General features: G+C 48.4%; 7 protein-coding genes, 1 non-coding gene and 1 pseudogene across 16 annotated transcripts in view; 3 read left to right on the forward strand and 6 right to left on the reverse strand.

Moving 5' to 3' along the window:
* Window positions 1-1,213: 1,213 nt before the first annotated feature.
* On the reverse strand, window positions 1,214-15,709 carry SUMO2 (small ubiquitin like modifier 2). Of its 2 annotated transcripts, XM_053911329.2 has the most exons (4): window positions 15,546-15,709; window positions 13,802-13,933; window positions 8,007-8,078; window positions 1,214-1,873 (listed from the first exon to the last, which is right to left on the reverse strand). In XM_053911329.2, exons 1-4 carry the CDS (start codon window positions 15,564-15,566, stop codon window positions 1,811-1,813), a joined length of 288 nt encoding a protein of 95 aa, XP_053767304.1. In that variant the 5' UTR covers window positions 15,567-15,709; the 3' UTR covers window positions 1,214-1,810. The 2 variants fall into 2 exon arrangements, with proteins under 2 accessions (XP_053767304.1, XP_053767303.1); XM_053911328.2 differs by lacking the exon at window positions 8,007-8,078.
* Window positions 15,710-18,448: 2,739 nt separating this feature from the next.
* LOC112298950 (U6 spliceosomal RNA) lies at window positions 18,449-18,543 on the reverse strand (annotated as a pseudogene).
* A 9,187-nt stretch (window positions 18,544-27,730) lies between these two features.
* NUP85 (nucleoporin 85) lies at window positions 27,731-47,949 on the forward strand. The gene is made up of 19 exons (XM_024553652.4): window positions 27,731-28,013; window positions 31,710-31,803; window positions 34,550-34,712; window positions 35,661-35,731; window positions 36,297-36,340; window positions 37,484-37,553; window positions 38,862-38,983; window positions 41,200-41,334; window positions 41,437-41,559; window positions 41,769-41,900; window positions 42,143-42,249; window positions 43,940-44,023; window positions 44,176-44,241; window positions 44,444-44,595; window positions 45,285-45,402; window positions 45,507-45,607; window positions 46,803-46,954; window positions 47,335-47,436; window positions 47,769-47,949. The coding sequence occupies exons 1-19, from the start codon at window positions 27,981-27,983 to the stop codon at window positions 47,868-47,870; spliced, it is 1,971 nt and encodes a 656-aa protein (XP_024409420.1). The 5' UTR covers window positions 27,731-27,980; the 3' UTR covers window positions 47,871-47,949.
* On the reverse strand, window positions 46,950-62,627 carry GGA3 (golgi associated, gamma adaptin ear containing, ARF binding protein 3). Of its 2 annotated transcripts, none has more exons than XM_053930499.1 (17): window positions 62,511-62,627; window positions 57,120-57,204; window positions 56,939-57,014; window positions 55,575-55,673; window positions 54,769-54,892; window positions 54,393-54,496; window positions 54,184-54,264; window positions 53,518-53,655; window positions 52,944-53,025; window positions 52,720-52,836; window positions 52,230-52,475; window positions 51,791-51,861; window positions 51,261-51,565; window positions 50,867-51,090; window positions 50,427-50,596; window positions 50,174-50,284; window positions 46,950-47,089 (listed from the first exon to the last, which is right to left on the reverse strand). In XM_053930499.1, the coding sequence occupies exons 1-17, from the start codon at window positions 62,623-62,625 to the stop codon at window positions 47,054-47,056; spliced, it is 2,184 nt and encodes a 727-aa protein (XP_053786474.1). In that variant the 5' UTR covers window positions 62,626-62,627; the 3' UTR covers window positions 46,950-47,053. The 2 variants fall into 2 exon arrangements, with proteins under 2 accessions (XP_053786474.1, XP_053786473.1); XM_053930498.2 differs by lacking the exon at window positions 46,950-47,089 and adding an exon at window positions 47,932-49,967.
* LOC112298956 (small nucleolar RNA SNORA32) lies at window positions 58,798-58,917 on the forward strand. The gene has a single exon (XR_002974190.1). It is a non-coding gene; the product is annotated as a small nucleolar RNA SNORA32 (small nucleolar RNA).
* A 166-nt stretch (window positions 62,628-62,793) lies between the features above and the next one.
* MRPS7 (mitochondrial ribosomal protein S7) lies at window positions 62,794-66,043 on the forward strand. The gene is made up of 5 exons (XM_024553653.3): window positions 62,794-62,948; window positions 63,472-63,663; window positions 63,773-63,836; window positions 64,429-64,596; window positions 65,434-66,043. Exons 1-5 carry the CDS (start codon window positions 62,866-62,868, stop codon window positions 65,653-65,655), a joined length of 729 nt encoding a protein of 242 aa, XP_024409421.2. The 5' UTR covers window positions 62,794-62,865; the 3' UTR covers window positions 65,656-66,043.
* MIF4GD (MIF4G domain containing) lies at window positions 65,958-69,981 on the reverse strand. Of its 2 annotated transcripts, none has more exons than XM_024553908.3 (6): window positions 69,831-69,981; window positions 68,732-68,862; window positions 67,810-67,919; window positions 67,453-67,608; window positions 67,268-67,360; window positions 65,958-66,690 (listed from the first exon to the last, which is right to left on the reverse strand). In XM_024553908.3, exons 2-6 carry the CDS (start codon window positions 68,811-68,813, stop codon window positions 66,463-66,465), a joined length of 669 nt encoding a protein of 222 aa, XP_024409676.1. In that variant the 5' UTR covers window positions 68,814-68,862; window positions 69,831-69,981; the 3' UTR covers window positions 65,958-66,462. The 2 variants fall into 2 exon arrangements, with proteins under 2 accessions (XP_024409676.1, XP_024409677.1); XM_024553909.4 differs by having other exon boundaries at window positions 66,472-66,690; window positions 67,237-67,360.
* Window positions 69,982-70,511: 530 nt separating this feature from the next.
* SLC25A19 (solute carrier family 25 member 19) lies at window positions 70,512-80,511 on the reverse strand. 5 transcript variants are annotated; one of them, XM_045190093.3, is made up of 9 exons: window positions 80,419-80,494; window positions 79,874-79,925; window positions 79,666-79,757; window positions 79,135-79,304; window positions 78,794-78,949; window positions 77,366-77,536; window positions 73,947-74,130; window positions 73,219-73,349; window positions 70,512-72,192 (listed from the first exon to the last, which is right to left on the reverse strand). In XM_045190093.3, the coding sequence occupies exons 4-9, from the start codon at window positions 79,264-79,266 to the stop codon at window positions 72,010-72,012; spliced, it is 957 nt and encodes a 318-aa protein (XP_045046028.1). In that variant the 5' UTR covers window positions 79,267-79,304; window positions 79,666-79,757; window positions 79,874-79,925; window positions 80,419-80,494; the 3' UTR covers window positions 70,512-72,009. The 5 variants fall into 5 exon arrangements, with proteins under 5 accessions (XP_045046028.1, XP_024409425.1, XP_024409426.1 ...); XM_024553657.3 differs by lacking the exon at window positions 79,666-79,757 and having other exon boundaries at window positions 80,419-80,511; XM_024553658.3 differs by lacking the exon at window positions 79,666-79,757 and having other exon boundaries at window positions 80,365-80,440.
* Window positions 80,512-97,006: 16,495 nt separating this feature from the next.
* Window positions 97,007-139,298, reverse strand: part of GRB2 (growth factor receptor bound protein 2) — a 64,019-nt gene continuing 21,727 nt past the window's right edge. For both annotated transcript variants that reach the window (XM_024553659.4, XM_045190094.3), the window contains exons 3-6: window positions 109,024-109,121; window positions 103,121-103,243; window positions 99,961-100,129; window positions 97,007-99,171 (exon numbers count right to left, since the gene is read on the reverse strand). In XM_024553659.4, the coding sequence (XP_024409427.1) occupies window positions 98,986-99,171; window positions 99,961-100,129; window positions 103,121-103,243; window positions 109,024-109,121 (576 nt within the window). In that variant the 3' untranslated portion in view covers window positions 97,007-98,985. The remainder of the gene's footprint in view (window positions 99,172-99,960; window positions 100,130-103,120; window positions 103,244-109,023; window positions 109,122-139,298) is intronic.

Here is a 139,298-nt window from a genome sequence, read left to right on the forward strand (position 1 = left end):
GTCAAGAGAAAAGTCCTTACCTGATCCCTTCTGAGAATTCTTGGGGGCAGGCTTCCCACAGTCTTGCAATATAGATTGTAAGAAGTTGGTAGCAAAATAAAAGTTCAGTTGACTCAAGATTAACTCTTATATAACAGAGCTAAAAAAATCTACAGAATTCATTTCTGGGGAAGCTCATTCTATATAGACACGGCTAATGTAAAAAAAAGGACCAGGTTGCAACAGAGGTAGAGTGAATTAAGTGAACGACTTGGCTGACACGGCACAAGACCACATGGACACTTGATCCAAAAAGGCCACATTAGTGGGTAGGTAGTAGGGGTGGGAATTCCGTTTCTTGAGAACCAGTATTGGAGAACTCAACTGCAATTAGCAAGCATCAGGAAACCTATCTCTATTCCCAGGTTTATAACCATTTAGCTGTGAGACAAAAACAGTCTGGATTTCAGTTTCCTCATCTTTAAAACAGGTTAGAACTAGATAATCTTTTTTGTACCTTTCCTGCTCTAATGTTCTGTTTGTTGGTTCTACAGGTGTGACCTTTCCCCATGCACGGGAATTTGAACACAGTAGTTATCTGTCTAAAGCTGTAAGCAATAGTCCTGGCTGGTGTGGCTCAGTGGATTGAGTGCTGGCCTGCGAACCAAACTGTCGCCTGTTCTTTTCCCAATGAGGGCACGTGCCTAGGTTGCAGGCCAGGTCCCCAAATGGGGGCACAGGAGAAGCAACCACACACTGATGCTTCTCTCTCCCTCTCTCTTTCCCTCTCCCTCTCTAAAAATAAATAAATAAAGCTATAAGAAATACAGACTATTTCAGGTTAGGGAGCATTTACTTATCAAAAGGAACTCTGGAAGAATTAAGTGATTTATCAGCAGAACTAGCTAAACCAGAACGTTTCCCTTGCAGCATGTACACACGCACCGTCTCGGGGAGTGGTTCAAGAAAAGAATGCTTAGGAGTAAACCCACACATTATGACTTTTTTTTTTCCTAGATAAGTTGCATATTTGGAAATGCCTAAGCTTTTTGAATAAACAGGAGGCTAAAACATCCGTTGCAAGTCATCTCTATAGCTTTGTTACTGTTTTGCTAGCCAGAAAAAGCAGCTTTATTTCTTCCTTGAAATGTTACTTCCAGCAGGCCTATTGTTGTCATGTCTTTTCCTAAATTTCAATTTTCTATTTAATATTCCTCAGAATAAACAAAACAGCTCATTTTAAACAAGAAGTTTATTTAAACAACAAGACGCTTGACTTGAAGGGAAAACTACCTAGGATTCATTTCGTTTAGAGTAATTTACCCCTACTTAAAGACAGATTGCCCTACATGTAACAGCTACGTACAAAAAAGTTATAAAATTGTCCTTGGTTTTACAATGATAAATGAAAAACATTAAAATTCTCCAATCAAACAAGGTATGCAAGGATTTTTATGGTGGTGTCTTTTTTGTTAAAGAGCGAGAGCAAAATAACTTACTGGAATATAAAGGTAAGAGCTGAATGAGCATGCCACTAATGGAGAAAGGGGGTGTCTTCACAGAACCAGTATTTTTCCCCATCCCGTCTCCATGTGATGTCAATCAAAACATACCATTGGCCATTTAGTTTTTTAAAAAAAATGCAAATGCTTGTGCACATACATCAGTTACTTTATGTACAATAAAGGAATGGGGAAAGGGAAATGAAAGAATAGAGAAAACTATACTGTAGTAGTCAGGATGTGGTGGAACCAAATTGCGGTTTTCTAATTGAGAATGTCTTCTTGGTCTGGAGGAACAGAGTTCTGAAGTGAAGGAGCAGGTTCCCTTTCTAGTAGACACCTCCTGTCTGCTGCTGGAACACGTCAATTGTATCTTCATCCTCCATTTCCAACTAACATAAAGGAAAAAAACAAATTGAAAGCCATTGATTATTCAGCTCATAAAAGTTGTAATTATCGTCCTGGCTGGTGTGGCTCAGTGGATTGAGACTGTGAACCAGGGGGTCACCAGTTCAATTCCCAGTCAGGGCACATGCCTGGGTTGTGGGCCAGGTCCCTAGTGGGGGGCATGTGAGAGGCAACCACACATTGATGTTTCTCTCCCACTATTTCTCCCTCCCTTCTTCTCTCTAAAAATACAATAAAATCTTTAAAAAAAAAAAGGTTATAACTATCACTGAGTTATAAATATAACTGAGCCAGGTAGCTCAGTTGGTTAGAACACTTCCCCAATACACCAAGGTTGTGGGTTTGATTCTCCAACCAAGGTATATGCAAGAAGCAACCAATGAATAACTGGAACAACAAATCGATGTCTCTCTCTCTCTCTAAAATCAATAAATAAAATTAAAAAAAAATTGTAACTATCAGACCTAAATATCCTGAAAAACTGCATAAGCTTCACCCAATTCCAATGTTCATTAGTTTCAACATCCCAGAGGCTAATTAAGAATCGGCCTTGGGTTTAAGTAACTTTTTACATGGTCTTCTTTGTGAAGATTATAGAAAACTTAAGTTTTTCAGTTAAAAACTGAATGTGTCTGCCCTGACCAGTATAGTGTGGCTCAGTTGGTTGGGAATTGTCCTACAAAGAGAAAGGTCCCAGTTAAGGCAGATAACAAGAGGCAGCAGATCAAAGTTTCTCAAATTGATTTCTCTCTACCTCTCTTTCTCCCTTCCCTTCTAAAAATAAAAAAAAATCTTGAAACCCCCCCCCCTGATGTCTACGAGTTAAGTCACCTCCTGCAATTACTGAAAATTAAGAGTTATATGTGTAAAGGATCTCACTGCTATGTTGTTTACACGGGCAAAAAACAGGAAATAATCTAAGTATCAAGAGAAACCCAATGAAATATGATACAATTATACATGAAACACCACACGGCTGTTATTGAAGAATAAGCAGAGGGACTTCTGGTCAAGTTGGCGGCATAGGTAAACACGGCTCACCTCGTACAACCACATCAAAGTTACAACGGAAACAGAACCACCAGAAATTGAGCTGAATGGAAGTCTGACAACTGTGGAGTTAAAGAAACCACATCCATCCAGGCTGGTAGGAGGGGCAGAGACAGGGACCAAGCTGGTCCCTCATCCATGTGTGGTAGATAAAAATTCGGGAAGAGTATCTCAGGAGCGAAGAGTCCCAACCCCACACCAGGTCCCCCAGCCAGTGTTCCAGTGCCAGGGAGATTAAGTCCCTCTAACTCCTGGCTGCAAAACCCAGCAGGATTGAGTTGGTAGAAAAAACTTCTATAGTCCCAAGCAGTGCCCCATAAAGAACGCTTACATGGACTTACTCAGACTCACTCAGTCCTCTGAGCTCCAGTACCAGGTTGATAGCTTGAAAGGCACCGGTGGCATACAGGGAGGAACTGAAGTGTCTGGCATCAAGGTGGGAGCTGGAGGACAGTTTTCTCCCAGACAGAAAGGTGGGCAGAGAGACTACTGTCCATTTTCTGAGCCTTCCTCCCACAGAGCCACAGAACCAGCCTGCAAGTTATCATATCTCAGACTCCATCAACCTGGCTAATACTGTTTGCCCACCCTGGAGATCCTGAGTCCCACCCAATATACAACATGTAAAAGTGACATTCCCATTTGAATGGCTGGTCTTGGCTAATGCTTCACAACTTCCTAAATCCTCTCAAAACAAGCAACAGCTGGTCTCAGTGAGACCCTAGCACCCCCCATATCTCTTGCTAAGTGACCCCAGGCCCAGCATTTGCAGTAGCCAGAGTAGATTCACAGCTTGGCTTCGCCTGGGGATCTCCAAGGCCAGCCCAGGTAGCAGCCATCTCTGACTGCTTTATAGCTCAGGAAGGGTGGCCCTAGACAGAATACCAGTGGGAGCTGACCTTGACCTGCACCACCTGTGAAACCCCAGGGCAGCACACCCAGTGGACCAGCTATAGACCACGTCAGAGCACCACCACCCTGCCCCTGCACAGCTGATGCTCCACAGAGGGCAGAGGTGGATGGTCAGTGGGTCACAGCTAGTCCTTGCAGCTGACTGGCCTGGATAAATCCCTCCCACTGATCTGCCAACAGCAACCAAGGCTCAGAACTTCAAGAGGAGTGTGTAGTCAGCCCACATGAAGGGCACACCTCAAGTACCCAGCTTGGGTGATAGGGGAGGCTGTGCAACTGGACCCTGGACCTACAGCCAAGATTGCTCTACCTAACAAAGCTGTCATTTAGAACCAAAGGGCAGATAAAGAGCTTCCCAGACAAGAAAAAACTAAAGGAGTTCATCACCACCAAACCATTATTATATGAAATGTTAAAGGGACTTTTTAAAGAAAAAGATCAAACCTATGAACAATAAAATAGCAGTAAATACGTATCAACAACGGAATCTAAAAGAAAAAATAAGCAAACAAGAAGAGAGACAGAATCATGGATACGGAGAGCATTTTGATGGTTGCCAGATGGGAGAGGGTGTAGGGGAATGGGTGAAGAGGTGAGGGGGTTAAGAGATAGATACAAATAGGTAGTTACAGAATAACCATGGGCTGTAAAGTACAGTATAGGAAATGGAGTAGTGAAGAAATTCCCATGACCCATGGACATGAACAATGGTGTGGGGTACTGGGTAGAAATAATCAGGACAACTGTAATAGTATAATCAATATAATTTAAAATGAAATAAAAAAATAATAAGCAAATTTACTCAAGTAGAAATATCCCTAGGATACTAGTATTAGGCTAAAGACAAAATTTAAAAACCAAGCAACATTTGTGTTTTTAAATGTATCTGTCTATAACATGAATATATCCTTGCTTGTGCACAAAACAGTGGTTACCTCTATGCAGTAAGGGAAAGGGAATGGATAAGAAAACACTGGTTTTTAAAAAACACCTAATTTAGCCCTGGCTGGTATGGCTCAGTGCATAGAACACTGGCCTGATTCCCAGTCAGGACACACGCCTGGGTTGCAGGCCAGATCCCGGGCGGGGGGGTCGTGCAAGAGGCAACTACACATTGATGATGTTTCTCTCCGTCTCTTTCTCTTTCCTGTCCTGTCTAAAAATAAAATTAATTTTTTATAACATTTTAATAAAAACCGATTTAAATTTTAAAATGCTATTCACAAATTAAGTTTGCAAGATCACTACTCATACATTATACATAAAACAACCATGTTGATAGTAGAAAGGTTTTGGTACATATGGCAACAATATAAAGTACATAAGCTTTGTAACGGTTTATTTTGCTGACAATTACCCTTGAAAATTCCTTTCTAGCCCTGGCTGGAGTGACTCAGTGGATTGAGCTCTGGTCAGCAGACCAAAAGGTTTCCAGTTTGATTCCCTGTCAGAGAACATGCCTGGGTTGCTGGGCAGGACCGCAGTTGAGGGTGTGTGAGAGGCAACCAATCCATGTTTTTTCTCCCTCCTTTCCCCTCTAAAATAAATGAAATCTTGATCAAAAAATCACAGCATTTTTTTCCTAAAAGCTGGTTAATTTTGTAGGTAAAACAAACTTGAGCACCTAAAGACAAGGAAGAGAACTGTTTCTAATGAAGTTGAAATATACTCAAAGTAGAGCTAAGACATTAACATATTAATAACTGAGTTTTGATCCCATCTTTTGTAAAATGGAATAGCATTCAAGCTATGAGAATTAAATAAGCAGAAGAAAGTAACAGAATCATGGGCACATAATAATAATACTGCTATTAAAATTGGCTAAGAAAAACAAACTGGCTGATAAGATTTACTAATTTATTACAATTCTTTAATTTAATATTGGGAGAACAATTCTAGTAAGTCGATTTCATTCTAAAATAAATCCTAAATACTAAAATGAGTTCAATTCCAAATTCATTTGAAGATTTTATAATGAAGTTCTGAACAAATCCTCCTCACAGTTTAGTATTTGCAAAATTATGATGCGGTGGTGGGTGAGGACTCCATAAGACAGAAAATACACTGCTAGCCCTGGCCAGGGTAGATGGGTTGGTTAGAGCTTCATCGCAATACACCAAGGTTGGAGGTCAGGGTACATACAAGAAATCAACCAATGAATGCATAAATAAGTGAAACAACAAAAATCTATGTTTCTCTCTCTCGTATCAATAAAAAAAGAATTAAATAAATAAGAGCCCAGTGTGACTCAGTGGATTGAGTGCTGGCCTGCCAACCTCAAGCTCGCCAGTTCGAATCCCAGTCAGGGCACATGTCTGGGTTGTGGGTCAGGTTCCCAATTGGGGGCATGTGAGAGGCAACCAATCCATGTTTCTCTCCCACTCTTCCTCCCTCCCTTCTGCTTCCCCTCACTCTAAAAATAAAATCTTAAAAAAAAAAAAAAAAGAAAGAAAATACATACTAATTGTCACAGTTTAGCACAATGGATTCTTTTTATTATTTTAAAACAATCAAAAGAGGTCTTCAGACTATTTACTGAAATAAACTACTGGAATGTTAAGTTTTACAGTTAAACTTTAAATGCCTTCAAAAGATAAGAGCTTTTTGTCTTTCATCAAGAGAATTCAGCTCCTCCTTGTGGCTAGGGACTATAACTGCTCCTTAGAGACTCACCAACAGAAATTTCTTCAAAATATTCTCCCATCAAGTATAACTCAGACATTTCAAATTTTTGAAGATTATCAACAAAACCACAATCTTGATGTGCTACTTACTCATACCGTATTTATCACTGTCTAGTTTTTATGGGGTGATAAAAAATTTTAAAAATACTTGGGCTCTAATTCAAATTTCCAATTTAAGTTTCTGCTTCAAAAACATTTTTCCACCCTGGCTGGTGTGGCTCAGTGGATTTAGCACCAGCCTGCAAACCAAAAGGTCACAACTGGATTCTCAGTCTAGGGCACACACATGCATTGCAGGCCAGGTCCCCAGTAGGGGGCGCGCAAGAGGCAACCACACATTGATGTTTCTGTCCTTCTCTCCCTCCCATCCCCTCTGTCTGAAAATAAAATCTTAAAAAAAAAAAGACAAAATTCCACCACCCCCACCCCCCAACAAAAATAGACGTCTTAAATGCAACTTAAAAAGGTAAAATGAAACAAAGAGCTTCAGGACTAGAAGACAGCCCAGCAGATGTCTTACAAAGTGACGGAACAACTGAAGTGATGAGGGGTCAGACAGCATGATCTTTTATAGTGAGGGTCTGGAAAGCAACCTACTGTCAAGAGCCCTCTCTCTCAAACTAAGCTATCAAGAGATCTGTAGTGATTGTCATCCATTCCCCTCAGTTCACAAGGATAGGTAAAAAAAAGTTCAGCATGAGTGTTAAAATGGTCAGAATTGAAACCCAACTGGTTCACAGAACCCACTATGATTAGCAGTTGCAGCAACAAAAACAAGGAAAACAACCCTGGCCAGGTAGCTCAGTTGGTTTGAGCAATATCCTGATACACCAAGGTTACAGGTTCTATCCCTGATCAGATCACATACAAAAATCAAACCATGCATAAATAAGTGGAACAAGAAATCCATGTTTCTATCTCCCTGTCCCTTCCACCCTCTAAAAACTCAGTAAATTAGCCCTGGCTGGTGTGGCTCAGTGGATTGAGCTCCGGCCTGTGAACCAAAGGGTAGCCTGTTTGATTCTTGGTCAGGGCACATGCCTGAGTTGTGGGCCAGGTTCCCAGTAGGGGACACATGAGCAGCAATCACACATTGATGTTTCTTTCCCACTCTTTCTTCCTCCCATCCCCTCTCTCTAAAAAAAATAAAATAAAATCTTTAATAAATTTTAAAAATCAAATTAAAAAAATAAAAGAAACAGACATTGGAAAAAATGGTTTAAAGTAATTAAATGACCTAGTAGCTTTACCAAGTGATAACCAGATGTTTTTAAACTACTGGTATTTCCTCCATCTATTTCTATTTTTTTCTTTCTGTTCCCCTTTGATCATATTTTACATAGGCCTGAAATGAGGTAAAGAATTATATTCCAACATCTGAAAGTTCACAAATAAACAGAGCTATTGAGAAAATTACCAAAAGAAAAAAGAAAAACATTGATTTTTCTGGTTAGCACAAAGGGAGTTTTACCTGTGCAGGTGTGTCTGTTTCATTGATTGGCTGCCCATCAAATCGGAATCTGATCTGCCTCATTGACAAACCCTGGATGAGAGAGTTTAAAAGCAGTCAGAATGCAAAGAAACAGTGAAAAATAAAACTACAGGCATATTTAGCCATGAAATGTATTAAGAGAGAGACCTAAATAAATTATCAATATGCTACCAACATTTCTATGTGGGTAAAAAGATTTGGGGTGCCTTTCACTTTATCTTTAAACTATATTTGATTTTCTTTGGAGAAATGTTTTTTAAATAAAGGTCTTCTTTAAAAAAAAAACTGTACTGCTTTTGACACCGTAGCTACTCCAAGCTTGAATAGATCATACCTTGAGTCAGGCAGTGTATTTAAGATACTGAAAGGAAATGTGAAGAGATGCATACAGCAATATTCCTCAATGCATGTTAAAGAACTCTCCAGAAGAAAAATACCCTTAATAGTAACGAAAACTAGACGTCACCTACAAAGGTATAATATTAAAATAAAATTTTGCCCAAAAGCTACTTTACCTTCACTTTTATCCTAACAGTTCCTACCACTATGCACAAGTAATCTATGCCCCAACCCAACACAATGCAAGCACACCAAGTTATTTAGTAAGTTATCCTTGGGAAGTTGGGACATTTCCACTAGAACACAAGACAGTACCTGTCCTAAAAGCATCCATAAGACCACAATCTACTCATAATATTTCTGGAATAGCTCAAAGGCAGCTGCTTTTCAATTTCCTTTTTAGTACCAATACTTACCTAAAGCTTCACTTCCTACTTGTCAACCTATCGCTAGAAAATAAACTTCAGGCCCTCCCTGACCAGGTAGCTCAGTTGGTTAGAGCATTATCTGGATACACCAAGGCTGCGGGTTTGATGCCTGGTCAGGACACAAATAAGCAGCAACTAATAAATGCACAAATAAGTAGAACAAATCAATGTTTCTCTCTCTTTCTCTAAAATCAAACCAAAAAAAGATGATAATCTTCAAAAAAGAAAATAAGCTTAGTGAATAGGAACCCAGACTGTCTTGGTTACCTTGTACTCCTTGTACATGATAGGAGTAAATACTAAATACTGATGGAGTAAGATGGAAAAAAAGCATTAGCCATCTAACCTGCTTCATTTTTTACTTAAAAATTAATCTAGTCCTGGCTGGTGTGGCTCAGTGTATTGAGCTACTCATTATGAACCAGGGGTCACAGGTTATTTTCCCAGTCAGGGCACGTGCCTAGGTTGCGGGCCAGGACCTCAGTAGGGGGCCATGCAAGGGGCAACCACACATTCATGTTTCTCTCCCTCTCTTCCCCTGTCTAAAAATTAAATAAAAATCTTTTAAAGTAACTTAATCTAATGCTATTAAATTGGGAAAGATAATAAAAAGGGAATTTTAACCCTGACCAGTATGGCTCAGCTGGTTGGGCACCGTCCTGCAGAGAGAAGGTGTGCTGGTTTGATTTCTGGTGCAGGTACAGCTGAGGTTGCAGGTTCAGCTGCCACTCAGGGTGCACATGGGAAGCAACCAATCGATGTCTCTCTCCCTTTTTCCCTCCCTTTCCCCACTCTCTAAAAATTAAATAAAATCGTTAAAAGGAGGGAGACTTTTTAAATTATACTACTAGAATTATACTTCAAGAAATTTGTATATGCATTAAGAAGATAAATAAGCCTAAAAATGCCCCTTATGCAAAAGAGGATTCCAATGTTTTACTTATGAAGCATTACCTTCCTAACAGGGGTAGGGAAAAGGGGAATGGAACACAGCAGTGCAGCTGCTGGTAACTGCAGCCAAATGAAGACAAGATAGAAAAATAAAGTATCTTTGGAGGTATGTTGTAAATACATTACCTTGAAAGACAGCTTTCTAGAAAGCATCTTACAAAGTCACTCCTATATCATGCTCAAATTATAATTACTGTTACACAAACTCTGTGCCTCAATGAATATTTAAGAAAAGAGAGAATTAAACTGAGTTCTTAGGACTAAAAGCATCCAAAGTGCTGAACAAATACTTGCATTAATACCTGTATTCCCTTAACAAGGATCTGCTGAATCTGTCTTTACAACTACCTGCATCATGAAGATCATACCACTTGCCTTCAAACTCCAGCCTGACACCAGTTTCAGACTAAGCCCTGTCTAGAGGAACACAAGTAACCCCCCACCAGATAAGTGACATCCACACCTTAATTCCTCACGACTTTCAATTTTAGTTAGCAATTACACAAAGCAACCAAGAATTCAATGCCAAGTATTAATTATCAGGTATTTTATTTATGAACACTCCACTGAAGACTCCTCGCTTCAAGAAAACACTAAGCACCTTCTATATGCTGGGTTCTTCCTTCACTACATCCAGTGGTAAGGCCATAAGGCCAATGGTCTGGCCTTTCAAAGTAAGTGGGGGAGGTGGAGGCAGCGTCAGAATGTAAGCACATTCTATTTATGTGTAAGCACACCTGTTTTATGCTTTTCCTCATCAATGAAAGACTTTTCTACAGATCAAAAGTCCAAAATTCAGAAATTTTGTAAGATTGCATAAACCATGTAAACTCAGTGACATTAAACCAGTACTTGGGCTCCTCTTTTGAATAAATCTCATCCCTGAGGTTTAGTTTTGTTGGAAGAGTTGGGTGAGCTTATCTCTTTGGGTCCATTTTCTCATTTCACAAAAAATGAGCTAGACAGAACCAATAAATCTGTGTTCTCTGAAACCACCTGACACTCCATGAAATGATGTTAGAGTAAATCCACACCAGAATGGAAGTGCTCTGAATCAGTTAGCTGAAGGTTACGCAGCTGATACAAAGCAGGCAAACTCTAATTCTACATGTGAATGAAAAGCTGATTTATGAACCAATCTCTGGAGATACTAGTTTGAATGTTCCCTATCATTTTACAAGCATTTAATGAACATGTTCGATATGCCAGGTACTGGTCTAGGTTCTAGAGAAACAGTGAACAAAAAGGCCCTATGCCCACAGAGCTTACGTTTGTTGTGCAGACACAAATACAGTGATTAAAAAAATAAAACAAATGAGAATGAGAGGATTGAGTGATGAGAACAGGAGCTCTTTGAATTAATCAGAGACATCTCCAAGGTAATAACTTAGCAAGATTGGAAAACGGTTGAAGGCTCAGCTATAATATCCAACAAAAATATCTGAGCCATGTATGTATTGTAAATTTTCTAGCTGCCACATTAAAAGTTAAAAATAGGTAAAATTTTAATAAAATATTCCAACTCAGCCTATTCAAAACCTATTTCAGCCCTGACTGGTGTGGCTCAGTGGATGAGCACCAGCCTGTGAACCCAAAGATCACTCGTTAGATTCCCAGTCAGGGCTTATTCCCAGGCAGCAGGCCAGGTCTCCAGTTGGGAATGTGCAAGAGGCAACTGATGGATGTTTCTCTCCCTCTCTCTAAAAATCAACTTAAAAAAATTTTTAAAAACCATAATTCAATATGTAGTCAACATTTTCAAAATTGAGATATTTTATTTGTGCGAAGTTTTCAAAATCTGCCATGTTACACTTTATAGCACATCTCAATTTGCACTAATCACATTTCAAGGAGTATTCACATGTGGTTTGTGGCTACTATCCTGGACAGCACAGGTTTAGGCAGAGAGCAGAATGTGCTGATGGCTTTTATGAGTTAGGAAGCACCATCAAGGATAACCCCAAGGTTTCGACCTCACTAGATGTTGAATGGTGCTATTTATTGAGTGGAGGACACCAGAGAAAAAGATTTCTAGGATAAAAATCAAGTCTTCTGTTGCATGTTCAATTTGAGGTAAAAAAAATTCTAACTATACAAATTAAAGAAATATTCTAGTGTTTTAATAGCCTGTATCTACACTTAAGAGGGGAATCAGCCCAATTAGGATATAATTCAACTTCCTCTTCCTTGGAATGTGAGGAACAATTTGAAACCGAACACAGATCTTGTCTCACTCAAAACTTCAAGATTTTTCCCAAATTAAGAGGAAAATAGAAATAACCGTATCTTCAAAACCTATTTGCATTCCCACATATGCATTGGAATTGTTTTATGAATTACCAGTGCTGCTGCTTCCTGTAGTGCAAATTAAGAGTGGCCCCAAACAAGTTTAGTCAAATATAAGCCTAATAACGGAAACAATTCAAGGAAAACTGTATTTGCACTGGGTAATACACCAACCTTATTTTAATATAGCAAAAAACCCTCAATAAATCCTTGACTGTCCCAGCAACATGATCTTATAACACAGCCTCCCATAGGGACAATGTGGAATACAGAGGATGGGCTACGTGTTTTTGTTTTCCTGGCACATAGTATAATGCCCCAGCACATGGTAGGCATCCGGTAGTTACCAGATAAATAAAAAGATCCTTTAGGGCCTCTATAAGAAATATGTCTTTATTTTTGTAAGTGCTGAAAAATATGACCATTTGCCCTGGCTGGTGTAACTCAGTGGATTGAGCACGGGCCTGAGTACCAAGGGTTCATGGGTTTGATTCCCAGTCAAGACACATGCCTGGGTTGTAGGCTAGGTCCCCAGAAAGGGGGCCCGAGACAGGCAACTACACATCAATGTTTCTCTCCTTTCTCCCTCCCTCCCCTCTAAAAATAAAATAAAATCTTTTTTTTTTTTTAAAAAGCTGACATATAAAAATATAAGAATTATAAGCACAGTATTTCCTTATTATGTTATAAATAAATCAAGACATAAAATAAAGCTTCAAGTTCAAAAAGGAATTTATACCTCCAGTCTCTTTCAAATGCTTTTGTATCTCATGGAGGAAGCTCAAGTTTCAACTCAAACTCAATTTCCCAACTTCTGCAGGTTTAAGCCTTATTCTATTTTGAGCCTATTTTGGGGAAAGTTTGCTATGCAGGTAAGTTGTTTTAGTCTAAAAGAATGAGTTTCTCAACTTTTATATATTATATATTCAGGGTTGAGCAAGAAAAATACTCCTGCCAGGTTATTACTGTATTAACTGATCTACCAGAGTTTTTGTTATACTTGCAAAATTCATTTTTAAAGTTACATTGTTATAGACTCATAACAAAGGGAAGCTTCTTTGTCTTAAAGTTTGCATTTACCTCCTAGCATCTGTTCCCTTCTACTTCCTCTTCTTGATGCCTAGTTACTATTGTCTTGAGTAAAATGCAAATGTCTCTAATATAAAAATGTTTATGTTTGGCTCAGGTTAAATTTCATGACCTCTATTATTAGTGTAAAAAGGAAATATTAAAATTGTACATGGTCAGGAAAATGGCAATGTCCTTAAGTGCACATTTAATGGTTTCCAAACTGCTTAAAATACTCAAAATGTATTGACCTAAGTCAAATTTTAAGTGAATTAAAAAAAAAAAAAAAAAGGATGGGGGGAGAGCTATTATAAGGGTACTGAAGAGTAATGGAAAAAATAAACAAAGATTATATACCTTAAAAAAAAAAAAAAAAAAAAAAAAAGGCCTGACCAAAAGAGAGCGTCACAAGAACATTTACCTTGTTCTTATTTTCTTATACTCCCTTGGAAACCAACCACATCTTGAGGATAATAGGATGCATTTGTGGCACAAGACTAGAATCATACATTAACCAAACCATCCTAGAGGTTTTCACAAAGAATCAGCACACCAAATGTATGATAAAGGACTTAAATGCATGTTCATTCTGCCAAAGCCGGTCTATTGTATTATGCTAGTCTAGTTTCTATTTCGTGAAAATAAGGTTTGTTTTTTATTTAAGTAAGTTTTATTCAGTGAAAGTGCACGTCAGTTCCTCACCTGTCGTTCACAATAGGCTTTCATTAGTTTACTAAGTGGTGTATGCCTCTTAATCTTAAACTGCACCACAGAACCATCCTGCCCCGCCACCTTCAAATTAATATGATCGTTGTTCTCAGTCTTGACTCCTTCCTGTTGAAAGAAAAATAAAAGTATAATTTGGAAAATGTGAAAAACAAACACCTTTTAAAGCAGGCGCAGCCCAAGTTGCTTCAGAAATCAACAGGTTTCTCATTCTGTATGATATAAGAGCATATAGATGTTTTCAGCCGCTGAAATCAATCTGAAAAATGAGAAATCCTCCAGCAACAATATCAAATAGCTGTCACAAACAGAAAGAAACCTCACGCAGTAAGTTCAGAGGCAACAATCGATTTTAAAAGATGGGTCCCACTCAATTTACTGCAACGCTCTCTTGAATTGTCCAAAATGGCCTATTTTATGTCACTTTCAAAATCTTTTCCTTAAACAGACTAAAAACGAGCGTTCTTTCGCTTTTCATTGTACTTTAAGTACAGAATGCAGTGCGGGGGGGGAATCTAGAGCTTGCAATTCAAAACTCATTACAATTATCTGATTAAAATCACTAAACTCGGTTTTATAACTTAAATATCAAGCTACATTAAAAAAAAACAAACAAACCCTAGGCTACCCTGATACTCCCTGAAGCAGCGGTAAAAAGTCGGAACCACTATTAACGTTCGCCTGTATTAGCAATTTCATTGTTTATTTTTAGTTAAGAGCTCCTATCCTCCCCTCCCCTTTGTTGACATGAGTCAAATGCAGTTTTATTCCAAGTCTTCCTTGCAGATTTCGACCCAATCTGAAGTTCACCAAAATCAAGGGTGGAGGAATTCTGTCGCCCTTAAAGTCACTTCAGAGAGGAAGGGGAGAATGTCACAGTAGAAACCAAAGAAAAGTCCCGCGTGCCAGGTAGAAGCGTGTGCCCCCGTCCTCACGGGGAAAGCCTCCTGGTGCATCAAGACCGCGTTGAAAAGTTAAGCCTTTTCTAGTCTCTAAAAGGTACTAAGTCTCTGCTCGTACATCTGCCTCCAACTTCTCGAAACCGCATGGTCTCCGCGGATTAAGGGTTATTTAATCCCCAAGGAAAAACCCCGGCCCATCCCCCTCTTGGGACTCCGAGGTCTTTAAAGTAGGAAATACTACCCGGGAATCCCCGGCCCCTCACGACGGCCCGACAGGCATCCGGCTTCCAACCCATCTGCAGCCCATTGATTCGCCCCGAACCCTCACCGGGCCACTGCCGCCCGGGGCAGGGGTCCCAAGATGCCCGCGGCTCTCATCCCCGTTGGGGGGAAGTTCTGAAGGGAGGGAACTCCCCGCCGCCGAGGAGGCGGCAAAACCCGCCGAAGCTCCGCGCGGGATCCGAGGAGGGTGGGGACGCTGCGCGCCTTAACGCCCCTCCTCACGCGCGCCCGCCGGGCCGGGCCCTAGAAGCCCCGCTCGCAGCCGGTTGGCCTGCGAGTGTCCGCGATCCGCCCGCCCTACTCGCGCCCGGCGCGCACTCCGAGGCGGCCGGGGGCGGGGGAGGGCGGCGGGGCCTCCTCCGGCGCGGGAGGAAGAGGGGAGGGAGGAAAATGGCGCGGAACGCCCGGGCCTGAGCCGCGGCCGGCCCATGGGGGACCCGGGGAGGCGCGGGGAGCCCGCGGCGGCTTGGGCCAGCCCCCGGCCCGCGCCTTGACCACGCCGCGCGGCGAGGCGAGGAGGCCGGCGGCGAGCTCACCTTGGGCTTTTCGTCGGCCATGGCGAGCGCCGGAGTCTCCTCAGCTGCCGCTTCACAAAAGAGGTACCAGGTCCGCACCGAAGGAGCACACAAGCAGCACCAGGAGCGGCAGAAGAAGGAGGCGGCAGCCGTGGAGGAGTGAGAGGGCGCGCGCACGTTGTGCGCTCCCTCCCCCCATCCTGCGTGCGCGAGCACGAGCCGCCAGGCCTTCCCATTGGCTGCCGCCTCGCGGGAGCGCGCAACGCTTACATAACCACCCCCACCCCCCACCCGCCCCGCGTTGCCGGCCCTGGGCCGGGCGCCCGCAAGGCCGGCGGGAAGAGGCGCGGACACGCGCACCCTGCCCGCCGCGGGGGCGCGCCTGCTCTGGGCGGGGCTGTATTGTCCTTCTGTGGTGGAGCTTAATCAAAATGGCTTCCAGCTGGTCCTCGTTGAGGACGAGGAGGCTTGAGGCCTAGACGTGAGACGCACGCCGGGGAAGGCCGACTGACTGCACGAGGACGGGGGAACCTAGAGCATAGCCCCAGCATGAGGTTCTACGAAAAAAAAATCCCCGTTGCTCATTGGGCCGAATGCAGTTTTCCCCACGGTTAGAGGAACATGACACTTCTCTCAGCCAGCCTCTCGTCTTTGGAATTGTAAACCTTCAGCCTCAACCCGCTTCCCACCGCTGCCTTGCCTCAGTGCGGTGACTGCTAACGCACTGCTGGTAATCCTATACTTTGGCCGGCTGAGGAAAAATGTTCGTTCTACAAAGTCCTGACTCGTGGCCTGGCCCCCAACCTCCAAGAGGAAAGAGAACCCATCCGCGAGAACTACCCGCTATCAAGCTTCCAAACCAGTCAGCCAGGTCCCTCCCGTTTTAGGAACAGGTCCTGGCCTCTGTGCAGTGGATTCCCCCCAACTCCTCCCAGTAGGTTTTATTATTTTCTTTGTCCCAGTATGTTCTTCCAGTCCGTCAGCGTAGAAAAAGACTCAATTCTATTTCCATCATAAGTTACCACCGTATCTCTCTCCATTCTTGGCCAAGCATCTTGAAAAAATGTCCATGCCAGCTGTCTCCACTCCCTCACCTCCCACTCACGCCTCAGCCCGCTGCAATCTGGTGCTGTCCCTGCATGGCCGCAAAAGCTGCTCTCTGCAAGGTCACCGCAGACGGCGCGAATCCGCGTGCCTGCTGGGCGTCGCTGCGCTTGACCTCCCTCCCTGTGGCGTTGGTCTGTGTGCTTCCGGTCTGTCTTGGACCCCTTTGCACTCCCCCCCCACCCCTCCTTAAATGTTCCTTGGGTTTTGTTATAGACCTTTTCTCTTGTTCTATTCTCTCTCCTGGGATGATTTCACCCACTTCCGTGACCATCTTTTTGTTAGTGCTTTTCAAGTCTGTATTTCTAGTCCAGATTCTTTTGCCGTGCTTGCTTCCAACCTATACATCCAACTGATTCTGAACATCTCCACTTGGTGGGTGTCCCAAAACCACCTCAAACTCAGCAAACCTCAGCTAAAATTCCTTACTTGACCTTCTCCAGCCTGCCCCTCTCCACCGTTCCGATTCAGGGGACGGCACGCCATTACCACATAGCTCCAAGCCCGGCAGGGGGCGTCCTTGACATTGACTCCTCCTTTCTGTCTCGCACACATTCCCGGTGCAATCCACCTCCAAGTCTTCCCTCTGTCCAGTGTCCAGTCTGGGTTAGGGACCTTAGATGTAAGACAAGCCAAGGGGCAGGGGGAGCCTAAGTTCAAGTCAACTCTTCCCAGGGCTACTGCAATTGCCTCCTAACTGCTCTTTTTCTTAATCCACCCATCCATGAATCCATTGGTTGCCTCTTGCATGAGCCGGGACCAGGGAATTGAACCCCAAACCTTGGCGATTGGGACAATGCTCCAAACAACTAAGCTACCCGGCCAGGGCTGTACCTGAATTGAATAAGAATCCACTAGGACGCTGATTTAAATGCATAGTCTTCCTGTGCTAGCCCCTCCTTGTCCCCTTTCCGCCATCTTTCCCGTGCCACCGTAACGGTGCTTGTGAATGTCCTGGCTGATGCTCTCAAGAATATCTACGATGCCGAAAAGAGAAGCAAACACTGAGTTTCTATTAAGCCGAGCTCACAAGTCATCGTGTGTTTTCCAACTGTGATGAAGCATGGTTACGTTGGCGAGTTTGAAATTATTGATGGCCCCAGAGCCGGGAAACTGTTGTGAACTTCACAGACAGGTTGAACAAGTATGGAGAAACCAGTCCCAGGTTTGATGTGCAACTCAAAAATCTAGAAAAATGGCAGAATAACCTGCTTCCGTCCTGTCAGCGAGGATCATGGACCATGAAGAAGCAAGACAAAAACACACAGGAGAGGAAATCCTGAAATTCTTTTTTCTAGGGATGTAATACATAAGTGCAAATAAAATGCCTCAATGGACAATAAATAATAAAAATTAAAAAGTAAATGCATATTCTTGGGCACTGGAATCCCTCCTTTTTTAAAAAAATTGTTTTTATTGATTGATTTTAGAGAGAGAGGAAAGGAGAAAGAGAGAAACATCGAATTGTTGTTCTGCTCATTAATGTACTCATTGGTTGATTTTTGTGTGTGCCCTGACCAGGGATCAAACCTACAACCTTGGAGTATTGGGATGAAGCTTTGACCAACTGAGCTATCCAGCCAGGGGGGATCCCTCCTTTTAAATGACATTTAAAACTTTTTTTGTTTATTGATAATAGAGAGAAAGAAACCTCTATTTGTTCTACTTATTAAATCATTCATTGGTTGATTCTTGTATGTACCCTGACTGGGGATTGAACCTACAACATTGGTGTATCAGGACGATGCTCTAGCCAAGTGAGTTACCTGGACAGAGTTAGTGTTCCCTCCTTTTTAACAAGCTTCCCTGGTGGGGTTTTTTTGTGTGTGTTTTGTTTTGTTTTTTTCTGTGTCATCCTTGCTCAGGGGCCATCCTAATCTCTGTATTGTTCTAATTTTAGTATGAGAGCATGTCCCTGGTGATTCTTAGCACACTAAAGTTTGAGACATGAACCATTATAAAAACACAATAAAATAAGCTTCTACCACTCCTTGGTTCAATGGCAATCCTCTACCTCATATAAGTCCAAAACTTTTATAAGACCTACAAAGCCCTTGTCCTGGCTGGTGTGCCTCAGTGGATTGAGTGCTGGCCTGTGAACCAAAAGGTTGCTGGTTCGGTTCCCAGTTGGAGGGCATGCATGGGTTGTGGGCTGGGTCCCCTTTGGGGGTGTGCTAGAGGCAACCACACATTGATGTCTCCCTCCCTCTCTTTCTCCCTGCCTTCTCTTCTTTCTGAAAACAAATTTAAATTTTATTTTAAAAAAGACTTATAAAGCCCTTTAAGAGCTAATCCCGGTTAACCACCCTAGCTCCTTCTTATCATTTCCACCTGGAAGCCTCTGCTTGTTCAGTCACATTCAATTTCTTAGGTTCCTGAATGCGCCTGCTTTCTGTCAACTCTAAGGTTTCGTCCATCACAAGTGCTCAAAGATTCACTGAATGCATCAGTAACTTGAAACTATCACATGCAAAAGCCCTGTGCTAGGCATTGGGGGGACAAAGAAGAGCAAACTCCCTGACTCAAATGTAATTTGGTGGGGTTGGGGGTGGGCTAGGTAGGAAACACATGAGAAGTGAAAGGGGAAGAGAACCAACTGTCATGCCTTGGGCACTGAGTGGGAGTTAATAATAGTTCATTTTCTTCTTACACAAATCCTTTTAAGCGAGTCTACTATTTATTTGCAACTGAGGCTCAAAGGAGTTGAGTAACTTACCCAGTATTACACGGCTGGCAGGTAATGTTGATTGAGCTTCTACTGTATGCCAGGGAATGAACATGTCGGGTGCTGTGCCAGGTACCGTAGAGAAAGAGAGAGATGCTTTCCTTGCTTTCCTGAGCCCAGGTCTTCTGTCGCCATCACACACCTTCCCAGCCCTGCAGAACCATCAACGAGGACTACGTCACATCCAACTTACCCTCATTAGTACATGGGGACTTCCAGTAATCAAATGCCTATTTAGTCTTGAGCTTCTGGGTGACAAGTGTGCCCTACAGTGTGCCCCCTCTCCCAATGTATGCTAAATTACAAAACTACCTTCAGGCAGTTGTAGAAGAGTTCCTACAAAAATTAGTTAAGCATATTTAAGTGTGTGAGCAATACGTATTCCAATGGCAAACTGGAATTCTCTGAGCTGAGTCTAGGGGATCTACTAAAATCGTATACTGAGAGTCTCTTTCCAATTTCCAGGGGGTGGGGGGAAGATGTGAAAAGACAGAAATTTCCCAACATAAAGTTTCTCCCTCCATCGTTTTCGTAGGGGTAGGAAAAGGGTGCTTTGGAAAAAGAAAGTGCAAGGACTACCATATGGAAAAAAGAGTAGCGGCAGACATTCATTCAGGGACTCCCATGTGGAGATTCTGCACCAAGCCCTTAATCCTCACAAAGCCTGTATCACGCATATCCCCATTTTACAGATGCAGAAGGTGAGAGGTGGAGAGGTTGGACAATTTGTTCACCCAGCTTAAAGTGGCAGAGACAGTATCATACTGAACTCAGGGGCGCTGACTCTGAGCACAGCACTTGGTTACTGTAGCACTGCATCCAGGCCCCTGTGGAAAGGCCGCAGAGAGAACACATGCAGAAAAATATCCTAGAATGATGCCAGGAGCACCAGTCAAGTTGCTTTGACATGAATTTTCGTTTGGTTGACTCTCTCAGCAGAAAGGAGTTCCACAAAACCTGAGACATGTCTGTCTTTTTTCCAGTTTTGTTCCCAGCACTTTGTATCAGGCCCTCGATCCTAATGGGCCAGTGAAGGGATAAATGAGCAGGGACTTGTGCAGTGAGCAGTTTTTACCATGAGGGCGTAACTAGGAACTTGGGCAAGAAAGGCCTAATTTTTCTAGAATGGAAATTAAATATTAATAACTAGTGTTAAGCCCTGAGTGGTGTGGCTCCGTGACTGGGCATCACCCTACAAATCAAAAGGTTGCTGGTTCAATTCCCATTCAGGGCACATGCTTGGGTTGTAGTCCTGGTCCCCAGTTGGGGGCATGAGAGAGGCAACTGGCCAATGTTTCTCTCTCACATCCATGTTTCTCTTCCTCTCTTTTTCCCTCCTTTCCCCTCCCTCTGAAAATAAATAAATAAAATCTTAAAAACACACACACACACAACAAAAAACTAGACTTCTGGCCTAGCTGGTGCAGCTCAGTGGATTAGCACAGAACTGCGAAGCAAAAGGGTGGCCAGTTCTATTCCCAGTCAGGACACATGCCAGGGTTTTGAGCCAGGTCCCCAGTAGGGGGTGCACGAGAGGCAACCACACACTGATGTTTCTCTCCCTCTCTTTTTCCCTCCCTTTCCCCTATCTAAAAATAAATAAATAAAATCTTTTAAAAAATAAAATAAAAAAGAAAACTAGACTTCTGGTCAAGATGGCGGCATAAGCAGACATGGCTCAAGTCCTCACACAACCACATCAAAATTACAACTGAAACATAGAACAACCATCACTAGAACCATTAGAAATCCGGTTCAACGTAAGTCTGCCAACTCCGAGACTGAGTCGAATGGAAGTCTGACAACTAGGGAGTTAAAGAAACCACATCTATCCAGACTGGTAGGAGGGGTGCAGACGTGGAATGGGCTGGTCCCACGTCTATGTGTGGTGGATAAAAATTCTGCAGGGGTATCTTGGGAGCAAGGTGTCCCAGCCCCACACCAGGCCCCCAACCCAGGATTCCAGTGCCAGGAAAGTAAGTCCCCCATATCTGCTGGCTGCAAAAACCAGTGGGGATTGAGTTGGTGGAAGAAACTTCTGGAGCTCCAAGCAGTTCCTCTTAAAGAATCCACATGGACCCACCTACTCAGAGTCACTCCCTGTGAGCTCCAGCATCGGGGTAGCATCTTGAAATGATGTGTACCACGGGTACAAAACACTTATTATAAGGATACTCAAGGAACTTAGTGAGGACCTTACATGAATCAGAAATGAGGGATACACTAACTCACAGGTGGCAAACACAAGGCCTACGGCCTAAATCCGGCCCTCCACCTTGTTTTATCCAGCCCGGCACCTTGTTTCTACCTGGCGGCAGTGTCGAGCTCTCACTTAACTGTTAAGGAATAGTTACATTTATACAGTCCTAAAATTATATTCGGTCCTTTGAAGTCAACCACAAGGCTGATGTGGCCCCCCAGTGAAAATGAGTTTGACGCCCCTGCACTAATTGAAATAAAGAACAATTTGCAGGAAAACAATAGCAGAGTGGATGAAGCCGAAAATCAAATTAATGATTTGGAACATAAGGAAGCAAAAAACAGCTGCACATATCATCAACGAGAAAAAAGAATCCAAAAAAAATTGAGGACAGTATAAGCAGCCTCTGGGACAACTTCAAGAGGTAAAACATTTGCATCATAGGGGTGCCAGAAGGAGAAGAGAAAGAGCAAGAAATTGGAAATCTATTTGAAAAAATAGTGAAAGAAAACTTCCTTAATTTGGTGAAGAAAATAGACTTGCAAGTCCAGGAAGCACAGAGAGTCCCAAAAAAGGTGGATGCAAAGAGACCCACTCCAAGACACACCACAATTAAAAGGCCAAAGGTTTAAGATAAAGAGAGAGCCCTGGTTGGTGTGGCTCAGTGGACTGAGTGCCAGGATGCAAAAAAGAGGTCACCGGTTCGATTCCTGGTCAAAGCACCTGTGGGCCAGGTCCCAGTGTAGAGCGTGTGGGAAGCAGCCACACAGCCACACATCTAAGTTTCTCTCCCTCTCTTTCTCCTTCCCAACCCCTCTCTCTAAAAATAAATAAATAAAATCTTTAAATTAAAAAAAAAGATAAAGAGAGAATCTTAAAAGCAAGAGAAAAGTAGTTACCAGAAGGTTGCCAGATGGGAGAGAGTGGAAGAGAATGGGTGGAGAGGTGAGGAGATTAAGAAGTAGAAATAGGTAGTTGCAGAATAGCCATGGGGATGTAAAGTACAGTATAGGAAATGGAGTAGCCAAAGAACATATTGGCATGATTCATGGACATGAACAATGGTGTGGGGATTGCCTGAGGGAGCCTGAGGGAGTGTGGTGTGCTGGGTGGGGGGAGGCAAAGGGAGAAAAGTCAGGACAACTGTAACAGCGTAATCAATCAAATGTTAAAATAAAAAAACTAATTAATCAATTTGAATAAATAAATAAAATAACTATTGTTCAAAGTAGAGGATAAGAATAGGGTAAGCTATGTAGAATGTACTTCTCAGGGTCAGATACCAAAGAAAAAAACATCATTCCTACAAAGTTCGGGAAAACAAAAGTCATAGATTTTGTTTAGACCTTTAAATCCTTGCCAAAACCCTTGAGAAACACATAGCTGAACTTATTACACAGACAACTAAACTACATGATTTATGCCACCAATTTCCTTCAGGTTCTTACTAAGATTAGTAAGCACGTGAGCTCCCTGTGAATACTACAGGAATACTGAAAGCTGAATTCCTGAATCCTGCAGGAAATCTGGAAGCAGAATGGTGATGTAGACACCTTCCAGCTTTCTCTCCTTGGGTCATGGCAAGGAAGGTGGGGCCCAAGATTTTGCCGGCAGTCAAAGCCAAGAACCTGGTATATCGCACGTTGTACTGTCAGCTGGGCATGTAAGTCAGGACGCTAGTGTTCCACTTCACCATACCAGACGTTTACTGGGATTAATGCACATATTGCACAGAAATATTTAGAGAGTGGTCCTGTAAGCTTTTGGGGGGCAGATGTTACTGATTTTCATCCTCTTGGTCCCAGCAAACAGCAGTCCTCAGAACCAGTAAGAGATCAGTGACTTGCTGATGCGGTAGTAACATAGCAGTTGTGAGAATACCAAAACCCGTCAATTATGGTTCCCGAGTGTCTGTCAGTTATGCAGCCTCCGGAGTAGGATGGAAGCCCCATTAGTGCTTCCATCCTACTCCGCCATTCATTACTGCATTCAGGTAGGGCCCAGTGATTTGAGGCTGTTTGTTTCATTATTGAATGAAAACAAATCAAACAAAGTTTCTATTTTGCAGTTGTGCTGTACTCTTCACACTCTTGTTTGTGATTGATTACTCTCAACCTGAGGTAGAGACAACAAAGTTAGAAGGACGGTTCTTACAGGGTGGTCCCCTGGGCAACAATATCACTTCCAACTGATAATTTGTCAGAAGTACAAACACGCAGCGCACCATCTCAAACTACTGAATTAGAAGCTCTGGAGACAGAATCGAAGATCTGCGGTTTAACAAACCCTCGGGGGTGTCCGCCCTTTGGGCGTCTCTGCACCACATTGGAAGAAGAGTTGTCTTGAGCTACACAGTAAATCCATCTGGACACGTAATTACAAAAAAATCTCATAATGTTTTACATAAATTTACGATCTTGTGTTGGGTCACATTTGCAGCCATTCTGGGCTGCATGTGGCTGAAATTCACTAAAGTTTGAGAACCACAGGGCTAGAGCAGTTTTTATCCTCCAATAAGAGATTTCTGCCCTGGCTAGTTTGGCTCAGTGGATTGAGTGCCAGTCTGCGAATCAAAGGGTCACTGGTTTGATTCCCTGTCAGGACAGATGCCTGGGTTTCAAGCCAGGTCCCCAGTGGGGGGCGCTCGAGAAGCAACCACAAATTGATGTTTCTCTCCCTCTCTTTCTCCCTCCCTTTCCCTTTCTCTAAAAGTAAATAAAAACCTTTGGAAGAATAATACTCCTTATTTCTGCCAGTCTTTTTTTCTACATAAATATTGATAGATGCCCTTTATCTTTTACAAAACTAACGACATCTTTAACAAAATGTTACTGAATGTTATAAAATTTTGCTACCCTTACCTTTTAAGGATGACATAAGTCTCTCTAGCTGTGGGACATTTATTTCTTTTGGTGATTATTAAAAGTTTCCCTTTTGATTATTTTCTGGAAGTGCAATTATGGGTGCAAAAGGTGAATATTTTCAAACTTCTTCAAAGAGTTTTTCATGTTCTCTTCAGTCTTCACAGTTCTAAATGGGTGAATAACAGCTCACTGGTATCACATTTACTCGTCCACTCCTCCATTCGTCTGTGACTGAACATCTGTGCCACCAGCTCTCACCAGAGGGGATTTTGCCCCCTAGGGGACATTGGAAATACCTAGAGACATTTTTGGTTGTCACGATTTTTGAGAGGTATTACTGGCATCTAGTGGATAAAGGCCAGGGGTTCTGCTAAACGTCTCGCGATGCACAGGCCAGGTCCCACAATATAGAGTTATGTGGCCCCAAATTTCAGTAGTGTGGGGGCTGAGAAATTTTTGTTGTTGTGACATACATGTAATATATATATTTTGGTAAGATATAAATCACCAAAATTCACGTACCTTTTGTGATTTGAAATTATTTGAAATAAAATTTCAAGAGAGGTTTTATTGGGTCAAAGTGCATAAATATCAATGTGGCTCTTCATAATGGATTTCTACCTTGTTTCCCAAATTATGTTTCTTGAAATGATTATGTATTTCTCTGCAGGCCAGGGAGCATTACCAGGATGCGTTAAATGCATCCTCTCAGCCCCTTACAGGAGCCATATTTCCAGCACAGTTCGTCTGGCTCAGTCTGGGAATGGCTGTGAGTTCGATTTTGGAGTGATGAAGTGATTTCTGGTTGGACTGTTGAGCAATAGGTATGTTTTGTTTTAGGTGATTTTTATTTGATTCCAGAAATATTTTACTTTTTTAATCTTCCTAGCGTTCTGATATATCTCCTGTGGGAGTGTCTCCTGAATAATTGAAGACTCTCCAGAGTAGACACAGGAACCCCAGAGTTAAACAACCAAACTAGGGGAGAGGAGGGGGATGAGAGAGGGAGAGGAGGAGCTTGTAGAGAAGAGGGAAGAGAAAAAGATTTGTAGGCTGATTATGCAACTTGTTTTTCCAAATTATTCCTTAGAATGTTTAAAAAAAGAGGATAAACTATTTCATGGCAACCCCCTTCTTGGAAGTCTATTGAGATGAACTAGAAGGAAGGAAAAGGTCCCTATAGGGAATAATAATAGCTGTTTGCCAGTTTTTTTATTTACTGATGAATGCATGCAGATAATTATGTCAAGTTGCTGTTATAGAGTGGTATTAGAACGATGAATATTGCCAAAACTTTTTCCAATATTATCTACCTCTAAGTCAGTTTCAATACACCTATTGTCTTCAAATAACATGGTGAGTCTTAAAATATCAAGAAACTCTAGTACTAAAATTTTCTAAGCTCCTTTTTCATTCAAATTTTTTTTTCACAGATCTCTTGAGGTTGATTTTCCTTTTTTTTTTTTAAAATTTATTGATTGATTTGAGAGAGGAAGGGAGGGGGGGGAGAGAGACAGGATTTGTTCCACCCACCCACACACCCACTGGTTGACCCTTGTACGTGCTCTGACTGGGGATTGAACCCACAACCTTAATGTATGTAATGTCATGTACCTCTTAACCAGCTGGGCTGCCTGGCCAGGACTCTTTTGGGTCTTTTTATCCTGTTATTATTATTATTTTTTGCTTCTACTCATCCTGTTCCCCAGAATAATTTTCTCTGAAGGAAATCAAGCATGAGTTCTATTAACTTTTTTGTTTTGGTTTGGCTTTAACTTCTGCTACTCAAAGAATTTTAAACAGCTAGAGCAGATATAATAACCAGTTTTTAAAAACTGATTTATTGCTCCTGAATGTTTATTTTACTTTTGTAAAATATTAGGCCTCCTTTTACCCTCTAAAAAAGGGAACGTGTTTGCATAATTTCTTATCCTTCATAGACCCACCATTGGTGTCAGAAATATTCAGACCAGTGAAACTATGAAACATTTGGAAAGTACATTAAAACACAGAAGGCAAAAGTGTGGAGTTTTGTGCAAAATCACATTAAATTCCATCCTGAGGATGGCTGTCTTAAGAGATAGGGATTTGGATGAAACTGTGACAGACACATGATTTTCCCTCCTTAACAATTTGTACCTCAAAAGAACAAATTATTGGGGTGACGAGATTTTCCTTGCCACTCGAAGTCATCTTATTTTCACTAATCGAAATAGGTCGCTCAGAGTAATCCTAGGGAAAGAACTGCTTCCCCAGCTAAAATAGTGAAAATTTGTGTTGTTTTCAGTTCAATTTAGTCTTAAATAAAAGAAGCTGCTACATTTTCAGGCACCGTCTTGCACTGTTTCTTAAGACTTCCTTTTTTTTTAATGGTAATTTTATTAGACTTCCCAGAATGACTGAAGAATGTAGTATTTTTTCCTTTACATCACTCCGCAATGCTTATTTAAATATATTCTTTTGAAACTTAATAAGATGCTCATTAAAAAAAAGATTTTATTTATTTTTAGAGAGGGGAAGGGAGGAAGAGAAGTTGAGAAATATCAGTGTGTGGTTGCCTCTCTCGGGGCCCCAACTGGGGAGCTGGCCTGCAACCCAGGCACATGCCCTGACTGGGAATTGAACCGGCGACCTCTGGTTCACAGGCCCCGCCCTCCATCCACTGAGCCACACCAGCCAGGGCTTTTAAAGCTTACTCTTAAATTTTCAATTATCTTCGGTAAGTTGAAAAAAAGTGGCATATTCGGGAATTTACAACCCGTACTATTCTATTCCTTGTGTATGTATTTGTAAATGTGGCACTGACAAAGTAAGTCACTCCGTTATGATACTACGGCACTTGAGAGTCCCGTTAACAAGACCCAGGATTCCCTTTTCTCCCCCTGCTTTGCTTTGGGGAGGTAACAAACCAGTTACCGGGATTGATTTCATTAACCAAGGCCAGCGGTCTGGATTTCACAGTTGTTTCAGCTCCATCGATTTTTCCGCGTGCTTCTGGAGGTTTTGGGGTAAGAGTTGGCAGCGACTGCCTTCGTACACGAACCGATGGGCCAACGGGGACCAAGGGATCCCGTGCCTTGGACACCGCTTGCAGAAGTGGCTGCGACGACGTTATTGTGAAGACCAACAAGGGGCGAAAAACTCCACAGCGACTAGAAACAGTTCCTAGCTCCAGCCCCAGCGACCGCCAGCCGCAGGCCCGCGGCGGCCAGCCAGCGCACGCGCAGCCCCGCCGCCACCGCTCCCGCCGTCTCCCTGGGCCTTCTCCCTGTCCGGCGCGGGGCTGTCCGTAGTGGCGCCTGACCTGGCAGAGGGTTGCTCTGAGGACATACTGCTGTCTTCCCTGACGTGTTATCGAGGCCTGGAACGAAGGAAACGTGTGGAATGCCACAGAGGGGTGGTCGTGGCCGAGAGGACAGACCCTTGCAGCATTGGGGATTGGGGTCCGCAGGCAGTGCAAGGGGAGCTCGGGAGGGGTCCTCTGTAGCTGCCGGCTCCGAGCGGGAGGTCTGAGCCGCGAGCTTTCGGGCCCTGCGAACTCCAAGCGGCTCGGGCGCGGCGCTATGGAGGAGCTTGATGGCGAGCCGGTAGTCACTGTAAGGGCACCCCCCCAAGCGTCTTGCTTGCCTTCGCAGTCCTAGGATTGAGTCTGCTTCATTACTGCAGGCTTGTCTACCTCCCTGCCGCCCGCGAGGCGCCCATCCTCTTATTTCGGCTCAAGTGCCACTGCCGGGAGGTTACATTAACTAGGTGATCGTGTTAGGGTGGCAGTGGTCTCTGGTTTCTGCTGCTATGTATGCTCAGAATACCTAGCCCCACGGGCCTCATTCCGTCCCTCTCCCTGCCTTCTCTTCCCACCTTCCTGCTTCCCTCGCTTGTCCCTTTGGGCTGATGCTCTTATTGAGCGCGCCCGGACTCAGAAAGAATAACTGGGGCTTTCTGCTTGCAGCCGAACTAAGCTTCGCATCGCAGCGCCGTGAGTTTGACTTGTGCTTGTGCTGTACGTGCCCAAGATTTACTAAACGTTATTTATTCTCTCGGGAAACTTTCAGTTTTTATTGCTCTGCTTTCAATTTTAACTGAACTCTCAGAAAAGTATGTCAAGAATTACTGATCTGTGATGTTTTAGATACAAGGTTACTTTCCGTCCCCACAGTCTGGAATGCTCTTCTCTTACCTCTTGCTCATTTTTCAAATGCAAGCTCCAGCAGGCTCCGCCGTAGAGAGCCTCCCCTGACCTCCTTGACTAAGTCAAATAGGCTTGTCCTGCACTTCTTAGCTCTTGGTAACCTGTAAACCCCACTAAACCGCGGGTTGCCTGACCTTGCGTTCTTGCTTTTTAGAAAGTTGAGATGCCTCCTGTTTTCAGCTAAAGCCATTAGATTGCAAAACAGTATCTCACAAAACAAAATACTGAAAATAGGGGTAATTTCAGACCTAACTGAACAAAATGAGGCATGAGGTCTTAAGTAGCAGTTAACTTGGGTTGTTTTGCTGTGTAAGTTTACTGCTGTTGAGTGTTAAATTTTAATACAAATACAAAGTACTTTAAATATGAAATATCCATCAAGGACTATGCCAATGTTTGCGGGAAGAAAAAAAATTGAGTATCAGAATCACCGGAACTTTTTGGAGCTTTCCCGCCTCCATGATGCCGAGTCTATGGCTGGGGAAACCTTCCCAGCGCCCTGTGCTACCCTGGACACCCACTACTTTGATGTTGAGCCAAGATAATGGGACGTACATTTGTAAATGGAATGAAGGTGACCTACGAGTTATTTTGATTCCAGTAGTGATGAGCTGACTTGTGATAACGCAGCTCTGTATTGACACTGGGAGACCCGGTAGGAAACTGGCTGGCCTTGTAGGCACAGCTTCACATAGGGTCATTACCTTGGCAGAACTCCACAGTCTGAAGCTGAACTCTGCAAGTTCAAACTCAGTCACGTCTGTATTTGAGAGTTCAGCTGCATCTTGGGCTTATGGTAAACACACTCTCACTCTGATGAGAAACCCTGAACACTTCAGGGCGGTTGTGCCTGCTCTTCAGTATTGGGGATCGTGAAGGCCAGTTAGTAGTCAGCAGATTCGAGGATATTTAAGTGTAGATGCAAAGTAAAAGAATAATCTTGAGTAGTTTTTCTAGACCAGTGGTCTTTTGGTTCAAGGGCTCTTAAGAAATGTAAGTTATAGTTTTTCTTTTTTTGTTATTTCCAGATACATACCTAGAAGTGGAATTGCTGGTTTATAGGACAGATAGATGCATATTTAACCTAAATAAAGTCACTTCTCCAACAGGCTTATACCTTTTTTATTTTTTTTTTTTGCACCAGCAGAGTGAGAGTTCTAATTTCTCCACATCCTCATCCAGTCTTTGAATCTTAGCTTTTTCCATTCTAGTGGGTATATAGTGGTAACTCATGGTGATTTGTGTTTCTCCAGTGATGGAAGATATTGAGCATCTTTTCATGTGCTTATATGTTTGTATGTCTTTGGTGCAGTGTGTGTTAAAATCTTTTGCACATTTTGTTACTGGGTGGTTTTATTAAATCGTAAGAGTTCTTTATATATTCTGGATATTAAATATGTTTTGTAGGTATTTTCTCCCAGTCTGTGGCTTGCTTTTTCATTTTATTAACAGTATCTTTTGAAGAACAAAAAGTTTTAATTTTGGTGAAGTCCAATTTATAAATTTGTTTTTCGTCTATAGTTTATTCTTTTTGTGTCCTTTATATCTTTGTTTACTTTAAGGTAGAAAGATTTTCTACTGTACTTTTCAAGTTTTATAGATTTTGCTCTACATTTGTGTCTATAACTAATTTTTAGTGAATTTTTATCTATGGTGTGAGGTTTGTTTTTTGCATAGGGACACCCATTTATCCAGTATCATTGTGTATAATGCTTCCCCCGTGTCTGGCCTATTCATCCATTCAGACTCTGCTAAAACAGCCCTGGCTGGTATAGCTCAGTGGATTGAACACTGGCCAGACAACTGAAAGGTCTTTGGTTCGATTCCCCATCAGGCAACATGCCTGGGTAGTGGGCAGTGGGAGAGGCAACGATATTTCTCTCCGTCTTTCTCCATCCCCTCCCCTCTCTCTGAAAATAAACAAATAAAATCTTAAAAAAAAAAAAGGGTCTGCTAAAACAGATCCTCTTCTACGTACCTCTGGCTTAGGGTCTCTCCACTTTTGTTACTGCCTGTTTGTTTATTGGTCTTCCTTGGTAGACCACGTGCTTTTGGAGGGCAGAGACGCGTTGCTGTATTCCTAGAGCCCAGCACAGAAAAAAGCTTAATAAGCATTGCTTCGTTGTTGAATGACTGCATTAGTCCTTCCTAAGAACCGAATGCACTTGCCTTTAGACAGGACCATCGCCAGCCAAAATCCTTGTCTGCCAAAAATATTTATCAAGTGCCAACTTTGTGCCAGGGTCACTTCTAGGTAGCGAATGAGAATTCTAGAGGCCCTTGCCCTTGCGGGCTTGCATCTATTTTATGGGGCACATAGTAACCACGGAGGAGAATCATGTTGCACACTGAGAAACGCTCTGCGGGGGTCCAAACGAGAGTTGATGGTGGCTTGGATTAGACTGGTAGAGGTGGTGAGTGGTCAGAGTCGGGCTTCGTTCAGAGTAGAACAGGCTGTCTGTGGATAGGTAGGGCGTAGGTGGTGAGGGAAAGAGAAGTATAAGGGTTACTTCTGCCAGTGGTGAAGGCTTCGTCCCAGTGAGGGGGTGGGGTGAGTTTTGGGGATGAGCATTAAGAGTTCTTTAAAAAAAAAAGTTCTTTTTTTGGCTCTCGATGTTATGGTTGCAACTCTAGAGGCTAGATCATCTACAAAGGTGTGGCTCGGGCAGTTGGAGGTATGAAGCTGAAGCTGAAAGGGACTGGTCTGAGAAAAACCGAGTGTCATTTTCAAAGAGATGAAAATGACCCAGTTTCATAGGAACCGTGGGATCGAAGGTCTGTTCTTTCAGTGAGTAACAGTGCAATTCCTTTCTTATTCCCTTTTTCTGAACCACAGCTCACTAAATCACTATGTAATAATTGATTAGGGCATAGCTTTCATTTTTACCAGCCCTTGAGAAGTGGCAGGCTGGGTGCCCAGCAAACTCACTTGCTTATTCAGGGCCTAATGGACGGGGCTGATCTGAGCCAGCTTCGGCTGTGTGTGTGGACTAGCCCTTAACACTCGTGACCACTGAGTTCTCGGGTTGTGCAATACTTGCAAATCATTTGAAAGCAAAGCCTTTAGTAAGAATAACAGTTTCTGTGCCTTATTTTTTACTAGTCGATTCCAGGAGTGAATTCCAAGAAGAAGCAAATGTGTTTTGACTGGGGTCCAGGGGAGATGCTGGTGTGTGAAACCTCCTTCAACAAAAAAGGTAGTTGGTATTGTTTCTTTCAGATTATGTGTCTTGGCACATTTCATTGCTTCCCCCCCCCCCCCCCCTTTATTCTCTCAGGTTTGACTAGCTGAGGCATGATACAGTTGAACGTATTTTGGACCATTTTCATGTTTGAAACTTTAGCTGTTTAAGATTTTCATTGATTTATGAGACCTGATAGATGTTGAGTCCAAGATTTAAAAAATTAACAGTAGTCTTCCTGGTGTTAAAGTGGAGTTTTCAGCCCTGGCCAGGTGGGTCAGCTGGTTGGAGCATCACCCATAGACTGAAAGGTCATGGGTTCGATTCCGCTCAGGGCATATACCCAGGTTATAGGTTCAGTCCCTAGTAGGGGCCCATAGAAGAAGGTAGCCAATCAATGTTTCTCTCTTTCCCTCCCTTCCTCTGTCTCTAAAAGCAATGAAAAAATATCCTCAGGTGAGGATTAAAAAATAAAGAAAGGAGAGTTTTCTTTTTTAGAGGATTTCTTCTTTTAATCTGAGCTGCTTTAGAGCTGGGGGTTTGCAAGGGTTATTGCAGGAGGGTGAGAATTGTTCCATCTTGTTAATTTTAATTTTATTTTGTAATTAGAGCTTACAGTCAATGTTATTTTGTATTAGTTTCAGGTGGGAAAGGTTTTCTTTCTATTTAAAAACTTCAGCCCTGGCCAGGTAGGTCAGTTGGTTAGAGTGTTGTCCTGATACGCCAAGGAATTCAGTCCCTGATCAGAATACATAAAGAATCAACTAAAGAATGCATAAATAAGTGGAACAACAAATCAATGTTTCTCTCTCTCTCTCTTTCTCTCTCCCTCTCCTTCCTTCTCCCTCTCTCCCTCTCCCTCCCCCCACTTCTCTGTCTCTAAAAACCTATTAAAAAAAAAAAAAGCTTCAGGCCTATCCCTCTTTTTGTCTGGAGTGACTCAGTTCCCTCTGTAGCAGCCCCCTTACTGTGAAAATTCGCAGATCTCATCACACTTCCCTTTATGTTACCATTGTGAACTCAGTTGAATTCTGTGGGCTGTTGCTACACGGCACAAATAGGCTGGAGAGTGAAGTGACTTATCCTTGGTTTTGTTCTGAAAGCTCCATTAGGTCTCGGACGTGATCTTTCCCTTCTGATACAGACTCCCGCTAGTAGCAAGATAGAACGGAAATCTCGACATTCGATGTTGCTTTCTCCTTTTCAACAGTGAAGTCGCAGGAACTGTTGAAGAGATTTGCTTGCAAATCTTTGACATGTTCTTTAAAGAACAGGTTTTCCTCTTCTATAAGGAGCAGGATGAGCTAATGGAAGTCTTATAATTTTGGCAAATTATAATATAGTGTGCAGTTTATATAATTGCTTTAAAATTTTTATTTATTTATTGGAGAGAGGGGAAGGGAGGGAGAAAGAGGGAGAGAAACATCAATCGACTGCCTCTTGTACATGCACCTAACCTGCCAGCCAGGCATGCAGCCTGACTGGGAATTGAACCAGCGACATTTTGCTTTGCAGAACTGCACCCAACCAGCTGAGCCACACCCATTAGGGCCAACAGAGGGGTTTTTTTTCATTTGTTTTTATCTGTTGAAATCACATTGAGGACAAGCCATTGAACATTATCACAACTTGTTTGAGAAGCTGTTATACAAGAAATTCACCCTGACTGGTGTGGCTCAGTGGGTTGGGCCTTGTACCACAAACTGAAATGTCGCTGGTTCGATTCCTGGTCAGGGCATGTGCCTGGGTTGCAGGGCAGGTCCCTGGCTGTGGGCGTGTGAGAGGCAACTGATTGATATTTCTCTTGCACGTCAATGTTTCTCTCCCCTCTTTCTCTCTTCCCCGTCTCTAAAAATAAATAAAATCTTTAAAAAAAAAACCCTTCTATAAGTTTGTGGTCTATAATTTATTATAAATACTTTTCATCGCTATTGCAAAATATTTTAGTTAATTCTTTTTTTTAATTGATTTTTAGAGAGGAGAGAGAGAAGGAGAAACATTGATTTGTTGTTCCACTTATTTATGCATTCGTTAGTTGATTCTCTTATGTGCCCTGACCAGGGATCCAACCCACAACCTTGGTATATCGGGACGATGCTCTCACCAACTGAACTGCTGGGTCACAGCCAATTTTATTTTTAGAGATTTTATTTCCTTATATTTAGAGAGAGGGGAAGGGAGGGAGAAAGAAAGGGAGAGAGACATTGATTGGTTGCTTCTCTCACAGCCCTAACTGGGGACCTAGCCCTCAACCCAGGCATGTGCCCTGATTGGGAATCGAACCTGCGACCTTCCAGTTCACAAGCCGGTGCTCAATCCACCGAGCCACACCAGCCAGGGCCAGAGCCAGTTAATTCTCGATTATTTTAGGGGTCATGGCAGTGAAAATAATATTAAACAATATTTATTTGACTTTGAGTTTATATAAAACTTTGGCTGTAGTTATCAAGTTTTATCAAGTTGTCTTAGTTATCAAGTTTTACATAGGCTAATATTAAATTAGTATACTTTTTTTCAGTGGAGTTCAATTGATGGAAGTGAAGGTACTTTTAGAATATGCTATTAAGTTGAGATGTTAAGTCAGAATAAACATTTAAAAAAATTCATTTGTGTATTATTGATAAATGATAACATTTTAAATAAATGGAATCAGTAGCAATAAGCTAGAGCTTTTGTAATTAGATACTCAGAAATTTTGTAGCGGGCTCTTTTATACAGGCGATTGTGATAGATGTTAAATTTTTTTTTCTACTTTGTTTAGGAAAATCAGAGGCAGTGCCAGGCTGCCCCTTTATCTTTATCATCCGGAAGGATATAGACGTTTACTCTCAAATTTTGAGAAAACTCTTCAACGAATCCCATGGAATCTTTGTGGGCCTCCAGAGAATTGAAGAGGACTTAACTGGGAAATCCAGAAAAGCTCAGTAAGTAGGGTGCTAGTAGGTGCTGAAGTCACAACTAAATCGTGAAAAGCCAAACGAAATGCATTTTTGTCCTTTCATATGACGGATGGATCCCCTGCAGCAGTGAGGGACACCTGTCCTGCTATGTGGCCTCTGCGCCGGGCAGTGGAAGTGGCGGAAGTGTCTGTCAGGGTGTGTGTTTATGGTGGTGATTGACTTGCTGGCTTAATAAGTTTTCTTTGTTTAGATTCCTTCTTGTTTATTCTCCAAAGAAGAAAAGTTAGGCCAAGTAAGCACCTGAGAGTCATCGAATAAGGTCCCACTATGGGTACATTTTGAAATTAATATAAAAATGAAAATTTTCAGTGAGAATGGATCTTTAGTTTGATGATGGAAATAAAAGGGAAAATGTAAGTTAACTTGCAAAGAAAACAGTTTTATGATGTGTATTTTAAGATTACACATATTCTGGCCTGGCTGGTGTGGCTCAGTGGATTGAGCGTGGGCTTGTGAACCAAAGGGTCTCCTGTTCCATTTTCACTCAGGGCACATGCCTGGGTTGCAGGCCAGGTCCCCAGTAGGGGTGCTGAGAGGCAACCACACATTGATGTTTCTCTCCCTCTCTTTCTCCCTCCCTTGCCCTCTCTCTAAAATAAATAAATAAAATCTTTTTTTTAAAAAAAAGACTATGCAAATCTTACTTCTTCTCAAATTTTCAACCGCTGATTTTAGAGTTCACCAGTAGGTCTCGTCTGCAATAATTAATGTCAGTGTGGACTCATGGATGCTTATTTTATTCCAAGTGTTATACTGTATTTATTCTGTTGCTCTCTTTTCCTGCTTTGGCCATTAGAAGCTCCTTCAATTCGGCTCCTGTCTTTCGGCAGCTCCTGCCTCCTATTTGCTCTAACGCTCTGCCTCCACAAGGTGTTTGAGGCTCATCTCGTGTGTCGTTTCATTTCTTCGTAGATTGGTCCGAGTGAGTAAGAACTACCGATCAGTCATCAGAGCATGCATGGAGGAGATGCACCAGGTTGCAGGTAAGGAGAGAGAGAGAGAGAGAGAGAGAGAGAGAGAGAGAGAGAGAGAGAGAGAGAGATAGAGATAGATAGATAGATAGTAATTGAAGGATTTGTCTGGGTACAAATACTACACGGTAAACCCTGGCTGACATTCCAGTTGGAAACTCTTTCCTATCTTAGTTTTGTGTCAGTCACCCTGACTGTGCTTTCCCAAATAGAACTTACAGAGTTGACAGGTGGGTTAAGGGCCACATGACGGATCTTTGAAATTTGCATCCTCAGGTCTTTGACCTTGGTGCTTGAAAGTCCCCATTACCCTGACAGCTGTGTGACTCCTGGGTGCCGGGTCGTCTCGTGTACCTTGGTGGTCTCTCTGTTTGCTGTGTCGCAGTTCCGTGTGGCTGTCTGTAACTTCAGGGCCTTGGTTTGAGAATCATTGATCTCAAGTATTTTAAAAATCGATGGGGAAAATGAGGGGCCCTTAGAAGAAACAGAGGTACAAGCCACAGAATCTGTTATGTGAAGTTACAACAATAAGTCTGAAAGTTCCATTGCTCACTTAAAATGTTTTGTGTTTTGTTAGTTGCTGCTAAAGATCCAGCCAGTGGCCACCAGTTCAGCAGCCAGGTGAGGGGTCTGCCTGCCTGAGTTGTGGCGGGCGCTGTTACGGCTTTCTGCGACCGCGGCACCCACCTGGGGTGATTTTGCAATTGCTGTTTTTTGCAGAACTCTCTATTCTTTCCAGGTAGACAGGCAACTCCTTGGGGTAGGAAGGACCATCTTAAACTTCCTGGTGCCCCATGCAAGGCCTAGCTTATTGAAACAAAGTATGTACTTGATAAATGTGTTTTCAGAACTATAAGTCCTAGCCACATTGCGTCACCTGGGGTGGAGAGCTGAGCATTCGGAAGCACTGCTCAGCCTGGTACGCTGTGCTCAACTCATGAGACCTGTATTTTACCCGGACGCGAGTTCTTATACTTCAGTTGGAGCTGGGCGAGGACTTAAAGAACTCTGTCTTTGGCAGTCGTAAATACTTTTATTTTTCAATTACGTTGACACCCATTGTTACTTTACATTAGTTTCAGGTGTGCAGCATACTGGTTAGATATTATTTAATACACTAAGTGGTGCCCCCAGTCCCAGATAAGTCCAGTACCCACCCAGTACCATCCATGGTTATTACAGTGTTATCGGCTGTATTCCTGGGCTGCATTTGGTGGTAAATCTCGATACTGTTCAAACGCAGTAGTTCATAGAGACTGATGCACGGTCTCTGAAGTCAGCAAAACTGTACTTTCCCGTACAAGAAAGCTGTTCTGTGTTTGTGCACGAGATGGTGGGGAAGGGGAGCACGCCTGCTCCTATGGGAAGGTTATTTTGGGGTTTTGTGTTGGGTTTGTCTTTTCATAGACTGTTCCCTAAAGTCCATTCCCTTGAATACCAACCTCATAATTTTTGCTTATCCAATATTTCTTATTATATCCTCTCTCCTTTAGTTCTTACATAAACCATAACATTCATCAAGACCATGGAGGCGATGAGCTAGTTATTTTTTCTAATGCACATTAAACTGCGACCTCCACCATTAAAATAAAGATGCTTAGTTCATGCCCCACCCCTAAAATTCTCTCGCTGGCTGTGGGGAACCCTGCCCCAGACACTCGGTATGTGCTGACCTTCGTGTGACCCCGGCCCGCCGTGGTCCCTCGTTCTACGAGTAAGTCCAGGAACGTTTCCGGTCAAACGCCCTCTCCGTTCCCTCTGTAGATCTCCATCCTGTCGGCCATGGAGCTCATTTGGAACCTCTGTGAGATTCTCTTTATTGAAGTGGCCCCAGGTGAGCACGCACCCCCTGTCACTGCGGCAGAGGTGTCCCCTGCCCTTCCTCTGTCTTTCCTGTGTGCTGTGGCGTTTCGTTGCCTAGAGTGCTCCCTTCGCCAGCACAGCTGTCGGAAAGCGTGGCGTGACGTCCAGAGAGGCCTGTCACTTTGTCAGGTGCTGCGAAAGACTCAGGTAGAAGGCCTTCCAGAAACCGAAAGTGTTAGGCAGGTGACTCTTGAAAAATACCACGAAAACATGAAACTAGCGTGTGGTCATCATGTTTGTACCCTGGACTGGTCAAGCTTCGGCAAGTTTTCGGAGAAGCTAGGGACACAGGTTCTTCCTCACGGCCTGCAGAGGGAACGAACCCTGTCAACGCCGTGATGTGAGACTGCTAGCCTCCAGAAGTGTGAGACAGTAGGTTTCTGTGGTTGGAAGAAAGAGAGAAAAAGCCCCACCTGGGTAGCTCGGTTACAGCGTCTTCCCGGTACGCCAGCGTTGTGAGCTCCGTGCCTGGTCAGGGCACACCCAAGAAGCAGCCGATGAATTCACAAATAAGTGGAACAACGGATCTGCGTTTCTCTTGCCCTCCCTGTCTCCCTCCCTCTTTCTCTCTCTGAAATAAATAAAAAGGGAAAAAGAAAATTTTAGGCATGTAAGGAGGGGTTAGGCTGTGGGAGGCAAGGTCGCCACAAGAATTGTGTTAACAGTCAGGTCGGCGACAACACTGTGCCGACTGTCTCCTTCAACCCACTCTGTTGGCCTTGAATCAGGTGTGGTCAGCGCGGTACCCTGGCTTGGGTGAGCGCTACAGGCTTTTCTGCATTCTTCTGATGGCCTATGTTTGCCCTTATCCATAAGTAGTAGTAATCTCTGTGCAGTCACAGCTGTTTATTCATTCCCCTTCTAAAGTACCAAGTGACTCGAAATAAAATTAGCTATCCGTGTGCCTGTCCCCTCCAGTAGATTCTGGGGGGCTGTCACCTCTTATTGTTGCATGCCCAGCACCCAGTCAGCACAGGCTCTGAAATGGCCCTTACTTACGTAGCCGCTGAGTGCAGAGTCTGGGGGCGCGGGCGGCGAGGTCTGGGCTCTGGTTCAGCCCCCTCCAGGACTCAGGGAGCGGTGCTGCTGCCCGGCGCAGAGGAGGTCGCCCATAGGGGCCCGTTTGCCAGTCCAGTCCTTTGTTCAGGTCCACCCGTGTGCTCACGTAGGAGGGAGAAACCGCTTCCTGCGGAGCTCACCTGTCCTGTGGGACGGGGGAGCGCGCTGCCCGTGAAGCTGAGGTCTTGTGTGTGACGGTAGACCTCCTCTCTTCCCCCAGCCGGCCCGCTTCTCCTCCACCTCCTTGACTGGGTCCGGCTGCACGTGTGCGAGGTGGACAGCGTGTTGGCAGATGTTCTGGGCAGTGAGAGTCCAAGCAAACACGAGAGCTTCTGGAAGTTGGTAAGGACCCTGCGCAGGCGGGGCCTCCCCGCGCCACGCCTCACGCTCTGTCTTCCCCGTGCTCGCAGGCAGGCCTGCGGTTTGCGCACTGGGCCTGCTCTCTGCGTCTGTCAGGGAAGCACCCTGGTTTAGAACTAAGTTAGCACGAAGAAAAGTAATGCTTGGTGGGCTTTCCAGCGAGAAGGGAAATCGGTTTCTTTGTGGATCTGAGGGAGAGAGGACACGGCAGCGATCGGTGTGAGTGGACTTGACGGGTGGTTTTGAGAAATGTTCTAGAATGATGGTGACGGTGCACAACTCGGCATACCCACTAAGACTCACTGAATTGGACACGTAAATAGGTGAATGTTTATAGTGTGTGAGTTACAGCTAAATTAAGCCGTTAGGCAAACGACTGATGGTCCCAAAGTCATTTGGAGTGTCGGCTTGGAAGTCATCACGTGTGCCGGGGGTCTGTGTGCGCCCGCTCCGCTGTGAGGGCGGCACTGTTCCCACGCACCTCCACTAACCCAGATGGGAGGGCGTGGGGCGGGGGCTGCTCTGTGACCGGAATAGTGGAAGGCTGGTGAGACTGACAGAACCTGGAATTCAGGTCGAGAGGTGCTGCCTTTGAGGCTATGTGGAGCCCTTTGGTCCTGGAGACCTGTGCAGCGCAGGGGTGAGCCTCTACCCATGGTACTAGGCCTGGAGTTCGAGTCCCACTTCATTCACTTACTGAGATTTTGTTGAGGGCTCCTCTTTGCAAGGCACTGGGAGAACGCCCACAGCCAAAGTGGGTCATGCCCTTCTTTACGGAGCTTACATCCTGCATAGGGAGGCAGGAAATAAGACAGAAACAGGGGAAGCATGTGGCATGTCTCATAGTGGAGTGCTGCGGAGAGAAATAAAGCGAGGGGGAATTGGGAGTGTAAGAGTAGGGTTCAGGAAGGCCCAGCCCGTGAGCAGACCCCTGGACGAGGCCAGGGGGCCCATGCAGAGGGAGGAGAAGGTGGTTCAGACGGTGAGGCCTGGAGTGCCATGTACTGGATGAGCAACAGCAAGGAGACCGTGAGCCGGGAGCGGTGGGAGCGGGAGGGCGGGTTGGGGAGTGAAGGGCAGGGAGATGCAGGGCCAGGTCGAGGGGGGCCTCCGGCGCTGTCCCAGGGACTCCAGCTTTTGGAGAGGCGGTGCAGCCTGTGGTGCCGGACCGCCCCAGCTCGTGTTCCGGCTCTGCCTGTCCCCCGCTGCCAGGTCGTGAGTTACTTCACTGCCTTCGGTTTCCTCGTTCCTGCAAGGGCACAGCAACGCCCACCCATAGGGCTGTCATGCTTAAATTAGTTCAAGGGCATAATTGTGTGTAAATTAGTTGGCAGATACAGTAAAAAGCTCCTGATTTAGTCCTTTTTTAAAACACTGATTTTAGAGAGGGGAAGGGAGAGAGAGACACACACACCCATCTGTCGTTCCACTGATTGGTGCATGATTGGTTGATTGTTGTGTGTGCCCCGACCGGGGATTGACCCTGCAGCCTAGGTGTATCGGGACGTCGCTCTGACCAGCTGAGTGACCAGGCAAAACACTCGGCACTAAGTAGATTGTGAGGAAGACACCGTGGAGTGTGAGAGCTGGTACAGGAAGGCAGAGCGCGGCCTTGTTCGCTCAGCTGGGAGCGTGCGCGGCAGCTGACTGGCCTTCGCTGCGCTGCACATGCCCACAGATGACGGTGACGGCACCTCAAATGATGGTTTTGGGGGTGCAGACAAATTTTAGCGAGTAGGTAAGTTTACAGATGTGGACTCTGAATAAGAGGATTGAGCACCAGCCTGCAAACCAGAAGGTCGTTGGTTCGATTCCTGGTCAGGGCACATGCCTGGGTGGCAGGCCAGGTTTTCTGCAAAAGGCAACCAATCAATGTTTCTCTCCCTCCCTTCCCCTCTCTCTAAAAATAAATAAGCAAAAAAAAAAAAAGTCTGCATTTATATTAAGTGTGTATTTGAAACTTTTATGAACCAATGATTTATTTGAAGCACTTTGCTGTTTTCTGTTTCATTTATTTTTTAAGAGTTGGTCACAGCCTGTCAGGGGTTACAGTGTCAGGTGGAGACTGGATGCGAGAGGTTGTCTCTGGATGGGAGGGTGGGAACCACCGCACTTCCCCACAGCTAGGAAGCCGCCGTGGCGGTTGAGGGGTTGGCTTCCAGGCCTCCTGCAAACGCTCCCGTTCTCTGTGCCCCCAGGTGACCATCTTGGTGCTGCAGGGCCGGCTGGATGAGGCCCGGCAGATGCTCTCCAAGGAAGCTGATGCCAACCCCACCTCCGCAGCCTTGTGCCGGACCCTGGGGGACCTGATGAGGACAATGCCCATTCTCAGTGTACGTGGGAGCAGCCCTGCTCCGCTGCCTCGTGGGAATGGGTTCGTTTGGGAAGCGCACGGGTTTGTGTGGTGACGGCGTGTCACTACGTCTCTCCCTCAGCCTGGTAACACACAGACCCTGACAGAGCTGGAGCTCAAGTGGCAGCACTGGCACGAGGAGTGTGAGCGGCACCTGCAGGATGGCACGTTCGCCGCCAGTCCACACCTGGAGTCTCTCTGCAAGGTGTGGGACGCGAGTGCAGGCTGCGGACTGGGAAGGCTTCCCTCGCGGCCTGTGGCGTCCGGTGCAGTGATGGCAGAAACTTGGTCCTCCTTGGCCAGGGCTGTCCATTCTCTGCAGGGGAGGAGGGGCTTTCGGACCAGGTGTGCTCGTGGCGACTGGGAGTGAGAGCCAGCCTCCCTGGGGCTCAGCGCACACGTCTCTGCCCTCAGATCATGCTGGGAGACGAAGCTGCCTTGTTGGAGCAGAAGGAGCTTCTGAGTAACTGGTACCACTTCCTAGTGACCCGGCTCCTGTACTCCCACCCCACAGTAAAGCCCATTGACCTGCACTTCTATGCCCAGGTGAGTCCGAGCTGGGGGCCAGGGTGGGGAGTAGGGGCCTGGCTGTGCTCCCTGCGGGGTCCTTTTCCGTGTGTGGCCTCCCTGAGTTGAACTTCCATGGCGAACCATAAGGGGTGCTCCTTCAGCCCTTTGTGAAGGGCCCTGCCGCCCTTCCCTCCCCTGGGTCCCCTCTGTAGCAGCCCTGCCAGCCCCTTGAGTCTCTCCTTCCGTCCAGAGACTGAGTGGTCACCACCTCTCCCCAGTCCAGCCTTGACCTGTTTCTGGGAGGCGAGAGCAGCCCAGAGCCCCTGGACAACATCCTAATGGCGGCCTTCGAGTTTGACATCCACCAAGTGATCAAGGAGTGCAGGTAGGACCTGCTGGCCGCCGGCACCATCTTCGGGGTGGGATCGGCTGCACCGAGCACATTCACGGTTGTGCCGCTGTCACCACTGGCCTTTTCCAGGCGCCCTGTCCCTCCTTGCTGGTGTCTTAACCTTCTTCCTGCAGACCTCTTCAAGTCTTTATGTCTTAAAACATGTTACTGTCTTGCTTATTGTTCCAATGGCTTCCCATCACACGTCCCTGAGTGAGCTGGCCTCTGACTCACTCAAAGTGTGAGTCGCACGGGCTTCATCATCCCGCAGTGGGGATGGACGGGCTCGCGCTCCACCCTAGCCTTCCCCGGCTGTCCCTCTGTCTCAAGACCGGCCCTTTCCCTCACGTTCCCGTTCCCGTGGCAGGTTCCCATGCTTCAGCCCGCTGCGTGGGTAACCGCTGTCTTATGGCCGATTTCCTACATAGAGCTTATTCCAGGAGGGGTGGTCGTGTGCATGTGTCTGTAAATGCGAGGAGGTGACTTGTTTTTATTTTATTTTTATTTTTTTAAAGATTTTATTTAATTTTAGAGAGAGGGTAAAGGAGAGAGAAAGAGAGGGAGAGAAACATCAGTGTGTAGTTGCCTCTCATGTGCCCCCTACTAGGGACCTGGTCCACAACTCAGGCATGTGCCCTCAGTGGGAATCAAACCAGCGACCCTTTGGTTCGCAGTCTGGTGCTCAATCCACTGAGCCACACCAGCCAGGACTCGTTTTTGATTTCATCTATTACTATTTTTAATTTTTTATTTTTTAAATTGATTTTTTTAGAAAGAGAGAAAGAAACATCAGTTTGTTGTTTCACTTATTGGTACATTCGTTGGTTGGTTCCTGTACGTGCCCTGACCAGGGATCGAACCCCCAACCTTAGTGTACGGGGACGACTCTCTAACCAGTTGAGCCACCGGGCCAGGGTGGGAACGACTTCTGACCTTCGCTGTGTCACATTACATACACAACGCAATTATAAGTCATGTGATTGAACAAAAGACAGTTTTTTAAAATTTAAATTTATTTATTTATTTATTGAGAGAGGGGAAGGGAGGGAGAAAGAGAGGAAGAGAAACATCAATGTGTGGTTGCCTCTTGCATGCCCCCTACTGGGGGCCCAACCTGGCCCGCAACCCAGGCACGTGCCCTGACTGGAAATCGGACCGGTGACCCTTTGGTTTTCAGGCCAGCACTCAAAATAGGTACCTACATACAAGATGGCTTTTAAAATGAAATCACAAGTATGTAGTTAATATTCACAAAGTCACTAGTCAACAGCTATACAGTCAGAAACATCAGCACATCCAAATGCAAATAATCCTGAATTCCATGTTTCACAGGCATCAGAAACCACCAATCTTTTATACATTATTCTGTGTCTACAATCTCTGCATATGATTGGATCCCTGGGTTTTGTCTCATTGCATAGCGTGCCCCATAGATACCCAGCACTGGCTGCTGCTTTGGGGGTTGCACTCCCGGGTGTCCAGTGTCAGTCCCCACGTAGCAAGGAGAAACCTCCCACTCTCTGCTCCCACACGGACTCTGGCTCATCGCTGTCCCTCCCATTCTCTTTTTCCCTCTCATTCTTTTTAAGTCAAGGACAGGTGGGGTTCCCGCTCATGCCCCACTCATGTGGGCCATGGCGTCTCACCCTAACTTTACTTCTTGCCTCTCCGTCTGAACCTGCAGTATCGCCCTGAGCAACTGGTGGTTTGTGGCCCATCTGACCGACCTGCTGGATCACTGCAAACTCCTTCAGTCACACAACCTCTAGTGAGTGTGCATGGCCACACACACGCTTTTCTCCCCACCACCCAGGCCTGGGCGGGGGGGGGGGCAGAATTCCTGGAAGGGATGTTGGGCTGCACAAGGGGGCCCCGAATGGGACAGACCAGGAGTCTTGGTCTCGATACGTTCTGTTCCAGCTTTGGATCCAACATGAGAGAGTTCCTCCTGCTAGAATATGCCTCAGGACTGTTTGCTCATCACAGGTAGGACTACCCCAGGGGTCACAGCAGGGTGCTCTTCAGTATGTGGGTGCCATTGGAGCTTGGACTGTGCTGGCTCTAGTCTGGTTCCCTGAATGCTGCGGTGGTCTGGAGATGAGCCATCTTGGGTGCCAGCCCCGGGTTCCAGGGCAGCACCCGGACTCACCAGGTCCTCGGTCTGCTCTCCCCGGACCTTTGTGTGCAGCCTGTGGCAGCTGGCGGTGGACTACTTTGACTATTGCCCTGAGCTGGGCCGAGTGTCCTTGGAGATGCACATCGAGCGCATCCCTCTGAGCACCGAGCAGAAAGCCCTCAAGGTGCTGCGGATTTGTGAGCAGCGGCAGATGACCGAGCAAGGTGAGCGGGCCCTCCTCCCCGCACAGCCCTCTGGGTTCACGCCGTGCGAGCCAGGCTGGAGATAGGCTGGGCAGTGGATGCCAAGGACCCAGGAACATTATTGGGGAGGGGCAGTGAGCTAGAGACCCTTGGGAACCTAGAAGCAGTGAAGCATGTTGCATTTTTTAAGAGTTGCCCAACCCATTTTTCCCATATTTACTCCAAGAGGTCAGGGCTGAGGTCAGCTTTGAGTTTACCGATCCCAAGTGGGTTGCTAGCTAAGGCTGGCTCTGGGGAAGCAGGACCAGAAATGGTGTGGGTAGGATAGGGAGGAGATGGTGAATGACATTTCCCCCTTCCCTTCTCACTGTTGAGAAAAAAAACCTGAGTCACTCTTCCCAGAGGCACCTGATACAGGTAATGGAAGAGCTGATGTGCCGGGAGCAATATGTATCTTACTGCCACCCCTGAAATTGAATCAGCTCACAAAGCCAGTCCTGTCAGGGGTTCAGAGTGTTACCAGTCAGGAGGGGGCCGTTTACACCCCGAGCTCCTGGGTCTACTGACCGGGCTGTGTTCAGGGCTCGCGGGGCAGGCTGTGGGAAGCCGAGGGGAGGTGGGAAGGCTACTGCCCTCCCAGCAGGACCTAGGAATGGGGTGATTTGTACTGTAGGCTGAAAGGTTCACCTTTTCTCTTTTCCCCTGCAAAGTTCGCAGCATCTGTAAGATCTTAGCCATGAAAGCTGTCCGCAACAACCGCCTGGGCTCCGCCCTGTCTTGGAGCATCCGAGCCAAAGATGCTGCCTTTGCCACACTGGTATCAGACAGGTGGGTTCCACCAGGGTCAGCTTCCCGGGGACTGTCGGGGAAGTTAGGAGGCTGAGGAGGTGGGCCTGGGGCTGCTGCTCTGATCTCCAGGCCTGGCATTTCAGGTTCCTCAGGGATTACTGTGAGCGCGGCTGCTTTTCTGATTTGGATCTCATCGACAACCTGGGGCCGGCCATGATGCTCAGTGATCGACTGACATTCCTGGGTGAGTCTGGGCTCTCTGCTGAGCTTCTGGCACAAAAGTACGGTTGTGCAGGTTGGAGGGGCTGCTCTGGGTTTCTCCAGTGTGTCAGTGTGTCCTTTCTGTTAAGCCCAAACTCCAAGCCACACAGAACCCTGTGCACCAGGCTCTGCAAAGCATATTTTTCAGTAATATTTTACTTTCCAGTAATTTCAAACTGAGAGAAAAGTTGCAAAAGTTGTGTAAGGAACAAGGAACTGTCATATAAGCTGTACCCAGATTCATGAGTCTTTTATATTTTGCCTTGTTTTATCACTCTCAGTGAGCTGGGGTTTTCGGTTAATGATTTGAAAGTTGGGGACACTATTCCCCCCTCTCCATGAATACTTGAGCACGTATTTCCTGAGAACATTCTCGTACATCAGCACATCTGTGAAAATCCTGAGGTTCAGGGTTGGTACAATAGGCCCATCTAATCCACAGTTCACATTCTGATGACAGTTGTCCCAGTGATGTCCTTTCTTGCATGCAGGTTAACGAATTTTGTTGTCATATCTTTTTAAGTGCCTCTGACTTCCTGGTGCTTCTTGACCTTGACATTTTGCAGAGTCGGTTCAGCTGTCTTGTAGAATGTCCTCAGTGTGGGCCTCTCTGATGTTCCCTCGAGGTCAGACTTAGGGTGTGTGTTGGGGGCAGGAGCGCCCCCAAGGCGCTGCCCTCAGTGCCGGGCGTGCCCTTTCGGTGGGGTTTACTTGGCTCAGCTGGTGAATGTGGCGTCCACCTGATGTCTCCTCTGCAGCACGACTTTCCCTTGGACTTAACTGGAATTACATAGTGTCTCATTCCTCATCAGACTTTCGCCCGCTACTTTTAGTAGCTGCTGCGATTTTCCGACTCCCATTCTTGGTGTTTTAGTTGGAACCGTATGGAGGGCTTTCCCTGTGTCCCCATTTGTGCTTTTATGTACATCAGTGACAGACTCACGGGTTAGTGAGTTTGTCATAACCTGTGACTCTTATTTTAATGCTTGTGCTCTCCCAGGTCTGGCTGATTGGAGCCCCTTCAAAGCCACGCCTGTGTTTTGAGTCCATTTGTGGTCTCATTGGCCCCTGGGTTGGATACAGCTTTGGGAGAATCTCTCTGCTCTGTGGAGTGGCTGGTCTGAGTCTGTCTTCCCTGGTTTAGGGCCAGGGGTGACCTAGTGCTCTTTTCTCAATAGGAAAGTATCGCGAATTCCACCGATTATATGGGGACAAGCGTTTTGTTGACGCGGCTTCTCTTCTCCTGTCGCTGATGACTTCTCAGATTGCTCCACGGTCTTTCTGGATGACACTTCTCACAGATGCCCTGCCCCTTTTGGAACAGAAACAGGTACAGGTGGAGCCCATGATGCTTTCTTCTCTGCATTTTGTAGTCCTCAACAGGGCTTCGTTCTGTAGCTGGTACAGGTGTGTTGGCATCCGTCCCCTCCTAGGTGGGGCTCCCCATAGCGCCCACTCTGGAAATCTAATGTCCACACAAGGAAACTTTCATTTGGAACGAGGCAGTTGCTCACTGACCATACCCAGCCTGGGGCCGGGAGAGAGTAGGGGTGCTTTGCCCTCTCAGGACGGTATGTACAAAGCACACTCCACCTCCCCACCCTCCCAAGGGCTTGCAGGGAAGGCCCTCTCTGAACCTGGGCCCCAGGCCCAGACCAGTGTAGGCCTTGGCTGGGGGCAGCTTAGCAAAACAGCTGCTCTCCCCACTAGGTGATTTTTTCAGCCGATCAAACATATGAGCTGCTGAGATGTCTGGAGGACCTGACCGCAGGAAGACCCGTGCACGGAGAGCCCGACCCCCTGCAGCTCCAGGTCATTGTGGGTTCCGGGCTGGTTTCCGTGGTGCTGAGAAAAGGCTCCTCCATGTCTGCCTCCCCCGACCTCCTCCCACAGACTCTGCCTCTGAACCTGTAACTGTGACACATGTACTTTTTAGGGAAGACTGGGAGGACTGTAGTGTCCTGATCTCCGTATTTTTTTCCGTTGATCATTTGCAGTGGTCCTTCGCATTCAGCTCTTACATCGAGAACTTTGCCGGAAGCTGTTGCTGAATGTTAAATGACCTCTATCTGCCTTTGGAGAGGGCCTTTGGGAGCTTTAAAGGATCCCTTCCGGTCCCTTATGCTGCCTCTCTTTGCTCTTAGGATGACGACATAGAGACCACCAAGGTGGAGATGCTGAGACTGTCTCTTGCACGAAACCTGGCTCGGGCCATCGTCAAAGAAGGCTCCCTGGAGGGCTCCTGAGGCGAGCGGCCCCGACCCGGTATCTCTGTATGGCAGTGTATATAGGTTTTTAAAAGAATAAATGTTTTCTTTTGCAAATATAAGGCAAGTTCCTACACATTTCAGCCAGGAAGTTTTTATCTACCTCCCCTGTGAAGCTGAGGTAGTAAAAATTAAGAAAATGCTTATTATGTTCTCTGACATGGAACTGACTTCCTTGTGACTGGTGAGTGCAGGGCCCGCCTGCACGTTAGTTAGAACCTGAGACGGGGGACTTCAGGGGTTTGCTTGTGCTTCTAAAACCTGGGCTTACCTCCAAGTCACCCTAAACACTGGATGTTAACTCTGGTTATCGTCTTTCAAGAAAAAGATCTGGAACCTGCACTGCTCGACAAAAATCTGGGTGCTGCCCACATTTGGAAGTCGTAAGGGACACTCCCCCGACCCCACGGGGTGGGTGGGGTCTGTTAGGATCCCAAGTAGGGTGGAAATGATTTTATTTAACATGCAGCAAAGTAAGGGCAGCAGACTCAGTATATCCAGTAGAGTCACAAAACAGTGACTCCAACAGTAACACTCATAAATAATTTTAATGTCTGAAGCTCATATAAAGGTGCGTTTCCATGTAGTAACCCCACAGACTTTCCCAGGGCTGCAGCAGCTGGTCTCCGGAAAGTTCCTGGATTTATTCCTTAAGTAGTGAAATCAATTCACTTTTGATCTATCCTAATGAAGCAGTGAAACCTGCTTGCTAAAGATGGAAGGGAGGGGGAGGTGACCTCTGGGTAGAGGCAGGAAGCCTGGCAAGGAACAGGGAGGGGTCAGGGAACAAGGCTTGTGCCACCTTCTGTGGAGATGGCTCTGAGCCCATCCAGCTGTGCCCACTTTCCCCAGCTGCTGGTTCTCACTGTCCCGTTGCCCTGGGAGGCCCAGAGTCTGGCATGAGCGCTAGCTGGGGCGAGCACTGTTGAAGCAATAGGGCCTGGTGACTCGATTCAAGCACAGCCTCCAATCTCACCACCTCCAGACCCAACATCTCGCTGACAGCACCCTTCAGCAGCTGAGCAGTTTCCACAGCAGGTAAGTCTAGTGCCACGTGCCTGACCCTGAGCCTTCTGTTCCAGTCTGTTAACCGTTCCTCAGGCCATCTGGGGGAGGGGAGGGAGGCCAAAGCAAGGGGACGCAGAGGGGCAGGTGTCATCCTCCCTTCAGAGACTTGAAGGGCAAGACAGCAGTCTGTTTCATGCCAAGCAAGAGGTAGTGAGTAGGCTGGCCTGTTCCCACGGTGAGGCACACTTCTCCCAGGAACCTCCGAGTCCCTGCTTCCCGGAAAGGGGAAGCGCCTGTTCTCTCCCGCGTTCTCTCCCAGCCCTCGTTCAGGCTGCCCCGAGGCCCAGTTTTGTTTCTAACAGGCTGAGTTCCACATCTTGCTGAGATGTCCATAGGACACAGCCTGCCACTGCCAGGGACCAGCACACACTTAGCATCCAGTGGCCCTTCCAGGCTGATGCTGCCCATGGCAGGCAGCACACCAACTCCCTTCTCTGTGCCCAGGCCCACTAGGGACCCCTGGGCTTTGCCCACCTTCCTGGAGGTAGGAATAGCAGCCTGCCAGCAGGGGAAGCACAGAGCAGCACGGTGGGGGTGGGACAGCTGAGGCCTTGGAGGGGGTTGGGGGTGTGACGACATGGTCCTGGGGGGGGGGGTCCACAAGGCTCTGTAGAGACCTCCTCCCTGTGGCACGGGGGGGACGTGAGCATGAGGGGAAACCTACTCAAGTCTTGGGTCTGTGTCCCCACAGCCCACCCCACAGTGCATAGCCACTTCAAGTCACACAGGCAGATAAAACCGGGTCCTTTTAAGGGCCAGAGGAGGAGAGGCCGTCACAGGGCCCCTGCCCCATACTGAAGCTCTAAGCACTGCAGTCAGTAAACAACCGGACTCAGCTCTCCTGTCTCAGGGCCACCTGCTTGGGCTTCAAAGTGGAGATGACAGTGTCCTCTGGGGTCATAGGTTCCCCCACTGCTCCACAGGAGGGAACTGGTCCACCTCACCCACCTCTGTGCTCAGCTGCTCCCCCAGGGCGAAAGTCAGCCTATACCGAAGCCTTGCCTTCTCCTGTGACAGAGGGGCAGTATGTGAGACCCCATCACCCACCAGGCCTATGCGAACAGACCCTGCTCCCACCTCCCCATCCTCACTCAGCCGCTGAACCAGGGTAGGGAAGCGACAGGGTTAGTGCTACAGCCCACGATAGTACATGGATGGGAGATGGCGGTCCCCAGGTCCTGTTCTAGGACCCCCCCCCCCCCACCCCAGCTCACCTTCAGTGGATTAGCCAGCAGCATGACCTGGGTGATGGCTGCAGGTGGCTGGACGGGGCTAAATGGAGAGAGTTCTGTCCCAGACGGTGGCTGCAACTTCACTTTCATTGACTACAGAGGGAAAGAGATGGCAGGTGCTGGGATGGAACCCAGTGTAGTCGGTGGACACACTGCCACCTGCTGGCCATTAAGACCCTCAACACAGTGTATTGAAAATAAAGGGAACGCTGCTTCTTGAGGCTCCAGGGAGTACCTTGGGCACTGCGGCCTGCAGCACGATGCTCTTGATAGGCAAGGGTGCTGTATTTAGCATGGATACCACCACCACCAGCACGTCGGGCCGTCCTGGTGGACACTCCTTGGCAAAGTGGAAGAGGATGCGGAAACCATTTTTATCGTAGGCTGTCACGGGAAGGGCGCTGCCTGTAAGAAGGTGGCATGTGGGTGTAGAAGGAGAAACAAGGGCAACAATCCCCAACAGCCCTGGGGGTGCCCACAGCAGCCAAGCGGGGAGAGCAGCACTCCCCGCTGGAGTCTGGGGCAGCACCTCTGCCAGCACATCACAGGGTGCAGGGCAGCGACAGGCATGGCTGAGAAGGAAGTGGTCACCTTGGACTCGAGCCTGTACCGACCCAGCCCGCTCACTCCCCACAATGTCCATGTTCCCTCCCACCCCAAGCCCCCAGCACCTACTAGGCTTGATAGATTCCAGGGGCACGTGGACACTGGCCAGGGAAAGCTCAGGCCCCTTCAGGGGGCTCCCCTGGGATGGGCAGACAGGTGGCTGGAAGAGAGGGCTGCCAGGCCCTGTGGAGAATGGCAGGAAAGGCCTGGCTGAGGTGCTGGCAGGCACCAGAGGGGAGGAGGTGGCCGCGGGAAAGAAGCTGGAGGCGACAGGCTTCACCAGGCCTGAGGTCCTGGGAGGCAGGAAGGAGGACAGGGCAAGTCAGGAGACCAAGCACAGCTGTCGGGCCAACCCCTCACAAGGCACCTCCCACCTCCAGATTCCAGTCTCAGGCCAGACTGAACGAGAACATCCCCAACCCCAGGCCCAGCCATCCTCTACCCGCCTTCCCCCACTCATTACACTTTGGCTTCTTCTAGAAGCTGGTCGAGGGCATCCAGCTTGTGCAGGGTGCTGTCGCCCAAAGCTGAGCCATGGTGCCCAGGAGCTGTGGGCTCAGGCTTTGGGGCTGAAGCTGGGGGTAGTCCAGTGGGAAACAAAAAGCCTGCTTTTTGGGCAGGGACCACAGGGGCTGGGAAGGGGGGTGGCAGTGGAGCCTGGGCGCTGATGGTGGGGGTTGCTGAGGGCTGGAGGACAGGCCCGTCGGGAGGGCTACAGGCAGCAGTCCCCGATTTGGGGCTGAAGAAGTCCAGGTCTGACTGTTCGTTCTATTGGGAAAGAGTGGAAAGTGCCCGTGAGCAAGGGGTGCAGAGGGGTTCCGGCTCTCCACGCCCGGCCCCATTGCACCCCTGCTGGTGCAGCAGCCCTCCAAGGACAGGCCCCAGGGACTGAGGACAGCAGGGCTGCAGCTAACTGCAGCTGAGGACTAGTCGAGAACGAGGGCAGTAAGTCAAGGTTGCCAAGTGTCTTGGTGATGTCACCAGTGCACCCACCTGAAACAGGGGCCACTGGCCATTTCCAGCTGACTCTTTGGGAGGAGCTGTGGGGGCTGGGTCAGCGAGGCCTGAGAACGGAGAGACGGCTGTGATGAGAGGAGGCAGGCGCTGGGCCCTGGGCAGCCCTGCCCCACCCCGCCTGAGGAAGGGCTACAGGAGCCAGAGGGAGTCCTTACGTTTCCGGGGTGAGGGGAGGGATGGTTCAGGGGGAGTGGAAGCAGAGCAAGACACTAGATCTACCATTTCCATCCCAGAGTCCACTACAGACTGCCCTGGTAGCCTGAGGGACACTGGACTTGACTCTCTCCCAACCACAGCCTCCTTCCCCATCTTGCTAAACACATGGGGCGCCCCACGCACCTCCCAGTTCTGTGCCCCCTTCTTCTCTACCAGCTCTGCTAGAGGAAGCCCTTGACAGCCTCCCTCCAAGACGCACCCAAGCAGAGCAGCTCCTCATCCAGCAAGCACAGGGCATTGCTTGTGTTGCTGGGCCCTGGGGGGGCTTCCACCTGGCTGGAGGAGCGGCTGCCCCCAGGCCCTGAGGTCTGGGGGGGTGGAGGGAGAATGGGGATGCCCGAGGAAGGTGCAGTGGGGGCCGGTGCCAACACTGGGGACAAGCTGCTTGGTGCATCCAGCTCCGCCAAGTCGATGAGCGCACCCTGGTTGCCAGAGTGGTGGTTTCCTGGATGAGAGAGTGGAAGGGGACAGAATAATTAGGGACCACACTAGTGGCTGCACAGCAGGGAGCCTACTCCACAGGCATCTGGGCTGGGCAGACTGAAAGCTGAAGGCAGGTGGAGAAAGCCCTGTCCAAAGCCCCGGCCTTGGAAGCCCCTCGGGCCCTGTGGGCTGACACTGCACGTGGGCGGGGTGCTGCGGACTGGGGCTGTCTGGAGGGTCCAGAGGGAGGAACTGCAACACTGTACCTTCCGAGTCAGGCAGGGTTGAGGCGGACACCTCACCGTTGATGACCTGCCCTTCAACGATTGTTTTGTAAGAGTTGATGACCCGGGAGAGGTTGTCACTGGCCTGCAGGATGTCCCCTAGAGCAGAAATGAGACTTCTTATTCCTGGCCATGACAACTGTTGCACCACACATACATCCAACCCCTGGGTCATCCTCGTCAACTGGTCTTTCCTTTTCACTCACCCAGACTACTGTCATTATCCTCTGTCTCGCTGGCCAGTTTGAATAGCGTCCGCCTCTTATTCTCGCACCGATCAAACAGCTCCTGAAAGAGACCCAGCTTGAGTCAGAGCTCCCTCGAGGTCATCTAATGTAGTGTTCCTGCCTAGAAAGTCACAGGCACTCCCGCCACCACGGGCAGTTCCTGGCAGAGCTGGGCTTAGAGCACAAGTCGTCTGCCACCAGCCTGCACCATGCCGTGTCACCCAAATACCCGCCGAGATGGAAAAGTCACCAGATGGAAAGGGAAGGCACATGCCTTCCCGCCTGGCTGCACGTGCGCTCAGAGTGCAGTGTGTCTGTGCGACTGGGCCTGAGGGGCCACAGCGGGGCACGTGGGGGCCTCTGCAGGAGGCCAGGCCGAGAACAGCGCAGGTCGCAGAGCCTGGCAGGCTGTGCACATGAGCAGCCCCTCCGCCCACGGCGAGTTAGTCACTGCTCCTTCAAAGAGGGGCAGCAGCTCCCTCTCCCCAGCTGCCGGGCTGATTCCCAAGTTAGGGACCACTGGATGCGCAGCAGCGTCTTCAAGGGGGGCTACCTTCATGAGCTCTTTATCTGCCTCTGCAGAATCCTCTCTGCTGTAGTGAAGCAGCATCTCACTGAGCAGCTTCACGTTGTTATTAACCTCCTCTAGAGTGTGCAGGCGCTGGGTCACCTTCTGGATCCGCGCCTCATCCTGCAAGAGGAAGGACTCAACTGGACTGTCCCCGGGACCCCACAAGGCAAGGATCGCACCAGAGACCACGGGAGCCGAGGCCAGACCCCAGGAAGCTCCTCTCAACTCACAGGCCTGGGAGCCACAGGCCTCGGACCCTGTTTAGTTTTTCTTTTCTTTTTAATACTTTTTTAATCCTCACCTAAGGATGTGTTTACTGATTTGAGAGAGACATCAATATGAAAAAGAAACCTCGACTGGTTGCCTTCCGTACCCACTTCAACCGGGGATCAAACCCCCAACCTTTTGGCGTACAGGGCAACGTGCCAACCAACTGAGCCACCCGGCCCAGGACAGTTTTTCTTTTAAAATAGTAGTCCTCTCCCCAGCTCCAGACTGGGCCCCACCCACTCTTGCCCCTCCGTTCCAATCTCCAGCCCCTCCAGGGGAGTCTGAGGCAGGGGCAAACAGCAGGCCTAATGCCGAGGGAGGGGCTTCAGCTTTGTGGGGCTCCTCCAGCCCATGCCCCAACGCCCAGGGTCCACTTACTTCCTTCACCATGGACTTGATGAGCTTGTTGGCCTCCTGAAGGTCATCTGGGTTTTTACTTTTCAACAACTTGGCTAAAAGCTGGAGGAGAGGGTATCAAAGGTGAAGGCAGAAGGCAGCGCCCCACCCGGGGGGACCCCAGAGGAACAAACTCCCCACGAGCGAGACCACATCTTGCCTGAGGACTGCACAGCCTGGACGTACTTTACCTTGGATTTCTCCTCATCATCGAAAACAGGGTTTTTGGGACGAGGTGGCGGAGAGGGGATCAGTGTCCTGTCCACAGGAATCGGTGGGTCAGACTGCACGATGCCTGCAAGGTGACATGGGGCAGGGCGTCTGCTCAGGCTGAGGAGGCCGCGCCGCCCCTCCTCACGCAGCCAGGGCGCACATCCCTGTGGTCAGGACCTGCAGGGACGGAGCAGGTACACACGCCTCTCCCGTCAAACCCCAGCCAAGCCCATCCCACTGTCTCTGGGAGGGAAGGAGGGACGTAGCTTGGGGACAACAGACACCCCCATCCTTCCTGGCTTTGGCCACCCTTTGGGGCTGTGTGGAGGCTGGGGGGTGGGGGTAGGCACACACCCTGTCTCTTCAACATGTGGTAGGCATCCTTGATCTTCGATTCTTCAGGCAGGGCCAACGTCCAGCTATAAAGCAGCTCGATAACCTTGGTCTTCACTTTCTCAGACACTCTGTCCCCCAGGTACTAAGAGGCAAAAGGAAATGGGAAACTAGTAACCACAGTCTGGGCAGGGACGTGGCAAGGATCTCTTCATAGCAGTGAAATGTTGCTAATGAGCTGGAGCCCTCGAGCCTGTGGGAAACCGGCAGGGACCGGGTGAGGGACAGCACAGGAGCGGGGAGGAAGCTCCCTGCAGCAGGGCTGTATCCATCTGGGACGGAGTCTGTGGTCAGGCAGCGGGCGGGAGCTCGTCCCTGCATTTCCATGCACCATCTGCCAGAAACACAGCTGCGCTTTACCGCGAAGCAGTTAATGTCTTTAGTATAAAAAACTGTTCCCTCTGCCGTAAGTGGGTGCCTGGAGCTTAAGCAACACTCGTGTACAACAGAGCCCATGCAGCCGAGTAGCCAGGAGGCCAGCTCCTCGTACCCACATGCGATCGGCCAGACAAAAGCGGCTGCTATACGGACCCTCCCTAGACATGCACACAGCTGAGCCACATCACCCCTCACGTTCAGGCTGGAAGCCCATCAGCGGGGTCTGCCTGTCCCCGTGGCCCGTGTGGCCATCTGGCTGCCCTCAGGGCCCGCCCGTCTAAGGACACGATACAGAGTCTTGGGTGCTAGTTGTGCAGTGAGAACCAGGAGGATGGGAGGGAGAGAAACACAAAGAAGTTCCTACAGATGAGGAAACTGCCCCGACTTACCTTCGGAGAGACCACTTTGATTAACTCATTCAAAAACCGGAACTTCCCCACTTCATTGTGGAACCTCCTCCCGCAGTTCTTCATGCACGCCTCCAGCACCTGCAGCCGCACAGTGGGGAGACGCCCGGTGGGGGTGGGGTCTGGGTGGCACCTGCCCTTGGCCAGGTGCCAAATAAACATTCACCCAAAGATGGAACTCATCAGGAAGAATCGAGAATACGACACCAGGGGACATCTCGTGTCCCTCAAATTGCAAGGCTCTTCTGGGGAAGCTCAACAGGAACCGGCGAAACCCGCCACCGGCGCCAAGAAGGTAGAATGTCAGTCCCGGAGGGCGCCTTCCTGCCAGGTGCTGCCCAGCATCTCAGAGCTGAGGAAAGTGAGGCCCAGAGAAAGCTGCTCTGACTCAAGGTCCAGGCTTCTGTTCACAAGCTGACCCACATTCTGGGGAGGTGGGAGATAACCGCTGAACTGTCTTCCTAATTTCAGTGGACACAATACATCCCCTCTCCCTGCTCCCACCTGTTTTCCCTCTGGGGCCGTAAGGCTTCCTGAAGCTTCCCTGTGCCTGCAGCCTACGCCAAGGAGCACGCCACCGCAGAGCTCTCTGTCTCGGCTTGTGTCTGTAAAGCAGGGTTTCTCAACTGCGCCATCACTGACGACCGGGGCCGGCCCTTCCCTGTGAAAGCCGGCCCTGCGCATCGCAGGATGTCTGGCCGCACCCCTGGCCTCTCATCCACTAGATGCCAGGAGCACCCCTGACATGAGACAACCAAAAGTGTCTCCAGATATTGCCAAATGTCTCCTGGGGGGCAAAACTGCCCCCCGCCCCGCCCCGTAGAGAACCACTATCTGAAGGCTTTCAGTGCACGGTGATTGGAATAGAGGCGCACACACGGGCGAAGCAGCCTTCCCATGACCACTTCCTTCCCTGCACCTCTCTACAGAGAGAACCCTGAGACCCCTTGTCTGGAAGCGCCCAGGTGTGGCACACAGCCCTATGTCCTGAATCCTCTTAGTCTCAATAAACACCAAGAGTCGCCCGTTGGTGTGATACCTTCACTAGTAACTGCCATTACTTTTAGCTACAGAATGAATTTTACTCACCTCCAATTTTCTTCAGTTAGTCAACTCTTAACGGGCAGGAGAGCTCTGTCCGAGCCCCACCCTGGGCTCAGGGCCCTGCCTCTGGCCCCCTCCCTCAGCCTCTGCTTCTCCCGCTAGACCACACAGCCATCTCCGAAGCCTTGGTGCCCGGCACGAGGGCACACACAAATGTAAAACAGCTGACCGAGCGTGTCCCAAGCCTGGCCTGGGCCCTGGAGACCCGCCGTCCACAGGAGAAGTACACAGGAGAAACCTACCGTCAGGGCCTGGACCGCCTCCCATTCCTGCGGAGACTGGATCTTATGGGCCAGCAGGCGGACGGCTATCTGTGGCCTGGGAGATAAACAGACCACACTTTGAAGACACTGCCCCGGGCTAACCCTCCTTGGCCTCATTTCTTCCTTTCCCAGGCAAGTCCCTCACCTCCTCCAGACTCACCCTTCCAGCTCCCTGTTGATCTGATCACAGAAGCCAATGATGTATTCCCAGTCCTCCTGGCGGTTGCAAGGGTTGGTGGCTTTATCTTGGGACAGAACAAAGAAGAGGACAACTGTAACGAACAGCAAGGAGGGCAAACAGAGGTTTTCCTCTTAACTTTTATGCACTGATGTGAAGGTGTTTGTTTCCAAATTTCTTCTCTAACAGAGGCCTCAAAGGCTCAGCCAGGCAGCAAGTCACGTACAAATACCACTCTGTCCGTATCGTGAAAGCCACAAGTGAGGAGAAGACGATCCTTAGCCTCATGGAGCTCAGGGTAGGTCATGATGGACAGGACAAACACAAATGCAAATGACTGAAATACTCAAGTAGATACCTATGGGAAATGTTTACTGTAGCCAATAGATCTGGACACTTCCAGCTATGTAAAAACAAGCTGGGTGTTAAGCAAGTAGGGGTGATCAGGAAGTGCTTCCTAGCCCTGGATGGTGTGGCTCAGTGGATTGAGTGCCAGCCTGAAAACCATAGGGTCGCCGATTCCATTCCCAGTCAGGGCACGTGCCTGGGTTGCGGGCCAGGGCCCCAGTGAGGGGCACGAGAGAGGCAACCACCTGTAGATGTTTCTCTCCCTCTCTTCCCATCTCTCTAATGATAAATAAAATCTTTAAAAGATAAAAATGAGTAAATAAATAAGGAAGTGCTTCCTAGTGCAGCGTAGGAAATACAGTCAATAATAGTGTCACACCTGACATCTGTGTAACTTTGTTAACCAGTGTCACACAGCAAGTTCAGTAAGGACAAAAAAGTGACCACGTACCGTTAACGAATTTGTTAATTATAATTAGTAAGTAAAAAGAAGAATAGTGTAATAACTTGGTATGCAGCCCAGTGGGTTCTGGAAATACTGGGGGGAACACTTTGTAAAGAATTTGACTATCTAATCACTATGCTGTACCCCTGAAACTAAGAGAATTGTAATAATTATAAACTGTAATTGAAAAAGATTTTTTTTAAATAACAAATTGAAAACTACAGAAGGCAGTCCTGGAGAAAGGGAACAAGGGGATACTTGACCAAAAGTATACATATTTAGGAAATACACTTCCTACAGGCCCTGGCTGGTGTGGCTCAGTGGAATGAGCGCCGGCCTGTGACCCAAAGGGTTGCTGGATGTGATTCCCAGTCAGGGCACCTGCCTGGGTGGTGCACCAGGTTCCCAGCAGGGGGCGTGCAAGAGGCAACCACACATTAACGTTTCTCTCTTTCTCTCTCCCTTCTCTCTAAAAATAAATAAAAATCTTAAAAAGAAGAAGAAAATTAATTCCTACATACCCTTCAAAAACGTTTTCAAGATGTAAGAATTGTTTTAAATTGCACATCAGGCTCACCATTTGCTGTTAACAACATTTACCAAACCCCGAACGAAGCACCCGTCAGCGTGCTCTCTGTGCCTGGGGTCAGAGGCACAGTCTAAGCTTGAGCATTCAGTTCCCTCCAGATGACGTGGTCTTGGATCAAGGACAGAGACTAATGTTGGGGAGCCCTCAGAGGGTCACTGAGGATTTCAAAACGCCAAGCCTCCTAACACTTGGTGTGGGGCCCCTTTCCCCGTCATCCCCAGAGCTGTGCTTGCAGAGAACAGCCCCAGCTGTGGGTGGGTAACCGTGTTCCCACCTCTTGGTCACTACCACGGCTTTTAGAACAGTTTTCTCATTTGTCATGGACATGACCACAAAACATGTTCCTACTAGGTTTTCTCTCTGCTACGGTGCTAGCATTCAGCCTACTGGGGACATTTTATTTTAAAAAAACAAAAACAACTACTCCCACCTGATTCAAACCTATTCCAGAAAGCAGCCTCCAGCTGCCTGCCACGTCTAGGGCTCAGGTTCAGAAGACAAACGGGAAGCTGAAGGCACAGACCCCTCCCCACACTCACACAGCGGCACGAGTGAGCAACAGAAGCCTGAAGAAGCCTTCCCGACATGGGGTGTTGTTAGAAGTTCCTGAATTCTGGTTTCTCTGGCCTGTTTCCTTAACTTCTTTTTTTCCTAATGTTAAAATCACTAGCTCCACAATCAGATCCTAACAGGGACTCTGTGCCCCACACCCAGGGCTCTGAGCCACCAGAGGTCAGACACCACACGGAGGGGGAGCCAGAGCCGAGGCTGCAGTGCCGGCGGCACTGCTCCTGCCTAGCGGTGTTCCTGCTCTGGCTGCAAGAAGATTCAGATGGTTTACATTCATATGTGGAGGGAAAGACAGATGCCTGTCCTCAATCATAGAAAGAGAATTAGCAAGCCCTTCGAAATGTCAAGCCTGAAGGAGAGATTAATTTTATCAAGAGTGACTATTAATTGCCACAGTGATCTACTAGCTGTCACCTTCCAGAGAAGCCCCGAGTCTCTTCCAGCAGCCATCCGAAACCTTCTCAGGTGTTCGCGTGGCTTTGTTACTCATCCCTATCATTTGAGATGTTTAAAGTCCTCACGTGACATCAAGAGACTGCAGGGAGACAAAAGTAAGATGGTCTGAGGGGCCATCCCCACCCCATCACTATTATTTTGGGAGCATTCACACACCTTGTGGTGTAAGAAAAAGCAGTCCATTAACTCGCACTGTTAGCAACTGAAGAGCATCTTCCAAATACAGTCTGATGTGGACACCCCGTCCTCCCCGTGCACACACAGAGGCAACAGGCATTCACCAAACGTGTATCCTTCCCACACCTGCTAGAACTCCAACAGTATTTCTGCTTCCAACAAAACGTCTGCTTGCTTTTCACTGTGTTCGACTTCTCTGGAATCCGACTTTTTTTTTTAATCTTGGTAGAACTTTCTACTGCAAACCTGCAGGGAGTGCTGTGCCTCCACATGGGCACAAAAGCCCCAGTTTCAGCAGCAGTCAGTCCCACTTTTGAGTGCCCCCCGCCCTGCTCTCCAGCTGGCTCAGGAAGCAGACTTCAGTCACCCACAGGAAGTGGGAGAAACCTCTGTGGTCATCCTGGGCAGCTGCGTCTCTCCATCTGCCTACTGCCTCGCCCAGCAGATGCACGTGACCTTCCGCCCACTCGATGTTCTCCACCCCCTGGCACAGAGGAGAAGACCTCTCGGGGCTTACGTCAGGGACCCTGCCTTCTGGAGCCACACCTGTGGGCTCTACTCTGATTCAAGGTTTCTATTTTCAGGTCTCTGTTGAAAGCCTTTAGTCTCTTCTGCGCCTGTGCCTCTAGAGTCCCTGCTCTCCTCTTCAGCCCCATCACTAGCCAGGACTGTCAGCGCGGGACCTCAAAAGGTCAAGTCTGGACGGAGACAGCAGCACTGGCTGCCCCATCCCATTACAGCCCAGACATCCCAGACGCCCAGTTCTATGTAGCAAATGACTCAGAAATCAGCAGAAGCAAGAACAAGAGATGGAAAGAGTCAAGAATCAACCTTCATTGCTAGGGTCTTGAATTGAGAGAGACAGACAGACAGACAGACAATCACCAAGTGCCTGTTAGGTACCCATTGAAAATTAAGTGCACGGCATGCCAGACGCTGGAGGAACTACAAAAAAAGGACAAAGGTCAGACCCTACCCTGGGCCCAGCAGGGGCTGCTGCAGTAATTCCGGCCAGCCACGGAGTGACAAGGATCTAGAATGAGATGCTGCTGAAGCGCAAGCACTGGCTGCTTCACTTGGTATAGTTCACGCCATTAAGTCGTAAGACTTACAACCAAGTTACATCCAGATAAGCCCTTCATAAGCTGAAAATATCGAAAGTTGCATTTAATGCATTTAATACGCCTAACGTACCAAACATCATTGCTTAGCCTAGAACGCAACACCCCCAAAACACTGGCAACACAGTTCAGTGGAGTATCGGCTGTTTACGCCGGTGATCAAGTGGCTGGCTGGGAGCTGCGCTCGCTGGCACCGCCCAGCATCATGGGAGAGTGTCCGTTCTACCCCACAGCCGAAGAAAAGACCAAAATCCAAACTTTGAAGTACGGTTCCTACTGAATGCTTATCGCTCTCACACCATCGTAAGATCGAAAAATTGTGTCAAACAACGGTAAGTTGGGGACGTCCAGTCTACAGATACCATCCCATTCATTCCGCTCTCACCATCGCCTCTCCCCCACAAAAACAGGTCCGTCCCTCTCCTATTTCCAAATACAACTCTGAACCTATTAAACTCAGCTTAGGCTACCTACACTACTCCAGTGTCCCCATCAATATCTGTGAATCAAAGCAATTCCACTGTGGTTATATCCGGTTGGGTGGCTCTGGACAAACGGTTTCATTCGATTGTCACAATTTCCCCTTTTTGTGAAATTGTAAAATAGTACCTGCTTCGCTAGGATACTTAATAAATGAATTAAATGAATGTCTTTAGAACACTTTGCGCTCCCTGGAGAACGGTTCCATATATACAGAAGGCTTCGTGACCTGCCTGCAACTGAAGATTTTTGCAAATGTACCTAGGTCCAATCACCTGAAGAGAGTTCTTATTAGGAAAGGTCAGGCAATTGGAGGAAACAGCCATCACCTGCAAGAACCTGCAGGCGCTAGTAAATAAGAGATCTCTTGCAAAAGGTACTATCTACTCATCCCTACTTGCGTTATCGCCACGTTCACTTTCTACCTCAGAAGCCTCTGGGAGCCTCCTGTAACCCATAGGAAAGTAACTTACTAACCCTTCAGCAAAGTACTACCAGCTAGTAAGGATAACCCATATTTCCTTACTAGCGACGTAAGTTAGCAATTATAACAACAGGCCGCTGAAACTACAGACAGCATCGGCTGGGCTCCTCAGCTTTTGCTCAGGGTAGGTTACCAACAAATGACTCAAGATGTCCAAGCGTGTATGCGCCCGTGGGGGGAGCACAGAGCTCTGTTCTCTCTCTGGATTACTCTCCCTTCAAATATTCCGCTTGCGCGAAGCGCTCACGTCTCCTCTAATATACAGCCACAACTCCGAAGCTGTGTGTGTGTGCTCTGCAGCACCCACCGCTCCCGAGGTTCAGCCCAAATCCAGAGCTTTTCCCTTCCTCAGGGACTGAGCCGCCCGCGGCCCCGCCACAATCTCCTCTAAGCGGCAGTGCTTGTCAGGCGGAAGCACTTGGCTGTCACTTTCCCGGAGCCCGCGAGGCCGGCCGCGACCCGAGCTCACGCCGACGCGCGTGGGAGCGGGAAGTGGCGCCGCAGCACCCGGAGCAGGTGCCGGGCGGGGACCAGGCGTCTTGCTGGGGAAGGGGCGTGAACGCGGAACGATCGCGGCGCGCCGGGCCCAGGCTCAGACTGCCAGGCGGCGGCGCCGCGGAACCCGGGGAGGGGGTGCAGGGGTGCGCGGAGGAGAGGCTCGCTGGGGCCGCGAGGTCATGCAAAAGCAGACGCGGATACTCACTCAGCCAAGACTCCAGGCTCTCTCCCTCCGCCTCCGCCATATTGCAGCCGCCCGGGCCGGGCCCGCAGCCTGAAACCTCGCGAGAACCTGCAGGAGCTGAGCCGGGGCGGGGCATGCATGGGGACCTGAGAAGAATGGGCGCCGCCACCGACGGTCGCGCCAGACTGCGACGGATAATGGAAGGGCGAGTGTTTCCTTCTGACTCTTCCCTTTGGACCTCCGAATGAGAGACTCTTAACGCCCAGATTAATGGGGTGATGCGCAGATTTAGGACCCTGTGGAGCCTTTTCTCTCTTCCGTCACTCGCTCAGGCACGCCGAGGGCAGCTCGTGTGGGGTCCTCACGGTAAACCAAGATGGCTGCCCCCTTGGTGAAGACAGTGCGAGGGTGGTCGGCCCTAGCACTGGGTGTACGCAGTGCTGTTCTGCGGCTTCCAGGGTAAGAGGTCAGCTTGGAGGCCGCTTTGATCTTCACGGCGAGACCTGCAGGAAGGAAAGTGGTCATAGGCAGGCCGCGCGGGGACCTGGAGAGAGCCGGGGAGCAGGGATATCTGGGTCCAAGGCTCTTAATAGCTGTGTGACTTTGAGGAAGTCTGAGGCTTGGTGACAGCTCCTTGCCTGAGGGGGTTCTAATTCGGAGCTGACAGTGCAGCCTTGCTAAATCTTAGAGTTAGGGTTTTCTGTGTTGGGAATTGCGGGACACGTGCATAGGCAGGCGTCCGTCCTGAGGTTCAGGAGCCTGTCCTCATCGTTGGCACTCGAGATGAGACTTTACTGGCGTCTTTGGGGTAGGTCCTCCTACCTTTTGGGGCAAGAGCCAGAATTATCGCGGTTCACGGTTGGCTAGCGGTCTGCACACGGCTCGCTAGTCGGTGGGTTGGCAGACACGCCTATTATTAAGTCAAGCTTTTTCGCTTGTGGGGTCAGCTTTTGCCCGCCTTTTCCTTGTCCCCCTCTCCCAGGCTCATCCAGGTGAGGTGGAGCCGCTATGGCCCTGAGTACAGGGATCCCCAGACTGACAAGGAATATTACCGCAAGCCCTTGGCAGAGCTGACTGAGGACCAGAAGTTTGAGCTGGAGCTCAGGAAGACACAGCTTATCAAAGCTGCCCCAGCGACGAAAACAAGCTCTGTGTTTGAAGACCCGTTGATCAGGTTAGATGGAAACACTTTCGTACCACTGGGACGATGCCAGGGAGGAGCTATGATAAGGGTTCTGGGATACAGCCTAGGAAAGCTAAACGTGTTGCTTTTCCCCTTGAAGTAAATTCACCAACATGATGATGAGAGGAGGAAACAAAGTTCTGGCCAGATCCCTCGTGACGAAGGTAAACAGGGCCTCTTGGCTTTCACCTTCCTCTTCCCCGTGGCTTTGTACGCGGCTCCTTCAGTTTAGTATGGAAAAGAGTGGATTCAGTACCCGTCATTAAAAGTAACTTCCCTGTATGTGTGTGTTGGGTGGGACTTTAATGAAGTCTTGCAGGAGTCAACAGCTACCATCCTCCTGCCCACCCCCTGCCTCCAATCTTAGCTGGCTCTTTCTGTCCTAGTGTAGGAAAGAGGGAGGCACTTAATAACTTTGTCTTAGAACCACTGGGGAGCCCTGGCCAAGTGGCTTCATTGGTTGGAGCGTCATCCCATACACCGTTACGGGTTGGGTGCCATTCTCAGTCAGAGTACATACCTGGGTTGCGGGTTGGATCCCCACGGTATTTCTCCCTCTCCCTCCCTCCCTCCCTCTCTCTCTCTCTCTGAAATCGGGAAATGTATCCTTGGGAGAGGACTTTTTGAAAAGTGCTGTGGAGGAGCTGCAGCGCGACAGAAGAGCCTGGTAATGGGAGTGAAGGACAAGGCACTGTGTCAGCTGAGTAAACCCTTCAGGAAGGCGGGGGCATCCTCTTCCACTGTATCCCTTCGCAGACTCTGGAAGCTGTAAAAAGGAAGCAGTTCGAGAAGTATCATGCTGCTTCCTCAGAGGAACGGGCAACCATTGAACGCAACCCCTACACCATCTTCCACCAAGCCCTGAAAAACTGTGAGCCTGTGATCGGGCTGGTACCCATCCTCAAGGGTGGCCATTTCTACCAGGTGAGTGGTCAGGGCAGGTAAGGCAGGGCTGCCCACGTGTGTAACAAGGTGGGGGGAGGGGTTCTTGTGGATGGGAGGGCCAGAGCGGACCAAGATTGACAGCTTTCTAGGGACCAGAGACTGTCAGGATCTGGTCATCCGAGTCCCACATGGTTAAAAATGACAGGCAGGAAACGGAAGAGAACACAGTAGCATCCGAGTGACCTCCCGCCCCCCAGCATCGCGTGTTCTATCACTTTCTCATGGTGAGGGACTGCGTTTAGACCTCATCTTCATGCACTAGGGTCTAGCGTGGCGTTTGCCTTGTAATGATGTTTCATCGCCATTTGTTGCACTGAACTCAGCGCTCCCGGTACAGTATTTCCTTCATTATACTTCATGGCCACAAGTGGGTATTCTCATCTTCGCCTTTTTCAGTGTAAACTTCATAGCAGTAAAGACTTTCACATTAATGTCTGTGTCCCTAGGGTCTGGCATGGTAGTGGGGGCTTGGAAAATGATTCTCGGACAAGAGGCTCTTCTCTTTAGGCATCCCTCATCTGAGGGGCTAAGTCACCCCAGCTGATGGGGCTTTTCCCAGCTGGTGCTTTTATCAACTTGGCTGAGCTTTCATGTGCAGGTGAAAGAGGTCAGTGCTTAATGAGCGTTTGCTCCAGTGAATGCCTCTGACGTTAGCTACACTGACGTCACCCGAGGGTGAGGGAAGCTCAAAGAGAAAAAGGCAGGCCCCTCCCCTCAGGAGCCTTGTCAGGGCTGACCCAGAGGGAACCTGTGGAGGAAGGAGGCTGCAGCCCTGGTCGTTCTTGGACCAACCTGCCCATGTCCTGTCTTGGCCAGGTCCCTGTGCCGCTGTCCGACCGGCGGCGGCGCTTCCTGGCCATGAAGTGGATGATTACTGAGTGCAGGGAGAAGAAGCCCCGGCGGATGCTGATGCCAGAGAAACTGTCTCAGGAGCTGCTGGAGGCTTTTCACAACCAGGGCCCTGTGATCAAAAGGAAGCACGACATGCACAAGATGGCCGAGGCCAACCGCGCCCTGGCCCACTACCGCTGGTGGTAGGGGGAGGCTCCGGGAGCAGCCCAGGGCCCTCTGCTGCAAGAGGCCACGTGAGCCGCCGCTACATGAAAAGCGCCTGTGCTGGAGGATGTAGTTCCTCTTTAAGGGCAGGGAGGCCTCCCAGGAAGGAGGGAGCAGTGTGTTCATCGCTTTAGTCCTTCCCCGTGGGCTACGTCTTGCTCTCCCTGCCCGGTCTTCTTGCGGAGAGGTAATACGTGGACTTTGAGTTCCCCCAAGAAACTTAGGGCCCCTCCCACCTTCTCTTCCCTCGGCTTAGCGTGGACATTGGGCGATGAAAGGAAGCATTTTCAGGTCAGAAAGGTTTATTAGAAAATTCTCACCCTGCACTGGAGCGTGTGCTGCCACTCATTAAAATGGGCTGCCAGAAACACACCTGTTTCCAAAGTCCTTCTACAAAACGTGCCAGGAGCAGTATCTGGTGTGACTTGTGCGCTGCACTCCTGCCCCTTGCATTCCGAAGCGTCCCACCAATGGCTATGGGTACCCATGGTACAGATGGGAGGCTGAGGCACCAAGAATCTGTATAACCACCTGGGCCGGGCAGAGACTGAGAGGACTGCAGCATGGGGAGGGGGAGCGGGTCTGTGTGAATCTTCCCCAATCCCTGAAGGAGGGAAGGGCTTAGAGCAGGACAACAGGGCAAGCAGGAAACCTCTTGGGAGCTGTTGAAAGTCTGGAGGGAACAGGTGCTGGGGAGAGGCAAAGGCTGCACTGTCAGGTCGGGCGGGGGGGGGGGGGGGGGGGTGTGGAAGAAAGGCCGGTGCTGCCGGGGGAAGCCTGATCCGCAGGCTAGTCAGCGGCCTCACTGTAGTAGTACTTGTGAGCAGCTGGGGTCGTCTTCCAGCCGGCCGCCCGGAACTCAATGATCTCCAGCAGCAGCAGCTGGGCCAGGGAGCTGAGGCCGGTTGGGAGCAGGAAGCCATCCCGGATCAGGACAAAGAGCTCATCCATTCGCTGCCTGTTCATCTTCTCCAGCTGCTCCCCAACGCGGTGCAGCTGCAGCACCAGGCAGTCCACCTGCAGGGGACCGCGGGAGGTGAGCTCCGGGCCAGGGCCAGCACATCACACAGCAGCCATTTACTCAGCTCTGGCTGTGTGCCGGGCACCAGGCTCAGCCCCGGACACACATTTTCCCACTTCATCCTCACGCTACCCAGGGGTTTTATTCACATCTTACATGAACGGAAGCAAGTTCGGGGACTTGCCTAAGGTCTTTCATCTAGGCCAAGCTGGACTCAGGCCCTGTCTCCAAACTGCTGCTTAACCTACTTTCCACCTCCCCCCCCGCACCGCCTGATCCTAGTTTGGTTTCTGGCCGTCTGTATCCACAGCTGGCCAAGGCTCCCACCATTCCTATCATAGGTTGGCTTTCCTGCTGGAAGGAAGCCTCTGAGCCAGTAGCTTTAGGCTGCTGTCTGTTCTGGATAAATTCCAGACCTGGTAGCTTGTTCTGTAACTGTGACATGCCCTAACTGTCCCCACCAGGCTCCTGCCCCAGAAAGTGACGCTCTCAAAGCCTCCACCGGCACTGGGCTGATATTCTGAGCTGGACTAACGACCCACCTCCACAGCTGTCCATGACAGGGCCACCCACCTCCTCCTCCGTGCTCAGGCTGTCGGGCTGGGCCAGCCGGAAGAGGCAGTCATAGACTGGGTTCACCAGGGCCATCATGGGCATGTTGTTGACCTGTGGGGGGGCACAGGGGTCAAAAAGCACCGGGTTAGTGGCCTCAGGAGACAGGCCATCTCTGCTGCACAGGGTGGCTGCCGCAGCCTTACCCTCAAGTAGTCAAAGATGTTGCAGATGAAGGTGACATAGCAGACCCAGCCCTGCAGGGAGCGGGCACGCAGCTGCTCCCGAGCTTGGTACTCCTGCTGCAGCCGGTTGAGGAGTCCACGCCGGAAGACACTCTGGCCTGCTTGCTTGCTCTCTGCCTGTGAACCGGAGACAGAGAAGGTGGGGAGTGGGGGAAGAGGGGAGCGGTGCTGTTACAACCCCCACCCAAGCTTCCATGGCTGAAGACCCTCCTGTCCTACTCCTGTCTCTGCCTCTGAGGGAAGTCCTTTGCATCTCGGCCCACTCCTGAAGCACCTTCCTCAAAGTGTCTCCCCTCTTCTCCACCAACCCTACCCAACCTGAATAATGGCATAGCACATGCGTCCTGCTTCCTTGCTGAACACACAGTCCTGCAGAGAATGGTCCACAATCACATTGGCCACTTTGTCCAAGTCCACGGCACCTGGATCTGGGGTAAAGATAGGCAGGCAGTCTCAAGCTGCTTAATTATCACATCTGTCTCCTCCTGCTCCTAAGGATCAGGGATGTTTACAGAAGAGCACTCGATTATGATGCCCTTACATTTCCTTTAAAGAGACCAGAAAACATGCGGAGAAGTAACCACACAGGAGCAGCTCCAGCTCTGGTGGCCCTATCAGAAGAAACGGGAGGGTATGTGGCTGTAGAGATTAATCAAAAGAATGCCCGGTCTTTAGGACACATCTCTGGCACTAGGCTGAGGAAGGAGCACTAAAGAACTGTCTTTGACAGCAATTTTACAGGAGAAAGTGTTCTCATAACACACGAAACCCACAGGCTTAGCTTGGCATGTGGTGGGCGCTGCTACTTGTTAGCTGAGTCATACTTCTGAGTGCTGCGGGAAGGCCCTGGTCCAGGGCAATGACTCTCCTCTGCCACGAGTCAGGCAGCTCTGCTCGTTGGAGAGCTGGCTGCAGAAACCAGGTCCAATTTCAGGACTTAAAGGGCAGGAACCATGCTCTCCATGTCCCACATCACCCCCCTTCATGGGTACTCATACTTTGCAAAAAAAACACACAAAACATTACAGTCTGGGAGGTGACTATGATTCACACTCCCAAAGCTGGCCTGCATGTAACTTGTCTTTCAGTTTGAGGGTTATGTTGCTGACTCCTAATCGCAGAAATCAAAGAGGGAGAGAGGGCTAGACATTCCCAGGCTAAGGCTCAGTGTCCAGTCCTGTCCCAGTGGTCCCTTGTCTGTAGCTCCAGACCCAGGCTCAGGAGGGCTTCCCACACTCACCTTTGAGTGCTGTCTTCAGCAGCTGCTGGGTCTCTGCATCAAAAGATTGGATTTTATACTCCTCTCTACCAGACTCCCCCATGACGATCCAGCCCAGCTGCTCTTTGCTGGGGCCGGATTAGTGACAGCACCTGGGGAGGAGAGAGGAAGGGGAGGCCTCAGATGTGGAGCGTGGAGCTGAGGTTCCCAGGATGCAGGCCCTGAGTGAGGCTGCCCAGCGCTTGGGGCAGGTACTTCTGGGCAGTCCTTGGCACTTGGTGGCTGGCTGAGTGCCCACCAAGCTTGGCGCCTGGTGGAGACGGGGCACCAGCTGGGCACCTGCTGCTTAGTTTCGGAACCCCTGTAGCGTCTGGGATTACATAACAGCCAAGAGAGGAAGGGCGAAAGGGCCTATCCTCCAGCCCCAACAGGAGGCAGAGTAATCCTCAGCTGACACGGGATGCGGGGGTACACGGGGTTAGGGCTGGGGTGTGGGTAGGTGCATATTAGACACTCGTCCTGCCTATGTAAAGCGCCCTGGACGCTGCTGGCTGGGCAGGATTCTGGGCCAGTGAAAGAGGGCTGGGGGCTCCAAGCTGCGTGCAGCTGTCCCAGCAGGGTTCCAAGGCTCCAAGTCCCTCTCGCCAACCCTCTCCCTCAGCTTTAGACAGAGTCCTTCTCAGTCCACGGAACCCACTGCTCTAGCCCTCGAGTTGGGGCCGGGTGCGTGGGTGGGTGGAAGAGTCTTCTTTGCCACCCTGCCGATTGGGAGCCCAAACTCCCGTGTCCTGGCCAGCTTCGTCCCGGGACGAACTGGTTAAACTGGCCTCCCAAGTGGCAGAAACCCGGTTCTGCCCACTCAGGACTCCCAATCCCTGAGCTCCTTTCGAGATCCTTCCTCTTAAAGAGGGGAGCGGGCAGACATGTCCTCGGAGGTGGAGTCCCCTCTCTGGACTCGGTGCCTCCCCGCTGGTTAAAGGAGACGACCTTAGGGGTCTCCAGACCTGGACGGCTTCTTCCCTAAGCCCAGAACGCCCTTCCCAGTAGCGCAGGGCCGCCAGCAGAACCCGCCGTCCGGAGGCCCGCGGGAGGGAGAAGCGGCGTGAGTGCCAGGACCCACCTGCCGGCTCTTGCCCACGTGCCCGGAGGCCGTTCGGTGGGCATGATGCGCGGGACCCGCGTCCGCGTGCCTCTGCTGACACCCACCGTGCCTCGCCACGGCTTAGGTCATTTCCTAGCGCAGCACCCGGGCGGGACCTCTGGAAGGGCGGAGCCTGGGCGGATCCGAGACAGGCCTGTCTTGCCAGCGCCACCTGCTGGAGCCCCGGTGACGCTGCCCTAGTCTCCTGGCCTGCCCCGAAGGCACTTGCGTGGGACCCAGGAGGGGCTGCGTGGGACCTCAGCGACACTGCTACCACTGCTCCCGTTTTCCTCTCACCCGGTTCGCCCCCGGCCTGCTGTCCACCCACATGAAGTCCAGGGTCTTAAACGGTGGCACCCTGCCTCACGCCTGGGGCGCAGGTTAAAACCGGGTCAGAAGCGGCAACTCAGCGGAACTGCGCGGGAAATGAGCGGCGTGGGAGGCGCCGCAGGGCCTGTGGGCCGAACCCGGGCTACTGGAGGGCATACAAAGGGAGCTGCAAAGGAACTGCCGCTTAAGGGAGGTGTTGACGGTGGTCTCCTGTTGGAAGAGAGGCCAAAGGAGTCACCAGAACATGAATGAGGCAGAAACCGTCAGCTGCAGCAAAAGAAACCAAGGAGCAGGAGAGATGGAGAAAATAGAGTTTACTTCAATGGAATCTCATAAAAAATATATTCAGGCAGCTAGCTGCCTCGCTGCAGTGCCAAACCCAGGCCTTAAGAGCCAAAAGCCCTGTGGGTGCCCAGCCCTCCAGCCACAGCCTGGACCTGCATAATCAGCAGGTGAGCTTCAAGGTTCGGAGTCCCCGACCAATCACAAAGCCCCAGACAAGAGATAAAGTAGTAACGCTGAGAGAAGGGGCCCAGGTTCCCTGGGAAGCAAGGACCAGGGACACCCACACCAGGCCTGCTCACAGCTGGGGCCTTCATAAGCCACAGCAGAGTTCAGAGTCAGGACCCAGAGCCGGGGGTGGGAGCAGGTGGATGTCCAGCGTGGGATTCTGGTGCTCTTCCATCCTGGCTGTCCCTGCAGAGCCAACCCCCCAGGCCCTTGGAACTGGGGAGATCGGATGAAGAGGGTGGTGGCTGCATTCTGTAGGTTTTCTCCCCCTACCAGAGCCCTAACTGAAGTCCCTCCTCGGTGCCTGCGCTCTGACATCGCTCCTGGGCACCACCCATCTGTCCAACCCTCCCTTCCGCCACCCCGTTCACTAGGCTGCGTCCGAGCGTGGCCCTTCTGGGGTTACAGAGGAGACACATAGCACCCTCCCAAGCCAGAGGATGGTGAGAGTGCAGCAGACCCCAACCGGCCCAGCTGTGAGCTCCCACCCCCCCAGGAGGCCTGCCCCAGCCCAAGAGGTGCCACTCCGGGTGGACTGGGGAAACAGGCTGCCACCTTTCTGTACCTCCTCCGCTCAGCACAGCCCCCTACTTCCTGCTGTACCTGCTTTCCCCAAAGCCCCCTGCCCAGGGAGAGAAGAGCCTGAGTGGAACATTTACAGACTTGAAGCTCTGAATGTCGGGGCATAGGAAGTGACCAGTTCAGCTTGGACTCCTCCCTGGAACTAGAAGCAAAGCTGCCTGAGGGATACAAATACTGAGAAAATGGAATTTGGGGACAGCTGGACGCAGCTGGTGTCCAGGAGAGATGTGACTTGGGAGGGAAGGCAGAGGGGAGAGGTAAGGAATGTGCTTTTAGCTTGAATGTCTATTAAACAAGTTGGGGGGAACCAGAGCCCAGGTGTGGGGACCAGGCCCCTGCCATGGGTAAGTCCCAGTTCTCACCCTAAGCTACGGCCCCACCCAGGACAGCTCTCGGGGCAGATGGGCTAGAAAGTGCAGGAAGGCAAGCGGCTGCTCCCCTGAGAGTGTGGGCTAGATGGAGGGGAGGCTTCAAGCTCCTTGACTGGAGGGGCTGGGGTCCCACAGACCAAGTCCTTCATGGCCCCCGTGCCCACACAGGGAGAAAGCCCTTGGTGGTATCCAAGCGGGTCAGATCAAGGCTGCAGCCCGCTCCCAGCGGCTCTTCGTGCTCAGGGCAGCTGGCCGGAGGGGTGGACCAGGCAGTGCCTCTCAGTGCAATGTGACGTTGCAGACCAAGTGTTCTTTCAGGAGGCTGCCTCCATGAGGGGTCTCAGGCCACCCTCCAGCCCTCGAGGCTAGCTGTGCGCCTTCTTCATGTGGTGGAAGAGGTTACAGAAGAACTCGTACCAGAAGAACACGAAGCCAGTGGAGAAGGCGGCCTTCAGCAGGCTGGGGGACAGGCCCTTGAAGAAGCCCTCCACACCCTCCTCCCGCAGCACCTGCCTGGCGCAGTCCAGGAGGCCCTGGTAGCTTCGAACCTGGGAAGAGGAAGGTGACTCTGGGTGAGGGGGGGGGTGGCTAAATACAGATGTGGATCTACTCTTTTGTCAACACAATGCCTGGCATGTCGTAACTCCCAATAAATACTTGCTGGATAAAGGAATGGGTGTGAAAAGACAAAAAGTTAACCTCGTTCTTTCTCTTCCAAGTGGGCGAATTTGGACGGAACAGTTGCTGAGCCTGGAAATCAGCACTGGGCTGAGCCCCCACTGCCCAGGAGGCTCCCACTGGCTGTGGCTCTGACAGACCCGGTGAGAGCTCCAGGCCCTCCTCCCAGAGGCAACTGACCCCCACCCCATCCCCCCCTGCCCCCGGTCCCTCTTGGGAAGTAGGTCTCAATCTGGCCCTCATTAGCTCTTTCTGAAATTATTTATTTACTTACTTACTTTTGATTTTTAATGAGAGGAGGAGGGAAGGAGAAAGAGAGGGAGGGAAACATGGCTGCATCTTGCACCCTCCCAACTGGGGACTGGGCCTGCAATCCAGGCAGGTGCCCTGACCAGGACCTGAACCAGTGACCTTTTGGTTTGCTGGATGACACCAAGCCCACTGAACTACACCACCCAGGGCTAATTTTTATTTATTGATTTGAGAGAGAGACAGACAGATAGACAGACATTGATTTGTTCTACTTATTGATGCATTCATTGGTTGCTTTTTATATGTACCCTGACTGGGGATCAAACCTACGACTTTGGCGTATCGGGACAACGCTCTAACCAACTGAGTTACCCAGCCAAGGTTCATTAGCTCTTAGCCTGACCAGTGCCACCTCTCTAGCCTGGCCTCCTCTCGGTGACCACACACCTTGCTCCCCTCCAAAGGCACCAGTGACTCCCAATGATGACGACGATGACAGTGACATCGTGAAGAGCCAAGTCTCAGCTCTGAGGCCTGGTGTTCATTTGGAACTCAACGTCCGTCTCTGTCCCGCCCTTCTCCCCGACGGGCCCTCCCCGCCCAGAGAGGGGCAAGGACCACAGCTGTCTCCAGGGGCAGCTCACCTGACCGAAGGCAGCTCGGGCCCGCTCAAAGCCTCCGACCTGCAGCCGTTTCTTGAAGAGGTCCAGGGGGTACGTAAGGGTCTTGCTGATGACTCCGGCTCCGCTGCCACAGAGCAGGTTTTTGAGGTTTTCTGACCCAGAAAAGTAAGATTGAGAGGAAAATGGGAAAATGCAGTTTAGGCTGGAAGACGTCAAGGTTATCAGCTCTATCCTGCACCATAAAACAAAAGTCCACTAGCATCCTTGCTCTCAGAGGAATTTAATCCAGGAAAGAGAGAACTGGACACAGCCACTTCTGGCAAGAACGACAGGGACGGCAGACTGGACAGGCTGGGGCAGGATGGGCGGGAGCCTTTACTAGTCATCTCCCTGGCTGGAGGCCACAAGGGCCTGGGCTCTGCAAAGTCGTTCCCGTTCAGGCTGATGAGGAGGTGGGGTGACCCTCCTCCTCCACATTCTCCCAAGAAAAAACCAAGCAAAACACACAACCAAAAGCAGGCAGTCTGCAAGTCGGACCTCTGAGCAAACTGAAACCCACGGCCTGCAGCTGGAAATAAATGGCGACGGTGCGGCTGATGGGTGCGGCAAGGGCTGGGAGAGACACAGACACCTGGGAGTGGCTGCGTTTCAGAGCTGGGTTCAGGGACCTGCGGTGTCTAAGCTTCTGACAGGAAAACCTTATTTCCTGCGTGATTCAGAAAGAGAAGTTAGAGCTCTGGCTGTCTCACCGTTTTTCGCTCCTTCCGCGGGTGTGACCCACTCACACAGGTGCTTCAGGGAGTTGTAGAAGGCGAACTGGAACCCGGCGTAGGGGAAGATGGCGATCAAGGTGGGGTTCAAGCCTTTGTAGAAGACCAAGGGGCCTTCGGTCCTGTACATGGTGGCCACGGCATCCCGCAGCGTTTTGTACACCTGCACGGCACACGCACAACTCGAGTGAGCACGGCGAGAACACGGCCCCGCGTGGGCGGGTCCCCAAGCCACTACCAGGAGACTTACTTCTCCTGCCAAGAGAACAAGCAACGTGCTGGGCAAAACCCCCCAGGGTGACCCCCCCCCAGCTACCGTATTTTGCCGGGTAGAGTGCACTCCCGTGCCTAACGCACGCCCACGGTTTGGGGCGCATTACACTCGGGATTATTATACCCGTGGTGTGTAGTCATTATACCTATGTATGATGTGCATCCTTATTTTTCCCCTCAAAAAGTGCGCATTATACACAGCAAACTATGGTATTTACATGACCGATCCATCTGCACAAAGCAAGTGTCCTGCGAAACACAGAGGCCGAGACGTCCCCCCTCGGGTGCCTGGGTGCATGAATTATGGCACAGCCATCGAAAAGAACACAGGAACACAGTGTGACTGCTACAGCAGGCGGCAGTCTGTGTGCCTGACAGGGACTAATCTCCCCAAGTTCAGAGCCAAACACAGAAGGGCAGGCAGCATTTGTGGAGGAAATACCCGCAGAGAGTACTGCCCCCCCCATACATGGGTAATAGTGAATCTCCCTCCTGCCCCGGCCCCGGCCCCGCCCCCTGGTCCTCCCTGAAGGTGACCACCCTTGTTCCGAGTCCCGTGGATCCTGGGGGGACGTCGGCGCTGTGCCGTTTTGCAGCGTGTGCTCGTACGAAGGCTATGCTTCAACAAACCTGACTAAAACAGACACACTGAGGAAGAGCTCTTGGGAACAGACGTAGGCCAGCAAACATCTCACAGGCTCAATGGAGGGCCCAGGGGATAAAGGTAAGAAAGCCTCCCAGAAAGCAGGACAGGAAGACAAAGAGAGCCAGACAATGGCAGAGAAAAGCTCAATCGGAGGGCCGATCCTGGACGTCCAGGAATCCTGGCTGACACGAATGCGGAAAGAAGGAAGAGAAAAAATGGGGCAGGTGATTGTGCATTCACGACCACGTTCCAGGCCCGGAGAACACAGGCGCCCAGACTGAAAGGTCCAGGAATGAATAAGGGGCCCACACCAGTGTACACTTCTCGAATGCCAGGGATCAAGAAACATCCTGAAAGCCTGCAAGGTGGGGAAGGGGAGAAGAGAAGATGGCTGATATGGAAAGGATCAGTAATCAGAATGGTTCTCTTCAGCAGCACTGAGAACTACCTACGAATTCTATGCCCAAATCAGCAGTCAAGTGTATGGGGAAAATAAAGGCATCGTCTATGAAGACTTCTCTCAGGAGAAATGAAAGCGAAGACGTGGTACCGAACAAGAGAACTCCTAAGAGAACAGCTGGCCACGGCCACAGAGCAGACAGTCCAGACTGAAGCCGGGGGGAGGGTGTCAGCGTGGGGACTCCAGGAGGGCTCCACGAACGATAATGCGGCACTGATGGCCGTGGCTGACCCTACTGAGAGAGGGTTTGAGAGCCAATTGGCATTAAGCGTGTAGAAAGCTAAACAAAAAAACACACAGCCCTTCCTAACTTTGGGAGAAACAAAGGTATAAAAGAAATTGTAATCATAATATATTTTACGGCTCAGCATCCACACAGTTGTAATAGTATCAACACCGAGGATTGATTTAGCCGACATCTACTCATCAGTCGTACTGTCATGAGATGGGGAGGAAACCCCAGCACACGAGGGCAAAGGTAAAAGAGCTAAACCCTCATCCTCCACAGCAGCAGCCGGTAGTTCATGTCAGTGAATAAGAAGGAAGGCGGGAAGGAGGGAGTGGGGGAAGAATCAAGAGGAAAGAGACAGACAGTGGTGTTAGCATGTTACTTAGAACTAGAAGGGAAATAATGGAAGAAACAGCCACAGTATTACAAGTGGTGGCCTCCGCGGTGGGTGTCAGGGGTGAGGCTGGTGTTCTTGTGTTGTAATTCAGGAGGAACTACCTGTCTACACACCTCATACGTTGTTGAGTTTTTTCCCATCTGAAGGTGAGGGTTTACAATATGGATGCTACTCTTTAAGGAAGGTGGAGCCCTGCAGTTCTTAAACAGGTGTCTTCTCACTTTCATGCACAGGCAATTTTCTGGTCATTCTAGAATCTAAAATCCAACATCTCCATCACCTAAGCCAGAGAGGTAATATGTGACTCTCTCTCTCTTTTTTTAAATTGATTTTAGCCAGAGCGAGACGTCGATTTGTTCCACTCATCTATGCATCATTGGTTGCTTCTTGTTTGTGCCCTGACCGGGGACAGAGCCTGCAACCTTGGCGGATCAGGATAACTCTCTACCCAACTGAGCGACCCGGCCAGGGCCACGACTCTCTTTTGTTAATACTGTCTTCACTTTCTCCTTCTCACAGACTTTTACTAGATGTTGGAAAGTGACAGAGAGGATCACAGCATTCCCAGAACAGAGAAGTTAAAGGATCGTCACTGGCCACCTTTTGTCATCCCAGCCACCTGGCTGCTGAGGCCTGCCTGTCCTCGCCATCTGTGAATGCCCTTCCCCTCCACTGCTCTGCTCACCTCCCAGGGGCCCTCGCCTCGTTTCTCCTCGCTTTCCCCCCGAAGTGCCCTACACAGCCATCTAGCTCTCAGGCCCCCGTCATTTCCTTCCAGACTGTTCCCAGGGGACTCTGCCCTCCTCAACCAAAAAAGTCATCAGGATGTCTCCTAAACAAAAGGGCTCCCCCGACCCAGGAGGGCCGCCCCAGGCAACACGAACAACCAGCAGAACTGAAACCACCTTTATTCTTAACTGGTCCCAGACTGAATTCTTAAGCAAAGCATCGTTCCCCAGCAACGACATCCTAAAGCAGAAGGGGGGCGGCAGAAGCATTATTCTTTCTTGGCTGGGAACACACACACACACACAGGTACATAGGACACTATGGCATGTCCAGGAAACACAGATGAGGGTGAGGAGGTCTCCTTCAGGGTTTAACCCCTTGCTTTCGCTCATTAAGTTCTTCTTTGAGTCTGACTCAGTTACCCCATTTCCTCCAACCCAGTCTTTGTGGAAACCAAAAATATTCTCACAATAATACAGCAATGTGATCTCAAGCCTCACGGTCCAGATTTCTGGATGCCTTCCCTGTCCAGCCCACTGTGTGGGCTGACCCATGGACCGAAAACCCTGGCCTCCACCAGCTTTGTTCCCTCTCAGGAAAAGAGCCCCAACTCCTGGGTCACCTTCTGTTACTCAGGCACCCCTTTCCTGGCCAGGCCACTCACCTTGGGCTCACCCTGAGCTGCAAAGCGGGTGCGGAGGACGTCCGCGGGATGCACGGCGAGGGTGGCCACGCAGGCAGACAGGCCACCACACACGAAGTGCACGGAGGAGTCGCGGGCATCGCGCACACCGGCTCTGTGCACCAGCTCAGTCAGCATTTCAAACGACAAAAACTGCAAGAGTGTGTGACAAGGTCATTGACAAGCGCCCGCAAACATACCCCCTACGACCCGTGACCCAGGTGGGGCCCAGTCCCAGGGACAAAAAATAATCTTCCTGAGCAGTGACAGTCTACAATAAATGTAATTTTGTGCAACTCAGATGCCATTTTATACTCCACCGGAGTTAAGGCAAATACTCAAAGGGTTAAGAAAATAAAGGAAAGAAATTTTGTATCAGAAAATTCTGTTCATTAGCTTAAGTTCCCTGAGGCCTGGGAGAAGGTGGTCATTATCTGATCCTTGGCAGGGGCCCCGCCCAGTGCAGCTGGCAGGGACACTGTTTGAGAAGCGTCCTGCCCTGGAGCAGGAGTTCTGCCGGGAGAATTCCACACATTCCACGGTGTTACCCCTCTGACGCTCAGATCTCCCTGCAGCCAACTCGAGACGGCTCGGGGTCCCGAGAGCACCAGCTGCAACGGGACAGCCGGGGCACGTCGGCGCGGTGTGCGCCTGACCCCAGCAATGGCTGGGATGTCGGAGGAATAGCAAGTAGGGGCCACTCTGGCGCAAGGTGCCCAGGTGGGAATCCTGGCTCTGCCGCTTTCTAGCTGGTGACGTGGGCTGGATTAATTACATAAGCTCTCTCTGCCTCAGTTTTCTGGTCTGTAAAACTGGAGCGACCCTGTCTCAGAGGACTGCTGTGAGGCAACAGGTGTAAAATGCTCCCAACAGGGCCTGACCCACGGTTAGTTAGCCCTGTGCAGGGCTGTTCACGTGTTATATACATGGTGAAATAAACTGGCACTTAGCTGAAGAACAAACAAACAGGAGTCCAGAACTTGGACTCTAGTCCTAGACCCACCACTGACAGGGCTGTGTGGCCTCTGGCGGCTCACTTAACCTCTCTGATCCACGTAACACTTGCTCTACCTTCCCCACCGTGCTCTTGGAAAGTTGGAAGGAAGCACAGATGTGAAAATGCTACTTGGAAAGTAAAAAGCATTGTGTCACCACTTGCCAAGCCCCGCTGCGTTGTGGTGTCAGGATAGTCTCCCAGGGGCAACCTAATATTCAGTAGGTGCTCAGGCCCCGGGGTGGGGGACGTGGGGAAGGGAAGGCTGTGGTATGTACAGCTCCATCTGACTCATCCGTCTGCTACTTGTGGGAAGCGTGAGGATGGCCTTCTGCTGCCTGACCCTGGGCAGTGTCCCTGGGCTCCCCCACTGAGCAGCCCGTCCCCAGGGGCCTAGTGGTTCCCCTGCCACCTACTTGGACAGCTCCATAGCCTACAGACAGAAGCTGGGCTGGAATATGTCCCTTCCAGAACGCTGTCGGGCCCTCCTCCTGCAGAATCTGTCTCCCGGCCTGTAGGATCCCATGGTACTTTGCATTGGGGTCACTGAGAGACAGGCGCTCAATCTGAAGCTAGGAATCAAAACGAAAAGGTCAGGACAATGGGCAGGGCTGGGTGAGATGGAGACACTTCAGGGAAGGTAACAGAGGCAACAAAGTACTTCTCCTTCACAGTATGTCAAGCTCTTCTTAGGAACTGCTTTGGCAAGAAAGAGTGAACTTGTCCTCTAGTCCGTGGACAAATGGGGAAAGGGTACCTGAAAACGGATCTTGATGACATCCAAGGGGCTGATCAGCACTCGAGTGACAAGTCCAGACACAGACCCAGCCACCGCCACCTCGAAACTGGAGATATTCCTGCTATCTGCTTTGGGGTCATAGCCGACCATCCCTGCCTCTGGCCCATACAATGTCCATCAGCTTCGAGCTAAATGCAAAAGATAGGATTAAACACTAGAGCAAGTCAGAGCCACTGCTCACACATCATCTCCTCGGACCCCTCCCTGACCAGCCGTCTGTCTGTAACAGGGCCTGCTTTGGTGCTGTCTTTGATTCCCTCAAAGGAGGACAGTAGCCTTTCCCATCAACTCTCCGTGACATTAACTCCAGCTGCTTTTCCCCAGGCACCTGCGAGGAGCAGTTTAAACATGGCGCAGGCGATGGAGAGGCAAAGCCTCTCCCCAGGTTCCCAGGGACAGCTCAGGACACAAGGAGCAGGATCAGTTCCCCGCTGTGGCGTAGGGAGGCAGGTATTTTCATAAATAAGCAGATTGCATAGCTGGACATACCCTTAAATCCTGCCTTTCCCATGTACCTTGGGAGGTTTCTTTAACCTGGGCTCAGTTTTCTCTTCCGGAAAGTGGGAATGATGTCCACCTGCCTAGCCCAAATTGCCGTCAGGCTCATGCAAGAAACCACGTGCTAAGCTTAGTAAAACTGGTTAAAGTCTTAAACATGTGAAAGGGCTGTTTAAATATAGTCCAGTGGTGGCCTTACTTTTTCTGCTGTTCAAAATTTCCTTCTTGTACCAGTAATCCTTGACATTTATCTAAAGAGACAAAATAAAAATGAAATATGATTATATGCATGGCATATAGAACACAGCACCGAGAAAATGGGAGTGGGCCCTCTGGGGTGAGAGGCAGGGCGTGGGATGTGACAGACTGCCTGGCGTAGCCACCCCTTTCTCTTAGGGCGGAAGCCCCAGGGGATGCGGTGAGCAGGGGCCACGCCCCGAGCCTGTGGGCTCCTCTGCCCGTGTGTTCAGGTAAGGGTCTTTGCAGGTGTACCCGCGTGTGAACACAGGTGTCCAGGCGTGCCTTAGGGAGTATTTTTGCTCCCAGAGTCCGAGAAGACGCCCGCGAGGTGGGCACCCGCGTGTACAGGTGCCCTAGGTGTGTGCGGAGTTTTGCTTCCTGCGTCCCTAAAGAGGCTTCTCAGGTCAGGCATGACACGCGCGCGTACAGTCCCCGCCCCGACGAGAGTACCTGCGCATGTGTGCTCCCTCCGTGTGTAGCAAGGCGGAAGCAGAGGTCACTCACCCGGTTCCTAGGGCACAGCCCGGCTCTCCTAGCTCTGCACTCCCCAGCCCTCCTCATTCAGTCAACAGCAAAACTAAACGGCTCTCGGCAGTAACGGACGGGCTCCTGGACCAATCATCGTGCAGCTCCCGACAGACGTTGGACCAATGGTTGCAGTTTTTATCGAACACCACCTCCCACAAGGGTCACTGGGTAACGTAGTCCTTCGCTACCAAAGCGCAGAACCTCCTGGGAGATGTAGTCCTGTTGAGTGCGCGTGCGCCTGCGCGGATGTTACACATGCATCGGAAGGAAGTTGATCCCAAAGTCAGGACCCCGAAGTTGCTACAATCACCCTGCAGGAGGTTGAAGGTCAGGGATCGCTGAATTTGACCTGCTTTCCTCAAAACCCTTGTAGTCCCTGAACCCGTATAATATAAATATGGAAAAGATGGCGAGAAGCTTAGTAAAAACTTGGAGGATATGGGGGAAAGAAGAGATGGGTTTTTCAGACCAGGAAGAGGACAGCAAAAATAGAGGTTTTCCTAGGGTTTATTACTAGTATTTTCTCATAAAAACATACAGACACATTACAGAAAATGTAGAAATTAAGGGGGAAATGACTCATCCTACCGCTGTCAAGCAAGTAACGTCAGTGTTTCACAAGATAGTATTTCTTCCTGATTTTTAAATTGCATTTTTCACATTAGTGCAATCATTTTGACGCATATCTTTAAAACATTTTCTTGCACAATTTAAAAACATTTCATACATTTACAAAATTAGAGAAAATAGCCTAATGTACCACCAACACACAGTCACTCCTCAACAATTAAACAACTCAGGGTCAGTGTCATTTCCTCTAAACTTGCACCTTCCCCTCCAATGTTACTTTGAAGTAAATACGAGACATCCTATGATTTCACCAGTAAACATTCAGAATGTATCTTTAAAAGACAAGCATTCCCCTTTTAAAACATACCCCTCAAAACTATCAAGTGCCCCCAAAATCAACAATAATTTCCCAATACCAAGTACCGAATTAGTATTTGCATTTTCCTGATTCGCCTAGACATGTCATTTAAAAAAAAAACAGTTTGTCTCAGTTGAGATCCAGACCACACACTGCGACTGGTTAATATATTTCTTAAGTCTTTTAAAATCTATCGTTTCCCTCTTCCTCTTTTTCACTTGCACTTTCTTTCATTTCCTTTTCGGTTTTTCTTTCTTTCTTTCTTTTCCTTCCTCTCTTTATTTTGTTTTTTAAGAAACCAGGTAGTTTGTCCTCTGGAGTTTTCTTCAGTCCAGGTCTTGTTGGTGGCATCGCCATGGCAGTGTTTAATATCTTCCTCTGCCCTCGTGTGTTCTCTGCATGTTGGTAGTCACAGTTACAAGGTCTAACTAGATCGGGTTTGCTTTTTTTTACAAGACTCCTCATGCGGTATTGTGTACGTTCACGAGGAGGATCATAATACCTGCACGTTTCTCATTTTGTGATGTCTGCAGCCCCTGGTGATCACTGCATTGATAAAGACATTGTAAATGATGATTCCATTTCAGCTTTAGTAGCTGGAGTACTGATGAAGAGGAACATCCCTTCGTTGGCCAATTGATTACATGAAGTACATTCATGTAAGAAAGGCATGGTAGATGTGCAGTTCTTTACCTTTAGCAGTTTTCAAAATAATTGGTTCCTTAGTATGTCCAAAGGTTATTAATCAATGAGGTTTATTAATATCATTATGAACACATGGATTTAAACATATGTGTCCTTTTTCAGTCCACTGTAGTCATTTTCCTAACTTATGCTCCCATTTCCCCATCTGAGGGGAAGGTCCTGTTAAAGCTGCCACCTGAATCCTTTTGACAAAATGACTAGTTTCTTTGCTTTCTGGTGTGACGAGCTGTTCCAGGCTCATTGTGATTTTTAAAGCAGGCTTATTGAGGTGTGAGTGACATACAGTTGGCTGCACGTGTTTAATGTGAGTGGTTTTATGTTTTGAAGCACGGTGCACATCACAAGATAGCACCCATCCACGCCCCCAGAAGATTCCGCGTACTCTCCCTGCCCCTCCTTCTTGCCCCCTCATCTCCCGCCCCTTTCCCCCGAGCAGTCTCTCATCTGCTCTCAGTCCTTATGGGTTAGTTTGCATTTTACAGATTTTATATAAACGAAATCATACACGATGTCCTTTATGTCTGGCTTCTTTTCCTCAGCATAACTATCTTGAGATTTGTCCATGTCTTGTGTATCATTACTTGATTCCTTTTTATTACCGAGTAGTCTTTCATTCTATGGCTCTACAATAATGGGTTTATCTGTTTGCTTGTTGATGGACACTTGCATTCCAGTTTGGGGCTGTTATAAACAAAGATGCTATAAACATGCACACATACGTTTTAAAAACTTTTTCTTAATTTATTGATTTTTAGAGAGAGAGAGAAGGGGGAGAAACATTGATTTGTTGTTCCACTTATTTATGCATTCACTGGTTGACTCTTGTACGTGCCCTGATCAGGGATCAAACCTGCAGCCTTGGCATGGCTGAACTACCCAGCAAGGGCCGAATGTCCGTTTTTGTATGGGCATCTGTACTAATTCCTCTTGTGCGGACCTAGGAGTGCAGTGTCTGGGTCCCCTGGTCAGTGTCTCTTTAACTTTTGAAGATACTGCCAAACTATTTCCCAAAGTGTTTGTACCATTTTACTTTCCCACCAGCAGTGTGACATGTCCCTGGTTAAGTCATTCATGATAAATTTAGCCATTTTAATTGGTATGTAGTGATAACTCATTATGGTTTTAAATGGCATCTCCCTAATGAGTAATGATGACTATCTTTTCATGTGCTTACTTGCTATCCGTGTATCTTTTCAGTGTGGTAAATGTGCAAATCTTTTGCACATTTTTTTTCCCTCACCTGATGACATGCTTATTGATTTTAGAGAGAGGGGAAGGGAGGGAGAGAAAGAGGAAGAGAAACATTGATGTAAGAGAGAAACATTGATCAGTTGCCTCTCACATACGCCCCAGCAGGGGACCAAACCACAAGCTAGGTATGTGCCCTGACCTGAAATCAAACCCACGACCTTTTGCTTTGTGGAATGACGCTCCAACCAGCTAAGCCACACCGGCCTTCCAAAGGTCATTCAACAGAAGAGCCAGCAGGACTTTTGGCTGCAGGCTAATTGTAGAGTGAGCTAGACTCGGAGGACCACAGATCCTCAGAACTGGAAAGACTCACAGCCAGGGGCCAGGGCCCAGAGGGACTAGGCAATGTGCCTAAGGTTCCCCAAGGTCAGATGGCAAATTGGTGGCTGAGCAGAGAGATTAGTGGCAGGTGCCAGTTTTCCTGGTCTTACACCTGGTTCTAGTTTTTGCATATTTGAAATCTGGCCATTTAATTTTAAGTTAAATATTCTAAGCAAATCATATCATGTGAAAAGAGAAACAGGAAACTAACGGTTCCCGTCAGGTTAGGGAAGTGAGTCCCTCTGTGACCTCATCAACATTTACCCTAAACAGACCTATTAAAAGCTCCTTTGGACTTCCCCTGCCTCCTGCCTCCTCCTCGGAGAGAATAAGTAAGTACTACCTTCTTGGCCTGACAAATAGAGTTGGCATTCACCAGCTGCCTCGGGCAATGACCTTCTCTGCCTGAGTGGGTGGTCAGCCATACCACCCCAAAGAGGCCTGAGAACCAGGAGGTGGCTTGCTATGGCTGTTCGGCAAGGCACTTCTTTGGGTTGCCCTTTCTCCATCTACAAACGTGGCGGGGTTGAACTACAGGGTGTCCATGGCCTTGCTGCCTCTGGACCGCCACAGGTCCAAATGAAATTTACATTTTTAGTAAGCATTGCAAGGGTTCTCAGCTTCAGTTGAAACAAGAACCATCTGGGGTGTTCATTCAAAAATGCAGCTCACCCCTCTGTAGGGGCACTCATCCCAATCAAGCAGCTCTGGAGTATGGCCGGGGTGGGAATAAGAGTTTTGGTCGGTGGCCCCCATTTGGAGAAACACTGAATTGGGGATCCACCTCTCAGCTGATCATCCGAGGCTGCCCTTGTTTCTCCTTTCTAATGACTTGGGCTGAGAGGAAGGGCCTTGGTTTCCCATCATTCCCCTGCCCCCGCCCCCATTAATATTTATTGAGGGCCTGCATGGCTGGGCGCTGGTTTGGGCGCTGGGGATAGAGCAATGGACGAAGTGGAATTTCTTCCCTGGAGGAGCTGACCTTCTTTCCCTCAGTGATGTGTGTGGAAGCTGCCTCCCTATCTTCCCAGGCTGGACAGCTTGTTTCTCTTTAGCAGCAGTGCTGAGTACTCGTGCGCTGCCTGGGTGTGCCACCCAGTTTGTTTATTCGCTCACCTGCTGAAGGACGTCTTGGTCACTTCCATGGTTCAGCAGTTAGGAATAAAGCTGCTATAAATTACCCATGTATGGGTTTTCGTGTGGACATAAATTTCCATCATTCTTATTTACTTATTTTTTTAAACTTTTGGGCTTGAAGTTTGAGAACATCGTGCAAAACCAGCAACTGCTGGAGGGTTCTGAGGAAGTTCTGACATGCAGCAGGGGCCCGAGATACAGGCGCTTCTGACCCGGTTCCTTTTTCAATCTTTTCAGATTGACTCAGCAGTGACTCACCCTCCCAGTAAACTAACCAAGAAAAAAGGAGAGAGAGGATTTACTGTCCAGTAACTTTCAAGGGCTGATTTCCTATGCATTTCAACTTTCTTCTGGCGCCCTTCTCAGCAGAGCTAAACGTGAAGGGCTGTGAAGTGTGCCGTCAGCCCAAAGGCACAGGTTTCCGCATGGGCTGGGTGGTGTCCAGGCTTCCAGCTCTCCGGTGTTCAGCATTTGGTTCTCTCCAACCAGATCCTGCACCTTGCCCATCCCCCGTTTCCGAGCTTCCCTGGGAGGGTGTTTCCTGCTGTGTCTGAGGGAAGCCAGGCTTCCATGGCCCCCACACTCTCAGAGGGGAAGAGTGGGTGCAGCTCTGTCTCGGAGGAGACATGCCCCTGTCAACCACAGGCCAGACCACACTTTCCCCACGACTTCTGGCTCCCCCAGAAGCGAGGATGACTGCATCTGGGAACCTCAAATCCGGATGTTAAGCTGAATAATTAAAAGGTGAACACAATAAACGAATTAGGGGAGAGACCTGAACCCGAATTTCACAAAGGAAGGTACAGACGGGCGATAAGCAAGTGAACATGGCAAGTCAGAAGGAAACGCAAACTAAAACCACGATGAGAAACCAGCACACATCCACTGGAAGGGCTAGTTAGACGGACAGTGCCAGGGGTAGCAGAGCTGTGGGGCAGCCGGGACCCCCGCCCAGTGCCCTGGGAGTGCGAAACGGCCCAGTGCCCTGGGAGTGCGAAACGGCCCAGGCAGCTTCTTAGGAAGTTCGACATCTGTAAACCTGTGACCCGACAATGCCACTCCCAGGTGTTTACCCAAGAAAAATGAAAGCGGGTTTACAAGAAGAGTTGAATGGGAGCGCTCACTGCAGCCCTGGCCGGCACAGCACAGTGGGTGGGAGTATTGGCTCAGGACCCAAGCGTTGCAGCTTTGATTCCCAGTCAGGGCCCGTGCCTGGGTGGCGAGTCGGATCCCTGACCCAGGAGCATACAGGAGGCAACCAACTGATGTTTCTCTCTGTCCATTCTCTCTAAAAGCAATGAAAAAAATGTCCTTGGATGAGGTTTACTTTTTTTTTTAATTTAAAAAGAATGTTCATTGCAGCCCAAATTGGGAAGAGCTCAGCTGTTCCACAACACAGCACTATGTGGTGTAGGACGGGATACCCACCCGGTGGGCTACAGCTCAGTGACAACAAGAAGTCAAGAAGTACCGGAGCATGCCACTGCATGGATGTCTCAAAACGTCCACGCGTCCTACTGTTACATCCTGCTCTGTACAGCCAGTCCCTCCCAGAGCAGAATCGGGTCATCTGGTGCTTGCAGTGGAAGCAGATCAAGGGGGGCCACAGAAAACGCAATGGAACCCCAACAATACTGGTCTTATGAGAGAAAAGCCATGTGCTCCTGCACCCCAGGCCTTCCAGCTCAGCATCACCGTTCGCCTAGAGTTCCCAGGCCTTGGTCCCGTCATCCTGTCTGTTCCTTCCAGAGTGCAACACGCGGGAGCCCGTGTGCTCTGTGTGTGTGTAATTATAATAAAACTACATGCACAATTTGCAGTTCCAGCCACTTGTAAGCGTACAGCTCAGTGGCATCAATTCTGTTTACAATGTTGGCCAGCCACCACTGCTATTTTGAAAACTGTTTTATTACGTCAAACAGAAACTCTGCACCCATTAAGCAATAACACCCTGTTCCCTCTTCCTCCAGCCCCAGTTCACCTCCGATCTACTTCCTGTCTCCCTGGGCCTGCCTGTTGTAGACGTTTCACATCGGTGGAACAATACAATGTCTGTCCTTGTGCGTCTGGTTCATCTCACTGAGCATCACATCCTCAAGGTTCACCCACACTGGGGCGCGCGCATCAGAACTTCATTCGTTTCGTGGCTGAAAGGCGTTCCCTTTGCATGCCTGGAGCGGCTGCATCGTGTCTGTGCCTCCGTCTCTCGTCTCAATGGGCACTTGAGTGGTTTCCACCGTTTGGCTATTGTGGGTAATGCTGCAGCAGACAGTGGCCTACAAGTAGCTGTTCGAATTCTTATTTTCAGTTCTTCTGGGTAAATGCCCAGGAGTGGAATTGTTGGATTTTATGGAAATTTTATGTTTAGCTTTTTGAGGAACCAAACTGGTCTCCACAGCAATTTTACATTTGCACGAGCAATGGATGAGGGTTCTAATGTTTCCGTGTCCTCGTCAATTTTTTCTTTCTTTTCTTTCCTTCTTCCTTCCTTCCTTCCTTCCTTCCTCTCTCTCTCTCTCTCTTTCTTTCCTTCCTTCCTTTCTTCTTCCCTCCTTCTTCCTTCTTTCCTCCCTTCCCTTTCCATCCTTCCTTTCCTTTTCCTTCCCTCCTTTCTTCCTCCCCTCCACGTGCTTTTGCACATACAATGTCCCCTCCTTTCCCCAGTGTCTCTCTGAAGCCATTCCTGACCCTTTCTAAGTCTGGCCCTTCTCCCCCTGCCCATCCTGGGAGAGAACCATTGCTCAGTGTCCTGCACACCACACACTATGAGCTCCCTGAAGACTGGTGTGCGGTACACTTCTGATTCGCCTCTCTGGCTCCAGCACCTGGCCCAGGCCCATGCTCCCAGTGCTCTGTAGACCCTGTGGGGGGCCGAAATGGAAGCAGCAGCACCCTTCTCTGGATGAGAGTGAGATGGTTTCCCTCTCCCGCATCTGCCTCCCCCTCTCTGAAGGTATTTATAGCAGGGAAATGGGCGTGGAGGAGAATCACACGCATAAGAGAGTTGAATAGAGAGACAGTGGGGGAATCTTTAGATGTCTTTCTTTGCTCACTTTTCGGGGGACACACCTGCTTCTGAGGCCCCTTGAACGCTGGAGGAAAAGAGACATCAGGAAATGCGGGGACTGGCTACCTGGTAGAGATGGGCGTGAGCGGCGGGGTTCCAGGATTAGATTCAGCGCCAGAAAAGTGATGGAACCCCACAGGAACAGTGGCTTCAGTTCACCGAAGTCCAGAGCAAGCTGTGCATGGCTGGGTGGGCCGCTGTCTCCAAAACTTCCCAGGGGCGCAGACTTTCCTGTTCACTGTGCCACCATCCTAGGGTGTGGTCCTCACGGTGTGAGCCAAACCAGCAGCGGGAATTCAGCATCGGGACGGAGGAAGGACTGCAGGAGAAAGGGGATCTGGGGAGGGACCTGGAGCTGCCCCGTGAGGCTTGCTTGGATCCTCTTGGCCAGAACTTAGTCACATGGCCACACCTAAGTGCTGGAGGGGCTGAGGCCAACGGTGTTTATGCTGGGGAGCCGAGTGCAAGCCAAAAGTTGAGCATTCTACCAGCTGTACAGAGGAAGAGAAGAGGAAGAAGCGGAGAGGAGAAAATGGCAGCCAGCTAGCCTGTCTGCCACGGCAGATGAACACAAACACGTACTGAGTACCGGAAGTGCCTTGCTTCCTGCATCGTGCTTGACTTTTACTTGTTAGTCACTTCTCCAAACCCTCGAAGGCAGGCAGACCGTGCATCCCACCACAACGACTGAGAAACAAGCTCCGAACATCGGTTACACAACCAGTGGGGTCCAGGGCTAGGACTACAAACTTTGTCATGGACTGAATGTTGTGCACCCCCCCAAATTCCTATGTTGAAGCCCTAGCCCCCAACAGGATGGTATCAGGAGAGGGTCTTGGGGGAGGCTATTAGCTTTAGACAAAGTCTTGAGGGTGGGGTACTTATGATAAGCTAGTGCCTTTACAATCAGAGCTCTCTCTCCGCCTTGGGGGGCACCAGGAGGCAGCGGCACCAGGAAGGGGTGGCCACCTCAAGCCAGGACCAGAGCTTGCACCAAGAACAGGATCTGCCATCACCTTGACCTTGGACTCTCCGGTCTAAGGGATTTTGTTGTAGCAGCCTGAGCTGACTGAGACAGACTTCAAAGCTTTTTCTGCTGCACCTGGCTGCCTTGGGAGCCTAAGAGTGGAGGGTGGAAGGGGGAAGTTCAGCAGTCATTTTCGTATGCTCAGACCAGCTCTCCAGGCCAGAAAATGAAGCAAAGGTCTGGAGGAAAAACAATCAGTGATGTTTTTTAATATGCAATTGCCCCTTCACTTTCAACTCTTAGGGTGTGGGGTGCAGATGGAGAGCAGGAGACAATGGCCTTGCAGGACTGATCCACTCACAGCATGCGAGCTTGGGCAGGGGTGCGGGCTGGGCCCTGGTCAGTGCCTCTGGGCGTCCTCCCCCCATCCATCCTGTGGGAGCAGGAGGATGGGCTGAGCAGGGCTCTGCCTGCATTAGAATCTTTGGGGAGCTTTGCAAAGAATATTTTCCCCCTCGTGTACTTTCCCTCTTCAACGAGGGTCCAGAACCAGATATTATGGTAATAATGTTTCTATCTTTTTAAAAAAATTTTATTGTGGTAAGAACACTTAGCGTGAAATCTACCCTCTGAAACTGTCACGTGCACAGTGCGTTTTGTTGACTGTGGGTACAGCGTTGTACAGCAGACCTCTAGGACTTTTTCATGGTGCTTGACTGAAACCTATGCTGGCTGACTAATGATCCCTCTTTCCCCTTTCCCAGCCTGGGGCAGCCACCATTCCCGTCTTTGATTCTGAGTTTGACCTCTGTAGGTAACTCATACTAAGTGGACTCGTGTGGTATTTGTTCCTCTGCAACCGGCTTATTTCACTGAGTGTAATGTCCTCAAGGTTCATCCGTGTTGTGACATATTCCATTCCTCCCTTAAGGCCGAAGAGTGTCCGTGTGTGTGTGTGTGTGTGTGTGTGTGTGTGTGTGTGGTCTGCTGCACCCATTCATCTGCTGATGGACATTCGGGGTGTTCCCACGTCTTGGCTGAATAGTGCTGTGATAAACACAGGAATGTTATTATGTCTTTGAGATCCTGATTCCAGTCATTCTGGATAAATACCCAGGAGTGGGGCTGCTGGGTCAAATGGAAGTTCCGTGTTTAATGTTTTGAGGAGGCCCCCACACTGTTCTCCATGGAGGCCACACCAATTACATTCCCACCAGCAGTGTGCGAGGGTCCAGTTTCTCCACATCCTCTCCAACACTTGTTGCTTTTGCCTTTTTTTTTTAAATAATAGCTATCCTGACAGATGTGACATTTTGTTCTGAGAAAAGTAACCCCTCCCCACAGGTTACTGTTCTCAGGCTATAAAAGTGTTTGAAAGAGCAACTTTATGGTCAGAAAGTGTTTGTAAAAGGACTTGTATCCTTACACAGAACAAAATGTTTTGAATTTTGCCCAAAGACTTTTGAACAGATGTCAAGAGACTTCATGATAGCAGTCCTCGGCATGTCAGCTAAGACAGCACCTCCCCGCTGCAGTCAGCCATTCGTGCATTAGAGTGACCTTGTCCGCCTGACTCCAGTGCGGGCCAGAGAGGCGGTGAGGGGTCTTCTCCGAGCATGCCTGGCCGTGGGGCCTACATGAGACTGAGACACACTTCTGTCCCTGTGAGACCCACTGCCAAACCGCTTCAAACAGCCTGATAATTCAGTAGGGAAGTGAGACCAAACTGTGTAGAGAGAAATCAATACCTTCCCACATACAAAAAATACACCAGTTAGATGTTATGATGGGAGAGGAGGTCTCATCCAAATGATCCAAAGGTAGCTTGTAGATTTAACATGGTCCAGCGAAAATCGCCCAGGGGCTTTTCATCTGAAAGGAGACAAGCCAACTCTAAGTTTACACTGGAAATGTAAACAAGCAAGAAGAGCCAGACTCCAGGAGGGAGAGCAAAGGGGGAGGACCGGCCTGCTCTGCAGCCTCAGGGATTAAATGCCTAGTGTCCTGAGCACGGGCCCAGGACACCGAGTGACAGAACAGAAGGCCCCAAAACAGGACCCCATCACATGGGAACTCAGTGTGCCAAATGCACCCTCTCAACTCAGAGGTGAGAGTGGACCTTTTAATAACTGTCTGGGCAACCGGGTGGCCATCTGGGAGGAGAGAGGGAGGCGACCTCACACTGATCTCCAGGACAGCCTTCAGGTGGGTCAAAGATGTAAACATAAAAAATAGAGAGATGAAGTCCTTTGCCCTCGCTGAGAACAATAGTGGTGGTGGGCCCAGGGCTGCACCACAGCAATCTCTGTGCCATCTTACCCAGCCTACTCAGATGGCACTTTTTCCCCCGATCTAAGTTTCTTAATCAAGTTACCTTGATTAAGCTTCCCTACCTGGTTACTCCCAAAGCACAGGAGGCGACCTGTCCGAGGCCACCCCAGAGTCCGGGGTCCTAACCACTGCACACTGTTCCTGTCTGCTGGTAAGACCAACCACCACCCGCCATGTAGCTACAGAAGCCAAGCATGGGCTTGGTGGAGGCGGGGGTTGGGGCCCAGGACAGGTCAAGGAGCAGTCTTGCCTCAAAGGAGTGGCTTCTCGGTTGGGCAGATGGACCAGTGATACACAGGTGGAGAAGGCAGGGGCAGGTGTTTGGGGTTTTGAGCCTGGGAGCTGGTCAGGAAAGGTTTCTCAGAGGATGTGTAGAATTGGTTCTCACGTCAGGTTGGGGATAAGCAGACGAGCAGAGAGGAAGAGAGACCTTGGCCTCAGATCAGAACAGCTAAAGGCAGGGACACCAGGAGGGACTCAGGGAGACAGAGTCAGACTGGACCAGGCTCAGATGCGGTACAAGGCCCCGAATGCCAAGATCATGATGGGCACTGGTCCCACTGCACTCAAGGGCACACGGCCGTGTCGGCTCCTTGGCCACCCTGGGTGGCATCGGCTTGTTTTTTCAACAGATGAACGAAGAGAGCAGAGGTTGAGGGCCCGGCCCAAGGTCACACAGCTTGGAACTAGGCCGAGGGTCTCAGGACTCCAACCCCGAGCTCTTTCTCCTATGTCGCACCACTCCTGGGGGTCAGGAGTCTGCCCTCTGCCCTCTCAACACCCTGGCAGCTGGGCTGGGTTTCTCAGCATTAGTCTGAAGGCACCACATGGCAGTTTGGGACAATCTGGTTGGGCTGGGGAAAGAGACAGGGTGGAGGATGAGGGGCCTCACGAGGATGGCCGGAGGGACGTACCCCTGCAGCCGTGTCCCTGGACATGGGGCTGCCCTGGCACCAGGTGGCCTCTCCCAAGTCTCCCATGCAGCTTCCTCTACATCCCTCGTCCCCTCCTCAGGGTGTGGCCCCGCATTTCGCTCTCTTCCCCTAAGCTGAGTGGAGAGGGTGAGGTCTCAGCCAGGGCTGTAGCTTCAGGGCCACCGCCATATCCACAACCCTGGATCCTGGGTCCCCTATTCAGATTCGTCTCCTGAGCTACAGGTGGCACGTCCTGCTGCTCCTAGACATTTGTCCACAGGCACCTCAAGTTCACCATGTCCAACCTTCCTCCCTCCCTCCCTGTTCCCTTTTCTCCAGTTCCCCATCTCAATCCACAGAAAGCCCGGGTCCCTCGCTGCTCAAGTAAGGGTCCAATGGCTCATCGCTACCCTGTTCTCCAAAATATGGCTCAAGTCAACCAGCTGCTCTTTTTCCCCTGCTGCCCTTCTCTTGCCAGCACGGCTGCAGGGGTCTCTCGCCTTGCCCCCTTTCCCCACTGTTCCAGCCAAACAGGACCGGTGCACCCCTCTGCTTGAGGGCTCCAGGGTATGTCCTCATAAAACCTTGCACGTGCGTGTTCACAGCGAAGTCGTTCCCGACAGCCGGAGCGAGGCGGCTGGAATGCCCGTCACGGGAGGAACGGGTAAGCAAGCGTGCTGCAGCTGCACTGTGGAGTGGAAGTCGGCCACGCCAGAAATGAAGTTCTGGCACGCGCCACCACGTGGCTGCACCCTGAAAACACGATGCCGATCAAAAGGAGCCAGGCACGAAGGGCCACGTACTGTGTGATTCCATTTATATGGACGGTCCAGACGAGCCCAATCCACAGAGACAGACAGACAGAAAACCAGGGGCTGAGAAGGGTTGGGGGAAAACAGGAAGTGACAAGTCGTGGATGCACGGTTACTGTTGGGGATGATGGAAGTGTTCCAAAGTAGATTGCGTAAGTGTGAATTACACTGAACCACCATCGAATGGCAACTTCACATGGGTGACTTGATGACAAGTAAATTGTATCTCAATTAAGCTATCCTTAAAAAACCCCCAAACTCCAATCTCCCCAGGGCTTCCCACCTCCAGCTCCTTCTTGTGGCCTGTGCCAGCTCCTCCCTGGACCCTGGTCTCCCCCCCTTTCGACTCCGGTCTTTCTGGAACTTGCACGGCCTCCATCCCTGGAACACATTCCTTCCTCTCCATGGAGCGACTGTCTTGTTCTGTGTTTGGCTCTGTTTAATGCATAAATGTCTGGTCTTCCACGACCTCGAGACAGGTGGGAGCTGCTGCTGAATGTCCCCCGAACTCCTACACCCCCTTAAACATGCCACTCCTCCCACTGAGTCATTACTTGGCTACCCTCCCCTGCAGACGGCAAGGTTGGGGATGCTGGCACCACAGGCCTTGTTCGCAGCAGCGTCTGGGACACCCTGTCCTTACATCAGATGATGAAGAAGCACCCAGGATGCTCCAGGAACTTTTCTAGCTGAGAGGGATGCAACAGTGACCGAGGTCCTGCCCCGAGGAGGGGCTCACAGTCTGATGGGGAAGGCGGGCAGTGTGGTGTGCAGTGAGAAACTGGGAGGTAGCAGGCGACGAGGCCGCACAGAAAAGCCCAGTGCGGGAGGGAACAGAAAGTGCTGGAGGCCAGGCGATAACTAACAGCGTTTGGGGAGGGCTTCTCTGAGGGAGGACTCGATCTGAGCAGAGGCCTGAATGAAACATAGTCTCAACGAGAGCCTGCCAAGGGGTTGAACAAGGGCACAGGGGAGAATAAAGAAAAGGGGCAGAACTGGCCCTCCTGAGTGGCGAGGCCTGCACGGTGGGGGTTGGCACCAAGAGCTTGCCACACTGGCGGCAGGACGGTTGGTCTCGATTCTGCTGCCGCGTATTTGAGATCACCATGAGCAATTCCACTTCCTCTCCACAAATTCAACATTTTCAGCGGGACCTCTCAAGTCTCTCTTGCTTACTGTTCCCCAGGGTGGCCCTGGGGTAGTCAGGGTAGGGGGTGCTGTGACATGAGCCCCAGGGTCAGCAGGGTGCTGAAGGAGAATTAACTCACATCCAGTGGAGCCGGTGGGCTGGTGGATCCTCCCCTGGCCTCCCGCACCCAGCCAGCTGGAGAAAGTGGAGGACCACGTGGGCCAGCCAAGCTTAGAAGTGGCGCCTATCGCTGGATTCCCAGCGCCCAGCCACCCAGACTGCAGGAGGATGGCGCACAGCCCCTCATTCCCCTAGGTTAGCACCTCAACAGCACCCCCCCCCAGGCCTTCCCACCTTGTTCTGTGCACCCCTGAAGCCTCAGCTTTCCTCGTGCCACTCATCTACCGGGCCTGCGGCACCCTCTGCTCAGCAGGGGCAGTGGCTGGGCTTCGCTGGGCCTGGGCTTGAAGCCCCTCAGACCCACCTGGACTCTCCCTCATTGCAGTGGCTGCCTGGGCTCCCTGTCAGCGGGTCTGGGGACAGCGTGCTCACTCCCACCACCCCTCTGCCAGCACTGCACCGCCTGCCAGGTGGGCTGGGTCTGTGTATTCTGTTCAAAACAATCTCCCCCAGGACCTGGCTCGAGTCCCACCTGCTCCACACAAATCCTGCCTGCCTGCCGCTGTCATCCACACTTCCTGTCTGGAACTCTCCCATCCACCCGCTTGCACACCAACGCACCAATCACTTGCAGAGAACGCACCGGGACCACGGGCAGAAGCCTGAGGGCGGGTACTCTCCAGTCCCAGGAACGAGCAGTGATGCCTGCAGTGTAGGGGTGGGAAGGGGGAGCTGAAGGTCTGGGGGAGGGCATAAACGGGCGCCCTGAACGCCTAACAGAGGGGGGACAGGTGCCTCCAGCTCCAGAGTCAGAACACCATGGAAATCGCTCCCAGCTTAGACCCCTGCAGGGAGCTACCTACCACAGGGGGCGCTCGTGCCTGTTGATTCCCCAGCACAGGACAGAATTAGGAGATGAGAGGGCTGGGCTTCAGACTCCAGGGCACTCGTGTGAGCTGCACCAGTGGAGGACACCTGCAGGGCCTGCTTTCTAAACCCTAGTCTCGACCAGGGGGCAGGGCACAGGGGACGGGTATACCTCGTTTTGTCACACTTGGCTTTACTGAGCTTCACAGGCCCTCCAAGAGCAAGATGACTGTGACCTGCGTTACTGTGTGGGCTGGAACCGAGCCTTTAACATCTCCGAGGTCTGCCCGTATGAAAGTGAGACTGTCCTTGGAGGCCCAGACCAGTGTTGCTTACTGGATGGGCCAGAATCAAGTTTTGAAAGTCTGTCTCAGGAGTATCTTTTTGGACTGGATACAGTATACCTTTTAAAATCAACTCCATCAGTTTTAAAAGTAATGTTTGGAGTGATCCGAGTAGCGAACGAACGGGTTCATCAGCACCACCACCACCCACTAGACTATGTATGTATCAGTGATGTACACAGAATGACCCTTATTTCCCAAGAGCAACGAGGAAGTGAGACACAGTAGTTTAGGACTTGGACGCCAGCCAACCTCGGTGGTGAGCACATCACCCATTTGCCTCGGGGTTCTGGTTTTATGAAGCCCCAAATGAACCAGATTCTGAGTATATCCAACCTCCCTCTGTTCTTCACGTAAAAGGGGGCTCAGATCTGGGGGACCTGCATTGCATGTAAATACAGCACCTTAGGAGTTCAAAGTATTTCCGAGGTGCCCAAATACAAGCCACTTTCATTTCTCCTGGTTATCCAGGCACTTGGGCAAGTAAAACGTCCTGACTTGAAGACCATCAACTGTAAGCAGGCCAACAGGGCATGCGGACTCCTGGTGCCCGCCACCTCCCTTTCCAACAGGCCACCTGAGCAGCCCTGGCGTACTTGGCAGGAGCTGTCAACTGCTGTCCCTCCAGTCACATTGGGAGACCAGCCTGTTCCACACTCCCAGGTCGCTAAGTATAAAGAACGCCAGGAGGGCGACGCAAGCCCTAGCCGCAGCAGGGCCACTCTGCAGACAGAGCTATTGTATGGCTGTCTTCCCGCACGTGCTCCCACCCAGACGCCTTTCTAGGAATTACACACCCGAGGTTGGAGGGGGATACTATCGCCGAGAAATCTGTAGCCAACCAACAGCACCAAAGCAGAACTTTTCCCACTGATTCTGAGGCCATTCATCTGAGCAAACAGCCTCAATGAGGTTGACAGTCGCTGCCTTAGTTTTCACTTCAAAGGCCCCGTTTTAGAAATTTCTGTTCAGCTTCGCAATAGTTAGCCCAGGGGGACCATGTGACCAGCGGCCCCCAGCAGGCCGGCGCTGCACCAAGTTCCTTCCCACGCATGGTCACTGCAGAGAAGGAACTGAAACCCCTGCCTGAGCTGGGCAGCCGCTGCTGTCAGATGCTGGGCTCTATTTAGGAACCAGACCAAGAATATCAGCGGAAATTCCTTGGGTTTCATTTCTTTACTGGTCATTCTCTGAACAAATCTTACTTGGTGTTCTGCAGCCAGGGCTGTGTGTGAGTAAAGGGACCAAGGCTCCCCTAGAAGCAGACAAGTCAAGACTGCTTCAGCAGAGGTCATGCTGTCGGCTCGTCCTGAGGAGGGGAGGAGGTGGGGAAGGGGACAAGAACCGAGACAGCTATGCTGTCTCACAAAGTTGCCGAGATATGGCCCACAGGTTCCATCAGAAACACCACGAACACATGTTGCGCCCTCAAACGCAATCCTGGAGGGCAGGTCTGGAAACTGCATTGTGGACGAGCTCCCCCAGCATTCCGGTAACAGCCAAGTGTGGGCATCACTCCTGGAGGGGCCCACAGGGACCCCCGTGCCCTTCCAACGAGCTGGGTGAGTCAGAAATAAGGTCTTAAAGAGTCCTGACTCCCCGACCCAACCCGACATTTTCAGGTTTTTACTGTAAGGCGGGGGATGGGGGATGGTAAGAAGAGATACAGAGTGAAGAAGTCATTGTATGTTTATTATTCACAGTTAATCACTACCTACCAAATTCTGTCCGCAGAGTTAAAGGATTAAGTACATAGATCTTTTTATTTAAACACTGATTTGTTTAAATATATACACACACAACTCAGTTCAGCAAGGCTGCACGATATACACCAATTCCAAAACAAGACAATCGGACTGCCCAGGTGCGGAAAGCCAGGTTCCTCTCGTCACCTGCGAGGAAAGGAGACGCCGTCCGGGAGGGAGCACGGGGAGGCCGGAGACTGTCCAGAGGCGTGGCTGCCTCCCAGGTCTCCGAGCGCTCCGGGCTGAGTCTGGATCCAGAACCAGAACCAGAGTCCGGGGAAACTCCAACGGCCGTTTCTGAACCCCAGGCTGTCACCGACAGCCAGTCCCAGTTTTGCTGGGGGAAGGGCACTGGGGGGAAAAAGCTCATAGGCACGTCACTCCGAGGGACAAGACACCAACCGCAGGTGGACGGAGCGCTCTTCAGTGGCTTCAGCTTCCTGTAGCTCCAGTCTTCCCTTCCCACTGCTCCTGCTCCACGGAGACATTTCCTTTTGGGGGGCGGGGGGGGTGGGTGCTGGCGTGGAGCAGCTATGAACACAGCCCGCTGTGAATGGAGACACGAAAACCGCCCAGCTGCTTCTTGAACGCTGCCCGAAGGCTCACCTGGGCAGGTCCCGTGGGGACACAAAGGTCAAAGGCATTAACAGACAGCCCTGGTCTCCAGAGCAGGGAAAGTGAAGAGAAGACTCCCGTCCTGCCCCAGTGTGGGAACAGGGCGTGCCCTGACACTGAGGGAGAGCAACAGTGTGAATCCCCTGGGCTTCCCTGTGTTTGAAACTTGCTGGCTCCGAGGGTTTGTATCAGCGCGCCTCTGGGGATGAAGAAGGTGGGCAGACAACACCTGAGACAGCAAGTCAAGGACGCTGACTGCTCCCTCAGCCAGGTCCAGTCCAGGGCGGGCAGAGCTGCGGCCTGTCCTCTTGCCCTGGCAGCTGCTCACACTGCTCCCTGGGGCAGCAACTCTAGACACCGGGCTTCTGCTCCCTTCGACTCCCGGGGGCTCACAAACAGCCAAGCTGACCCCTAACCACTCCTGGCTTGGGAAAGGAAGAAGGCCCACATCCTCTTCTACCTGTCTCTTCTTCGCTACCTTGTTCTCCCCTCCCCACCGAGGGAAAAATATTTACACAGAGCAGGGGACAAATCGGCGGAAAAGCTCTGGGCTGCCTTTAACTTACTGCAAAACAAAACAAATGAAAAACACCACTCATGAAGCAACCCTTGAAATAAGGAAAAAGGCACTAGGAAAAGACAGCATGCTCAGTAATACCATTTGGAAGGGAAAACAATGTGAAGAGAGACACAGGTTTTCAGTTGAGCTTTCTCAGGAAGTCAAGAGGGGAACGCTCCTTCCTCTCACCCCCACCCTATGTCCAACTCTGACAACATACACAGGTGGGGGCCGAAAGGTTGCTCCCTATTCGCCCCGCCCCCGGCAGCAGCACAGAGCGAGGGCTCCCCCCGTCGTGTGCATGTACACGGAGAGCCCCGCAATGGCTGTTCTTTCGGTCATTCCGACTCAGACATTTTGCATAGAGGAAATACCAGCCCACTTGGTTTCTTTTCTTTTATTATTGGCATCAGCTAGGACTATATGTGGCGTTAAATGTCATGCACTGATGGACAGGAGAGGGAGATGGAAAAAAGGACAAAGGAGAAATAGGAGTAGCGGTGAAAATCTGTAATAAAAACTCTTTTTCTTAATTTATAGGTAAGTTTTGGCATTGTTATATCCAACTCCCCTCCCACCCCCCAAGTTCCAACCGAAGTGAGAGGGTCACCAGGTGAACCGCCAGGTGTTCCGAGCTCCCTCACAGGCTGCTGTGAGAGGCAGCTCGTGGGTTTAATTCTTTGTATATGTTTTAAACTTTTCACTTTCTTTAAATAATCTCTTCTTGATCCTTAGACGTTCCGGTTCACAGGGGTGACGTAATTGCGGGGGAACATGCCGGTCTGCCCGTGGCAAGCCCCTTTCCACCAGTTGGGGTCTGAGTTATCCATGACGTGGATAAAGTCTCCCCGACGGAACCCCAGCTCTCCATCCTCCTGGGGGTCAAAGTCAAAGAGGGCCTGGACGTACGTTGGTTGCTGCAGAGGGGCGGGGAAAACACACACATGGCATCCTGAGCGAGGCCAGCCCCCGGTGAGTGGGTCTGGTGATGGGGGGAAACAGCTGTGTGCCAACGTCTCCAGGTTCCTGAAATACCCCCGCTTCTCCCCCCTCTCCCTGTACTCTACGAGGTCCGAGTTTGCTCTATGTGGGGGCGGTGCGACCTTTCTCCTGCGCTCAGAACCATCAGGGCAGCCCTCAACTGTGGTGCCGCTTGCACCGTGTGACTGAGCAGAGAGCAGCAAGTACAGCTTTAAGGGGAAAGACCTTCAGAAACAGCCATCAGGTTTTATGTAAAATCCCAGGATTTGAAAATGCTTCAGTTCCTATCACTCTATTACTTGTAAAACCCTGAAGGTTTTAGGGAGTCAGAAAGTCAGAGCTTGAACAAATAAGGTGGCCCTTAGCACAGCACGTGAGCAGAGCCCCAGAACTAGGAATACAGAAATGAGCTCGGTCTCCCTCCCTCCCAGTGTGACTTTCCTCACCCTCTGCTTCCAGGGAAAGAGCACTGGAGAGTGTGTTAGAGACACGCCTTCCTACAGACACAGGTGGTGAACTAGCAAAACAATGCCCTGGGGGAACAGCCTCTGGAAAAGGCAAAACCACTGGTATTCTATTTCAGATTCAAATCTTTAACATGAATTAAAGGTAACATTTTAAATGTAGAGCATAAAAGCACCAGAAGCAATCCTTTGAAGAGGTGTCTGCCTGAGGAGCTGCTTTCACTGCTAAAAACGATCCCACCTCTCTCTAAGGAAGCTTACCTGTGGCACCTGTTCTATGTCCCGGAGAAATATCTGCTGGTTTCTGGAGACGGATGTAGACCTGTGATAATCTACAAGCTCATTCAAAGAATTGAACTTCACCACCCAGAGGAAATACTTTCCGGCTCCGTCTCGGAGCACCTTGAAGTGCTGCACGTCATTTCCAAACCTGGGGAGGGGCAGGGAACACACAGGAGACCAGGTCAGGGGGCTCTGTCCTGGCTATCCCCCAGGGCCACCTGCCCACCGAGGAGGCAAAGTTCCTCACAGCCCAGGGACCAGGGCCACAGCAGAGCAGGACTCCTGGCTGGAGGGCGAGGATGCCCCCGCTCCCCGGAGACCCTTCCCTGACTGCCAACTACCAGTGACATTCTGAAGACACCTGCAAAGAAAAAGAGAAGTTCCAACCTATGGCATGTTCCACAGGGTACCAAATGAAAGAAACACAGCCTGTTTAAGGCAAAGAGTGTGATTTAATAACCTGTTCCAGTTAAAAAAAAAAGAGAGAATTAAAACATTACGTGACTTTAAAGACTACAAAGGTGGGAAAGGAAATAAGTAAGGTATGAAGAGGAGGAATTGGACATAGTTTCAACAGTTCTCTACCTGGTAACAGCTCAGTCATGTGTTCCATTCAGGGATTTTAATTCTACTCATGGGAAAAAGGTCTCAGAACAAAAAAACACACTGGGACGATAAATAAAGGGGCCCAGCCCCCACCCCCACCAAGACAAGTCTTCTCTATCACCCGGTAAAAGCTAAGTGCTCCCTTTACACTGGCCCACGGCAGGAGCAAGAGCCTGGCTGGGCGGAATGCCCCCCATCACAGCACCACGAGGCCAGCCCATCGGCTCAGCGACGGCTCTGCCTGTCCTGCTCACCGCCCAGTCCTCAGTGTCCACACCAGTGCGAGCCCTCAGAAGGCACTCTAGGACGGCCTGTTCAATGAATGAAACTAATCTCCCAATCCCCAGTCTTAAACGCTAAAGAAATAAAATACTTCTTAAAAACAACCCAGCAGGTGGCAGCACTGAGCTTCTAGGAAACCACAGACAAGGAGATGCCAAGTACTCAGAAACAGTGCGAGGAGTCCTCACTTGAATGAAGTCCACAGGTTCTGCACCTTGAAGGGAAACGACTTATAACGAAACCGAGTTTACCACAGGTGAATTCACAGAAGCAAGGGTTAAAGAGCTACCACATCTCATCAATGTCATAATGCAAGGACCTGCAGTATTTCACGAGAGAAAAAAAGATGGGTGAGGAGAAAGCATTATGAGGAAGGACAGACTCGAATGACACTTTGGGCCCCACAGAAGTGGCGGCCACCATGCAGTGGCTGGTTTCTGAAAGGACTGCAGTGGTCTGCACCATCTTGCAACGAGAGAAACACTGCAGAGCCCTGGCTGGTGTGGCTCAGTGGATTCAGTGTTGTCCCCTGAACCAAAGGGTTGCTGGCTCGATTCCCAGTCAGGGCACATGCCTGGGTTGCAGGCTGGGACCCCAGTTGGGGGTGCACAAGAGGCAACCACCACTGATGTTTGTGTCCCTCTCTTTCTCCTTCCCTTCCCCCCACTCTGGAAATAAATAAATAAATAAATAAATAAATAAATAAATAAATAAATAAAATCTAAAAGAAAAGAAAAGAAAAGAAACACTGCAGAGACGACATTCTTGAACCCCCTTTACCCCATCTTTGACCAGGATGGTTAATGACGTCGGTTTCAAATGTTGTTTCTCTAACAATAAATACATGAACTCCTCCAACTTTGTACTGGATAAACTGGAGTGGTGTGGGAGCCCCCCGGCAGCCACCACGCGCAGAGACTGATTAGTGGTGCCCAGGCAAGGCCCTCAAATGCATGCTAACCAGTCCGCCGCACCCTTCTTGTGTCCCCGTCCTTGCAGTTTGAGTCACACTGGGTCAGGGTAAGACACAGGGAAAGAGGGAGGAAATGCACTTCCATCTCAGGCGCTCTTCACCAGACCCTCATTTGCATGCATTTAACCAAGCACAGCAAGAGCCACTGGGCGTGTGGGGGTGTGGGGGAATGTCGGTACCTTCCACTCACTTGCTGTGAGCCAAAACTGCTCTGAAAAATAAGGCTTATTAAAAAAATCCATTGTTAGAAGAGAAAAGAACTCACATCCCAGTCTGATTTTCTCATGTCGGGATGAAGAACTGTGCTGGTAGCACAGATGTAAGGTATTGCAAATACCACCTGAAACCACCTCCCGTATATTCACTGAGGGAAAAAATTCTAAATTTAAATCTATGTTTCAAAAAACCTACACTTTAACCACACATTTGGACTTGAAATTAGACAAGATATTCAGTTGAGTTTTGAAAGTAAAGAAATCTTTACGTCATTTAAAAATGGCAAATAAATTCTTATAGCCTTCATTTTAAAAAATCAATTTGAAACTGAAGAGGGTTCTCTGTCACAGGAAGGATGGACTGACTCGTAAGATTCCTGGGGTAAGGGTTCCTGAGAAAACATGTTATTAACCAGAAAAGGCCTGACCCGAAATACATGGAAATGACAAGTTGATTTCAACACCCTTAGGTCCCGAGTGGGGGCTGATTTGCTTAGAACCCTCTAAGCTCCAATTTATGTTCTCTGTAACTCCCAGGGTGACACCACTTCCTGCCTTCCCTAGTCCCTGTTCCCCAGCTCCCTTCCGCATTTAAATTTACCAGGAGGGAAAGCAGAAACCCCCCAAACCCTTGTGGTGATCTTTTAAATGAACGTTTGAGCAGCCTGGGCTGGTGTTGGCAGATCTACGCCAGGGAGCTGGGGAGGGCTTGCGAAGGCAGGCATGGCCACCAGGCAGCCATTAAAGAGCGTTGCAGGGGGCCCATGGAGGGCGGGGTGCAGGGTGAGGAGAGCGCCGTGGGCACGGGCACACGGAGGAGTGGGGGGATGAGGAACACAGGCGAGTGCACGCTGTCTACGGCTGCCGCTCAGCAACCAGACAGATTCCACGGGGAGCCTAGCCCAGTGCTGCTAGAACATGTTTTTAACAGGGGCCAGAAATTAGGACTTTAGTGTAAAATCTTATTTGTAAAATACTGCTTAGGCTAAACCCTACCAGTGTGCAACATCTGGCATGCGTCACCAGACCCTGGTCTATGGGCACCAAAGCGGGGAATACTCACTTGACTGAGAGGGAGAAATCCCCAGGAGCGCTCTCACTCTCTCGGATGAGGAAGGCCCCGTCATGCCGCTGTTTGCTGAGCATTTCTTCTGCCTTGGCTCTGGGGATTTTGCCAAAAAACCACCTAAGGAAGGAAGGCAAGCCAGTCAACATCTGCTTCCCCAGAAAGAAACGGGCTATGCAGCCTCTGAAATGGGAGCAGCAGAACACTCCTTGCCAGGGGAAGGGCCTCCCCGCCCCCTTCAGTCTCACTGTGCCGGTCAGGCCCTCCTCTGAGAGGTGGACCACCTCCCTCACGACGACTTCACCCTACCCCACTCTCCAGAAAGGGACCCATAGGGCATGATCGTAGGCCACTTCCTCTAGAGGAAGACACTTAAAAATAGGACTCCAGGACCAAAGCCCACCGGGCTGCCTACTGACTCATAGCAAGGCACGGGGAAAGCCCCGCCTATTGACTTGAACCACAGGAGGGGACAGGTTCCTTCTTGCAGCCATCTGATAAGGTTGAAGCTTTGCTACAGTGGGAAACAGGAGTAGGAAAGTTAAAAGGCTCAGAGGTTGGAGACAGGGCTGCTTCTCGTGCCAGCCCAAAGGGAAGAGGTTCTGGCTGAGCAGGCAGTCGTAACTAAGGCTGGCATTCCTCTCAATGCTAGACTCTGTCGTCCCTGCTCCAGGTTTAGCTTCTGGGAGCCGTCAGGGACATCGTAATTTACCATGTGCATGGGCAGCTAGTTACAAAATGTGACTTTTCATTTGGAGCAAGTCAGACCCTTTTGCTCCCAATGCTAATTCACCTTGGCCACAAGAAAAATAGGGTGAATTCACAGAAAACTGTGGGAGCAACTGGTTTGTGGCTTACCAGGAGGAAGAAGAGGACAGTCTGAAAAGGCTTCAAGTCCCAGCTGCCTAAGCATTTCACATGAAAACCATACTAATTAGGATGGATGAACTGCGAAAACAATGTTCTCCTTGCAAAGTTGTCTTTACTGTACTGTTATGATTATTTTTAAAAAGCAGCCATGTTTCTTAGAGCTAATGAAGACCTACATGCTTCGTTAAACTCCTAACATGGTAACTTACATTCATTAAATATACAAACTATAATAACAACGGTACAGAACAGTCCATTAACCTCATTTACGTATCTCTCACTTGTCAGCAACTGCATTGACAAGAGGTCTCTAAGAATACACTATACTAAAATTCAAACAGAGAGATATGAGCAGGATACATTCAGAAATTGCTATTAGTAACTTTTAAACATTCCTAAATCTACCTACTTGTGTCTTTCTCATTTTGCTTTTCTAATGCCAAGCTGCTGAGGAGCTGGTACAATCTACCTTCCTGCTTCTACAAAGAACTCAAGGGTAAGTCCTCCAGCGCCTGGAAGTCAGGCCACACAGAAACATCACATATTAATAGTTCCAGTTATGAACAACAGCTAATAGCACTGAGACCACGTAGATATTTCCTATTTTAATCTCCGGTGCTTTCACATTTGTAAGGTGCTCGCACACACAGGCATTTGCCTGGGGTTGGGGGGCAGTTACTCAAGAGCCACACTTTCCTCCTAAACCCCCAAGATCATCCCAGCAAGAAGGCATTTTACTCTCCTGTCCCGCTATTTAAAACATAAGTAATAAGTTAAACTAACCTGGATGTGCATGCAGTAAAAATAAAAAGCTAGACTCTTCCCTCAACCTCCCCAGGGGCAGCAGCTGCTGGCAGCTGTGTGTGTATGTCTCTAGACCTCCCCCGATGGTGTAGACAGACAGACAGACAGACAGACAGATATGGCTGCAGGGCTTTCTTGCCCCCAGCTTAAAATGAACTCAGTTTTATTTTCAACTGAAAAACAAACACTGCCGTGAAGGAAAGCATGCTAACTGGAATTTATACAAAGCAAACACACCCCTGTTACAAGCGCCTGGACTGAAAAATTAGAAATTAGTGGGAGACGTTATCAGGCAGATACTTCTTCTGTACCTGTGCCATCACTAAGCACGTGCACACACACACTCGGCCCGACCACGGACGTCCCGCAGCATAAGGGTGAGCACACTATGTGAGGAAAGCCATCACTCTCAGTTACAGTTAAACACCGTCACCCTACCTTCCACAGCATTTTATACTGCTTCTACGTTTGATTAGCCTCTTTTAATGCGGATATTTATATGTAACTACGTGGCTGTGGTCAAAATTTTGAAAATCTTTAAAAAGATGGATTTATACCACAACACAAATAGCAAAGGAGAAAGCTAATGGGAGAAGGCTGCTTATTTTGCAATTTAATTCCTGACTGCATCCCATAGGCTCCCACCCATTCGAATTGAATGTGAAAGCACACAGCTGGGTCCGCCCCCAGGATCTACACCTCGTCTTGCAGCACTCATGCAAACAATCACTTTGTAGTCTTTGTTCAATGTATTAACTCAAATGAGGTAATAGGTCACAGTCCATTCTAAACTTCCCTCTTTCTAACAAAAACTAAAGGTTTCGGGGTGGGATGGGGAAGAGGAAGGGGGGAAGAGGAAGGAGGGAGGAGGGGCAGAGAGGCCTGGTGCTCTGTGCTCTCCCACAGCTACGAAACTGACACCAACTCTGCACTTACGGGGGTCCAGCCACAGAGCAGGCCCCTCACAGAAAACGTGCCTGGAGGACCGAACACCACATAGGTACAAGGTCACGTTCTTTTTTAGCAATCCACTCAGAGCTTGGAGTGGATTTTCAGCCAGAGTCTGTGATCGGCACCTGTACTGGATGCTCCCCGATCAATTATTCATGGTTCTTTAGAGTGGGGAACCAGGCACGAGAGTGACTCTTCCTCAGAGGGTGACCCACCAATCAGCTCAGTAATCACAACTTTCCATGAAGGGGGCCTTTCCTATGTTTTCTTAACGGTTGGATTTGAAACGCCTCTGGTACTGAAACAAAGGAAAACAAGGACGCAGAGGCACAGGCATTTTTATTTAATACAAACATTACAGTATGATGTTCTGCTAAATTCCCTTTTTGCTTGGAAATACGGAAAAAAAAAAAAAGAAACTTAAGTTGATTTTGTTGTCACTGGATTTAGCGCTGGAGTTAGAAAACCACGGCCCTTGGCCTAAATCCACCCAGTCGTTGTACAGCCCACGATCCAGGGCTGTTTTTACAAAGTTCAGAAGAAGAACGGGTGCTGTGGCGGAGCCTGCGCGCGGCGCACAAACACTACGGTGCCAGCACTCACTCTCTGGCCCTGCACAGGAGTTGGGCTGAGCCGTGGCCCACGTCGAGGGTGGACTGAAGGAACAGGGCACACACGGTATTTGGCTTCCGGGGGCTGAGGGAGGGAGGGCACACTGACCCACGGAGCCCCTCCCACTCCCAGGAACCATGCCCCAACTGCTTCTCCCTGAGGAGTGCATGGACGATGCTGCCCGTGAAAAGCCCACACAGCCCCTAGAGCAAGTACCGACGCTGAGCGGCTGTGAGAACACAAAACTGTGCGCAGCACACTTCCCAGGGGTATAAATGCAGAAGATACAAATTCTCCAAGGAATCTAAAAAAATCTTTGGTGGGGGAGGAGGAGGAGAGACCAGACTCACATAGTTATGAAGATGTAAGACAGTACAAGTTCCAAACAAAAACTAGAAAAAGTTTATAAATTAGACTGATCTTCCCCTTATAAATCACTTGATGGTTTTCTATCAAGCCATAATAAGGTGCTTTGTTCTTCTTGAAGTAAAAAGACATTTCTTTAGTACGTCCCAGTTTCTTCATTACCAAATTGCAGGGCAACCCAACCTTCTCTCTCCAGGCTAAGGCTTCCCGATGTGATCTCCCAGAGAGCTCCATGTTTACTACATGGAAAATTTGTTACACCGCAATTTAACTCCAGCACCTCACTCCCCAGCACCTAGCGCGGTCTCTGCCACCTAATAAAAACTGTGTAAGAGTTTACTGACCAAGGCATGAACCAGCAGACAGCTCTATGGTAAAACCCCTAATCACTTCTTACATTTTAGAGAAAGTGAAATCATCTTTAAAAAAAAACCTATTTTATTTTTTATTTCAGAGAGAGGAGAAAAGAGGGAGAAAGAGATGGAGAGAAACACTGATGTGAGAAACACGGATGGGTTGCCTCTCGCATGTGCTCTGACCAGGGACCGAATCTGCAGCCCAGGCATGTGCCCTGCCCGGAACTGAACCAGCGACTTTACACTTTGTAGGACAACGTCCAACCAACTGAGCCACACCAGCTGGGTTGCGAAATCTTTTAAAAAAAGATTCAGTTCACAAGGTAGCATTTGGCCCACATTTAATTGCTAGTGATAGTTACCTCTGAAAGCAGTATGTATATGGGAAGAAACTCATACATTGTTCTATAGTTTTCTACACTGTGAGTCTTTTCGAATGAGAACTATATTCATAAATTAACAGCACTGAAATAAAAATACTAGAAGTGTTCCTAGCTTGCAGGATAAAGAGAAATAAACGAGACAATCTTGAAGGCCCCTTCGAGTTCTGTAACACGCTCTGTGTAAGTAAGGTGGAGTTAATATCCTCCTCTGGTACTTGAGGGAAGAGAAAGGACAGGTGCTTCAGAGCGGTGACAAGGAAGGTGAGGGATGAATGGGCTGGTATTCTAAGTGGGTCAAGTCATGTAAAAGCCTTATCACTTGTGGCCCTGGCTGGGCAGCTCAGTTGGTGAGAGCGTCATCCCGGTACATAAAGGTTCGAACCCCAGTCAAGCCACATACAAGAATCAACAAAGGAATGCATAAATAAGTGGATCGATCAATCAATCAATCTCTCCCCTCTCAAATTGAGAAAAAAAAAAGTCCTATCACTTGTGTTAAACCAAGTAGGAGAATTTCGTCATGTCTCAGAGGCATTCTAATCTGAACACCGAAAGCCTCAGCCCCCCGACATACAGAGCGTGGAAAGATGGCTTTACTGGCAGGAGCACAGCCAATGAAAAGAGGTGGGGGGTGAGGGCAGGAGGACAGTGGTCTGTAAGGGTCCCAGGGCCCCATTGTGTCACATATCAGTATGAACGGGAGGGGCTCTAAAACAGTATGGGAAGAAAACAGCTCCGCGCTTCAGCAGCTCTGAGTAGGAGAGCACTCTGCTTTCTCTGAAGGCAGAGCACCAAGTGGAGAGTGAGGGCAGTGAGTACAGGCCCATTATATGCCAAGCACTGTGCTTGGGGGATACAGAGATACGGTCCCACAGCATAATCGAACATACCAACATAAAACCATGGGGTAAGCACCCTTCCTAAGACTCAACCCCTCCCCTCAGAAAACCCAGAATTACAAAATATCTGGCCCCAAGGGTTTCATACAAAAAGAATTAAGGACCTGTGTAACTGTTGTTTTATTACCTGAAGATCACTGACAGTTATTATTAATTTAAAACATATATACTATTCTGTAATAGTATAAAAACTATTGTTTTAAATAATTATTTCATTAAAGATTACTAATTACTATTCACCTGAAATACACACTGCCATTGACTTGTACTACTGTTATACACTATTATTTTTTTAAATAAAGATTTTATTTATTTATTTTTAGACAGAGGGGGAGGGAGAAAGAGAAGGAGAGAAACATCAGTGTGTGGTTGCCTCTTGCATGCTCCCTACCAGGGACCTGGCCTGCAACCCAGGCAAGTGCCCTGACTGGGAATCGAACATGTGACCCTTTGGTTTGCAGGCCGGCGCTCAATCCACTGAGCCACACCAGCTAGGGGCCATTATAAACTATTTTTAACACGCAAAATCAATGTTTTGTTAATTCCCTGGGAAGACTGATATAAAAGTGTGACATGCATCTCAGTGATCTAAATTTTAAAAACATGGCTGGAAAAACCAGGCAGGTCTGACCCTTGGGGGACAGTAGAGCCCAACTTACGGATGTGGTTTCATTTCTATGTAATTCTTGGGAATGAAGCCGTCTTTCCCATTGAGTTCTGCCTTGTACCAGTTCTGATCACATTCTTCATTCAAAACCTAAAAAGAAATTAAGACAAGAAAGAAAATCGATCATGTCCTTTTCACTCTGAAAAGGGTAGCCGCTAAGACAATTATGCTGCCCTTTAGTTTCATTTGTAAAAGGTGTTATTTGAAGTATTATTAGGTACATGGATGCCAGAAAGACTGCCTGAAACTCCAAACAACCAGCATTATGTCAACCCTCACAGCTAAAAGGAAAAAGGAGAAGAAACTGTCCCTGGCAATGAGCGTTCAGGCTCTCGAGCGTCCAACAGTGAACTCGCAGTAGAACAGCAGGAGGGAAGACGACAGGGAATGGCAACAGGTCAGTTTGGGAGTGGAGATTCTGGAAAACAGCAAACGCTGACACGGCATTCTACTGAGTGAGCACAGGCCCAGAAGCGTGACCTCACTCCCCACGGTTACCAGCTAGAGTGCCCCCCCCACAGGCTTCCAGAGCCCGTGAGCGTCCTCTCCAACACTGCTCCCTGGGAGACACACGGGGAGGCTGGGCTGCGACACAATCATCTGCAGAGCAGCGACTCCAACCTTCTCCATCTCACGGCGCACACGAACTAAATACTAAATTGTGCAGCACACCAGAAAAGATTTTTTTTTGCCAATCTGACAAAAAAAAAAAAAAAAGTACAACTTTGATTCTTTTACACTGGACAGCTATTGTGTTGGCTACTGTCAACGTTTAAATTTGACAGTCTAAGGGAAAAGAGGTCACTGCCCTGACTAAACAGTCAGGTTTCGTGTGTTTAAAAAGTTCTAGCAGCCCTGGCCAGGCGGTTCAGGTGGTTGGAGTGTCATCTGCACACTCCAAGGTTACAGGTTCGATCCCTGGTCCGGACACACACGAGTATCACCCAAGGAATGCATCAATCAGTGGAACGAAAGGTCGATGTTTTTCTCTCACACATCAATAAATAAACTATTTTTAAAAATCCGTGGGTCACACGGGTTGAAAGTGGTTGCTGAGGAGTACTGTTAAGTTGCAGGAGAAATGTATGGATAGTATAAAGGCCACCCTTTGAATTCCAGATTTCTGAGAAACAGCAAAGGGCAGAAGGCATTTTTAAAAAGTATGTAACTTAAAAGAGAAAACAGAAATGTGAGCTGAACTCCAGAATGATGAACACAGGAAAATGTTGATACACTGGTAAGTGGTAGTCAATTTACAATACATTACACAACAAAGTTCTAACAGGAAGTTGCTAAAAGTCTGTAGAAATGCTTGAGTTGAGGCCCTGAACAATGTTGTAACTCATTGCTGAATCAGAACCCAGATTTCTTTAGAGTGTATGACGTGTACGTATTGGCATTGCAAAGTGAGACAGGACAGCAGATAACACTGAAGCAAATCAACAAACAGCCCTGCATCCAATGAGTCCGGGAGGGAATTTGCTCTGAACGGAGGCTATGTCCTGAAGAGTTTTACCCCCCTCGTGCCTATCTGTGATGCTGGCCAACCTCTGGCCCTCCGCGTGTAGGTCACTGAGTTTAAGTGTGCGAGATAAGGGGGCAAATTCTGTGAGTGTGAATTTGAGAGCTCTGAAACAAATCAGTGACTGGTGAGTCCCATCAGCTTCAGTGGTGAACACTTGTTTCTTTTCATCACTGTTCCCCTCTCCCCTAAAAAATCCTATTTTCTTAAATAACTGCAATGACACAAACTAATATATGTAAAATGCATTCATAATTTTAAAATCTGCATTTCAAAAACAAAACACTAAACTGTGCTATATAGCCAGCCAAGTTGTTCAGTTGCTAGACAATTATAAAATGCGTATGGAGGGCGATGGTGTGGGAGGGAGGCTGCTCCTAAGGTGCTCCCCGCCACGACACTGGCACCCCTGCAAAGTAGGACAGCCCCGCCAGCGTCACCCAAGGTGCTGTGACCTGAGAAGGGGCCGCCATCCCACAGACGTCACAGGGGACTCAACAACACAAGAGCAACGGAGCAATTTTAAAAGCTGCTTAAGCCAGGATTTTGTTATCTACCAAGAAGAAAGATTTGAAGAAAAATGTGGCCTGGTAATTACTTTATAAAGCATCATTCAATAATAATAATAATAATAATAATGAACTTTAGGTTTATGGAAAAGTATTTCAAATGTCTTTAAAATTCGTGCCAGAGGGGAGTCAGGAGGTGATTGTGGCCCACTGGCCGTCAACACAGAATAAGGTAATCACTTGGAAAGGGTCACTTTTAATTTAAGGATAACTGTTTCACGCCAGGAGTTCATATAGCAATACCTTCTTGTCACCTTTGCTAAGACAGAGGGCAAATTTGCCCCTAAAAAGTGAACCCCCCAATAAAAGAAACTCCAGGACAATTCCCAGACTCGGCACCAATTTATAACTATGATTTTCTGCAGAATAAAGTTATTGCTTGGTAGGTGCCCTGACCGGGACTGAACCCCCAACCCAGCCGTGAGCCCTGACCAGTTATCGGACCAGTGTTCTTTCACCTTATGGAACAAAGCAAACTGAACCCTAGTCAGGGCTAGTTTATTTTTAATGTTATGTGTATGTGAGTGGAGAAAATTTTGGTTCTCTGGAACATTCTAGAATCCAGAAAACCAAAATGTGGCTGTGCATGCCTCTAAGAGTGTCCCTGTTGACTGCAGGCCACCCCAGGAGTCACAGACCAGGTCTTTCCACCCACCCGCTCCACTGGTACATCAGCTTTCACATGCGAGCCTTGGAACTACGATGGCATAATTTAAAAGATATTTTAAAATTAAGTTTTATTCACACGTTTAAAACAGCGAAGGACACAAATTAACATAAGTGAGTCTAAAGCGGAGCAGAGAGAAAGGGACCGGAACCATATGTGGATAAGCTTGCACCTACGAAGACTGTTTAATTTGCTACAGTTTTAGATGAAAGCTCACGTCCTTCACAAGCAATCTTTAAAAGCCTTGTCAGAGCTCGGAGAATGAGGAAGCTGCTCCCTCCCACCACCATTTCCCCACGACAGAAGGCATCTCCTCCAGCACCCGTTCACTACCTCGTAACCAACTGACGGCTGGGCTCAACAACCGAGTTTCCATCCGTCCCACAATTCCAACGAGTGTTTTTAGCTATCGCCCCACAGCTGCATGTTCTATTCCAGCCTCCACATTCCCTCCAGCTATGACTTGCAGCCCCAGAAAATACTCTGGTCTAACGGAAGCAGGCTGATCGAGAGATGAGATTACGAAAGGAGGAAGAGAGAAGTTTCAGTGAAGTTTTGCTCTTTTTTGCAAAAAAGAAAAAAAGGATTAAAAATAACATTAGAGTCCAGATCAAGAAGAAACCTACAAGATGAGGAATGATGTGAAGTTTATACAGAATTAAAACCAGTGCAGTCAATGGGAGGGGACACATGGGGGCGTTCGAAGTGTTGCTGTTGTATTTCACGCGTGCTGGTCACCGGGCGTGTTCAGTCTTGTGAAAATTCACCAAACTGTGTACTTATACATAAACCTTTCAATATGTATGTCATACTTCAACTCAAAGTTAGAAATACTTCATCCAAGAGAACACAATAATACTACGGCCCAATTCACAGATAAGAAAAACATTATCAGGGCCTCATACACCTTGAGCACAAACTTTTCACATCCCCAAAATAAAGAGGGAAACAGAAAATAACAGTGACACTTGAGAAGCCCCCACGAAGATGCTTACCATCACTACTCTATGAAAGTGACACAGTCCCAGAAATAAAACTGTCTTCACCAGGGACAGCTCAGAGCATTCCAAGTGTTCTGTGCTGCTTGTCTGTATTATGTGATCCTGCTAATATTCCTCACTGCTGCTGCTGTCCCTCACCCCAGATCCGAGGCCATTCTAAAGGCAACGACAATTCCCATTTACACCAACACCAATTTGAAGCTTTCCAAATAGTTTTTTAAAAAGTGCCCTGGCTGGTGTGGCTCAGTGGATTGAGTGCATGCAGCCTGTGAACCAAGGGGTAACCAGTTTGATTCCTGGTCAGGGCACATGCCTGGGTTGCGGGCCAGGTCCCTAGTAAGGGGGTGCGTGAGAGGCAACCACATATTGATGCTCCTCTCCCTCTCTTTCCCCCTCCCTTCCTTCTGTCTAAAAATAAATAAAATTAAAAAAAAACAAACCCCAAAAGCCAAAAATACCACTGATAGCAGGTCCCCCTGCATTACAGAAATTCAACATAAGCCAGTGAGTCTTCCCCAGTGTCTCAAAAATTAGGCAGTCAATCCCCCAGGAGCAATACTGAAATACTGCCATGGCTTACCGGGGCTTTTTAAAGACTTAACCCCTAAGAAAAATTCTACAGGGCCCTGGCTATAGTAGCAGTGCTGGGAGAGCCATTTAAAATCAGTTCTCCTCACAGGTGCCCATTGTATATTTTATTGTGAACTAGCAGCGTGCTCTTCAGCTTCTTAGACTTCCTTAGTATGGATTACTGACTTGGCCCCAGACCGCACTGATTCATTACTAACATTTTAAATAAGTGCTTTATAACCACCACCTCCATCTGCTACAGTTTTTGCTCCACATGAAAAACATCTTGGCTACACTGCCTGCTCTAGTGTGTGCCAAATCATGAAAAACACCCACACTGTAGATAAGTTATTCTGAATTTTACTGATGAGATGACCAACTTAACGGTCGTTTAAGAAGTAAGGTTCCTGGTCCTACCAGAAACCCTAAATTGTTTATTCAAGCACACAGAAACAGCACTCAAGCTCATGCTGCCAGGCCTGTCTCCATGCTGAACAACTATAACCCCCAAAAAGACACGCCAAGCATGCACTGTTTGACCCGGTCAAGACCCTGACCCTTAAAGACTGGAAAGTTGAGAAGAACTGAGATGTATTTATGAGGTTTTAGAACCCTCCTAATTTTGGCAGACTTATAAAATTGTGTGGAAGCATCAAATTACGCTGTTTTATTACATGGGTTAAGGAAAATCTATTCATTTAAAAATATTTATGTATTCACCTGAAATCAAGGGGGTATTTCACGCTATGGTAATAACTTCTCTCAGCCAAAGTATTAGTATCTATGCCATGAAATGCTACACTCAAGTTCCCTTTAAAATGGGTGTTTCCACAAGATTCATTTTTATGGGAATCCAGGAAACCTAAATCCTTGTTTTTTTATAATACTTTCTTTTAAGAAAGGATTCTATTTACCAAACTAATGAAATCCAAAGGGCATTTGGTGGTGAGAGATGCTAAGTTTTGCCCTTTAAATAATTTTAAATGAAAAGGGGGGGGGGAGGTAGAAAGAAGGGAGGGAAGAGAATCCCCAAACTCCCAAATTCCCCACTGGTAAAATCGCTCATCACTTTTACACTGCTGCCATTGAACAGTCCCCCTTGCTCTTGCCCGCTCGATTTCTCTACCGTCACTAAGCAGCCGTCGTCAATGGAGATCCATTTGATGGGGAACAGCAGTGGATCCAAAGGCCATGGCCCACCACAGGTCCAGGCATTAGAGTTTAAGGCTGAACTGGTCTGATCTCAACCTACTCAGTACTCCAAATCAGTTCAAACATTGCTGTTTTTCTGTTAAAGTCTCAACCCACATCATTCCTCAGGCGGCATCCCAGTCTTTGTAGCTTGGCCACTATCCACTCACCTGTCCTTCTTACCCACGACCTCACTGAGCGAACCCTTCGGCAGTTCAGCCAGGCAGGTCGACGCAGCAGCCTCTCGGCACGCTGTGCTGCTCGTTTTCCTTCTTCCTCATCAGAGCTCACGACCAGTCTGGTCACTTTCCTCTGCTTCATTTTTGTGATATTTAATGGAGGGTCATGGTCAATAATAACATATTATTCCTTATGACATCTTGTCTACCACCACTTTATTGGTATGCTCTGGCTCCCTTCTAAACTAAACTGAATCCCCTTAAAGCTGCTCCGCACCCAATTTTCATGTGCATTCTCCATAGCTCTTCGAATGGCGTCTTGCATATTTTGAGGGACAGACTTGTATACGGGGGCTTTGTTCTAAGTAATGTACACAGTATCACAGCTAGCTGGGTGCAGAGACAATGGAATGAACACCACACATTATCCATGCTCATCCAATTCCTCGGTGAAAAAGAGTAACCTCTTAAACAGACCCTAGAAAGAAGGCCGACTGTCACGACTTTGCTCCCCAAGGAAGGAGAGGCTAAAATAAAGGAAGTGACCGAATGAGGCAAGCAGCCTTCCCGTAACGGAAGCAGCTCTGCCAAGAGACGTCAGGTGGAGGACCTCAGGAGGGGGCACACCAACTCTCTCTGCTTCTACTTTCTCCAAGAAAAAACGGTTACTCAGGTGGGAACATAAGGTGGGTGGATAGGGAAGGAAACTTCTGTATGAAGTGGATGAGGGAGAGAGGAGGCGCAGCTCTGTTTCCGTCCATGCGAATACCTCTCAGCATGAGGCCCTTCCTGGAATGTTCAGATGCCTCGTTCATGCCATGTTTGATGAGGGATTGACTTCTGCAGCGTGTTAATTTTAGAGCTACAACTCTTCCAACAAAATGTCTACGAAAGACAGTATGGAAGACTTGCAAATCTTTATTTTTCCACTGAATGGCAGCTAGGTGGATGTAGAGAGAGAAAAGAGGGATGACAGACACAGACACACAGGTGCATGCAAAATGATTATATTAAGGATTCAGGACCACTCATGCATTTTTTAAAAAGGAAGACTTCCATTATAATTTCATACATTCACAGATGTAGGAAGATGAACAATTAAGAAGACAACCAAATTACAGGATATTTCTCTTTTCTGATGAATAAACCAAATTGGATACTTCTACCAATTTCTCCAGGTTTAGCTGTCATTAGGAAAGCTGCTCAGGACATTTTAACAAAACAGAAGGTAGTTCACACTTACGTGCTACTGCTCCACCTAGACAAACCCAGAGGCAGTGAACCCTAAATGCGCAGTCACTGCCCCAAAGTAAACTCTTTCTACCAAAGGGGTACCAAGAGTCCATTCAAAACAACTGTGTGGCGCGTTCTGTGATTCGTGGAAGACATGCTACGTTGGGGTAGCTGAATGAGCAACAGAAGAGTGAAATGCTCTCAGAGCACCAGAATTTCGGCTGCAGGGAATGGGGGGGGAGGGGACAGAGAGAGAGAGAGAGACAGACAGACAGACAGACAGACATCAGGGAGTTTCAGGAGAGAAAATACTGTACATTTGAAAAATTCAGCAAGTATATGATAGCCTGTATGAGGCAAGTACCATGGGACAACCTCCGCCAGGTGAGCTGAGGACACAATGGATCCACCTCCCAAAAAGCCTTTAGTCTAATAAAAGGGCTAGTTGCCATACCATGTGACAAAGCAAGGAAAACTGGAATTATGGGTATGATGACGGCAAGCATCAATTCAACAGAAAATATCTGTGCTCCAAATATCACAGAGAAAGACCTAATTCCCATTTGGGGGATGCAGGGAAACTTCCCGTGTGAAGCATGAACTAGGTTATATTCTTTGCTTGCATCTGCAGGTCTGCTCAGCCTGTGTAAGGGCTGTGAGCGGAATGAAGTGGCGGACCCCCCAACTGGTATCACGCAAGTTCTCTCGGACACACTGCTGGCCACTGACTACAGACTGGTTAAGCTTCCTGACGTTGAAAAGTAAAACCTTTTACTAATGGTATCAGAACCTCCTAACTGGAAATAAACAAAATAATGTCAAATTTAGCTAATTAAAAAAAACAATCTTCACCTGATATGTTTTTATTGATTTGACCAGAGGGAAGAAGGGAGGGAGGGAGAGAGAGAGATGGATGTGAAAGAGAAACAACTGATCAGTTGCTTCCCATTTGTGCCCTGACCAGAGATCAAACCCGCAAGCTCCAACCAACTAAGCAACCAGCTCGGGGCAGCTAATTCTTTACTAATATATATTTGGCTACCGTCCATATTATCTTGTTTACTAACAGAAGGCTTTCAATCTTAGGTCAAGTTTTACAACCCTCTCCTCAAGAAACTAAGTGAAATAAAAAGCAAAGCCCCCAAGGCCCAGGGGAAGAGCAGTCACCCATTTTCTGAGGACGGGCAAACCTGCTCACATTCACCAGGTTTGCCTCTTAAGGTCTGCTTACTTCCTGCTGCTCCTGCATAATAAAACAGAACAGGAGCTCCCATCGAATCCACCCCCCATCAATGACAACAGAGTTTATGCAATTTTACTTAAGGCCTTATTGATTCAAGATGTGAACTAAAGTTCTACTGATTTACAGCTGTCCTGTGACCCAAGAGCCACCTCTGAGAATGTTACTGAAAGAAAAAACAAAGCAACATTTAGTCACTGAGCTAATCACTGTCAGCTGCGTAAGGAGCTATGCCTGGAAAACTCAAGGCCAGGGGTCCTCACACCTAAAATGCTACCACTCTAATCTAAAAGAGCTAGTACACCTGCATTTTCCACGTCTGAAGCAGGTACTCTGGCCTCAAATCAGGACAGTGTGTACTCACATGACAACGAGGGACTGGGGATGAAGTGCTAAGTCCTCACCCCATTTCCAGGGTGGAGGTGAGTGCAGGTAATTAAGCAGGTAATTACAACACTGAAGTGAAAATGTGGATTAGCGTTAGGTTAGGGAGCAGAACACAGAGGACCCAAAGCTAGCTTGGAGGGAGGGGGATGTGGTCAGAGAGTGAATTTGAGGGGAGACCCAAAGGATCTCCTGTGGTCTAGGAGAAAGCCTGCAGTATGCAAATTAGCAAGTTCAGGCTGGACTGCTAAGAATGATAATCAGAAGCCAAGGAAGAGTAACATTCAGGTTGCATTTTTAAAACACGTTTTCCTCCTCCCTGGCTGAGCTGAAACACCTACCTCCCAGGCGTAGAGAGGAGCAGAGCAGCCTGGGCCAGAGCAGACAGGACGGAGCAGCCCAGAACCACAGCTTGCAGTGCGAAGCAGCCCAGAGCAGGCCTGTCTAGCTGGAGAGGCCCTGCCCTAGGGCTGCCTCATAGCTGTGCTGTGCTATCTGGCAACTGAGCTGTTTTGCACTGAATAAAGTTTCCTCCTTCACCCGACACCACACCCCCCAAAATAAAAAAACAAACCCACTCCACTGTCTGTGCTGTGAGAACCCAGCGCAGAAAGACGACTGCAGCTGCCCAGGTGAAGGGTGACAGTGCTTGGACTGGGGCGGGCAGTGCGGCGGAGGGAAGGAGAGAGAGTCAGGTATTTTGGGGAGGTGGAATCAAAAGGGATTGATGACTAGATGTGGCTCAGTGGTCTCCCTTCTTAACCACCAATTTTTCTGAAAAGCTTTAGAAAAATGGCTATATAATTTTTTTCTTTTAAAGCCACCATGAGTAGAAGGCATAATCTCAAATACAAGGTCTGTCCAGAAGGTATCCAGCCAGGTACTATGAAAAATAAAGACATTTACTGAACAAGATACAAGTTATAAGAAACAATGTACATGGGTCAATGATGCCTCAGTCCCCTTCAAAGTAGGAACCTTGGGACCTCGCACAGTTCTCCCAGTCACCATCAGCTGCCCCATAGTATTTTCCTGAATCTCATCAATGGTCTGAAATCTCTTTCCTTTCAAAGGTGATTTTAATTTTGGGAAAAGCCATAGTTGCTATCCTCTAACAGGCTACACATTACCCCGCCCCTCCCTGTAATGGAGCTGTCATATGTTTAAACGACAAATGGTCATGGCAGATACTGTAGCCAGTCACTTCCTGTTGGTAATCACTCTGGTGAGGCTACTCCACTGCAGGAAAACCACCACATAACAGATAAGATCAGCCACCTTGCTTAGTGCCACCCAGAAAGCTGAAGACTCTTAGGCTGTACATCTTCAAGGACAGGATTTCATGTGGGCATGCCTGGAACAATGGAATCATGTGGCCCATCCCAGTCTCTGTGTCTATCACTCAGACATGTGACAGACCACTCCCCCCCTTTTGGAGGATCCCACTGGCGAAGGTGAAAACAAGTGAATGCTGAGTGATCGTGGTATGACAGTACTGGAGGGAGTATGAAAGGTAACATGGTTTCACCAAAAGCAGTTTGGTCATATATATTAAAGATCTGAGTCTTCCCACCTACTAACCTAGCCATTCTTAGAGGACCCCATCCTAATAAACTAACCAAGGATATGACCAGTGCATAAAGACTCGGAGCAGACACAGGGAGCCCCCATCTTGAGTCAGGGACCCTGCTAGGTCCTGGGGATACAGCAGAGAAGTGACCCTTACTTACAGCGGGGAGTTGACAGTAAGGGAGCTCAGGTGATTATGGCTTCAGGGTACAGTCAGTTCTGTGATAAAACGTTCAGGGGGCTTTGTAGGGGAGCACACCTTGGGCAACCTAATCTGTTCACACACAGAGATGGGTGTCAAGGAAAGCTTGCCCTGGCAGTAATATTTCAAATGAAGCCCTAGGTGTGGGTAGGTCTTAGCTAGGCTTGGGGGTGAGGATGGAGGACATGAATGAGAGTGTGGAGAAATATTCCAAGCAGAGGGAAAAACCTGAGTTGAGGCTTGTAGGTGGGAAGGGGTTTAGCATAGTCTAGAATCAAAATGCTGAGCTTTAGGGGGTTATGTGAAAAGTAGAGCCATGGAGGCCAGAGAGACAAAGAGATGGGCCAGACTGTGCAGAGCTTTGGCCAGTAGAATGAGGATTCTGGGAAATGACAGGCTGAATACGCTCGCTAAGATCACAATTCTGCTTTTGTGTGGCAGGCACATCTGAGGGGGACAGAAGGGGCGGCAGGGCTCCTGCAGGAAGCCAGGCAAGAAGGGAGAGAAATCTACGCTTGGGTAGGGGGAATCTGGCTGTTTTGAAAGACTCTCAAATAAACGTTAAGACACCCACACACAGTATTTTCAGAACCTAAATCCACTGCTCCCCCCACAAGGTCCCTCTCTGCACAAACGAGGTAGTCAGTGCAGGGTGAGATATCGAATTTCATGCCATTCCTAGGCTTCTCGAGGTGACATAATAAAAAGCTCAGATAAAGTTTAATTATCCTCCACCATATTTAAACAGAAGAAAAAGAAAAATGTATGAAAGGGATGATCCCGTAGTTGTGAAGATCCCATTTTCTGAGAATACAGGGAATGTTTAATTGCTATACAATTACAAATGGCAACACAAAACTGACATTACTTTTCCACACAACCAATTCAAATAGATATTTAGTATTCAGAAAAACTTTAGAATCTATGAAACTATTCCACTTTAACTAGTACACCCTGACACATGCTTATTCGATCACTTATACATTTCTCTACTTCCAAAATTGACATTAGAACTCTTACAAGACCCCAAGTATGGACACTTTCATCAAGAAAAATGGACATTAGAGCTCAGAACACCGACGTTTTCTAAGTACCTCCCTAATGGAACTGGAGACAAATATAGCTGTTGTTAACAGACAGGCTAAATGAATTACCCCTCCTCTTACTGCTGGGAGGGAGGCCTCTCTAGCAATTAACTAGCTCTCCTGGCCTCCTTCAGGCAGCTGCAGAGCGCAGAAAGAGCTGGTCTACCAAGAGGGCTGGGGTGGGGGCAGCGGAGAACACCCCCCTGCTTCAGGCTTGCACCATCTAAAGGAGACGAGCCCAGCCCTGTTCCGCCTGTTAGTTTTCTCGCTCTGAGCACCTACACACTGTTCCCTGGAAAACCAGCACTTTCATCCCACAGAAACGTCACAACCTGCAGAGAACAGAGGGACTAAGAGGAGTAAATAACAGGATGTATTAACGCAAACAACAGGCCTGTCAGGCCCTGGATTCCATGCTACAAGAACGACTTCCTCGTTTCAGGCGGCGCTGAAAGTGGCAAACCTATGTATCACTTCAGGACCCTGGGTCACACCAGAACTAACGGAGCAACAGCTGTGCTGCCTGGAGGTGTGAGGGGGGACCAGGCATTCAGGGTGCACCCTCTTGCCCACACTAACAGGCAGTTTCCCAACCCACGAAAATGACCAGACAGCATTCTGGTGACCTAAGGCTTGAGTGCCTGCAGCCCCTGATGGTATCATCAGACCTTCACGACCCCGTTCACGCGGTAGAAGGGTGCTAACGTCAAGCACAGCCATGCACAGCAGGCCCACCTGTAATGATCAAGCTATCAAATCTGAACCCAACAGAACCCAAATCCCGTTTTCTATAGTTGAATATTCATCATCAAAGTCACAGCTTACAGCTCTGGGAGAAAAAGTCAGGCTGGTTTAAAAAAATCATAGTTCCTTTATTGGATGGCTTTCTGCTTTTCCTAGAGTTCTAGCAGCCTTAAAACGTTTCTCCTTTTTCTTCCTTTCTGGTTTTATTACATGAAGTTATTACAACTTTTTGAGGATGGTATCAAATGTCTGGAAAACCCTTCTCCCTCTTCGGTAGATCTATCATCATTCTGGGATTTTCCTCCCATACTTTCCTCAGTTACACGCACTGATTCCCAGGTTTCGCATCTTCCTCATCCTTGGGTTTCACTACACTTTTCCAAGAAGGGGTGCGGGAAAGCAAGCATGTTGCGTCCTGGCATGTCTGAAAATGCCTGGGTTCTATGCTTATACCTGGGTGCTAGTTTGGGTACAGAATTCCGCAGAATTCTGAGCTGAACAGCAGTTCACCTCAGAGTCTGAAAGACACTGTTTTCTGCATTTGGAGCTGCTCATGCAAGTTACTGGCAGTCTTGTGGTCATTTGTTTATAAAGACTGGGGTGTCCAGCCTTTTGACGTCTCTGGGTCACACTAGAAGAAGAAGAGTGGTCTTGGGCCACATATTAAATAAATACAGAAACACTAACGAACACTGATGAGCAAAAAAGGCTTTAAGTAAATTTACAATTTTGTGTTAGGCCGCATTCAAAGCCATCCAGGGCTGCATGTGGCCCGTGGGCTGGACATCCCTGTATGCTTTTAGAACCTTCTCGTCATTTTGAAATTTAGCAATAATGTATCTGAGTGCGGATCTGGTTTCCTTCTTTATGCTGGGTATTTGGTGGACCCTTCACACCACCAGCTTAGAGAAGTTGTCTTCTTTATTTTCAAAAATTTGATAGTGCTTTCCTTTCATTTGTCCCATTCTCCTTCTGAAGCATCAGACCTCAGTGGGCTCTCACTGTACTTCCCTAGCCCATTTGCTCGCTGTCCTCCCTGTCTCATGCCTTTCCCTATCTCCTTAAGCCTCAACTGCTCCTCCACCATCCCTCCCAAGCAGACGATCTCACTTCCTATTTCACTGAAAAACAGGAGCAACCAGAAGAGATGTTACAAAGCTCCTACTACATTTATACCACTGCCTGTACCTGTATCTTTATCCCATGTTTTCTATGCTTTTGTCTGTGCTCCTAACAAAATCAAGTCCTTCCTCCATGCTAGATCCCCTTCTCTTCTTGCCTGCTGAAGGTCATTAATCCAGTAATTTCCCTTTCTTCTGCATCATCAATTTTTTGTGTCTCTACTGGATCTTTCCCATCAGTAAATAAAAATGCTGTTACTCCCCCCATCTTTGGGACTGGGATGAAAACAGGCTTCTTTTAATTCCGCTGCCTCATCTCTTTCTTCTCTTTACATCAAAACCCCTCGGAACTAGTTGTCAATATTCCTTGTCCAATTTCTTTCCTCCTGTTCTCTCCCGCACCCCCAAAAGTACATTAGGAACTCTTTCAAATACAAAGTTAAAAGAAATCTACGCTGAACACATTTACCTACCACCTAAATCATACCATTAACAACATGTACTTTAGCACATATCTGTACATCCTTCCATCCCCTATCCTGCCAGCATTTCGAAATTGCAGACATCAGTCCACTTTCTCCTGAATACCTCTGCGCACATGTTACCTATAATTAAATTCCAGTCTGCAGTGGGGTTTTTTGCTGTAAAATTTACATAACCACTGCCACCCCCAGCAGTTTCCCTGTACTCTTTCCCCTGGGCCCGCCCACTCTCCTGAACCCACTCCAAACCTGCCTCGCTCTCACCACTCCACTGAAACTACTCACACACGCTGTCAATGGGCCCCTGTTGCTGACTTCAAAGGGCGATTCTCTGCCCTCATCTGACCGGGCCTATCAGCAGCACGTAACCCAGGTGATAATTCCCTTTGCCTTGAAACAATTTCTTGGCTTCTAGGACACAACACTTCCTAGGTTTGCTTTCTCCCTAACAGGCCACTCTTTTTGGTCTCTTTTGTTAAGTTTCTTTTTATCTTACTGACTTTAAAAGAAAAATTTTTATTTATTTATTTTTAGAGAAAGGGAGGGGGAAAGAGAGGGAGAGAAACATCAATGTGTTGTTGCCTCTGGTGTGCCACCAACTGGGGACCTGGCCTGCAACCCAGGCATGTGCCCTTACTGGGAATCAAACTGGTGACCTTTTGGTTCACAGGCCAGTGCTCAATCCACTGAGCCACACCAGCCAGGGCTTATCTCATTGACTTTTAAAAGTTCAAACACTCCAAGGGTTCCCCATACACTCATTGCCTTAATTTTCTCTCTCCCCCACAGAAGGTGGCTCTCCACTTCTGCTGTTATCACCCCAGTGCAAGCTGTCGTTATCTCTTACTTGGATTACCACTCAGTGACTTCCTCCCGCTTTTACTCTGCCCCCTTCAGAAAGTTCTCGTTTCTATAAACCAGAATAACATTATTAAAGTGTAAACTAGGTCTGTCACAGCCAGAAGGAGACAAAGCAAACATGACAACCAACCGTAATGTGATTCCATCCTAGATGGAATCCTTGAACAGTAAAAGGACATCAGAGAAAAACTAAGGAAATCTGAATAAAGCATGAACTTCAGAAATATAACATGCTAACATTAACACGTTAATAATATGGGGAACTTGGTGTGGGATATACTCAACCAACTTGTTTAACCTTTCTGTAAATCTAAAAAAAGTTTATTTAAAAAAAAAAAGGTAGATTGCCATTCTGCTTAATATACTCAATGGTTTCCTGTTCCTCTAGTACCTGGTGTTTTCTGGTTGTGTGCCCCTGTTTAAAACTGGAGGGTTATCAGTGGGGAGAGGGAGGGGGAGAATGGGGGGAAAGGTACAGGGAGTAAGAAGCAAAATTGTTAGGTACAAAGTAGACAGGGGGATGTTAAGAATAGTATAGGAAATTAAAGAACTTATGTGCACAACCCATGGACATGAACTAAGGGGAGGGGTATTGCTGGAGGGAGGGGGGGTACTTGGCAGAGGGGGGCAAAGGGTTTAAATTGGGACAACTATAATAGCATAATCAATAAAATATACTTAAAAAAAACCCTGAGGCAATCCAGCCCTGGCAGGGTAGCTCAGTTAGTTACAGCATTGTCCCAATATCCCAAGGTTTGACCCCCCCAGTCAGGACACATATGAGAATCAACCAATGAATGCACAGGTAAGTGGAACAATAAATCGATGTTTTTTTTCTCCCCTAAAATCAATCAACAAATAAAAAACAAAAAACTGAGGCACCCTGGCAGGTGTGGCTCAGTTGGCTGGGCACTGTCCCGAGGACTGAAAGGCCAGGGGCTCAATGGTTCCCGGTCGGGGGCATGCCTGGGTTGCAGGTTGGTCCTTAGTTGGATCATGTGCAAGAGACGACTGATTGACGTTTGTCTCTCACATCGATGTTTCTCTCCCTCTTTCCCCCTCCCTTCCTCCTCTCTAGAATCAATTTAAAAAAACTGAGACAACACAAAAGCAGACTAGGAACTCTACTGGAAGTGAGTGAAGCTTGACAATTGAGACTTTGCCTCAGGGTCACTGGATAGGGGTCTAGCTGCAGGTATCCTTAGGAAGAGTAGCTGAATACAATTTCCAATGCTACAAGCTTTTTTGAGACAATGTATCAGAAGTGGTATTGTCTATTATACTCAATGACATCTACCTTTGTTAACAACCAATTCTCTCATCATATTGTTACTTCCCTTTGAAATTATAGATCCTGTTCTCTGTTCTTTGTATTCCACACTAAACACTCCACTGTCCATACCAGCACAATAGAGATGCCACAGTGAAACTTAAACTGGGATTAAAAAACAACAAAAACCACCCAGCCCTGGCTGGTGTGGCTCAGTGGACTGAGCACCAGCCTGTGATCCGAAAGGTCGCCAGTTTGATTCCCGGTTAGGGCACATGCCTGGGTTGTGGGTCAGGTCCCCAGTAGGGGGCGTGTGAGAGGCAACTGACAATTCTCTCACACATTGATCTTTTTCTCCCTCTCTTTCTCCTTCCCTACCTCTCTCTCTAAAAATAAATAAATAAAATCTTAAAAATAAAAAAGTCACCCATAATGTAGGAGACACTTAGTCAAATGCACTAGATCTTTAAAACTCTAACAATTTAGATAAAATGCAATTTGGAATCAATTCATCTCAAAAGACCTAATGGCCACATTTTTTGTTTAAATATTTACTTACAAAAGCCATTCTTCCTCTACACTTATCTGTCCGTGGTGAATCTAATAACTAACTTAAATAAAAAGGATGGAGAAGATCAATTTTTGAGAGCTCACCTCTGACTAACAGCAAACACCACCAATGACTTGGTGGACGTGCACAGTATTTTCTGACTGGTGTGAAGTGCACAGCACTGAACTCAACGCTCCGGATTATCTGGCCCTCGCCTGACTCTCCAGCGTACCGTCCTGTCAGTTCCTGCCTTGAACAGCAAGCTCCAACAATGCTAAAGCTACTTTAAGTAGCTTCCCAACCGTCAAGATGTTTTTTTTTTCTTTTTAAAATTTTTATTGTTATTCAATTACAGTTGTTTGCCTTTTCTCCCCATCCCTCCACCCCCCAACCGTCAAGATGTTTTAAGGTTTTAGACTTGGTATGTGCTGTTTCCTCTGCAAACTCAAGGATGGCAAACTCAAGACCTCGCTTCAGGACCACTTCCTCTCCGCTACCAGTGAACTCTGTATTATTTTCACAGTTCTCCCATCATCCTGGTCTCAATATACAGTAATTATTTGTCTCCTCTACTAGATTACACTGCTTGAGGGCAGGAACCTCATCTGTTAATCTCGGGACCCTCAAGGGCGCTCAGCGAGCGTCTGACAGTGTGATGCACCCTGCAAGGAAACACCTTAGTTGGAGAGACAGGATGCTACAAAAATATTCTAGTTCATTCTCTCTTCATAGAGATGACAAATGATCTCCTAAATGTAAATAAGGAAATGTGATTATTACATAATGAATTTTTATGCCTGGTTCTCTTTTTACTCATAATATGCAAATGATTCAATAGCTTAAACCTCAAAAATATGGTTTCAACAGATTGCAACCAGTTGAGTGTGTGCGTGCGCATGCGCGCCCCCTACCCCCACCCTGAAAAGGCAATTCTGGACAAAACTTTTTACGTTTTTGGAACAATTCCTGGTAACTGTAAACCCTTCACACATCAAAGGGCCAGATGGGATTTTGGGAGATTTTCCAATCTACTTTCCTATTATAAAGCATAGTAAATGAAGTCACAAACATGGGCAAGGTAATTATGCTATTTTAGAAGGCGTCCACAGAACATCCTTAAGAGTCTACACAAATGTAATCGCTATCCACGCAATTTAGGTCAAACTCAGCATTAGTTCACACAGCACAGCACAATACCACTTTACCATGTACGTCTGCACAGTGGGAAATGGTGTGGCACAGAAGGGCGTAGTGGAGTGAATAGGATGCTGAGATCCAGTGGCATCCACACTATCCCTCCCCTCCCCTCCCCCCCGCCCCCCCTCCCCTCCCCCGGTCCCTCGGCTTGTCTGGGCCTTATACAAATCCCTCATAAAGTAGAGTGGAGGACAGAGCTCTATAATGCTAGTTTCTTTTTTACTTTAAAGTCAGAACTTTAGAAAGGTACACTGCATTGTGTACCTGTTATATGACCTTTATATTTATACGCACATTAAGTGTAACCCTTCCCAGAGAGGGTCCTTTAATTCTATCGAAGAACAAACTAGGGCTCAGAGAAGTTGAGCACCTTGACCACAAACACAGTTAATAAAAAAAGCAAAACTCCAATTTGATTCATATTCAGGTCTGTCTTGTTATAAAACATTTTGTTAATCTGCATCCTGGAAAAGAGGGGACGCCCCCCCCCCAAAAAAAAATTAAGAGTGGCCAAGACACAACTAAGCATTTTTCCTTTAGGCAGCATAAGGACAGAAAAAGAGGTCAAGACAGTCTGCCGTGCCATGGAAGGGAAAGAGAAATCCTAAGAAAAATGGGCCCAGTCTTGACTGTTTCTAAATGTCATAATAAACTCTATCACGTCTTTACCAGCTGCTTAACGTATCAGGAAACACCATTACAGTACTTCTCTCACACCTACGGTCGTGTGCCGCTGGACGACGACACATTCTGAGAAATTTGTCATTAAGTGACTGTGCTGTGCGAACATCACAGAGCGCACACGCAGCCTACTGTGCGCCCGGCCGTGTGGTATACCACCGCTGTACATGTGTGGGCCGCCCGTGACCAAAATGTCGTCATACAGTGTGAAACTGTACTGGGAAAAGTAGAAAAAATCTTGAATAAGTGCATAAGGGAAAAATTCTATAAACAGTTTGAGGAACCATCCTAAAAATCCTGGGGGAGGTATTGGTATTTTTTCAGCTTATCTTCACCTGTTTGGTTTTTTTAAAAGATTTTATTTATCTTTAGATAGAGGGGAAAGGAGGGAGAAAGAGGGAGAGAAACATCAATGTGTGGTTGCCTCTCGTGCGCCCCCCACTGGGGACCTGGCCAGAAACCCAGGCATGTGGCCTGACAGGGAATCAAACCAGCAACCCTTTGGTTCACAGGCTGGTGCTCAATCCACTGAGCCACACCAGCCAGGGCAATCTTCACATGTTTAAAGCAACCTCAAAGTCCCTTGATGTAGGTGAACTATATAAATATATATTTTTGAACCATTACATATATTCTTGATAAGTGTGACCATCACATATTATCACCCTCAGACTAGTTTTAGAAATGAGAAGAAAAATAAAGAAGGTGCCTAACATCCTCTGACAGATACACAGACTCACTACAGGCACTCAAACAAGGTAACCCAGTATTTCCTAGCCTTTCAAAAAAAATCAACCCCTCCATAAAATTTTGATACCATAGATATACAATATACCTATTTATGTATCATATGCATAAAAAGAGTAAGATTTTGGGCCCTGACCCATGTGGCTCAGTTGGTTGGGTGTCATTCCACAGAGCAAAAGGTTGTCGGTTCGATTCCCAGTCAGGGCACATGCCTAGGTTGCAGGTTCAGTCTCCAGTCAGGGTGCTTATGAGAGGCAACCAATCCATGTTTCTCTCCCACATCCATGTTTCTCTCCCTCTTTCTTTCTCCCTTCCCCCCTCTCTAAAAATAAATTTAAAAAAATCTTTGGAAAAAAAACAAAACTTCTGAAACTACACACCCACCAACCCCGTATCATTGCATTCAAAACCCAGTGAGGCAGCCTCTGCTCTTGTGTGGGCACCTGACCACAGTGGCATGTGGGCCAGTCTTCAAAAGGGCAGAACAGCCCTCCACCTCCAGCCACGGTCACCCAATTCCTAACGTGACAGATGCTGCCAGCATAAGTACTACAATGAAAGTCAAGTGCAATACAGCACTACAGTGAAAAGCTAAAGGCTTCCTCATGTGGGGAGTAGAGGAGGGAAGACTAGGAAGTCTAGAGGACAGACAGGAAGACAATTTAGAACTGAGTTCAGTAACTGAAGGAAACAGCAATGAAAATAAAGGTGCTCAGCAGGGTTGGTTCTGGTCACCATACTTCATAACCTATTCTTGTCACAAGGTACGTGTATCTGTTTGGGGGGGAAAGGGAGATTACTTTCCATCACATAGATCTCCTGGTTTCTAACATTAAGAATCAAAAGGTTCTTTCTCAAAGGATTTGAATACTTAAATAGCCTTCTTTGGTCAACATATGCCCCAATACCCACCCATGAAGTAGCTGCCTGGTGCTCCACGTCTTGACCTCCAAAGTCAGCTATAGGGGGCAGGCTACTATCACTTCCACTTGCAGTAGCACCTTCTGCTTCTAGCTCTCCCACTGGAATACATTTTTCCCTTTTGAAAATTACGTGTCTTGTAAATAAACGGTTTGATCAATATTATTTCAGGAATCCAGAAATACCAGTGAAGGTAAAGCATGTTACATTTGCAAAATGCTTTACTAAGTTGTGTTTAAATATATTTTATTGCTTGTATCATTACAGTTGTCCCAAGTTTTCCTTCTTTGCCCGCCTCCACCCAGTACCCCCATTCCCTCCAGCAATCCCGCCGCCTTAGTCCATGTCCGTAGGTCGTGCATATAAGTTCTCTTGCTTCACCATTTCCTATTCTACCAATTTATGCTTCTTAATCCCTGAACCTTTCCCCCTATTCTCCCCCTTCCCTCTCCCCGCTGATAACCCTCCACATGATCTCCGTATCTACGATTCTGTTCCTGTTCTGGTTGGTTGCTTAGTTTGCTTTTTAAGATTCAGTTGTTGATAGTTGTGAATTTGTCGTCATTTTCATGTTCACAGTTTTGATCTTCTTCTTAAATAAGTCCCTGTAACATTTCATATAATAAGGGCTTGGTGATGCCAAACTCCTTTAGCTTTACCTTATCTGGGAAGCTCTTTATCTGCCCTTCAATTCTAAATGGTAGTTTAGCTGGATAGTGTAATCTAGGTTGTAGGTGCTTGACTTTCGTCACTCTGAATACCGCTTGCCAGTCCCTTCCAGCCTGCAAAGTTTTTTTTGAAAAATTGGCTGACAGTCTTATGGGAACTCCTCTGTAGGTAATTCTTGCTGCTTTTAAGATTCTCTCTTTATCTTTAACCTTTGACATTTTAATTATGATGTGGCTTGGTGTGGTCCTCTTTTGGGTCCAACTTGTTTGGGACTCTCTGTGCTTCCTAGATTTGTATGTCTTTTTTTTTCACCAAATTAGGGAAGTTTTCTTTCAAATTAGTGCTTAATTTCTTGCTCTTCCTCTTCTCCTTCTGGCACCCCTATGACTTGGATGTTGGCAAGCTTGGATGTGTCCCAGAGGCTCCTTATTCTATCCTCATTTTTTTAAAATTCTTTTTTCTTCTTGCTGTTCTGATCAAATACTTTTTCTTCCTTATGTTCCAGATCATTGACTTGATTCTCACTTTCATCCCCCCCGCTGTTGGTTCCCTGTATATTTTTCTTTATTTCACTTAATGTAACCTTCATTCCTGCCTGGGTCTTTTTATGCTGTTGCCATACTCAATGAGTTCTCCGAGCATCCTGATAACCAGTGTTTTGAACTCTGCATCTGATAGGTTGGTTATCTCCGTTTCATTTAATTCTTTTTCTGGAGCTTTGATCTGTTCTCTTATTTGGGCCCTATTTCTTTGTCTCCTCCATGTGGCGGCCTCCCTGTGTTTTTCTGAGTATTAGGTAGAGCTGCTCTGACTCCCTGTCTTAGTTGTATGGCCTACTGTAGAAGAGTGCACCTGCAAATTGTGTGGGGTGGAGCCTTAGGCGATTGCCACGACTGTGGCTCTGTATGGGGGGAGGGCTCAGAGAGTGGACAATGACACTGCCTGGCCTCTGAAGGTTTGCCTGGGAGGAAGCTGTCTCAGGGCACTCACCCTGCTCCAGTCTCTTCACTTTTTCCCCGTATGCCACTTGTGCCTTCCAGCTGTGGTTCTGGTGCTGAATCCCAGAGGGGGTGGGTCTGTGGAAGCTCTAAGTTCGTGTGGGTCCTCCAAGAGGAGTCTCCTGATAACCCAGCAGTCTCTTCCGCCACCTCAACCCCCACTTGTCTTTACAGCCAGAAGTGATGGGGACTTATCCTGGCACTGGAACGCTGGGCTGCTGGGTGCTCTGGAGGTACCTCTAGTAATTTTTACCGACCGCATGTGGATGTAGGACTGCCCGTTCTGCCGCCTCTCCCCACTACTCCCATGGCTCCACACCTCTCTGCACCTCCTACCCACCTGGACAAATGTGGCTTTTTTAAATCCTTGGCTGTCAGACTTCCATACAGCTCAATTTTCTGACAGTTCTGGGTGGTATCTGTTTTGTAGTCTAGTTGTAGTTTTTTCTGTAATTGTGTGAGGAGGCAAAGCATGTTTGCCTATGCCTCCATCTTGACTGGAAGTTCACTAAGTCATTCTTATGAAATCACAATTCTGAATTTTTATTAAGCTTGTCCTAAGAGCAAATCAGCTAAAGAGACAGCTGACTTGGTGTGTATGTATACCAGAAAGTCAACCTAAGATATTCCTGGTACAGTTTTACAAACAATATCCTCTTTTGGTTTCAGGGACAGCAAGAATGCTTCCACAACCCTGGCTCAAATGTTTGACATTCATCAAGGTTCTCGTTTTGGTAACTTTCTAAATCTACAGGTTCACTTTAGAAAAAGCTCAGCTCTACACAAAGTTCCATTAATTGCCTATATGCTACTTGGATATACGCAAATCTCTCAAGCTCAAATCAACCCGTTCAACTTCCTGATAAATCTTTTTCTGGGTGTCTACGGGCACCTCAATCTTAACCAAATGTAACTCACAATGTTTTAAAAACCTCCTATCTGCCCTGGCTGGCGAGGCTCAGTGGATTGGGCACCAGCTTGCAAACCAAAGGGTCGCTGGTTCGATTCCCAGTTAGGGCACATGCCTGGGTTGCAGGCCAGGTCTCCAGTGGGGGATGTGAGAGGCAACCACACATGGATGTTTCTCTCCCTCTCTTTCTCCTTCCCTTCCCCCCTCTCTAAAAATAAATAAATAAAATCTTTAAAATAAACTCCCCCTCCTTTATCTCATACTACCTTTTCCACTTCACAGTACCCACAGCCACCAAGCTGCCTTAGCCAAAGCCAAACTTCTTCCTTACCCCTCCTCAAGTCTACTTCCCTCTATCATCCAGACCCACGTTCACATGACTTAGAATGTCTCCACACAGTGCCTTGTCCTGATTTCCCTTTCTTCGCACTTGCTGCAAAAATTTCTTTCCAAAAATGCAACTCTGCTGTGATTTCCATGCTCAACCTCCCTGAATTACTTCCCACCCTGACAGAATGAAGCCCAACACTTAACCCAGCATACGCACTCCCTAATGATACAGTGTCTGCCCACCTCCCCAGCCACCTCTGCCACTGTCCTGCAAGGACCGTATTCTGACTGCGGCAAAGCTGCCTGCAGTCTCCCTCACACCTTCCGTTTTGTTCCTGCCTCTGCTCTCTCTGCCTGGAGCGCCCTTCCCTCCGTATCTGTTCACCCAGTCTTACTTTACTCTTCAAAACTTGGCTGAATGACCCATCACGTGTGAAATCTATCACCACCACTGTTCTTTCTAGGCTTGTACTTTGCACACAGCTCTACGGGTGAACTGAAACTACCTGTATTCCCATAGTGTGTGTGTCCTCCCGTGTCCATCACCGTGTCTGGTTTACCATATACCTGTATGAAGCAGACACTCAACACCTGTTTGAGGAGTGAGTTAACTTCTCCTTTAGTAGATCGCTGAAACACCACAGCTGCCATTTATTAAGCATTTAGGATGTGCCCCAATCCAAGATGTGAGGCCATCCCATCCTCACGAATCTGCGAGGTGGCTAAGTTATTGCTCCACTTTATGGATGAGGAATCTAACACCCACTCAAAGAGGCCACACATCCTGCCCAATGAGACACAGTTTGTGATGGAAACAGGAGACGGAGGATCAGAGCTCAGGCCTAACCAATCGCATGCCAGCAACCACCACGTGTGCTTCTCGCCACGTGCTGACACTGCCCTTCATGGACCTCCCACGGAGGGCTGCCCAAGTGGTTTTCACCGGTTTTCACCCATGTTTCAAAGGATCAGCTATCTAGCTAGGTTTCCATTCGGGTTTTACACTTTCTGTAGCTGCGGGAACAGTTCTACCAGAACTCTGTATGAAGGATGTAAGGATGATACGGACTGTAAGCACAGAGTAACAGGGTTGCTCTTCACTGCCACACAGACAAGCACCTGGATACACCCTGATCTTTCCACCGTGTCCAGACAGGAAAATCCAGTCAACCAGGAAGAGTAGTTTTCTGAGCTCCATGTAGGAAAAAAATCCACCAAGTACTTATTTACTCAGGTCAATCATCAAAGGAAATCACTCTTCTCATTTTTTTTGGAAGGCAGGGCAGCATGAAAACATAAAAATTCTTTTTAATTTGTCAGTTTTGAGCCCAATACCCAAACTTCTAATGGCAGACCATGAAGAAATAGAAAGACCAAACTAATCCTGTAAGCCTCTCCTCTGCTCCCGGCTGTCTTTATTTTTAGGACAGCCCCTGGCAGTTCCAGTATCAAATGGTTGTTATACTGAGCACATGTGAGCTCACAGGCTGGCAGGTGTCTGATTCCAACCCTGTTGCAGCTCCGTCTGCTGCCCACCCAGATGCTCCCATTCAAACTGGAATAATGTCCAGAAGCCAATGGCTCATCTGACACCACATCTCCTACTGCTGGTTGTCTCAAAATAAAACCCCAAAACCTCTACACTGCAATCATTTAAATCTCCCTGGATAGCACCTTGTATCAAAGGAATTCTAAATCTTAATTTAGTGACTTCTACTCTAAGTAATGGTACAGATAATTATGTTCTTCTTTTATTCAGAATAAACCAGTTCTGCATTTTTAATAGAAGCAAAACACAGTGAAACTAGGAGGGGACAGCAGGGACAGGCTCTCACGGTAAGATGCTACCTTTACCACTGTTGTATAATGACTGACTGGTCTGACAAGGAGCATCTGATACCCTCTATGACAAAGTGATAGGTTTCGATCAAAATACAACGGGACTGTGGGGGATAGAAATAAAACAATGAGTAGGAAAAAAAGCACCATTAGTATAATTAGAGTCTTTAAAAGATAAAATAGAAGAATGTAACTGGAAATAATTATTAACTAGTAGGTACCCAGGAGATGCTCAAAGGCACCAAAAAGATGACGAAAACCACTAGAGGAATGGATCTCACTCAGCACACTGCGGCCCAGACCAAAAGCCCTCCCAAGCCTCCCTTCTATGCAACCTGCCGCATCTGCCCATGGAAATACAACTTTCAGCTACTTCACCCCTTTTCCTTTATTCCACATTCACACCTAATCTAGTCTCGTTCTTCCTTTAAAACATCTCGATGGCCCTGACTGGTATGTCTCAATTGGTTGGGCATCGTCCCATAAAGTGAAGGGGCCCAGTTTGGTTCCTGGTCAGGGCACGTGCCTGGGCTGCAAGACTGGCCCCCGGTTGGGGTGCGTGTGAGAGATGGTCGAGTGATGTTTCTCTCCCTCTCTTTCTCCCTCCCTTCCTATCTCTCTAAAAATAAATAAATAAAATCTTAAAAAATAAAATAGAGTTAAAAACAATTTCTAAACACAATAAGGATATCCACCTAAGCCTTACTTAAAACAGTAGGAGAGAAAGGAAAATTCTAAAATGTTCAACAGTAGTGGAATGGTTAAATAAATTACAGTACATTCATATAATGAGATACTGGGCAGCTATTACAAGTGTTATTTCCTAAGAGTTTATAATAGCACGGTGGAGTAGACAATGGGTGGTCTTCTCAACCTCTATTCCTCCTCTGTATAGAGCTATGAGGCTTGAGTGGGACTCACCCCCAACCGAATTTCCCAAGGCGAGTCCCTCTCCCCAAGTCCACAAGCTTAGTCCTGGGTTACCTGAACCAATCAGCCCACACCTCAGCAGGGCTTTTGCTGGAGGTGGAAAGGAATCCCCTGCCTTAGAACAAAGCTAACACGTGGAACAGGGGGCACAGATACAAAATTATGGAGACACTGAGCTGGAGCCCTGATCAAACCATATCTGATTTCTCTTGATCTTTGAACTTTATGATTATATAAACTAATATTTACCTTTTATTGTTTAGACCAGTATGAGTAGTGTGTTCTGTTATTTGCAAGCAACAGTAGCTTAACACAACGGGAATATATTTATGTTTAAAAAGGCAGTTTCATGTTAAAGGGACTTACTTAGGAGAAAGAAAATCAAAACAATGAACACTAAAATAACAACTCACAACTATCAACAATTGAATCTAAAACACAAAAACAAGAAGAAACTAAGCAAACACTAGAGCAGGAATAGAATCACAGATATGGAGATCGTTTGGAGGGTTATCAGTGGGGGGGGAGAAGGGAGAGAGTGAGGGAAAAAGTACATAGATTCAGAAGCATAACTGGGTAGGCACAGACTAGACAGGGGGAAGTTAAGAACAGTACAGGCAACGGAGAAGCCAAAGAACTTACTTACATGCATAACCCATGGACACGAACTAAGGTGGGGGACTGCTGGAGGGAAGGGGTGAATGGGGCGGAGGCGGGTAAGGGGGGAAAAATTGGGACAACTGTAATACCTTAATATTGAGGTATTTTATGTAACCGTCTTCTTTACAAATTGTTTCACAGGTATGCAGAGCCTCACTGGCTCAACTCTAAGTTCCTAGCAGACAAAAACTATTTCTTCGGCACACACTCAAAAGCTTGCTGACTGACCTATAAAGAAAATCTTAGAAATGTACAGCTGACCTTTAAACAACACGGGTTTGAAATGCACAGGTCCACATACATGCAGACTATTTGCAGTAAATACCTGTACTGATTTTTGATCCAAGGCTGGAAGCCCACAGATGCAGAGGGCCAGCTATATGCGTCAACCACTTCACAGGGAGCTTGAGCATCGTGGATTTTGGTACCCACGAGGGATGGGGGGGGGGGGTCCTGGAACCAACCTCCCATGGATACCATGAGACAACTTGAGTTTCGGGGGAGTCAAGTTATACAAGTATTTTTGACTGTGTGTCAGTGCCCCTAAACACCCACAGTGTTCAAGGTTAACTGTACTGTTACCATTTTCTTCATTTTGTATCAATCTACCACTAGATATTCATAACCTACAAGTTCAAAATGGGATATAGCCAAACTATTTAACTCACTTAAAAATGATTTTAAGCTGCAACAAGGAGTAGCAGCTTAAAGTTCTAGCAAAACCGAAGGCTTATTTACACTACAAGTCCATGAGCCAAAGATGTAAACTTTTAAGAAGCCACAGACATCCATATGTTGGCTTGACTGTGTTGAAAGATTCTGATCAATCTTATGTTGAGAAAAACTCCAATTTATTCCTTTGCTTCTTCCAAGCTCAACTGGACTAGTACAAGCAAGGCTGGTCGAAGACGGACCGATTCTAGCCGGCCAGCCTATTGAAGAACGGCACCAGTCACAACAGAGATGGCATTAAGAACTGACTGACTCTAGTGCAACCCACCGCTAGAAAAGCAACTCAAAACATATGTGCTCCTTGGCTTTAAGGACAGCATTACTTCATCACCACACGAACCATCAGATGGCTAATGAAAAGGCATGGGCGCTCAAAAGTAATACGAGCTTAAAGCTGAGGCTTAGGTCAATTCACAGAGCCAATGGCTAAAGCTAGGTCCCACCAGAGATGCAAATATCATATGGATAAAATAGCACATGGAGAGAATGTTAACTCCGCTCGCTGACGCAACAACATTCAAGCTCCCAATTTATGACCAGTATATACATGGCAAGAGCTGGCTTCTCTGGGCTAATTTAAAAAGGAAAATTAGTGCCCTGCCGACTGACCCTCACTCCTCAGGACCCAGAGCAACTGACGTGTCAGCTACTAGGCGATTTTCAGAAGCCCGTCGAAGCCGTCCGCAGTACTTTCTCAGGAAGGCTTCCCAGACTCTGACTAAGAGCGTTTGACCGCTGGTTCATCCTGACTTCGGTGTCTTGTTCGGTTTGGACCTGCTCCAGGTTGGCTACAGCTATGTTTGGCACACAAAGCATGCCGCCGATCCTGGCTATGTTGCTCATAAGAGGCCAGCAAGCATCCCTGGAAATACAGGGACACAGGAAGAGTTCAAACAGTTGTTTCTAAGCAAACTGTTCTGGCAGAGCTTGAAAAACAAGAAGAAATTCTTCCCTCCAACCCACCTCAGTTTTAGCAGCAGAGTAAACTCGAAAACATCCGATGAGAAAAAGACTCCTCGCCTCGCAGTCCAGGCCGCTGCGGGGCTGGGCTCTGGCGCCTGTGCTGAGGCTATGGGTTGCGTGGACTGTGTAAGTCAGAACGAATCATCAGGTTACTCTCGACAGTTCCTGTGGTTTTTCCCGTTTTCCTTATACACTTGAAGAATAAAGACAAATTAAGTAGAGGAAGCCATAGAGTTTAGAACCTCCTTCCACAGAAACATCTCATAAATGCGTATGGACCATTTGCCGAAATAAAAGGCCACCGAGACTATAGATGGAATAAATGTTCAAAAACCAACACCGGTGGGAACTGGGAATGTTTTTCAGGCAGTAACTTAAAACTGCCTGAGTATTCTTTAGATCACACGCACAGTGAAGTGTAATTATGCTTTACAAAAACTCAAACTGCAACAAAAATCCAAGAGTTCCTATTTCTGGCCTACGTCACCTAAATAAATGCAAGAACAGCTGAGGCAACATAAGAAGCAAGGCTGACCTCTGACAGGGCAGTGGTGGGTAACAACAACTATGAACTTCACTTCGACCAAGTAGGACGAACCTGGCGTGGGTTTCAGTGCTTCCCCTGCGCCAACGCTGACACATGGGAACCACTGAGATCCGGAGAAACCGAAACGCGGTGGGCAGAGTCACACAATGGAGCTAAGGGGCCCTGGTGGGGGGCGGGGGGGGGGGCACCTGGAGGGCAGGAAAAGACTTCTGGAGCTTGGGCTCACTCCAAGTAATGAGGGAAGGAATGAGGCACAAGTTACACCAGACTAAAGGAGTAACACGACTGAAGACCAGAAAACGTGACAGTGTTCAGAGCAATACAAAAGTAACTGGAAACTGACCAAATTGTTGTTTAAATACAGCCACGAAGGTTCACCGACCCATTATTTGACACTGCTGGCAAACACGTTCACAAGCAAAACACTGCAGAGTGTCTCAGGTAAGGAGAGTGAATTGTGCAAAGTTTTGGTGCAAGTTAACACAAAGAACCAATATGACTTCACAATAAGAGTAAGCATTTGCCTCAGATTATTTACGTAAAACAGAAGTCTGAAAAGACAATAATTATGGTTTTGCTGATTCAAAGAAGCACTGCCTCTGCTCTCTGGACACGCCTCAGATGCTGCTGTCGGCACATTTCTCCCAGACCACATTACATAGGCGGTGGCACAAGGACCCAAATTAGAAGAGTCAGCGCTAGCCCCCACATCTGACAGCCACCAGTGGGGCCACTCCGTGGGCACTCTCCCGGTCCTTCAGTTTTCACCAGGGAGGACACGCTACCAGCTGGCAGTGGGCTCCCTTAGCTGCCTCTGCACAGGCTGGGGGTGGAAAAGGTACAGCACCCTGCAGAACGGGGTGCAGGAAGTCACAGGTTCACAAGGAAAGGGAGTTGTGTAGACTGGGGAGCACCATGAGAAAGAGGGAACCCCCCCTCAATTCTAGTTCTAGTCCACAGCAGCATTGTACATTCCCGCTCCCACCTCAGTTTTGCCAAAGGGCTTCACCTCCAAAGACCAGAAAAAACACCATGAGAGGGGAAGACACGATTGCTGGCATTTCAAGGTGAAAACCCAAAATACTTTGAACGTAAAAAACAGTGCTATTTGGGTGGTGACATTCTATAGCATGGCTGTCCGAAAAAAGCCTTCTGCGATGACGCAAATGTCCTCTATCTGCACTGTCCAATACAGCAGCTACCCTCCACACAGAGCTAATGGTCGTAAAACGTGGCCAATGCACGTGAAGGACTGAATTTTTACTTTAAATGAATATAAACTTAAACAGTCATATATGAGCCAGCGGCCACAGTACTGAACAGTGCAGTCACCATCAGGCATGTGGAAGACAAATAATATGCGATCCAACTTTAAATGTCATTAACTCGGTTTGCACGAGAAATCACATCTTGTACAGAAACACCAACTTATTAGCTTTGATGAATCAATTTGTCATTAAGAAGGGACTATTAAAGAACCAAAAGAACAAATATACGACTCAACAATGAGGCATCCTAGATGAGATCTTGGGGGAAAAAATGAACATTAGAAAAATCTAAGGAAATCTGAATAAAGTGCGGGCTTTAGTAATAATCATATATCGATACTGGTTCATTAATTATAGCAAATGTACTATACTAAGATGTTAATAATAGGGGAAATTGAACGTGACATATATGGGAACTTCTATTCAACATGTAAT

This window comes from Desmodus rotundus, chromosome 9 (assembly GCF_022682495.2).
Source record: "Desmodus rotundus isolate HL8 chromosome 9, HLdesRot8A.1, whole genome shotgun sequence".
NCBI lineage: Eukaryota > Metazoa > Chordata > Mammalia > Chiroptera > Phyllostomidae > Desmodus > Desmodus rotundus.

Excerpts from the sequence above, each read along its gene's own strand:
- MIF4GD (XM_024553908.3), bottom strand. The coding sequence starts at position 68,813 with ATGGGGGAGTCTGGTAGAGAGGAGTATAAAATCCAATCTTTTGATGCA. Across the intron at positions 67,920-68,731 it reads GCTGAAGACAGCACTCAAAG|ATCCAGGTGCCGTGGACTTG; the intron begins GTGAGTGTGGGA and ends TCTTTACCCCAG. Across the intron at positions 67,609-67,809 it reads TGTGCTATGCCATTATTCAG|GCAGAGAGCAAGCAAGCAGG; the intron begins GTTGGGTAGGGT and ends TCCGGTTCACAG.
- NUP85 (XM_024553652.4), top strand. The coding sequence starts at position 27,981 with ATGGAGGAGCTTGATGGCGAGCCGGTAGTCACT. Across the intron at positions 41,901-42,142 it reads ACCTGCACTTCTATGCCCAG|TCCAGCCTTGACCTGTTTCT; the intron begins GTGAGTCCGAGC and ends ACCTCTCCCCAG. Across the intron at positions 45,608-46,802 it reads TGATCGACTGACATTCCTGG|GAAAGTATCGCGAATTCCAC; the intron begins GTGAGTCTGGGC and ends TTTTCTCAATAG.
- GGA3 (XM_053930498.2), bottom strand. The coding sequence starts at position 62,625 with ATGCCCCGCCCCGGCTCAGCTCCTGCAGGTTCTCGCGAGGTTTCAGGC. Across the intron at positions 50,597-50,866 it reads CCTGGAATCTATCAAGCCTA|GCAGCGCCCTTCCCGTGACA; the intron begins GTAGGTGCTGGG and ends ACCTTCTTACAG. Across the intron at positions 50,285-50,426 it reads TGCAGGCCGCAGTGCCCAAG|TCAATGAAAGTGAAGTTGCA; the intron begins GTACTCCCTGGA and ends TTCCCTCTGTAG.
- MRPS7 (XM_024553653.3), top strand. The coding sequence starts at position 62,866 with ATGGCTGCCCCCTTGGTGAAGACAGTGCGAGGGTGGTCGGCCCTAGCA. Across the intron at positions 63,664-63,772 it reads TTTGAAGACCCGTTGATCAG|TAAATTCACCAACATGATGA; the intron begins GTTAGATGGAAA and ends TTCCCCTTGAAG. Across the intron at positions 63,837-64,428 it reads CCAGATCCCTCGTGACGAAG|ACTCTGGAAGCTGTAAAAAG; the intron begins GTAAACAGGGCC and ends ATCCCTTCGCAG.
- SUMO2 (XM_053911329.2), bottom strand. The coding sequence starts at position 15,566 with ATGGCCGACGAAAAGCCCAAG. Across the intron at positions 8,079-13,801 it reads AAGCCTATTGTGAACGACAG|GGTTTGTCAATGAGGCAGAT; the intron begins GTGAGGAACTGA and ends TCTCTCATCCAG. Across the intron at positions 1,874-8,006 it reads AAACAGACACACCTGCACAG|TTGGAAATGGAGGATGAAGA; the intron begins GTAAAACTCCCT and ends CCTTTATGTTAG.
- SLC25A19 (XM_024553657.3), bottom strand. The coding sequence starts at position 79,266 with ATGGTCGGCTATGACCCCAAAGCAGATAGCAGGAATATCTCCAGTTTC. Across the intron at positions 73,350-73,946 it reads CGCGGAAGGAGCGAAAAACG|AAAACCTCAAAAACCTGCTC; the intron begins GTGAGACAGCCA and ends TTTCTGGGTCAG. Across the intron at positions 72,193-73,218 it reads CCCGAGCTGCCTTCGGTCAG|GTTCGAAGCTACCAGGGCCT; the intron begins GTGAGCTGCCCC and ends TCCTCTTCCCAG.